General features: G+C 41.8%; 2 protein-coding genes across 4 annotated transcripts; both read left to right on the top strand.

The window, feature by feature from the left end:
• Window positions 1-9,306: 9,306 nt before the first annotated feature.
• RADX (RPA1 related single stranded DNA binding protein, X-linked) lies at window positions 9,307-44,647 on the top strand. Of its 2 annotated transcripts, none has more exons than XM_045030589.1 (14): window positions 9,307-10,011; window positions 11,918-12,060; window positions 16,219-16,411; window positions 19,915-20,023; window positions 20,232-20,323; window positions 20,413-20,535; window positions 23,980-24,087; window positions 26,380-26,547; window positions 27,123-27,277; window positions 28,019-28,236; window positions 31,002-31,081; window positions 33,988-34,284; window positions 39,679-39,843; window positions 42,417-44,647. In XM_045030589.1, the coding sequence occupies exons 1-14, from the start codon at window positions 9,423-9,425 to the stop codon at window positions 42,560-42,562; spliced, it is 2,586 nt and encodes an 861-aa protein (XP_044886524.1). In that variant the 5' UTR covers window positions 9,307-9,422; the 3' UTR covers window positions 42,563-44,647. The 2 variants fall into 2 exon arrangements, with proteins under 2 accessions (XP_044886524.1, XP_044886523.1); XM_045030588.1 differs by having other exon boundaries at window positions 33,985-34,284.
• A 1,857-nt stretch (window positions 44,648-46,504) lies between these two features.
• On the top strand, window positions 46,505-113,589 carry RNF128 (ring finger protein 128). 2 transcript variants are annotated; one of them, XM_045031471.1, is made up of 7 exons: window positions 46,505-46,901; window positions 93,303-93,550; window positions 104,424-104,495; window positions 105,530-105,612; window positions 109,032-109,128; window positions 110,256-110,424; window positions 112,044-113,589. In XM_045031471.1, exons 1-7 carry the CDS (start codon window positions 46,505-46,507, stop codon window positions 112,160-112,162), a joined length of 1,185 nt encoding a protein of 394 aa, XP_044887406.1. In that variant the 3' UTR covers window positions 112,163-113,589. The 2 variants fall into 2 exon arrangements, with proteins under 2 accessions (XP_044887406.1, XP_044887405.1); XM_045031470.1 differs by lacking the exon at window positions 46,505-46,901 and adding an exon at window positions 70,629-71,085.
• Window positions 113,590-120,390: the final 6,801 nt, after the last annotated feature.

Raw genomic sequence — 120,390 nt, 5'->3', positions numbered from 1 at the left:
ACAGCATGAAACATTAATACTGTACAAAAATTGGTTTCTGCTTTTATAGGTGGCTAGAATTATTAATGCCAATGTGTCCCTTTTTACCACATTTCTTTGAGATACAGAGTACCGTCTTCTTTGTTACATCCTGTAAAATTCATTGTCACACATTACAGTACAGTTCATGATAACCTGCTGTGACAATAATGCTAAAGGGCATAAAAGTGAAATCCTGATCACCCTCCCCCTTGAATCATGGAGTTATGATTTTACCTTAAGTGTAAAAACAAAGGCAAATGGCCTTTCATCGAGCTTTGTCCTCCTATTTTGACTATGCTTCTCAGACTAGCACAGCACGTGCCTTCTTGTTTTTGAGAAAACTGCACCATAAACATCTGTCAACCCATCTGTTTGCAGATAGCCATAAGAAATCGTTAACTACCCTTGCCACTCACCCTCTATTTACTGCACAGAACGCTGTTTCCAGGCGGTGTCTCATGCAGCTTATAAACAGTGGGGCTGAGTCTCCCACCCAATTGATTTAAATGGAGTTGCACCTGAATTACTGCAGCATACGTGAAAGTAGAATCAGGCTGAGTGTTGATACAGTTCTACCTGTGGGCACACTGCATTCAGAGTCAATAATTTATTCTCTGTACTTTTAGTTTGTTTGCTCCACAAAATTAGAGATGGTTTTAGCATGTACTGGGAGGTAAGAATTCTGTGTTCTATTCCTACCTTTGCCACTGACTGGTGGTTACCTTGGTCAGCTCACTTCACCCAACTATAAAATGGGTGCAGTGATATGCACCTACCTCATTGATGGGTTCTGAGATGTAATTAACATTGGGAAAGTACTCTGAGAGCTTGTGTACATGGTAGGATGAGGGGGATGATTTCTAAACCACAGTAAGTGCACGTTCATTGGTCTATGTAGCCCCTGCTGGTGCGCTCTAACATAGTGCTGTTTGAAACAGTACTATGTAAAATGCACTTGGGAACCTTTAGTGTGTACCAGTAGGTCTACACGGTCAAATTAACATGCAACATGCTAGTGCACTTTAGAAATCACACTCCTATGGAAAGAAGTGGAAAGAGATAGGAGTGGGACAGGGACAGGTTGGAGGGGATGGGATGGGAAGGGTCATGCCTGAAGGGGTATGAGCAGAAGAATCTATGCCCACTACAGCACTATCCCTCCAAAGCCTAGTATGGAACCCAAGATTCCCGAGTCTCACAATTCCTTTGCTGGCAGCAAATATCTGTGAAACCCACACTAATGCTGGTACATGTAGAGGATGACAACCTGCTATCAGCTACTTTATTAATTCAAGTCCAGTGGCAGAAGTCTAAGCGGTAGATCTAATGGTTCCAATTCTGCTGGCAACCTATGTGGATGTAAATATGATGCCATATGAAAGAACTTGTTTTTTTTCTGTTTGCGTTTTTAAAAACCTAGGAATTTACACATACAAAATCTATGTTACAAAAACTTTATTAGGGTTGAAAAATCAAGCACTCAGGTTAGGAAATTTGAGTGTCACAGTTTAAGGGTAACTGTACCGGCATTGCCCCCCATGGTCCACTCCAGGAGTGCCAGACAGGGCTCAGGTCTCCATCCATCACCTGAATCTTGGCAGAGACCCTTGTCCTGTTCCCTTCTGAGTGAGAGTGTGTGTGTGTTTGGGGGGGGGGGGGAATGTTAAGGCTGAACCGGTCCCTGCAGGACCTGTACTAAACATGCCAGGAGTCAGCCATCAGTCTTATGGGTGCCTAGTAGACCAAAGTTCGGATTGGGGCCCCCTTGGACAAAGTTCATGTCCATTTGATGGATCAGTATGACCCTGTGTCAGTTAAAAATCAGCCTCTTTATACCAAAAGCCCTTTCTTTGTTTGTCACTGTAAAACCCAGTTTGAACTAGTAAGTGCAAATCTCTCCAGGGCGTTGTACCTGTCTAGAGCTGTTTAGTCTCACTGACTCGCCTTACTCAGCCCTGCTGTTTTTAGTTCCTGGAGGAGCTGTGCTAACCCTCCCACATGGAATAGAATATAGAAATCAGTCAGAATTTTAATACAGTGGTCCCCAAAGATATTGCACAGGGTTCTAATATATCTGCCCTCGCCAGAATTATTGTGGTCTGTGCACCAACCTCTACAGCAGCAACCAAGCCAGAAGACACAAAAGTTGGCATATGGGCACCTCCCCCTTCTCCTACTGCCATCCCCTTCCAGAGATGTGCCTTCTGTGCTGTGCCTCTTGAATCTGGCCCTCAATCTCTAACAGCAGCAGCAAAATATAATCATGTCACTCCCGATCTCCTTTAACATGGGGAAGTACATGATGTCCACAGCACTTCCATCAGCAACTTCTGCCAGCTGCTCAGCCAACCCTGCTAGCTCTATCCATTAACCTGCTTCCATTGTGCAACACCTTCATCTATGATGCCTACTTCAGAGAAACTAGGTCTCTTGGACCAGCTCTTCCCTCTCATGTAGAGAAACCCTTGGAAAGAGGTGAAGAAGGGGAGGAAAAACCTCATGACATTTTCTCTTGCAGTGTTTTCCACAGATCATTCTGCTGAGTGAAGGGGATGATGCCCACTGCCAGAACAAACGGGATTCTGCCCCCAGAACCTGCAAATCCCCTCACACACACAGAGCATCCTTTGTGCTTCCACTAATTTCAAAGCCCTCCAACCCCCCTTCCTCCATTTTCAATGGAACTTCCCTGTTAGGGTTTTTGTCCACCTGCCGCTGCCTGGGAAGTTCCCCATGGCATGGACTAAGTGATTTATATATATCATGGTCTACAAAAAATATGCCTTTGAAAACCAAACAGTGCAAGCTCAAAGTGAAAACATTTGTTTTTCATCTCAAAACTGGAGCATGCAAAGTACAAAAACCACAGGGAATGATTTATCATTCCTCTTTAATGCATAACGATTTGCTAAACAACATAGGTACCGATAAATACATATATTTTGTAAATTGCACAGTGTATAGAACACGCTGAGTATAGCTTTCATCTAATTGTAGTCCCTATCTTCAGTGGAACATAAATGAAACTTGGCATTTTAATTTTAATCTCTGTTTTATAATGGAGGGGGAAGTAGTTTTATGGTACTAAATTGTTCTGCAATGAGATTGTTTCTATAAGAAGCATCACACAATCCAGTTTACAAGTTCAGGTTCTGTGCTTTGACAACTGTATTTAAGTTAAATGAAACAAAAGCAAACCTGCAATCTATATAAAAAGCCTGTTTTCTATGGAGTCTAAAAGCTGAGCAATAAATCAAACTTTCACCTAACAAAAGTACAAGAGACCTTCCTGCTCATAGCCTGCCACTTTCTTAAAATGCTCTTCACAGTGCATAGTGCTGATTAAAGGGCAAGAGGGTGTCTGCTGGGTAATCATCTCAGATGATATTTTAGCATTATTTATGGTTTCCTGTTATTTTCAAGGTAGGGTCAACAAAAGCACCTAGGAGATAACAGTGAAACAAATATTGGGAAGGCTATTTTTTGTCCTCAAAATAATTTGCAGCAAACAATTCTATTTTACAGTAGGCTTTATCATCCTATACAATAAGAAGATGCTTTAGCTGCAACATGAAATTTTATCTTGTGCCTTTCGTTGGTCCAGTGCTACTTGTGTTAAGTGATTTTTTTTTAGTCAGGTTAGGCCTCACAGATTCTTATGCATTTTCAAATGGCAATGAAAAAAGGGACTCTCTGCAATTGATCTTAGTGACATATGCCATACATGGTAACTAAGGGCTCGATCCTGCAAAGGGCCGAACACTCTGGCCCAATCCAGAAAAGTACTTAAGTATGAGTAGTGCCATTGACTTCAGTGGATTACTCTCATGCTCAAAGTTAACACATGGTTAAGTGCTTTTCTGGATCAGGGTCAGCACATTGCAGTTAGCCACAAGTTTCCATGGTCCAGGAGGTTGTTATTGAGGGTATACTTCTCCCCCCAATACTGACTGGGAAGGTATTTCCGCAGCTTTCAAAGACTGTCCATTTCCCATTATGGTCACAGACTCTGTCTAACCCACTTGTCACATATTGTATGGCAATCAGTCCCATGGGAATGCTCTTAGTGAAACTCAGATATGATCAGTAACAGTAACACATTGTCCTAACCTGTGGGGATGGGCAGATTCTTCCACTGCTGACGATTTCAGTCAGGCAGGGGAGTGATTTAAAGAGTGCAATGGAATGCTAAACTGTTCAGCCACTAGGTGGCACTGTGTAAAATACCTTATTTAAATTAACCTCATCCATACCTGGCACAGCATTAAAGGATCTTACTATGATGAACACATCTGGTGTGTATGAGGAAGCTCTGTATCTGGCAGCAAAGTATATGACATGGCATCAAAATAACAACAAAGGTTGCAAACAGAAGAAGTAAAACAACAAAGGTTGCAGGATCAACATAACTCGTCTGAAACAGCTTTGAAAAACATTCTTAATGGAGAGACTGGAAGCGTATTGTGCAAGATTTCAAATTACAAACAATTTGTATCTCCACAAAGAAACTGGAGATATACAGGTATCTTCTTTAATTTATGCTAAGGGGAAGCAGGAATAACATATCTTTAAATCCTTAGACCTTACTGAAAAGTCACCAAAATGACTGACAGGTTTCTGGCTGTCTGATGCATACTTTATACCTCAGAGAGGTGTGATTTATGAAAGAGCATATTTTCACCAGAAAATTCAAGAATCAGGGGAAAACAAATATTTTCTAAAAGCTCAGCATTCATTAGCTGAAAAACTGTGGTTTTGGGAATGCAAAATACAAGAATATCAGACACTCATTATTGGGTTAACAGGGAAAAACCTTTCACAACACCTGCAACTGAAGAGAGATTTAACTCTATAGCCACAGCAGCAAAACAGTGGTGAAACAGCAAAATCTAGAGAAACTTGACAAACCTGAAACTAGCTTAGAAACTGTAATGACTTTAATGTTAAAAGTCATTATAATAAAATCACTGAAGTAAGGAGAGAGAACTCCTGGGCTAAGAGGGACAAATTCCAGCCTATGGAAGGTGTGGAAAAAGTCATAGCCCAAGAGATGGTGCATGTCTAGCCGAAGGTTCACGATGTTATACATGCTTGAAATATGGGCATTTTGCAGCTGTTTGCTGCACTAAAGTAGTCAGGGAGTTGACTCATATTATTGGCAATCAAGAGCCATTGTTTCTAGGATCTATTGCTTGTGATGCGCAGAATCTGTCTGGAGAATAAAACTGAACATTCATGGGAAAACTATACACTTTAAAATTGACTCAGACACTGATATCACAGGCGTCTCAGAAGCGACACAATCACCTCCAATTCCTCCCAGAGCTGAAGTCATCTGACACAGCTCTGACTATCCCTAGAGATATTCTGAACTGCATAGGCCAGATCACCACAGAAACAACTTACAAAGACAAAAGCTGTGCATTCAGCGCGTATTCAATCAAAGCTTCAAAGACCAACAAACTCCTCAGCCACAGTGTGGCAGCCATGATGGGCCTAGTGAAAAAGGTAGAAGAACTCAATGGAGGAGTTGATGATACTGGGCTTCTGAAAGGAGATCCAGTACAAATCAACTTAAGAGACAATGCTGAACCATACAGTGTACAAGCACTCCTAACAGAGAGACCTTGAAGAGATTAGCTGTAGATTTATGCAAATTCAGAGGACACCATTACTTGGTGATCATGGACTATTTTTCCAGGTAGAAATTATGTACTTTAAAGACATAACATGTTGCAGTGTTATCAACAAACTGAAATGCACTTTTGTTCACTTCAGTATTCCAGAACACCTAGTGACAGACAACACACAATTCACTGCAAGAGAATTTAAGTCATTCCAAACAAAATATGTATGATTTTGATTACATTACTAGCATCCCGCATTACCCACAAGCAAAAGAGGCTAAGAGAGCTGAGCAGATTTCCAAGAAAATCTTACAAGACCCCCATTCCTTGTTCTTCTGACTTACAGATCAAGCCCAATAGTAACTACTGGATATAGTCCAGCACAGCTCCTGATGGGAAGACAACTCAGAACTATTGTTCAAACTTGGAAAAAGAATCTATCTCCAAAGTGGCCAGACATGAAGAGAGTATCCAATCAGATAAAAAGGCTAAAAAAGCTTCTGAACGCTTTTACAACAGATGTCACGCAGTTAGAGAACTGAGGTCGAGAACCTGATGACTGTGTTCATGTCAAATTAAATGGAGAAAAAGGATGAACAACTGCAGCTGTTGTAAAGAAAAAGAATTCAGATCACAAGTGATAGAAACCAACAGTGGACAGTTTAACAGAAACTACAGTTTGTTCTTCAGAAAGAACAATCAACAGAGTAATGGCAGATACAGAACAGGAGAAAGAAGACTCAAGGGTTCCAAACCAGCCATAGTCAGACGTTGCAACTAATGGACAGCCTGATGACCAAGTTGTTACACGTTCGGATAGAGTAATTAGAAAACCAGTATGATTCAGACACTTAACAGAAAGATATAGTGAATTTCAAAGACAGCATGATAGTGTAAATTTTGTAAATGGTAAGGATGTATAACTTAAAGGGGCAGATGTAATGGAATGCTAAACTGTATTATATTATTCATCCACTAGGTGGCACTGTGTGCAAAATACAGTAGAACCTCAGAGTTATAAACACCTTGGGAATGGAGATTGTTCATAACTCTGAAATGTTCATAACTCTAAAAACGTTATGGTGGTTCTTTCAAAAGTTTACAGCTGAACATTGACTTAATACAGCTTTGAAACTTTACTATGCAAAAGAAAAATGCTGCTTTCCCTTTATTTTTAGTAGTTTACGTTTAACACAATACTATAGTGTATTTGCTTTTTTCTTTTTTTCTCCCCCCGTCTCTGCTGCTGCCTGATTGTGTATTTCTGGTTCAAAATGAGGTGTGTGGTTGACTGATCAGTTCATAACTCTGGTGTTTGTAACTCTGAGATTCTACTGTACCTTATGTTGTAGGAGCAGCAGTGACCTGTATGCTGTGTATAACCTGTAGGTTCAAAAGGTCTTGTTACACCTCCCCCACCCCCACCCCTTTTGTCTCCTCTCCCTCTTTGAATACCTGTGAAGTGGCTTTCCCCTTCCCTCCTAGAATGCTTGTGGGATGAATGGGCTGCTTGAGCAGCTGGAAGATCAGAAGAGCTCCCAGGTAGACAAGGTGTCTGGCACTCTGATTAGGCAACGATCACATCCCCAATGCATGGACACTGTCCAAGGTGGAGTGTGACCAACCAGATGTGGCCAAGTCATCTCTAGTCGCAGGCCATGAGGAGCAGGTCCTTAAAAGGGGAAGGTGCCATGTGCTCAGGAGAGCACTCACAAGATTGTACCTCCCGTGAAGGCCCTTTGCCCAGACAGCCTGGCCAGTGGTTCACTGCGTTGCATTCCATCGTGCCTCAGGAAGACTTACCTTCATCGCACTGTCCGTCGCTGCACTGTGGGACACTTACCTTGAAGGATCCTGACCTCTCAAGTGCCATGCCTGTCCTGGGAGCCTGAGTATGCCCCCCTCCCACTTCTTTTGAGGTTAGCTATCAGTATAACAAACGTGCAGCTTTCTGCCAAACTCTTGTGGGTCATTAGTCCTCCCTAAGCTTACTAGCTGGCCCAATTTTGGGTAACATCTTATTTAAACTAACCTCAACTGTACCTGGTGTATATAAGCAAGCTCTGTGACCAGTCCATCTGTTACAGAATTACGTGACAAAAGGGACCATGTGAGATTAGAACAGTAAAAGTTGCCAGCAATATGGGAAAATTTTATACTAAAAATGTACTACAACCAATAACGTCCTTTGCTGCAGGAGAGGAAATAAACAGCACACATTCAAAATGCGGAACCCTAATGAAGCTGTTGTAAGTGCAAGTTTGAGATGCACGTTTTCCCCAATTATTGAATCATGCTGATTAGTATCAGCTGTGTTCTCTGTTTGTCATATCCACCGATTGTCTCTTGTCTTACACTTTGATTGTAAGGTCTTTGGGAAAGGAATTAGCTTTCTGCTGTCATTTGTACAGTATCTAGTAAAGTGAATCATGATTGGGCCACCCAGGTGCACCCACAATACAAAGCAATAGTAATAATAATAGAAGTTTTATACTACATCGGTTCGTATACTTCTGTCATCACTGTAGTATCTGAGCACCTTCCAGTAGTGCATTAAGTGGTGTGACTAAAAATTGTTCATTCACTCATCCTCAGCAGGAGAACCATGTGTGCAGTGGAATATATGTTGGTTTTTGTTGATAGTGTTTTTTTTTTTTTAATGTACACTGCTGTGTGGTTATGACCTGGCAGGCAAGGTCAAAGAAATGAACCTTGCTCTTTGGGACAGAAGGTGAAAAGTCTGGGGAAAGTCATTTCACAGTCTCAGACAGCTCACACCCTCCAGAAAGTTCTGTCTCTCTCACAGATGAGTCTTATCCTTATTGTAGAGAGTCCTATTGTCCCAGAGGAGCACAGTTGTCAATCGCGGTCTTCATTCCTCAGTTTTAGCCTCTTTTGCATATCCTGGGCCCACACAAGGGAGTGCCTGGAAAAGAAGGATTGAGCCCTTGAACGTGACTTAATACTCTATGGAAAGCCAGGTTTCATGTGCCCCAGTAGCTAATGTCACAAAGCAGACATGCTCAATGACTTCCCTTTGCCATGTCCTTTCATGCCCCGATTTCTCCTACTTGTCCCCGCTTCCAACCCTACCAGATCCTCAGCCTCTTCCCCAGTACCAGGAGCCTCTCTCCACCTCTTCTCCCACCCCAGATCCTCCCCTGCCCCCATCCTTCCTTCCCCTGCAAGATCCTCCCCTTCCCCCACCAGAACCTCCCCCACCCCCCATCCTTCCTTCCCCTGCAAGATCCTCCCCTTCCCCCACCAGAACCTCCCCCACCCCCCATCCTTCCTTCCCCTGCAAGATCCTCCCCTTCCCCCACCAGAACCTCCCCCACCCCCCATCCTTCCTTCCCCTGCAAGATCCTCCCCTTCCCCCACCAGAACCTCCCCCACCCCCCATCCTTCCTTCCCCTGCAAGAACCTCCCCCACCAGAACCTCCCCCTGCCCCCCCCATCCTTCCTTCCCCTGCAAGATCCTCCCCCTGCCCCCTCCCTTCCTCCTCTTCTTGCTCTCTGCCCCGCCCCCCACACTGAGCCCCGCCCCTTTCCGGGCCCGCTGCGCTCTCCCGGGCCGGGCCGCCTCTAGCGCGCTCCCCCCTCCCATCTCCCAGCGCAGCCGTTGGGCTCTTCGAATGGAGCGCGCGGGCCCTGCGGCCGCCTCCGGGAACCGCCCCCTCGCGCGAGCAACATGGCGGCCCCCGGGCCCGGCCAGTGACAGGCGGAGGGCGCCCAAGCGGGCCGCTGCCCGGGGGCTCCGAGGTGCCCGGCGCCATGGAGGACGCGGCCGCGGGGCCCGGCGCCCCCCGCGCTGAGGAGGGGGCTGGCCCGAGCCCGGCCTCCTGGCTCCAGAGGCTCCGCAACGAGGTGCTCTGCTCCTCCCAGCTGAGCGTGTCCCTGGCGGAGGCCCCGCCGCTGGCCGTGGTGGCGGTGGAGCGCTACATGGCGGAGAGCCTGCCAACGCCGCCGCCGCCCGGCAGCGCCCTGCCCAAGCCGCCCGCCCCGGCCTACTGCTACGACGTGACGCTGGCGGACGGCAGCCGGCGGGAGAAGTGCTACCTGGCGCCGCCGCTCAGCGCCCTGGTGCAGCGCAACGCGCTGCGCGCCGGCTGCCGGCTGCGCCTCACCCGCTGCTCCTACCTGTACGACGAGAAGAAGCTGAGCTCGGGCTGCCTGTGCCTCGAGCGGCTGGACGTGCTGCGGGGCCCGTCGGAGCTGCCCCCCGGGGGCCGCGAGCCCGGCGAGCCGCGGCGCCCGCCCCTCAAGGGCGGGAGGAGCCATTACCTGCCGCTGTGGAACAACGAAGATCCCTACGGGGACATGTGGCTGGCCAGCCGGCCGCCGGAGCGCGTCGAGATCGAGGGTAAGGGTGTGGGGGGGGGTTGGCAGTGTCAGGCCTGCGAGCGCCTCGAAACTGACCCGGCCCCTTGGCCCCAGCCCTGTCCTTGTTGTTTTTACTCGGGGAGGGAGTTGTCCTAGTCGCACTTCCAGCCTGGGGCCCTGGAGTGATCATAAAAGCAGCCCAGAGCCCTGTGGCACCGTATAGACTAACACACACACAGGAGCATGAGCTTTCCTGGGTGAATCCCCACTTCCTCGGATGCACGTGATCATGGTTCGGGTTCCCGAAAAGAGGACACTGGGGGCAAGGGAGGAGCCGGAGGGAGGGTAAAGGTGGGTCCCTGCAGCAGGGTGGCTGGCACAACCAACAACAGCTGTGCTCGCCCTTCCCCGGGGCTGAGATCCAGGGCCTCAGTGGGTGGCATCCGCAGCTGGGGCTTGCAGGGGAATGGACCAATCAGCTGCAGATCCGGGACCGCAGATTCAGGGGCGGGACCAATCAGGGCTCCTTCTGAGCTACAACTTGTTGGCTCTGTAAAAACCTAGGACATTTCCTGTTGTTTTTTTAATTCCCCCTGTCCCTTTAGAGAGAAAGGAGGCTCAAAAAAGAGGCTTTTTTCCAGAAAACCCAGACATGGGGTTTCCCTAAGTGTGGCCATGCTGAGCCAGACCAATGATCCACCTAGCCCAGTAGCTTATCTCTGACAGTGGGCAGTCTCAGCTTCTGGCAGAGGGAGGGGCGGGGGGTTTGCATCCCTGACCATCTTGGCTAATAGCCATTGATGGAGCTATTCTCTATGAATGTAGCTAATTCTTTTTGGAATCCAGTTTCCTTTGGCCTTAACAACATCCCCTGGCAATGATTCCACGTCTTGTGAAGAAGTACTTTTTAGTTTATTTTAAACATTCTGATATGGTCAAAGCCCTTCATTTCACAGTTATCATTTGGATTATATTGTAAGTGGTAAATTGTGTTACCTTTCATAGTAACTAAGGCCAGGTCTGTGCTACAGATTTTTGCTATCTGTGGCTACAGTGTGTAAAGGGATGTGATCGCTGACCAAGGTAGCTGTACCACCAGAAGTCCCTAGCGTAGATGCAGTTCTACTGTCAAAGCTGTGCTTTCACCCCTATAGCTTGTTTTGCCTCTGGGCTGGTTACTATACTGGATCAAAGTGCAATTATGCCAGAAGAGCTGCATCCACAGTACGAGTGCTCTGCCACTGTAGTCTACCAATATTCCTATAGCAGCAAAGCAAGCCTAGTGTAGACATTGGCTAGTTCCCTCACAATTTAAACAATAAACTTTAGTATGTTTCTAAATATTGCAAAAACGTGTTAAATTAAAAAATGGTGATGGAAAGTATTTTCTGAAAATACTGGTCTTGCGTAGGGGCCACATTTCAGATTTGAAGTGAAATCTGAACAGAAACATAGTTCCCTGTCCTGCACTAACAGGCCGCTGCAAACACACACAGTCCCACAAAAGTGAACAATGCTCTGTTTAGGTACAGGAATCTGCCCATGCGCAACTCTCTGCAAGATTGGGGGCTATAGTTCACTGAAATCTGTATTTCATAAAAGCTTCCCACTGTTTTTTGTTTGTTGTTTACTTACATGATAAAGTTAGTAGTAGTACTTTCAACATATATGCCACTACTGTTTTTTAGAAGAAAAAAAAAAGTTTAGTACTTTGTGCAGATGGCAGAGAATTGAGTTTGTTTATATAGCATTAGCAAACAGTTTTATTTTTTATGAGAAACATTATAAAATACATATGAAATCCTGTCTGCCTTAATAGATTTCTATAATCTGCTGAAAGAAATCATGCAGCAGCGCATGTACTACCAAAGAGGTATATTCAGATTCAAGCATGTGGACTGTTTTGTCACTTGATTTTTTTTCCCTGCTTTCTGTTTTTTCACTAGTATCCAAATTAACATCTCTTGGTCATCTGGAAATGAACTGGAGGAGCAGAATACACTTCAGTCCATTGCTTGTGAGAATCTTACATAAGGCTAGACTAAGGTACTATGGGAAACCTGACAAAAAACTGGATATACCGTATCAGGTAGGGGGAAAAAATCCAACTTGTCTGAGTAGTTCTGAGGTGTGCAGATACTTCTTATTCCCATACAGTAAGGGTACAGCCAAGGGTCCTACAGTCAGCAACAAATAAACCCTAAAATTGTTACAATGTAAAAGCTTAACCATTTAAAAGTATGAAAATGATATATCCCGTGTGTATGCCTATATGTGACTGAGCCCAGTTCCTATAGAGCTTCATGGTGCTAAAACCGTGTCAGTGTTGATTTTTTTTAATTGTCTGTCTTTATCTCAAACTGAATTTTTCTTGGTAACTATATCATGTAGAGTCAGAGTTAAGGTTATTGTAGTTAGGGCTGTCGATTAATGGCAGTTAACTCACACGATTAACTCAAATATTAATCGTGATTAAAAAAATTAATCATGATTAGTCGCACTTATAACAGTAGAATACCAATTGAAATGTATTAAATATTTTGGATGTTTTTCTACATTTTCAAATATATTCATTTCTTTTACAACATGGAATACAAAGTGTATAGTGCTCACCTCATTATTTTTTATTACAAATATTTGCACTGTAAAAATGATAAACTAAATAGTATTTTTCAATTCACCTTATACAAGTACTGTAGTGCAGTCTCTTTATCGTGAAAGTGTAACTTACAAATGTAGTGGGGGGGTCTTTGGGGTTTTTTTGTTTTGTTTTGTTTTTGAGTGCAGCTATGTAACAATGTAAAACTTGAGAGCCTACAAGTTCACTCGGTCCTAAGTCAAACAAGTTTGTTTACATTTACGGGAGATACTGCTGCCTGCTTCTTACTTACATCACCTGAAAGTGAGAACAGGCATTCGCATGGCACTTTTGTAGCCGGCCTTGCAAGGTATTTACGTGCCAGATATGCTAAACATTCGTGTGCCCCTTCATGCTTTGGCCACCATTCTAGAGGATGTGCTTCCATGCTGATGATGTTCCTTTAAAAAAAATAAAATAAAAAGTGTTAATTAAATTTGTGACTTAACTCCTTTAGGGAAAATTGTATGTCTCCTGCTCTGTCTTTTATCCGCATTTTGCATGTTATAGCAATCTTGGATGATGGTTCAGCACATGTTCATTTTAAGAACACCTTCGCAGCAGGTTTGACAAAACACAGAGAAGGTACCAATGCGAGATTTCTAAAAATAGCTACAGAACTCAATCCAAGGTTTAAGAATCTGAAGTGCTGTCCAAAATCTGAGAGGGATGAGGTGAGCATGCTTTCAGAAGTATTAAAAGAGCAACACTCAGATGCGGAAACTACGGAACCCAAACCACCAAAAAAAGAAAAGCATCCTTCTGCTGGTGGTATCTGACTCATGATGAAAATAAACATGCGCTGGTCTGCTCTGCTTTGGATCGTTATCAAGCAAAAGCCGTCATCAGCATGGACACGTCCTCTGGAATGGTGATTGAAGCATGAAGGGACATGTGAATCTTAGCACATCTGGCACGTAAATATCTTGTGTTACAACAGTGCCATGCGAACACCTGTTCTCACTTTCAGGTGATATTGTAAACAAGAAGCGGGCAGCATTATCACCTGCACATTATAACCAAACTTGTTTGTCTGAGTGATTGGCTGAAGTAGGACTGAGTGGACATGTAGGCTCTAAAGTTTTACATTGTTTTATTTTTGAATGCAGCTATTTGTTTTGTACATAATTCTACATCTGTAAGTTCAACTTTAATGATAAAGAGATTGAACTACAGTACTTGTATTAGGTGAATTGAAAAATAAGAATTTCTTTTGTTTTTTACAGTGCAAATATTTGTAATAAAAATAAAGTGAGCATTGTACACTTTGTATTCTGTGTTGTAATTGAAATCAATATCTTTGAAATTGTAGAAAAACATCCAAAAATATTTAAATAAATGGTGCGATTAATCGCGACTAATTTTTTTAATTGCTTGGACAGCCCTAGTTGTAATGTTTGCTAATTTTTACATGTGTACATTTTTCTTAGCGAATGTACATGTATTTAAACATCATGTACATGACTTTATTTGGCTATTGCTTTCAAATGGTTAGGTGCTTTTATATTGTAATATTAGTTTTTCAGGTGTTTGTTTTTATCATAGAAATCTTGACTTTAAGTTTAAAGGGTTGTTTTTTGTTTAAAACATGTTTTTGAAGAGCATGAATTAGGCCTGCATGGAATCTTTCAAATGAGCAACAGTACATAACATTTTGTGCGAAGAAGGGTCTCTACACTCATGTTGTTCTAAGCTGTCATTCCCCCACCCAGATGAAAAATAAGTCTGGAGCTCTTGTTGGCGCTATACTCCAGCAGATCCAGGCCAGGTGGTATTCCTAAACTGCTCAGGAACAAGGGTAGAACATTAGTCACAGTCCTCGGTCTTAACTGTGGAATCAATACCTAGAGTTGATTCAAGTGGAGGAGTCAATGGCAGCTGAGGAAGAGGAAAGATCCAGCATGATTGGCTCATTACATCTTTCTTTTATTAATACTGTATTCTGCATTTAGGCCATAATGCACTGAAGTCCTCGCACAGTGTAAAATCTTATGTGCCTAGAGCTGTGTGTATTGAATTGTATTTTAACACACACAGATCTGTGTGCATTATTCTGCATGTAACAAATATTCTGGCACATAATAATTAAATGACTTGCCTCAAAGAACTTGCAATCTGAGGACAGACAGGCAAGTAATACAGAGGTCAGGGAAAGGGAACCACAAAAGGAATATTCTATAGCGAATCTTGGTGATAAGCACAAGCAGTATGGCAGAAATTGATTTTTAAGAGGGACTTAAAGGGAGAATGTAGGGCCTTGCAGGTGAGTTCATGGATGACCACGCGTAGGGGGTTGTGTGGAAAAAAGCGTAATGGGGATTGTTGGAGGCTAACAAATAAGTGGATATAGGTGGGAACGTCAGTGGAAAAGAGGTTTGTTCCACTGAGTTATTGCTGCGTTCTGTAATTATCCTGGAAGATCTGAGAGGTAGTATGTGAATTGGGTCACCTGTGCAATCATGGTCCCTAAACAGGGTTTTATCTGAGTAGAGGAGTAGCCATTCAACATATGCATTTATGTGTGTTGAAGTGCATTTGTAGGACTTTGCCTAGAAATTTTTTCCAGCTCTAACCTGCTGGCATGCAAAGTTTTCCCAATTTGGCATATGAAGATTTCCCTGTGAAAAGGGTTCACATAAAGTTTTCTCTGTCAGAATATTTTGTTCACAAAATTTCCACATGAAGGGGGCTCTTATATAAAATTGTGTATTAGCTTTGATGACAAAATACCCCTCAGCTAGTAATATATTTTTTCTTGAAAACCAGCCTATACACAGTATTATGACCCATGCTGTTTACCAAATGATTCCTGAGTTATAACTTGACAATTTTTAAGAGATTCTTTATACAGACATTTTGAAGTGTTATCTTCTTTAAAAAAAAAAAAAAACTATTAAAAAATCTGCCTTCCCCCCCTCCCCCCCTTGAGGGGGTTACCTTAACATTGTGAGAAATGTGAACATTTTCACTATAGGAAGTGAGGGAAGAGAGTGGGAGAGACTCAAAATTACACTTCTAATAGAGCTCTGGGAGAGAGAACCACCCTGCTAATTATGATTTATTATGTATGTATTTGAAAAAACTGGTGAAGATCACACATTGCAGGGTCAAACTCACAGTTTGCTACTAAAGACTAAACATGCAAGTATCTTTATGAATGTGAGTACTCCCACTGATGTCAATAGGAACTACTCATGTGCATAAATCTTTGCAGGATTGAGATCAACAGAGAAGTGAGATTCCCTGATGAGCTAGTAACACCGTTCTCGCTTGCTTGATTCATCTCTTTTCCTGTAGTCCTACAGCTCCGGCCCGTAGTATTTCCTCCAGGTTTATATTGTGAAACTGATTCATGGCATTTTCACAGCACTTAGAAATGCTGGACAGGAGCAGCTCCATAATTGGGACTGTGATGCAGGAAAATAAAGGATTCTTGCACTCTCATGTTTGAATTTAAGTTTGTAGAGCATACCATGGCTTCAAGTTTATGATGAGTATCAAAACTACTACTGTTACTGTTAATTGGGCAGGCATTTTAATAGTTGTCTAAAAAAAAATTGTTTTCCATGTACTTAAAGGTCGAACACGTATTTGGTTTTTCTTTTCTAGGCTTATTTTGAAGTTGCTGATAGTTCAGGCATGATGTCGATGGTTTTGTGGAATTCTTTATGTCCTGAGTGGTATAACAGTATGAAGATTGGCACAGTACTTCTGCTTGAACAGTATGGTATCAAAACCAGTTATCCATTTAAAACGCAGCCAACACCAGGGGATTCGCAGATGAAGAGATTTACTACAATTGGTTAAGTATCCCAGAAATCTGATTCCAAGTATTGCTGTTAAAAAGTTAGAAAATACCATTTCAGCTGACCAGTTATTGAAATTACATGGCCTTTCAATAGATTTACCTTCAGTTCCCATTTAAAGGCAGGTGAAATACACAGTTCATTTTTGGGATGGTGTTGGTGTGGTCAGTGAGAGCAGTGGGTCTTGGCGCTTCACCCACTTGAGATGAATGATATAATTCCTGTCTCTCTCAGCTATTGTTTCAGGCTGTCTGTCTGCACACTGGGGTAGATATTCCTGCTTTGGTTACACTTGAGTCATGTTTCCAAGCTTTTTTCCCCTCCACAACCACTAGATGAAACACTATCATTTTTTTGTAAATGAAAGCTGCGTCTGATGTAATCACATAATTCCAAGTGCTGGGGCCCTAGGTACAGGGCTCTAGTGCTTATGTCTTAATTTGGCCCTGCTTCCAAATTAATGTCACATACAAATATAATTAATGTAATATTTACATTCTCATCCGGATCATTAAAGATGGGATCTAGGAGCCACGTCCTGTAACAGTCCATACCGGTGCCCATGTAGCGCCCCACTGAAGTAAAAGTTTGGTGCTTTAAGATCTCATTTTGCATTGATGATTGCTACCAAGTACACTAAACAACAGTATCATGGTCCTTGATGTACTGATTCCTCAACACAGAGGAAAGAGGCTTCCTTTCTTCTGTTGCAGGGTGTGACAGAGCCAAGGCAGCCCTAATGCAGGAACCCTAATGCCTTATTGCAAGACAACGGCCTCCCCATAACAGGCCTTGTCACCAACACTTCTTTCTTCCTGAATATGGACTCCCCTTCCTTATATATTCATATTCTGAATTAAACAGCAATCAGAAAAGCCATTTCCTTGACACACACAAAAATACATATCTTGGGGGGTTGGTGTATACATCCCATTTTCTTCTTAGTGATGACAGTTTTGCTAATGTAGTCACTACAGTGCATGAAAATAAACAATGTGCTGCACTGCTTAAAGCCATGTATTCTCTGTCTCATGCATTTTGCCTTAAACCCAGTACTTGGCATCTGAAGTGTTTATGATGAGTTGGCAGGAGAGAGAAATGTTTTGCCTGGCAGGGAGACTTGGGGGGAAGACAGAAATGAAAACCGTTAATGCTTACAAGCCTGCGTAACAGTAATTATAATTGCCACAGACCTGCCTGCAGCACAGAGGCACTGTCAGATATGCTAGTCTGAGACTCCTTTTTATATAAACAAAAATCACTCAAATTTTTGACGCTTTTGGAGATCTTCAGTTTGGTGTCACCGCGCAATATATTGGGGTATCAGTGGTGATGAGAGTAAAAACAATTTGGAAAGTAAGGCTACATATTATAAAGGCTAATTATTGCACAATGCAGGAATAAGAACCGTAACTCAATAATGAAGTGTCATGGGGCATCTGCAGACTATAGATGTAGTGTGTGTTTTAAAAAAAACAAAGCTAATTTTCTCTCATCCAAAATGTGTATGTTGTTCTTTTTTTCTCTTTTCGACAAATATCTCAAATATTTTTCCCTGGCATGAACTTAATATTACATATCATGGAATGATATGTAATTTTTTTTTATGAGCTATATTCATGGATCTTGTAAAAAGACAGAGTAGTGTTGTAGACTACAAGAAAATCAGAAGAATTCTGTAGGACAACAGATATCCATTTTTTATAACTATTTGAGCATGCACTTGCTCTGTATTTTCAGAATGATATTGAAAGTGAGATGCTGTTTCAGTAAATTGTCTCAGATAATATAAAAAATTAAAATGTATAAACAAAGGTCTGATTTAAATACTTTGTCAGACACATATCCTGATATAGGGTATTTATGTATTTTAGGACATGCACATACTGTGAGTGCCCTTCCAATAGTTAATTGAAACACAGTAATCAACAGTTACGTTGAACTGCTAAAATCACCGACCGTTGTTCTAGTCCGTTATATCCCATCTTTCAAATAATCAAATATTCTCTCCTATCCTCATTCTCAGATTCCCCAAAATGAGTGTCTCTCTGAAGATTAAAAAAGCCAGGTTTTGTGGGGAAAAATGCATCCCATAGTTTAGGGACCTTCACAGAGAATATCCCGGTAACAACTTTCTATATTCTATCCAGTGAGCTCTAGCTTGTGTTCCTCTGCTGGTTGCAATTGTGATAGCATAGAACAAGGACCGTGGTGATTTCTCAGGACCCAAATCATTTAGGGCTTTAAATGTTAAAACCAACATTCCACCTAGTAGTCCACAGATAGCGTGTGTATCTTTTAGTTCACTGAATATATGTGGTCCTAATGAACATAGTTCAGTGAGCTTAGCAACAATCTTCAGCGTCTGAATGGTCATAAGGTATAGAATATATTACAGTACAGGCGAGTCTCATCTTACGCAGGGCTTCTGTTCCGCAGTCAGCGCGTAAAGCGAAAACCGCGTATAGTCAAAATTACATTGAGTTGAATGGCGGGCAGAATCGCCTGCGCTACAGGTACAGTATTAAAATTGTTATTTTTCTCTTTTTTGTTTTTGCCAACCGCGTAAAGCTGAAATCGTGCATGTTAAATGCGCGTAAAATGCGACAGACCTGTAATCTCAAAATGACAAAGGCGGGTATGAGTGCAGCAAGGGCCACTGAAACACGTTCATACCACACCAGATGCATTCTTCAAAACTACTGCTTTTTCAGCCCAGGGTATAACAATACCTCTAAATTGCAGGCCTGAGTTAAAAATAACCTCCTGCCATAAATGTACGGAGCTCACATAACTAGATAATAGTTTGAGTTGCTTCCAAGACTCTAGTAATTCTCTCTCTTATTTGGATTAAGCTTCAGCCACGTAGCCCTCACCCAAGCCCAGATCTCCGGCATACACTGTCAGTTGCTGTACTGCACCTGCTGAATGGCTTGTAATGGAAATATACAACAGAGTTTCTTGATCATAATCGGTTGGAGTCAAATCAGAACTTCCACCACTGGTGCTTCAGCTGTCTTCCCTCTTATTTCATCCCTTGCAAGTCATCTGTAAATGATGGTGATCTTTGAGAGTGTTTAAGAACCTGTCGATAGTGGACAAAAGACTACCCCGTGCAGGGATCATCGACAGACTACCCCATGTGGGGAGCTGAACAGTCCAGCAAGGTTCTTCGTATAATTTGTTACAACCTTTTATGACATCCTTACATTCCTCATTTTATCCATGTAGTGACCTAAAATCAGAGACAAATTTTATTAGTATTTGCAAAAGCAGTGAGCCAAAGTAAGAGTGTTGCATTTATTTAGCAAAAATGTCACTTATTCCAACCTAAGGAAAAGCTCTGTATGGCTTGAAAGCTTGTCTCTCTCCCCAGCAAAAGTTGGTCCAATAAAAGATATTGCTTCACCCACCTTGTCTCTCTACTTATTCAGAAAGTCAAAGTAAAGGTTTACTTTGAATACATTTTTATGCTTAAAATGATATTGTTTTTTCCCAGAAATTAGCCTGAATGTTCGAGATCCTCCAACTAAAGTTAACATTATTCCAGAAAAAATGGTTAAACCAGAGTGGCGATTACCTGAAGTTAGGTATCGGTTTGTCACAAGGTAAAATAAAGGTTTGTGTTCTGTTCTGTGTGGGCTAATGTTTTGCTAATTTTTATTGAATTTTAACTGGGAATATTACAGGAGAACATCTATTATACCTTGTCTTCCCTACTTTTCTGCTCTGGGCACTTTTTAGGAATTTTTCAGAGTGATTTAAATTTCAGGTCTTTAAGAATTATCAACCATTTCTCTTTAATTTTGTTTTTAGGTCAGAACTGGAGAACTTACCAAACAATCATTCCTGTGATGTTATTGGTCTTGTAATATTTGTAGGAAGGGTTGAACGAACAAGAAAGAGAGGTTTTTATAAAAATTCTTTTCAACATTTTATCAAATTATTACAATTTGGTGGAATATTATTTAATTTAAATAAAATTTTGTTTGTGCAGAATCTAGTGAAGATTTTTGGATACATCGCTGGGCACATGTTGTTGATGGGACATCAGACCAACCATTCATACTGGAATTGTTTGCTACTTCTCAGCCGGATGTATTTGACCATATTCACCCAAGTATTTATCTTAAAATAGTCTGACTATTTTATTATTTACTCATTTATTTCCGTTTACAATATTTTTCTCTCAAGGCATCTTTGCCATGAATTCAAATTATCACTAACATTTCTCATCCCAAATCAGAAAATAAATGAACAGTAATGAAAACAGACCCAAACAATGCCCACCTCAACAAAAGAAGGTAGCCCTCATCATAGCAGACCTTCCCCAATAACCCAGGTAAATAGATTGGCCTTACAACATGCCCTAAAATTGAACTGATCTGACCTATTTTGAACAAAGTTTGAGTGAATTCCAATTTGCAAAGAACACCCTGTTGGTAGCCCCCTTTCTCAGTTCAAATCACTCCCCCTGAGTGTAACTGTGACAGTACAGGGAAAGGGGCAGCCTCTCAGGTAGGCAAGTCCTAAGCCGTGTAGATCTTTACAGGTAAAAGCTGACTCCTTAAGCTCCACAACAGGGATCCAGTGGAGATTACAGAGCACTCATGAGGTGTTCTCAGCATGCCACACAGGTTAATAAAACTGCCGGATTGTGCACAATCTTCACTTTCCGGATGAAGCCCAGTGTAGAAGACATTACGATCTTGAGGTGACTGAGGCACGTATGATGGGATCAGCATCTGCATCCAAAGGAATTGGTTGCAACCTCCTGGCCAGATGGAGGTGGAAAAAGACCTGCCTAGAAACTGCTGCCTTATGAGTGACTAACAAATGCTGTGAATCAGATTATACTCCCCATATTGTAACTTTTAATATCAAATAGGCAGGTGAGCACCCTCAATTCAATGGGCCATATCTTCCTATTGCTATCAGCATCTCCATCACCTCAGTTTTATCTGCATTGCAGTTCTCAGCCATGACCCAATTTTACCTAAACTCTGGCATTTGTCAGAATAGGCTGGGTCCAGTCAGAGAGAGAGAGAGAGCGCTAAGTATCATCAGGGTGCGTGCATTACGTGCTTCTTTGCTAACCCTCCCAAGGGACTCAGGTACAGATTGAATGGGAGGGGAGTCATGTTGAAACTCTGTGGAAATGGACATTTGAGTATACTTAGGGATGATGAGCAATTTCCTAAAACCACCCTCTGGGATCTCTCAGCAAGAAAGAGACAGCCCTGTCCACTCAAGCTATTTGGGCCTGATCCAACACACAATTACATCATTGAGAGACTTCCTTGACTTAATTGGGCTTTGGGACAGACCCCTAATCATTAGAAAATAATATCTTAGCATTAAGGATATACTCTGCTCTTTCTCTTTCTTTTATTTTAAATGTTTTTAAAACAATACATATTAAGGCCTGATTTTTTCAGTGATATTGAACACACATAACTCCCATTGAAGTAAACAGGTGGTGCAGATGCTCAGCACCTCTGAAAATATCTTATCTAGGTGCATACATATGGATTTGTATGCCAAACTTTAGTTTGAAAATGTTTATGTACTTGTACTGAATTATTAGATTGGTAATAGAATACGAAGCATTTTCACATTTGAGTCACTAGTTTGTGTATAGAGCAGGTTGGTAAGGCCTGTTAATTGGTTTGTGTGAAATGAGTTGGTGGCTTTAATTCAGTTGCTGGCGAATAAGTGTCCACACCAAAAAACCCACAATCACAGTTGGTATCCAGATTAGCTGCCTCAACAAAGTCCAAGGATTGAATGAACATTGGGAATTAAATGTGCATTCACCCCAACACATTTTTTTCCATGCCAAGGAAGAAACACATTTGTAGGACAGCATGGGAAAGCTTGTTCATATTGGTTCTGTGGATACAGGGCTTCAGTTTTATTTAGCATTGTATTGGCTTAGCTGATATATCTTATTGACAATCTTTTTCAATTGCTTAGTCAAGTTTTTTCAGACACTATCCTAGTCTCTCATTTCTTCATTAAAGACTGTGACCTGTATATTTTTTCATGATGCTATTTATTTTTAGATCATTGATTGTAACATCTTTTCAGAAGAAATTTTTTTCTCTAATTTTTGGTACTTGATTTGTTTCTTCCACTTTGAATGCAGCTGAAATTGACATCACTTTTTGTTAGGCTATATCAGCTTAAATAACACTTTCTTTCCCATGGCAAAAGTGATTCATATGTATCGCAGAAACATCTGTTACAGGGGTCAGCAACTTTCAGAAGTGGTGTGCTGAGTCTTCATTTATTCACTCTAATTTAAGGTTTCACATGCCAGTAATACATTTTAACATTTTTAGAAGGTCTCTTTTTCTATGTCTATAATATATAATGTAAAATAAATAAGGTTTTTAAAATGTTTAAGAAGCTTCATTTAAAATTAAATTAAAATGCAGAGCCCCTCGGACCGGTGGCCAGGACCCAGGCAGTGTGAGTGCCACTGTAAATCAGCTCGCGTGCCGCCTTTGGCACGTGTGCCATAGGTTGCCTATCCCTGATCTGTTATGAGATCACACCTCCAGCCACAATAGCGTGAAACCTTAAGAATATAGGGTATGGGGGGGGGAGAGAGAGGAGAAAGAAATTAACTACTATTTCTTATACTCTGTTTTTTAGTTAAGGGGAAATGCGTTTAGAGGGAGAGGATGTTCTATGATGAAGTTTAGGGAAAAAAGCTGTTTACCATTATGGTATCACAATTAAGCCCCTTTTAACTATCATAGTTGTATGGCCTCTTTTGCAAAATACTTGAAATATCAAAGTGGAGGAAATCAAATGTAGAATTGTATAGGACCATAGTTGCTGTTTTTAATTATTAACACTGACAGATTCCTTTGTGTCATATAACGAAGAATTAGGTAGTAGGGCTGGCTGGACGATGAGAAATTCTGTTCTGAGACCTTTCAAAAAAAATGTATTGAAAAACATGAGCAAGGCTGATCCAAGAATAGCCAATAGCCTGGTGCTTAGGGCACTCCATCTGGAAAGTGCCTGAACCCCTGGTCTATAATCAGTGTGTGTGTGTGTGTGTGTGTGTGTGTCTGTCTGTCTCTCTCTCTCTCTCTGGGCCTGATTAAGATTTAATGATTTATACAAAGTGGAACAGCAGCTCCAACATATATGTGAGAGAAAGAAACTACTCTGGCACTTGGGAAAGTTACTTTTACACATAGTTTTAATCTGAACGCAAATCTTCATGAGACAAAACATCTGTGATGTTCAAATTGTGAAATATTAACTTAATTGTAACATGGCTTGCCAAGGCCTGAATCCTGCGAACACTTGCACCAATGTTTAACTTCCACTGAAATCTTACTGTTTTGTTTAACAGCTATGAATCCAATTCTATCCCCAAATTGTGAGCTCTAACAACAAAAGAGTGAAAGGTTGACCACATGGTTAAGTTTTTGCAGGATCAAGAGTTACTATGTTTTTAGTGCCTATTTAAAACTACTTTGGTATGGGACAGCTTTGGAAGCTTGATATACCAGAAAAAACTGAAATTATTTTTTCTCTCTAGTGACCTATTTGGTGTGCACACAGATGAGAGTGGTGCGGGACATCACTGAGAATACTCCCAGAACACTTTACCTTACAACTTCAAATGAGAGTCAGATGTTTATTACAGGTAAATACAATATTATTTTAAAATTAATTTTACATGACACATACTGCAGGTTATATATTCCTTCGAAAATGAGGTATTTCAGCTTGAAGATGTCCATAGTATTTCTATATACAGAGCAAAAACAATTAGCTTTTAAAGCAGTTTCCAACATCACACTGTAGCATACCTTGCATTGCTTCCTTCATTCAGAGATGTTATTTTACCAAAGCGCCACTTCTTAAATCCTCTGGAGATTTAATAAATTGTATTTTTCCATTTAATAACTCTAGATTCCTTCTCTCTCTTCCCCTCTCCCCAAACAAAATACCCCCATATTTAGCTCCTATTAGCCTGATTATAAACTTGAGACCGATCCAGTTTCAGCATTCATAAATTGTCCTGTCCAGAAAGTGGTTAGGTTTCCTTCCTGTCTACAAGAGATGTGCACAAGAAGAAAAAGAAGGAAAGTGAAGTTATTGAGTAAAACTATTAAAACTTAGCTGATGTCAGATGCACTCTGAACAAGCCATGATGAGAATATATGAGCTAACTTATATTGAAAGGCAGATCAGGACAGTTATGAGTTGAAAGTATTGAAATTGTTACAAAAGTTAGAACACTGCAGTATGGTAACCAAAAGATGTAAGGTGTCTTCCCCCGCTAAATCATCATAGCATACCGTATTTTCCGGCGTATAAGACGGGTTTTTGGGCTAAAAAACAACCCCCAAAAATCGGGGGTCGTCTTATACGCCGGGTATAAACTTGTAGCCCTCTGACTTCCCTCCGCGGCTGGGATCTAAAAGGCTCTGGGCTCCCCGCCGCGGCGGGCAGCTCGGAGCCCTCTGACTCCCAGCCGCGGCTGGGATCTAAAAGGCTCTGGGCTGTCCGCCGCGGCGGGCAGCTCGGAGCCTTCTGACTCCCAGCCGCGGCTGGGATCTAAAAGGCTCTGGGCTCCCCGCCGCGGCGGGCAGCTCGGAGCCTTCTGACTCCCCGCCGCGGCTGGGATCTAAAAGGCTCTGGGCTCCCCGCCGCGGCGGGCAGCTCGGAGCCTTCTGACTCCCAGCCGTGGCTGGGATCTAAAAGGCTCTGGGCTCCCCGCCGCGGCGGGCAGCCCGGAGCCTTCTGACTCCCAGCCGCGGCTGGGATTTAAAAGGCTCTGGGCTGTCCGCCACGGCGGGCAGCGCAGAGCCCTCTGACTCCCCGCCGCGGCTAGGATTTAAAAGGCTCTGGGCTGTCCGCCGCGGCGGGCAGCCCAGAGCCCTCTGACTTCCCACCCGCAGAAGGGGGGGGTCGTCTTATACGGCGAGTATATGGCAAAACTAATTTTTTAATGAAAAAATTAGGGGGTCGTCTTATACGCCCCGTCGCCTTATACGCCGGAATATACGGTAGTTTAAGAAATTATAATATATCCAGCGTTTGTGCTATTGTTGGGTTGGTCCATATGAAGACTCGTTAATTGCTTCATTACAAACTATTTTAAGAACTTGACACTTCTACATCATATGCAACAAGGAACCTTTTATAAAAACTGTAATTCCATCAATTGCTTTTTTCATAGATTCAAGCTTTCCGTTCTGTCGCAAAAGATCCTGTATAGCTTTTAATCTTAAATTCAGCCCAGTAAACATTCTTCCCCAGACATATCCTTGTTTTACTATCCAGTTTGTTCTTTCTACAGTATTCCTGATATGTCAGCCCAGACAATGAGTACTGAGTCCCTCTATAGGCGGATTTCAGTGCTCCCAAATGAAGGACTTCTGATTTTTAGTGTCCTCCTCACTTGCTTCCAGTATATTAGCTACCCTGCTTTATATCCACCTTGCTCCTAAATCAGAGCCTCAGCTAGCATCTCAGAATCATCAGCTGAGACTGTTTTCAGCTCAGCAGCCTTGAAATTGGTCTGTCTTGCTGCAGACACAATGGTAACCAGAGAATATGGGTCTTCTCAGGTGAGGAAAAGGTAACTTTTTGGTGTGAAATGCTGCTTCTTGCTCATCTTTTTTTACAGTTTGGGACAGAATATAACTAGCTAGTTCTAGAAAGAACGTTTAACTGTTTTACTACCCAGATGTTAGCATTTAGGGTATCTAGGAGTTTGTGTGTGTTAAATCCAAGTGCCATATAAGGGTTCCATTACACTTTTTCATAAAGCCACTATCAACTGGTAGAAGGAACATTGTTTTAGCATCTCTGACTTGGCTTTTTGTGTATATTGCTGTATAGTGTTCAAATGTAGCAATTTATAAAAACCAATTACTTAATCTATTTGATCCTTTTATTTCAATACCCAAACCTTTTGTTTTAACAGGGTGGCACAAAGGCCAACCATATACCAGAGATGCCAAAGTGAAAAACTTTATCCAGTGGATTAAAACTCAAAGTGAAGCTGACCAAATGAAGAAAACTGTCATTGGTGGATACTGTCCTTTCCCACCAGCACCAAATTCTTTTTTGAAATATTGTAAAAATAATAAAGGTATCCTACACCATACAAAATATCCCCATGACGTGTGCCGCATTCTATCTGAGATTTCATCACAAGTATTCAAAATTAGCAACTCTGATTGCTTTACACTTGGATTATATCAGTGGCTAAATACTGGAATGTCATTCAAGGAAAAATCATTCTGAAGATAGACTCTGAACCAAGGCCTCAGCTGGTGTAAACTGTCATAGCTCTATTGATGGCAGTGAAGTTTTGACAGTTTACATCAGCAGAGAATCTGTCCCTCTGAATTTATACTCTGTAGATGTTCTGTACCAACATCTGCTGCGGCTACATCTTCAGCTTGAAAGTCTGTCATATTGAAGAATATAAGATGTGATAATGATAAAGAACTTCAGCAGTAGTATATTAAGCAGAGCCTGGAAAATGAGAGATGAGAAAATAGGAGGATTTAATTACAGAGAAGTTCAATTTTAAGACCATTTAATAATTTAAATTTAGCAAGAAGGCCTTTCCAATTTTTTTTATGAATCCAACATTGATACTTTTTAGTAGTTTTGTATTTCTTTAAAACTGTTAAGCTTGTGAGAATTGCTCTTTTGCAGTTGAATCAGTTTTGAAAGCCATAAGTGAAATGGAGAGAGAGATTGAAGACCTGCACTACAGGGAGCACAAGCGCTTTGCTGTTCAGGGGATAATTAGTGCTATAAGATATGTCAGCCATGCAGCTGAAGATGCCTCGAGAATGGAACCAATTCAGGTACAGTGCTTGAGGCTTAATAGTATAGCACTTAAGATGCTGTGATCATAATTACAATTGCAATCTCTTGCATTTGAATTCAGAACCCACATACGTTGTCTCTTGATTAACTGAATTTACCATTATGAGATCAAGAGAAGTTTGAAAGTCATCGTTTAAATTTTAAAACTTAATGGTTTACTTGTTTTCTGAGTGTTACAGTCCTCAATAAAAGTACCTGCTGTATAAAAGTTACTGATTAAATAGCATAGTTAAAGTAAATTAAGGACTGGGAGAACTGGCTACTTTAATGTAACCTGTCACTTTCTAGACAGAGGTGGTTTTTTTTCTTTTTCTTTAAACTTGATTAGAGAGGCTTTTCTATAAAGCAAATCTGCTAGACACTATGATGGTGATACAAGATTTGAAACTAGGGCAGGGTTTCCCAAACTTGATTCATGGCTTGTTCAGGATAAGCCATGGGCTGGGCCACCGCTTCCCACGGCTCCCATTGGCCGGGAATGGCGAACCGTGGCCACTGGGAGCTGCGAGTGGCCGTACCTGTGGACGCTCAGGTAGACAAAGCGTCTCGTGGCCTGCCAGGGGCTTACCTTGAGCAAGCTGTGAGCCAAGTTTGGGAACCCTTGGACTAGGATATCCAATTCTTCATAAAGTTATTGGAGGAAAACCAACGAGAGATCAATCTTATACCTTTTTGTAACTGAAGATGAAATAGCTTTAATTGTTTAACTGTTGTTACAGGAAGGTAGAGTCCAGTCAGCATCTCAAACAACTGTAAAAAACACTGGTATGTCTAAAGATTGTGTTACGAAAGGAAAAAAGCGAAGCCATCGAAATAAAGAAGCCAACTCTGTGCTTGATTTACAATGCGCTTCCCTGGAACAACAGCAGCATCCGCGTATGTTAACCAGAAAGAGTCGAATCAAGAGAAAGATCGAACACCATGCAGAGGCTGAAAAGTAAGCCTTTATTAAAAAAAGTGTGATTATATTAATTGTTCCCTTTCACTAATATACTGTAGAGATAGGTATTTTTTAAAATCTTACTCTAAGTGAATTAGGAGTACAAGTCCCATTGAAAAGCAACTGACTGAAACTATAAGCAACCCAATTCAGAAATGGTAATCCTTCTTCCTTATGGACCCAGTCTTGCTCCCATTAGTCAATGAAAGCAGGATTGAGGAAAATACCTTACTGACTAGAACTTTGTAAGCCAGGGAAATGATTCCACAGAAAATCATCCTCATTACCTCTTGCTATATTCTTGCAGCTATTGTATTAATTCTCATCATCTGAACTGCTGGTTCTGAGTTTATTCTTTTCTCCAAAAACATAAATTTCAATGGATTGCCATTCTTGATTAAATACTTGTGACATTACCCAGGGTACAATCTGTAGAGCACTGCGCAGGTACAATTTGATATCCACAGAGAGAAATCGGTATCTACTGAACCACAGGGCTCTCCTGGGAACCGCAGCAACAAAAGGAACAGAACATGGAGCTGCCGCTCCCAGGAGCCAGCACCCCACACTGGAAGCTCCTGTGGCACAGCTGTACAGACCTCAGACAGGAGACGCAGTCACGCAAACAGCATGGAAGGGACCGGGGTGGGACTGAGAGAGAGACAACCATACAGGATGAGCAGCCGGTGTGGGGCACTGGTTCCTGGGAGTGGTGGCCCCATGTTTGTGTCTCATTATGCACTTACCAGCAAGCTCGAGATGACGCTGGCTTTGGCAGAGCAGTGCTGCAAGCTGCACAACAGTGAACTCTGAGCCCACTTCCACAGACACTCTTGTGAGTCACCTAGAATGAAATCGACATGAGCAAAGGCTCGAAGAAGAAAAATCAGTTACCTACCTTTTGTAACTGTTGTTCTTCAAGATGTGTTGCTCATGTTCATTCCATTACCAGCCCTCCTGCCCCTCTGTTGGAGTTGCCAGCAAGAAGGAACTGAGAGGGCGTAGGGCCGTCGGCGCCTGATATTCCGACACATGAGTGCGGCATTCAAGCGGGCGCTGCATCCAACCCTATGGATACCACAAATGCAAAAATCTCCAATGGCTGCGCATGTGGACGTGCACACACCTAGAATGGAATGGACATGAGCAACACATCTCGAAGAACAACAGGCACAATAAGGGAGGGAACCGTTTTTTCCATGGCTGCTTTCCAATATATCTTTGTAATTGAAAATGAACTTTCAACGTTGCTTTCTGCCCAAACGGATGCTAATGAAAGAAGTCAACCAGGATAGTGCAGCTGTAGCTTTATGCCTGCACAATTAACTAGCTACTGAACTGCTCAATTTGCACTCTGAGTCTGAGTTCTTGTGCATCCAGAGTTAGAAACCTGGATGAGATCACTTTAATACTTGGCCGACAGGATGAAGGTATTGTGTTTTTTGTTTTTTTTTTAAACACCTCTTTTCCTTTTTCCAAACTCCTTAGTGAAAGTAAAGCTGAGAAGACTAATGTATACTCTTTTCCACTCTTAAATAGCATTAAAGGGTATTAAAAATATTAGTTGTACAAAATTTTGAATATTTAACCCTCAGTCTAAAATGTTTAAAGCCTCAAAAAGTAAGGAAATATTATTGACTGAAATGTATCATAAAATAGGGCCCCAATTAATAAGAACAAAGGAATGTATCCATATGTTCTCTTTAATAGCTGTTCCTATTGATTTATAGATATTTGTAACTTAGCCTCATAGGTAGGCATGGTCTTTACATAGCAAATAAAGAGGGTTTTTTCGTAAGTTTATCATCTACATTGATTATGATGTTTGGCTAGATAACAAATATAGAGGGCTAAAGCAAGGGAGAAAGAAATACACAGAACTAAGAGCTGGGGTTAGTATGGTGGTACAATATATATCATTTAGTTCCCTAGGATTTTTTTTCCCAGGGGAAGAGGAGAATTATTTAAAGGATGATTGATGGAGAATTAGTTTAGTTTTCACAACTAAGTGAAATAATAAAAAATCCAGTTCACTTTATTGGACTGATTGTCATGGCAGGATAACATGTAAAATTCAACGGATTTTTTTTTTAACCTTGTGTTTGCCATTTTAGATTCTAAAGTGATGTTCTGGCCCCAGATTTTCATTGCTGCTTTGTGCCTTCAAGCACTGATGTGTGCTGATATCAAAGTACAATAGCACACCATGGAGCCTTTCTGGAATTAGTATAAAAACCTGTTTATGGGTTATGCGTGCTTCTCAACCTATTTACTACTGTGGGCTGCATATGCAGCTCTGTGTTATGTGGGCTTCATCCACCCATTATGCATACTACCTGTATGGCCCTGAGGATGTCATATGGGCCGCAGCTGTGTGCTGTTTGGGCTAAAAGCCATCCGTGGGTTGTGAACCACTGGTCTGACTTTCAGCTCTGTTTCTGCCAGGGCCACACGTCGTTTTCAGCAAGTTTCCACTAGAGGGCGAGAAATGCTGTTTTTAATGTAAAACATTTTTCTGTAGATATCACTGATTCACATGGCAAGAAATGCATTTAGCCTTGAACTTTGAGAAGGTTTATGCTGAGCAAAATGACTCTAGTTATATCAGATGTTAATTTCTGTAGCTCAGTGCCAGAGTGATCTTTATCAATAAAAGAACTCTTATCAAGTATGGGTTTTTTATAACATAGTCACCAAAACACACATTTAGTTTTATCTGAAGCCTGAAAGCCTCAGAATTAACTATATTTTTTCCTTTATAGTTTGCATGAATTTCAGCAAGAAGATTCTGTTCCAGAACAAAATATCTTGACTGAGCCTGACACTTCACAACCCGATAGAGGTATGTGGCTAAATATTTTGTTTGGCTGTGATCATTTCAGTATTTTCAGTATTTTACAAAAGACCTTCTCCACTCAGGCCCAAAACCAGGGGGACAAAGGTGGTAGTATACCACCTTTACATCCCCTGCTCTAACCATCCTTGCGCTGGTTCAGCCCTCAACACAATGTAGAGAAACCCCAGGGCTGTTCTTATTTGCATCAAGCTGCAACAGGATCTAAGGAACCATTCTGGCAACTACGTATCAGCACCTTTTCCCCCTGACACATGCTGGGGCTGGCTGTATGGGTAGTAGAACGCAACTGTATTGCTCTATGCCACTGAGTAAGAGGAATCCTTAATGTCTCTTTGAGTCCACGTTGCATCTCTGGAGCAGGTCAAAGCAGGGCAGAGGACCTTGTCTCTATTTTTGTTACTGGTATTGCAGTAGTGGTCCAAATGTGATAGCATTTCCAAAGGCAGGAAAATCACACTCTGAGGAAAGGTAGTAACATACAAACAAGTAATATGGTGATGAAAGTTACACATCTTATTAGCTACATGTTTGTGCTTTTGAGGTTTTTTTTTTAATAAGGTAAACACATTAGAATTTCCCTATCTTGTTCTTCCTCTATATCTGAAAATTAAATCCAGATCTTTTAAACAGATATTTTCTCAAATTATATCTGTTCCCAGTGTGGGCTTCATTAGTAAGTTTACTATCAATAGATGTAAACTCTATCTTATTCCATGTTTTAATTTTTTTAAATTGTTTTTAGTGGGAGCTCACGCAATCAGATGTTCATCACGGCGTTTATTTATATTAGACTGGCAAAGAAAGTGTGGTGTCTGCTGCAGAGAGTTCTCTCCAGCAAGCTGGGCTTCAAATACTTACTTTGTTTCCTTTTAAATATCATCATTCTCTTAAACATGGATTTCAGCATCTCTCTTTTCAGTAGCAAAAGGCTGTAACTTCTGCTGTCCTGTCCTAATTTCACATCTGTTTGTGTTGATTCAAATATGTGTATACAAATAGGACAACATGCAAATTACAGCCCCAAGATATAAAGAGAGGAAAGTAAGAGAAGACATGACTGAAGTTTGAGAAGGAGAGAGATATTTAATCCTGGCATTTATATCCTAGCAATTTTTAACTTTAATACCACAAAATCCTGCAAATAAGGTCTTCACACTTATTCTAGAGGATGGCAGTTACAGTATTTTTCTTTCTTCTCTTAATGTAATTATACAGAATATCCCAGTAGAATTTCTTTTCAGCCAGCTATCTTTCTAACCAGATGTGGGTGTTTAGTTGCTCAAAATTAAAAATGACAATAGCATGAAATTTAACGCTTTGTATACTGTACCACTGGTATAAGGCAGCACTACCGAAGAGAGGGCGTTCTAACAGCCAGCATTGTTATGGAATGTCTAATAATGTACACTTTCCCAGTGATAATATAACATGCAGCTTATAAATTTAAAAGGTTAAAAGCAACTGTTACATAATCAAGCAACTACATTTTTTCTGTTTAAGTTAGTTTTTTGAGATGTCATTGTTTTCAATTTCATTTGACTCAACTATATTTAATAGTACTTTTCCCCTATCTAAATTATGACAACCTTAATCATCCATATAGTAAAGTGAGAGAGTGTTTATGAATGGGGGAGGATGGTGGATGAACACTTACAATATGCTCCAGTTTTGTGAGATAAGTCCTGCTCTCATGCTCTGCGCAAGGATTCTCCAGACACCACTCAAATGCTATTGCAGTTTCTTAGGCCCACCAATTTTCCCTACTTTACACTATAATTCCTTGTGTCTCATCCGGTGCAGTAATGCTCATGTACTCTGCTTGTTTAATGTTCTTCCACTTGGTGGTGCCATTTCTAGTTTAGCCATATACATCCTGGTGTCTTCAGTTCTTTGGTACAGCTAAAGCTCCTTTGTAATAACTACTGCAGTGCTTCCTGTGAAGCAGTGAGGAAATTTGCACACACAGTTCATGTGGCTAAATTGGAAATAGCAATAAAAGTTTTCCTAGTATAGTATCAGGATGGGGAAACTATTTGTGGGGAGGGCAAAACAAAATGGGGATAACTGGAAAAAAAAATAGGTTGGGTACATTTCAGAATGGGCCTTGTGGTAAGGTCACAGAGTGGGGACTTGCCTACAAAATTGGGGGAAATGGTTTATTTGAATTTTTTTTCAGTTCTTAGTTCACAGGTTACATATAATGGTAGACATAGGGACTACAGTTAGCTATATAGCTGGGACTCTGCACAATATACATTATAAGGCAGGGGTTCTCAAACTGGGGGTTGCAACGCCTCATGGGGGGTCACGAGCTGTCAGCCTCTACCACCCAAACCCTGATTTGCATCTAGCATTTATAATGGTGTTAAATATATAAAAAAGTGTTCTTAATTTATTAGAGGGGTCGTAGTCAAAGGCTTGCTATGTGAAAGGGGTCACCAGGATAAAAGTTTGAGAACCACTGTTATAAGGTAACAGCCAATAGTCTTCATTGCATGAATATACATGATACAGAAGATGGTAAAGCATAGCATCATAAAGTACCTGTTTCATTTTTATACTTCCCAAGTGTTGGTGAAACTAAGTGACTGGGGAGGTGACTGATCCTTATCCACATAAAAGCAAGCAATGAATTGCACCTTCCAACCAATAATTATTTTTATGAATCCGATCTTCAAACTCTAGCTGGAAACAATCTATTTACTAACAGTCCAGCCTTAGCTTAATGTTTTATGCATTCTTTGTTTTGATTTTTCCATCTATATTTTCACATTTGACTTAAGTATTAATCTATTCATTAAATTTTTGCTTTTCCTAATACATTGGGGAAGTGGTATGGTTTTGTCAGTGCATATTGATCAACTAAATGTTTAATGTATTTATAATAGCAGACAAAGAAGGAGTGAGTGACGCACCTGAAATAGAAGAGATGGGAAGAACTTCTCATGATTCCTGGCAAAGTGGTCTGTGGACAATGGTGAAAGACAACTTAATAGATCACTTGCATTACTGCACTGTTTTCCCAGAGAGCATCCCACGTAAATTTGATTATATGCACAAAGAATTCCTTATACAGCAATACAATCTACATCCAGCTGTGCACAAGCCGAAAGAATACAGAACAAATAAAGAAATTCATGAATTTAAAAGTGCCAGTGGCCCTGGGCACTATGAAGTGACCATACTAGGTAAGTTCTCAATGTTTAACAAAGAACTGTTTAACTTTCTGTGAAGTTGAATGGATACTTTAGTATAATTTGGGCATTATGCTAAGTTAGGAAATGAATGAGTTTCTTTTTATATACAATCTTGTTAAAGGTACAAACTGATTTTTTTAAAGGATAATATTAAGGAGGCACCACTCCAAACTCCATAGTTAAGTCTGAGTTGAGTTTTGCACTGAAAGCAGGGAGTGTCCAGACTTACAGCAAGTTTTGAGGACAGCATTAATTTTCTGATTTACAAATTTCCTTGTAATTTGAGTTAAGACCTATTTTAAAATTAATTTAAAGAAAGTTAAAATTTGGTTTTGGATGTTTCTTTACATTTTTTTAAAAATAGAACAAAAACAACTCCTTAAACTGTTCAATATAGCAGTTTGAAAAACAGCATTACATTTTTGTGGAAAATATTCCTCCCACCCCTTTTTTTTTTAAGCTTAAATTGTGAAATTGAAAGTTGCTTTCTAGCAGCAATAACCAATCTCCACCCTTTTTCTCCAGCTATTTTATATACTGGAGATCTGTTTGTTGAAATGAGTCAGTGGTATAAAGGGAACTGTACGTATGTTTCAAGAGTACTACTTTGACCTACTTTGGAACTGGACTGGTTCCAACTGCAAGGTGGATTTGATTTAAATCACTAGTCAGGAAGACTTGATTTAATCATGGATTTCTACATCAAAGTGCATTCTTGTTGGTTGTTATAACCTTAATACATACTCTTCACAACTCGGAGACAGACGTAGGTTTCAGTTTTAGAAGGTACATGCTATACATTTTTAAAGTGATTTATTTAGAAAACTTTTCAGATTTAGTTTTACAGCTGTATCAGAAAATGAAAGATTGTTTGGTTATTTCATTTAACAAAGGTAATTGAAGCAGATATTTATGAAGTCATTGGGAAGTGAAGTACAGTATCTCCAGTTCAACAGGTTAATCATTAATATTTGGAGGATTTTCTTGCCAGGCTGTATTAGGAGGAGAACATTACTAGACAGACATTTAAACTGTTTTATTTAACCAAAACAACAACATTATGTATTCTGGATTTTTTTGTTCAACAGCAAACATAATATTTTAACAAAACAAGCATATGAATTTTTTAATTTAGTTAAACATTCAAGTTTTTTAAAATGAGCTTTGTTTCTGTTAAAATTGTTTTTAACTAAAATAGTTAAATGAAATATTTAAAAAAAAATTAAATCGACTGTCTGCCAGGTGAACATGAGAAACTTAAAATATTGGCTTCTGCAGCTAACTCAGTCGTCTTCACCTTCATCTTCCTGTTCATTCATAATCTGGAAAAGAAAAACAAGCCTTCCTGCTTTTTCAGGTCCCAAACAATTTCTCAATTTGGAATGAATTAGTCCAAAGGAAGAAAATATTCTTTCTACATCGGCAAAAGAAGCTACTGCTGTTAAGTGAGATTATCACTTCAACAATCTCTGAATCCAAGTGCTTAAGTGATTTCCACCAGTTCACTGGTGTGACTTTCTTTAAAACATCATCAGCAAACATATGTTGCTTGAATGGTTCACCCTTAGCTCTGAAGTTTATTATAGTTGGCATTATGGAGGGATGATTGCTGGATGTCCATGTCATAGCCAACTCCTTTTCTTCAGCAGTTAAGGTTTGACCCTGGTCCCGAGTATTGAGAATATTTGCAAGAAAATGAGCTGGAGATAGTGCTTGTCCCATTTGTTTTTTTAATGCTTGTAATTTAACTCCGTCATTGCATATTTCTCTTTTTAAGATCTCACTCAGTTCCTTCCAAATTTCAACAGCATCAGCAATAAAACAGCTATTCCCCTGCATTTTGTTCAAGGCTACAGAAATAGGCTTAGGGTACTCAGCATGTGTTCAACATTTCTCTTAAGCCCAATGTTGAGAATCTATTTTTTCACAATTTTGTTCACAAACTGTCATCAGATTAGGCCAGTTCTTGATATAATGCTCAAAACAGTCCACTAGTGAGTTCCATCGCACGTCTTGTGGGAGAGTTAGCTTGGTTTCTCCCACTTTTTTCAGAGCAGCTGCTGCAAAGTGGTTGTTACAGACGTATTTTGCAATTTCAACATTAGCCTTTATTTCTGGAACACTGAAGTCTTTGGCTAGCAGGTGCATCAAATGAGCACTGCAACTGTATGTTATGAGCTTTGGACTCTCTTCTAAATAATTTCTTCTCATCTTGGAAACATTTGCAGCATTGTCTGTGATCAAGCTGCATACTAGACATTTGACATTTTTTTCCACAGTTTGTTATAGCTTTTACTGCTACTTCTTGTAAGTATTCTGCTGTGTGCACATTTCCTAATATATCAATTGTTCCTGTAAGGAAGACATTCCCTTCTTTTGTCACGCAAGCACGTACAACAGGATCATTGTGGACATTGCTCCACCCATCAAGACTCAGGTTAGCAATTTTACTCTCTAGACCTTTTGCACACTGCTCAATTTCTCTTTCATACACTTTATCTCGCAATTTGCCTGCGACATCTGCTCTGTTGGGTGGACTGTACCCTGTTCTTAATGACTGAACCATGTTAATGAAGTGTGGGTTTTCAATCATACGGAAAAGAGAGTTTATTACGTAAACAAACTAGGCAATTTTTTCATCAATTACCTCTTTTTGTAATCTGCTGGTTCTTATCACAAACTTAGCTATGGTTGTTTCTGGATGATGGAGATTTCTTTTTCTTTTTGCTACAGGTGATATACTGTGGCTATGTGATATACATGATGTGACTGAAACATTGGCAGATAACTCTGAAACTATAGAAAATGATGGTGATCTCGAAGGTGGATAGTCTTCAGAATCCCGTATGTTGAGGATGGATTCTCCTAAACAAAATAAGTCAATGCAGTTTATTTAATTATTATTACCATACTGCTCATTTAGTATTACTCATTGCATTCACTGACACTCAGTACTACTTTAAAGGTGAAATTGTGAAAGGAAGATCTGCCAATTTTAGCTATTTATTTTTTATCACAACTACATCAAAAATGATAGTACCATAGAGTAACAACTATATGTTTTCTCAAACATGAGAGTTCAAGAATAATCCAGAAGGAAGACAGGCAGTCCTTAAGAAAGAAGTATGAAATAAAAAAGTTTACCAACCTGAAGATCCTGCATGTTCAGACATGTTCCTTTCATCTTCGACGCAGCTTCCTCCTGAGAAGAAACACTTCTCATGATGTTATTTCATTTGGGCAACCAAGCCTTGTATTTCTTTGTTGCACTGTTTGCATTTTGCACACATGCCTGTCTTACCCACAGGTAGAGGAACTTCATTAAAATATTCCCAAACTGGGTCTCTTTTATGGCCTGCTGCCATTATAGGATTTCCCTTCTATTGAGAGAATGGTATAGTAGATCTCAAATCAATGAAGGCTACACTCAGAAAGACCTCAAAACTTCTGGAATATGCTACAAAAACAGTTTCTACTGCCTGTTCTTCCCTTCCAGGGGTGAAAGTAACTGAAAGGATTTACCGGTATGCTGGAGTCCTGAGTGGGGGCGGGGCCTCAACTGGAGGAGGCGGGGCCTCAGCCAGAAGAGGCGGGGCTCAGGGCGAAATAAAGGGCCCGGGGCTCCGGCCGCTGCGGAGCTCCGGGCCCTTTAAAGCTCTGGCCAACCCTCGCTGCCGGAGCTCCAGCGGCATCGCTTTAAAGGGCCCGGGGCTTCCCGCAGCGGCTGGAGCGCTGGGCCCTTTACATCCCCCCTAGCCCAGCTGCCGGCGCTCCGGCAGTGATTTAAAGGGCCCCGGGGCTCCTCGCAGCAGCAGGAGCCCTGGGCCCTTTAAATCACTGCCAGGGAAGCCGGTCCAGTCCGGCACGGCATACCAGCTCTTGCCGCTACGCCATACTGGACCGGACCGGCTTACTTTCACCTCTGCTCCCTTCTCACATTTATCTTCAGACGACTTCTCCTTGTCCAGATCTATTCCGCCCCCAACAATCTTCTATTCACTGAACTTTTTGAAACTTTGCACTTTTAGAGAGAGAGCTAAGGGATTGACTCTCTGTACACAAATTTGCAGAGGGATAATAGGATTGACGTCTGTTATTTCTCACCTCTCTCTATTTATTTATTTAAAACATTTTTGCTGTTAACAAGCATGTTATCTCTGGAGACACAAATCCACAGTTTGAGAACTGCAAAACTAAGCATCTCTGATGGTATCTTCCAGACTGAGCATTGAGTCCTATTGGGTAGATAGAAAGATTAACCTAAATACTCTATACAGAAGCCCCTGGAACCCCATAAAATTGGGTCCCTAATCCATGAACTATTGGAACTCATTTACAAAACTTTTCTTAAACATTACATGAATATATTGTCTCATACTATAGAATTAGAATTTATAATTCCTGTTCCATGATGAGATACATTATAGCTCAAAGATATCTTAATTAAAACTATCTGTAGATAGGTTTTTTCCTCAAAAAGCATTTTATCAAAAAAACCCGATTTAAATCAGAAAAATCCAATTTTTTTTAAATCATTGATTTTTTTTTTATCCACCCTGTCCAACTGTCATTCTCTTAATCATGGTGGTATGCTAGTAACTTAAGCTATTTTGTGCTGCTTCAAAGTAGCACAAAGCAGCCAAAGTATACAAGTGAATTGGTCTTCAGTCATTTAATATTAAATATTTAAAGTTCATCCATAGCTTCAGTTCATTAATAGTATCGTGATGTTACTGTTGTCTTTGCATTTATTCCATGTTCATGTATTACATTTATAATAATTAAACAAGGAAATTTCCAGGTGAAAACTGTTAAGCTGGAGTTCTGGCTGAGTATGTATTAGTAACTTAAGAGTGCAAAAAATAATAGGTTTCGGGGGTAAGTACAAGCATTAGAAACCTAGGAAATTCAGGGAAGGTTACATTTTTAAAAAAATCCAAACACGTTATGGACAGGATATGTTCAGTTACGGCACCCAAGCAACCTTAACTCTCTGTCCTGTAGTGACACCATGGGGACAGAGAAGGAAATCTCTTTAAAAATTGGTTTCATATATTGAAACTACAAATATTATAAAATCTCTTATTCCTAAAAATATTGTTACTGTATGATGTCAATTCATATATATGTAATATTAGTATACATGTGTAAGTGTACATATTTTTCTGTTGAAACTTAGTTTATTTGAGATTATTTAGCAGATAATGGGAACGAGGGGTATGGGTGAATATCTTATGACAACTTGCATATGTTCAGACTGGAATAGCTGGGTTTAAATGCAGTAATTGGTAAAAGAATTATTGAAGAGAAATAAACAGTGTGCATGAAACTGTTACAAACCGAAGGTGAAGTATTTTGCTAAGGTAATTCTCTCCCTCTTAACAGGGATAAACCATGATGTGGCTATAGATGTTGCATTCCCACCTATATTTTGTCCCGAAGATCCTCATTTATTTCGAATAGAGGATATTCAGAATGATACGTTATTATCCTGTATGAGTTGCATCTCTGTGTGTCAGCAGGACACTGCTAGCAATGAAAAGCTTTCAAGTAAGAATTGCTACTGTTGGTATTACTCAGTTATTTTCTTTTTATCTCTGAATGTAAGCATTAATATTGTATACAGGTCCCTACTTGTAAGACAGGCATCAGGCACCTCTTCTCGTAGGATACATGTTTATTTTCAATTAACGCCTTTACTAGATACTGTAAACATGAAGCCTGTCTTTCAGGCCAGTCTTCACTGGGCCTTCCTTTTTGCACCCATAAGTTAGCAGGTGTAAATAAGGATTCTACGAAGTTAGATATCTAAGCACTTGCTACGCACACATTGAGTCAATACTGGATTACCTGTATTGCTCCCGCAGTTATTTGCTTGTACAATATTGTACCATCGGAGAGGCCAGGTTTTTTTAATATTTGGCCAAGAATCTGGTCCATAAATGGAACACTACAGCTTTCAATCATTCATTCCTATTTCACTGATGGCATTTCAAGGAGCCAGCACTCAGCTAGTGCAATTCACAGCAAGTAAAAGCTGAAGTTTTTGTGTGCTGTTAATTGTCTTTTAAATTATAGTTCCATGTACTGGCTGCCCACAAAAAATATGTTAGAGGGATTTAATGTTTGTACCACACTTCAAATGTGTAAAGTGCTATGTAAATGCTGGAAATTGTACATCAGAAATAGAAACACTTGATTTTAATTAAGTCCATCTTTTTGCTTGCCCCATACCAAACGGCTTGAATAGTAAATTTTTCTTTACGTGGACTAGCTTGTAATTGTCCTAGTTCTTCTTTGCGTGCTTACTTATGTCCATTCCATATTAGGTGTGTGTACGTGCCACATGCACCAGTGCCGGAAGTTTTTCCCTCAGCAGTATCCGTAGGGGACCAGCTCTGGCGCCTTCTGGAGTGACGCCCACATGGTGCAGTATAAGAGACGCTGCCAGCTCCCCCCACCCTCAGTTCCTTCTTTCCGCCAGTTACGGTGCTGGAACTTCTGCTGCTTCAGCTAGCATTGTTTCGTTCTCGGTTCTAGCGAACTTTGAAAATCTGTAATTATAGTTGTACATAATTAGTAATTCTTAGTTACCCGTAATAGTAGTTCTCAACTCTTTGTTAGTCCCAAATGGGACGTCATGCCCTGGTCCCCAGGTTTAAGCCCTGCGATCGCTGCAAACGGCCTATGACCATCAGTGATCCACATACCAGCACATAAGTGACAGGTGCCGTATCTGCAAGTCCTTCAAACGTAGGATGAAGAAGGAGTGTGATATCCGTATGGAAGTGCTTCTGATGGAGTCGGCACTCACTCTGGCACCAGAGCAGTTGTCCAACTCAACACCAAGCACCACGGCCTCCGTGCGCAGTGCTCCACCGGCTCTGTCCACAAGCCAGCACTGGTCCCCCTCCACAGCTCCGGTGAAGAAGCCGAAAAAGACTGCGGGGAAAATCTCCTACCTCCTGTAAGGGAAAAGAGAGGGCTGGTGGCGAGCCACAACCTGTGCCGGGCAGCTCAACACCCTCATTGGGAACTCAGGCCCCAGCTCAGGTCGAGTGGTGCAGCCCATCCCATACTTCGCCCCCCAACCCCAGATAGCGGTGTGGGCCCAGGCCAGCTTTAGATGCCATCAACACTCTTCAAGCCTTTCAGGAGATCCTGACCCTCCCGTTGCTGCCCACACCAGCTCCTGCAGTACCCCAGTCTCGGGGAAAATCCACATTGGGACCTATACGTGTGTCTCTGCCTCAGCGGCACCATCCCCCACCAAGAGGGATGTCCTACCATTGCTTGCCCGTCCGAATCTGTCGCACATCAGGACTAGAGAGGCAGGTTTAGCTGAGATCTCTTCATTCGCCACACCGGGGGCACCAATCAAGGGACGTCTTCGGCGGTCTTCCTGGCACAGTCTATCCAGGACATCTGTAGAGCCGCAATGTGGTCCTCTGTCCACACGTTTACCGCTCATTATGCCATCACTCAGCAGGCCAGACTCTGGGTTTGGCAGAGCTGTGTTGCAATCTACGCATCCATGAACTCCTACCTACCTCTAGGGGTACTGCTTTGGAGTCACCTAATAATGGACGGTATAAGGGTCACCGCCGGCTCCCCCCACCCTCAGTTCCTTCTTGCCAGAAACTCCGACAGTGGGGAAGGAGGGCGGGTTGTGGAACGGACATAAGCAAGCACTCGAAGAAGGAAAGACAGTTACCTTTTCCCTAACTAGCGTTCTCCGAGAGGTTGCTCATGTCCGTTCCACAACCCGCCCTCCTTCCCTACTGTCGGAGTTTCCGGCAAGAAGGAACTGAGGGTGGGGGGACCCAGCGGTGCCCCTTATACCATGCCATGCAGATGCCACTCCAGAGGGCGCCAGAGCCGGTCCCCTACAGATACTGCTGAGGGAAAAACTTCTGGCATCGATGTATGTGGCGCGCACACACACCTAATATGGAATGGGCATGAGCAACACATCTCGAAGAACACCAGTTACGGAAAAGATAACTAACTGTCTTTTATCCTAGGTGAACATGTACAGCTTACTGCATGTGAAACAAAATGCTAGTTAAATATTTGTTTTGCTACACACACACACACATGAACTATCTGTGTTTGGCTTCTAGATGAAATTGTAAAAGCGGCAGTTGACCTAGACAGACAACGCGTCATCTGTATCCTGGACATCTGTCGTTTAGGTGAAGATAAAGTGGAAGTTTTTCTGAACAAAATTTATAGGATAATGGAGACTGATGTGGTGAACCTTGTGTAATTTAATAGCTTGTTTTATTGACATTGCCCATGTATTGTTGGAGGGGAGGGAAATAAAACTTACAATACACCCTCTGCATATTGCCACTTCCTAGAGCGTATAGAGCCAAGCATATCTAGTGTTATGATGTGTTTTGACAGAGCAATTGTAGTGGTAGTCAACACAATTGAGAAGGAAGGTTCATTACCTTTATATCCAAAGGCTTTGGATTAGAGTATTATAAATATGGCAGAGTGCTAATTATTTTTATACCTCTGTTGCTTTAGTGTAATGCATTGAGTGCTGCAGGCAGCTCCCAAGTGTCAGGTGTTTTGTACGTGGTCCATCATTAAGCAAAGAGACTGGATGGGGAATGGAAGGTACAGCCAAATTCTGCCCTCTGTCAGAGAGTTACCTGCCTATATGCATGGGAATAATTTGGCCTTAGTCACTTCGGTGACGGTGTCTCTAGCTGGTAGGAACCTAAAATCATTGCCATCTGACAGCTTGTCAGGATGGTCATGTGAAATAAAATGGTGGTCTCAGCCCGGTTCCCAGAGAAAACATGGCTGCATCACAGAAACTTGCCATCTCACTTGTTCCCTTGTTTGTAGTTTCAATAGAGCCAAAAGACTTAATTTTAATAGATTGAGAACTACCCTCTGCTTTATAGGAGGGTCCCTCTGGGCAGTTTGAGAGACGCATTGGCTGCTGGTGGGGAAAAGTTTGGCCAGCTGGTGGCAAATTGTGAATGGAAGCCACAGAATGTCCTGTGAATGGAATCCTTCAGTTTTAAGTGCTTTCAGTTCTGCTCCATAGCATTGAATTAATTAAAAACAAGGCACTTCTCTGCATTATTTGTGTTAGATTTTCTAGAAGCATTATTGGATACAGAGCCAAAGTTTGAATGTTGTCTGTTGACTTAGAATGTCATTCTGTGCTTCTGCATAGATATCCAGTAAAGTTTTGGTGTGTCTTACATTTTATTAGTAGAAGAATATTAATGTAAATGTCCTGGTAAGTGAAAGTTAATATGGTAAAACATTGGTCCTTTATATCTTTCTGTATTGTATTTTGTATTTAAATGTATGATATGGTATAGGCTCCAGGGTCTAATAAGAGAGTCTGGCACCCGTACTTGCTATTCCAAACTGAGCCATGCTGACTATGCCAGCAGATATTTTAAAGTAGATATACCTCAGGTAGAAACTTAATTTTAAGGAAACCAGCATTTCAAGATCAAATTTGTAAGGTGATTGTTTTTGTAATAGAAATGGCACAGGCACTTGTACAGAGTTACCATATTTTATTATTTGTTCTAGTCACTCAGCCCTCTTCCTTTTGTTTTGTTTCTCAGTGTTCCCATTACATGTAGTAAAACCCAGCAACGGCTCTGCTTGCTTTGCCTCTCTGCATAGCAGTGTATACTTAACATTGTTGTTATCCCTTGATGCTTGCTGTCTTAAATCTTAAAAGCAAATTCAAAATTATGTAGACTCTGTGGTCTTTAAAGTATATACCATTTTATTTTATATCTGTGCTATTTGACAAAAGACAACACAAAAAAAGAGTATATAATATATATACTGGCAAAAATGGGTAAATTCCATTCTTTGCAAAGAATCCATTCACTCTTGTTTCATGAACTGCAGCTAACTGTATGATTAAAAATGCTAAGAAACTAAGGTCCTGTTGATAAACATCATAACATTTTGTTATGCCTCTTATTCTCAAGAACAGGGCTTTGTAAAATATTTTCAGACTAAAGGGATCACTCATCCACCACTGGAATACAGGAAAGTTACCAAAGCCTTGTGTATTCCCTAACCCTGGAATTCACACCTTGTCAAAGAATTGTACTCCAGAATCTTAGCTCTTATTTTCTTTTTATAAATGTTTCTACCCATCGTAGTTTCAAAGAAAACCATAGAAAGGACAGTTGAGTGTAAACCAGCGGAGTGATCTTTGCCTGACTATGCAGAGAGCCTGAAACAATAGCTCTAACTGGTGTAAACTGCTCAAATTTATCTGTGTGTGGTTAACTCTGAAAATTAGATTACAGTCTGTGAGATTGAAAATGAGGACAGCTTAAGTAAAAGAAATAACAAATAATACAAAGGCTTCTGTCTTTATTTCATTTTTATATATAATTGAATAAAACAATCTTTTTTTTTTTTAAATGTATCTGAAGCTGTTGCAGAACTTCAAGAATTTCCACCAGAGTGTGCATAATCCAAGGATTTTAACAACAACATTTTAGGTCTAGCTTGCCTCAAAGTATGCAAGGCATCCAGTATTGCAGCCATTCTGGGCCTGCAACGCTAAACTTTTTTTTTGCAATGGGTTCCAGTGTCTTCATCTGTTTTTCCTCTGGTTTCATTGCCTTCATTTTCCAATAGACCACTCTTCAAAGAAAGCACTTTTAAAATCCGTTTATACATGCATTTTCCCATGAGGGAGGCAATCCCCACTGGAAAGCACAGGGAGGGATATATACATAACTTCTTGTTGTAATTCATATGATTTGAGTGGGTGTGTGGCATTGATTCTGCCCTCCGCTATACATGCAGTACTTCTCCATCCCCTATTGGCTTCAAGGGGAGTAACGCAGATTTATCTGAGGTCAGAATTGGTAGGCGAATACTCCCCATTTTCCAGTTCCAATCTCAGGAACTTTGACTAGCCATAGTACTAAGGGACAAACCCTGGTGCACACCATGTTGGGAAGTGGAGTCTGATATGATAAAAAAGCAAGACACAAAAAAAATTATAAGGTATGACAAGGATATGAGAGAGACATTGTGGTTTAAAGGAGGAATAAGTGTGGTTTTTTTTAAATTGGTTCCAGTATATCTACATTGGTTGTCAGCACTGCTGCAACTAAATTGACTTTTTTTCCTTTTTTTTTTTTTTAAATCGATCCAGTTATACACCTCTACCTCACTATAACGCTGTCCTCGGGAGCCGAAAAATCGCATTATAGGTGAAACCGTGTTATATCAAACTTGCTTTGATCCACCAGAGTGCGCAGCCCTGCCCCCCCGGAGCACAGCTTTACCGCGTTATATCCGAATTCGTGTTATATAGAGGTAGAGGTGTACTAGTATCAGCTTTTTAGTGTAGACAAGCCCTGTATCTTGGACAGGCTAAGGAGAAAGGGAGAAATGCAAGACTAAGGCTATCTCTACACTAGCACTTTTGTCAGTATAACTTACGTCACTCGGGTGTGAAAAAAACACCCCTCTTAGTGACATAAGTTTCATGTGACAGAAGCACTGGTGTGGACAGCACTACGTTGGCGGGAGAGCTCTCTCCCATCTGCATAGAACAGCTGCACGAGCTCGCTAGTGTAGACATGGCCTTAGGTGCATCTTGGATTAATGCTATCTCACTTAATTCTTCCACTATATAAGATTAGAAAAGTTATGCAGGCCTTTTCTTTGTTAAATCTTATTTTTAATGAGAGTCTCAGATTGTTCTGAAGCAAGCTCACTCTGTTATATCCTTGAACGGAAGAAAAATGTCTGATCCCTTGCAAGAGGCATTTCAGACTAAATAGGAGCCTATCCTGGATGTGAATGTGGCCTGTATGAATTAAACTCTCCTCTGGCTACTGCTCAGGGACTGATGCAACCACCTACAAAGTGCCACCAACATACAGATAGAACCCTGTAAAGAAAGGGAAAAAGCTGATGGACCATAAGGAGTGGCAGGAATATGGGGTCAAAGTTTACATTTATAGGCAGTCATAGTAACAGTAACCAGGTGTGGGGATTTTTTCCCCTGGATAAGCTATTTGTAATAGAGCTGACGCACTGATGACTTATATTTCCGTTGGTGGTATCAGTTACCTACTTTGGCCTGAAATTTCAAACTCCTTAGGGAAGTGATGGACTAACAGTGGTCATTGTTAGTTGAAAATATCTATAGACGTCTTACATTTTATGCTTCAATTAATAAGCAATGAAGAAGGAGAATAAGTCCAGCTATTCCTGCCTCCTAGTTGTTGCTATTTTATTCAGAGCTGCAGAGACCGTTCCAGCCTATGTGAATCTATTCTATTTCAACACTACTAGCAACAGCACTGTGACCGAGCAATGTGAATGTGGTGTGTATGGAGCAAACTCTCCTCTGGGTACGGCAACGGGGCTGGTGGGCATTCCTAAATCTGCTAACCTTCAAGCCTGTGATTCTAACACGGAGTTCACTGTCACGGAAGCGCCATGGATTGCGTTGATTGAAAGAGGCTATTGCAGATTTTCAGAAAAGATTAAACTGGCAGCCAAGAAGGGTGCTGAAGCTGTTGTGATCTACAATGTCCCAGAAAGTGGCGGTTATCCCATCCCTATGGCACACTCTGGTGAGTACTACAATAATCAACTCTGGGAGCCTGCTAATTTCTGTCCAGTTCAATTTGCCATTCCACTGAAGGCAACCTGACATGACATGTTGAAAGTATTTTGTGTGTTTATCTTCTGATTTTGTGTTGGTTGGTTGCTACTTTTATGGAGAAGTTTTTGGGACCCAATCCCTGCAAGTCCTTACTTGCAAAACTTGGCCTTTCTTATTTACCCAAAGAGTCCCATTGAGTAAGGGTTTGTGGCACCAGGACTCTTGCATTTTGATAGATTTCACTAAGGTTGTATGCTCTCTTCTGAGGACTAATAGTATGATCCAAAGCCACCCTACTCCTGGGGGAATTCCATGTCACTGCACATGCACAGAATTTATGTCCCCTGCAGATTTATTTGCTTCCTGACAGAAAAATGACTTTCTGACAGGGAAGCAAAAGAAAGCCACAAGAGTGGTCTTGTGACCCTCCCCAGTAGTATGTTTCGGGTGCCCAGCAGGGCCAGTGCTACCATTTAGGCCAACTGGGTGATTGCCTAGGGCGCCAAGATTTGGGGTGCCAAAAAGCGGGACTCCCAATTTTTTTAGTGTTTCAGCAGCCGCTGCGCTGGGAGGGAGAGGGAGTCTGAGTCGCTGGCAGGCAGCCCAGAGGTTCCCCTGGATCAGTGCACCGCCGCCGGCAGGTAGCCCAGGGGTTCGGGCTGCCGGCAGCGCGCTGACCCAGGGGAATCCCGGACTGCCTGCCGGCGGCTCAGACTCCCTCTCCCAGCGCAGCGGCCACTCCATCCCATGCGATTCTTCTCATGGCCGGCAGTGGCGCCAGCGGCTGGACAGAGCTCCGCGGCTGTGCTTAGCGCACGTGGCATGAGCCCAGCGACAAGTGCGACAGCAGGGCTTCTGGAGCAGAGGTGAGCTGGGGTGGAGAGGTGCCGCACGGTTCCCCGGGGGGGGGGAGCTGCCACGGGGGGGCGCCTCAGGGCGGAGCTTCCGCAGGGTGGAAGTTTCGCCTAGGGCGCAAAACTTCCTTGCACCAGCCCTGGTGCCCAGGGCAGCTGGCAGAGAGGTAAATCACTGTGGGGTAGGAGGCAGGACTGTGGAAGACCTGACTGGTGGCTCCTACCCTGTGCCAAGCTCAGCTGCTAGTACCGGCTGGGCTGGGGAGGACGGGGCCACTTCACCTGCATGGCATCTGGGGCTGGGTCAGACCCATCCCCCAGATTTCTCCCCTGGTTGCAGGAAGCTCTGCAAACACCCCCACTCCCATGCTTCCTGCACCCATTGCTCCTCAGCTGCAGAGGGAGGGATCTCTGTACAGGGAGCTGCTCCCCTCTCTGCCCACCCCTCATGCATCCAGACCCCCTCATGCTCAGACCCTCCTGCCAAGCCTCACCGCCCCTGCAGTCAGCACCCCCCGATGAATCATAGAATATCAGGGTTGGAAGGGACCTCGGGAGGTCATCTAGTCCAACCCCCTGCTCAAAGCAAGACCAATTCCCAACTAAATCATCCCAGCCAGGGCTTTGTCAAGCCTGACCTTAAAAACCTCTAAGGAAGGAGATTCCACCACCTCCCTTTCTAGCATCCATTCCAGTGCTTCACCACCCTCCTAGTGAAAAAGTTTTTCCTAATATCCAACCTAAACCTCCCCCACTGCAATTTGAGACCATTACTCCTTGTTCTGTCATCAGGTACCACTGAGAACAGTCTAGATCCATTCTCTTTGGAACCCCCTTTCAGATACTTGAAAGCAGCTATCAAATCCCGCCTCATTCTTCTCTTCTGCAGACTAAACAATCCCAGTTCCCTCGGCCTCTCCTCATAAGTCATGTGCTCCAGCCCCCTAATCATTTTTGTTGCCCTCCACTGGACTCTTTCCACTTTTTTCACATCCTTCTTGTAGTGTGGAGCCCCAAACTGGACACAGTACTCCAGATGAGGCCTCACCAATGTCGAATAGAGGGGAATGATCACGTCCCTCGATCTGCTGGCAATGCCCCTACTTGCCCAAAATGCCGTTAGCCTTCTTAGCAACAAGGGCACACTGTTGACTCATATCCAGCTTCTCATCCACTGTAACCCCTAGGTCCTTTTCTGCAGAGCTGCTTCCTAGCCATTTGGTCCCTAGTCTGTAACAGTGAATGGGATTCTTCCGTCCTAAGTGCAGAACTCTGCACTTGTCCTTGTTGAACCTCATCAGGTTTCTTTTGGCCCAATTCTCTAATTTGTCTAGGGAGATGAGCCCCACTCCCCCTGCACCTGGACCACCCTGATGAGCCACCTGCACCCAGATCCCCTCACTGAGTCTCCCGCACCCAGCTTGCCCCACACAGACCCCTCTGAACCCACACCTGGATCTCCCCACAGTAAGCTCCTCCACACTTGGATCCTGCCATGCCCTGGGGTGTTTCTGGGGCAGGCTGGGTCCTTGCGCTGTGTCAGGGTTGAGTGCAGTCTCACCGCTGAGTCTGTATCCTAAGGGTACGGGGAGCTGCGCAGTGATCTCCCACCCCTGTACAGCCAGTGGCCTGTGCTCCCCAGTGCCGTGCTGGAGCCTCCACATTTATTTGGCAAGTAAAATTTGCAGAATTTTAAAATGTGTGCAGAATTTTTAAATTTTTTGGTGCAGAGTGCCCTCGGTAGTATCACTGGATCAAATGGGAGCCTTTCCATTGATTTCGGAAAAATTTGCATCAGGTCCTGTTTGTGTCTAGATTTTGTCATCAGACACTTTTATAGCTGGGATGTTTTGGTAATCTAATTAATGTGAAGAACGAACGTACTGCTTCCATTAGATTGTTTCTAAGGCGTCGCTTGCACTACAAACTTATGTCAGTATAATTGCATCTCTCAGAGGTGTGGAAAATCCATACCCCAAGCAACATAGTTATGCCGACCTAACCCCCAGTGTAGACATCGCTATGTCAATGGGAGGGCTTCTCCTGTCGACATAGCTAACACCTCTGGGAGAAAGTGCTCTCTTTGGCATAATAGTATAGTCATACAATAAAAGATTAATTGTATATGACGATGGAAGCAAATTACATATATATTTATAATACAGTATATAATTCCCTTATACTCCACTATTATTATGATGGGTAGTGTTTACAGTTGGAATTTAAAATATTTTACGTAACATGTGTGAAAGTATGGCCAATTAACTGAAGATTTTCTTTTGTATTATTAGGGGAAAGTGATTTATCTAAACAATTTAGAAAAACTGGCTGGTATTGATATAAAGGATCTCGTATGGCTTTATTTTTTTTTTGAGATTGTTGACTTGTCTATCTGTAAGAAAAATACATTGTGTTTAGCTGTAGATAAGGTCTTCTGCTCAATTTCTAATGGAGGGGTCGGCAACCTACGGCACACGTGCCAAAGGTGGCACGTGAGCCAATTTTTTGCTGGCATGCAGCGGCGGGCTGAGCGACTCAGCCCACCGCCGCTTTGGGGTTCCGGCTGCTGCACTGTTGCTAGCTGGGATCCCGGCCGCTGGCCCCCCTCAGCCTGCTGCCAGTCTGGGGTTCTGCTCACCCAGGCTGGCAGGAGGCTGAGCGGGGCTGGCAGCTGGGACCCTGACTGGCAATGGGCCAGCAGCCGGCACCCCAGACTGGCAGCGGACTGAGCCACTCAGCCCGCCACCGGCCTGCTCAGCCTGCTGCCGGCTGAGCGAATGGAAGCCCAGACCGGCAGCGGGCTGAGCAGGGCCAGCGGCTGGACCCCGGGCCGGCAGTGGGCTGAGTGGGGCTGGTAGCTGGAACCCCAGACGAGGATCCCAGGCAAGGATCACACTAAACTGATAGGATCTGCATTTTAATTTTATTTTAAATGAAGCTTCTTAAATATTTTAAAAACCTTATTTACTTTACATACAACAATAGTTTATATAATACAGACATAGAGAGACCTTCTACAAACATTAAAACGTATTACTGGCATGCGAAACCTTAAATTACAGTGAACTGGGCACACCACTTCTGAAAGGTTGCTGACCCCTGTTCTAATGGAACAATAGAAACCCCAAGTGGCCAAATGAGCTAATTCAGATGAAGTGAAATCAAAAGCTAGATTTACCAGCCAGAATCCCTGAAGCATTCTTTGGCCTGGTCTACACTGTGGGAGGGGTGAGCTAAATCAATCTGTTACGCAACTTCAGCTACGAAAATAGCATACCTGAAGTCGATGTACTTACAGCTACTTACTGCGGTGTCTTCACTGCGGTAGGTCAACTGCTGATGCTCCCCCCGTCAACTCTGCCTACGCTTTTCGCTCCGGTCGAGTACCGGAGTCGACAGGAGAGCACTCAGCGGTCAATTTATCGTGGCTTCACTCGAGCATTTCCCAGAAACATTCCTCGTCCAGATACAGTACTAGTTGGGATGTCACAAACAGCACTCTGACTCTGAGCAAGAAAAAAGGAAGCCCAAGTAAGATGACGCAGAAAGCACATCCTATTTTCATTCAAATATTTCTGGTAGTTTTAAAAAAGAGATAAAAATACATATAAAAAACAAAACTGGAAAGCAGCAGAACTCTGAATAATATTCTCTGAGATCCACACAGACCTCATTGCATTTACTTTTCCAGAAGACAAGTTCTGATTGATTTATTTTTTTTGAATATTTCTTTTCAATGAAACATAAAAAGAAGATACATTTGGTGGTGATAATTAGGGTTTATAAATCAATGTAATTTTCAAATTTAACATTAAATACAGCAAGGGCTAAGTACAATAACATCAGCTTAGGAGATGCTTTTCTTTCTGTTTACTTTACATCTGGTTCCTTTCCTTCATTGTGTTTGTAGATACATGTATTTCTAAATGAAATTAAAGAACTCCTCCTTCCAAAACAAAAATCAAAACCAGAAAGTGTCCTGTGTTCTCAGTGGCCAAGACCTGTCTCTCTTTGTTGGCTTGTATGAAACGAGATGCTGCTCCCCTTCCAGTTCCCAGTGGGCAGTTATCTGTTAAAAAAAAAAAATCCTTTATTGAAATGGCCAGCAATGATGACACCTAAAGGACTGCATGGGCATGAAGGCTAATCTACTCTCTTAGCCCTCAGGTGATCTCTTCAGGTCAGCATTGAATCTTAGCGGCAGGACAGTGTGAGGAAGCTTACACTGCCCCTGTGATATGTACCTGTTCATGGATAAGTAAAGAACATCAACCTCCAAAGTAATCAGTAGGATACCAACACCAAACTGTTTACAAAAATCAGCTTTCGTGATTCCTTTACTGTTACTGTGCATTGTGACCGGTCTCTGAGAAGAATTGTTTATTAGAATTACTCATCTAATTTATTTATTAGGCCTCTGCTGCTGGTTTTCAGTTCCTCCTCCTCTTACATCCCGCTGGCTTTTCCATTAAGTGAATGGAGTTTATGGTAGACTACATCTCCCATGCTACAGAAAGTACCATAGTGTCTGTATGGTCTGCTGAGTGACTCACTAACTGAAACAGGTACCAGTGAAATCCTGCCCCTTGTAAAGCACTCTGAATATTTCAAAGATAACAGATTTAAATTGGTGGGGAGGGGAAGGGTTTCCCCTCTCTGATCCATTGCCAGCTCCCACCTGTTCCTCCTCAGTTTCATTTGTCAGTGAGCATTAATGCCAGGGTGACAGGGTAGAGCACATGTAAAGTGAAGCCAGTAAACTCACTGGTGGTAAGAAGGAAAAGCTTAGTAACATAGACAATGAGAGAGCATTTTTGCTGTCCGCAGTCTGATTCCCAGACTCACTAATTGTAAAGTAGGAAGGGTTGTTAGTAGTGTAGTCCTGAAATCCTACAGGCAAATTTTGTACGTGATTTGTGTAAAATTATACTAACATTCAGTTACACAGGGACTGAGCCCTTGCTTAAAAAAAGATATATGAGCGATCTCTCTCTTTTCAACATAATCCATTGAATGTTATCGTCTGTAATAACAATTTGCAAATATGGCTCCCTTTATGTTCTTAAATCTATTCTTAGGCACCTAGGGCTCAAAGCTCAAAAAGAATTAGGTGCTGAAGTCCCTGTTTTAGGTGTCAGAGTCTTTGTTTCGAGACCACTGCAATCCACAAAACTCCAGCTGCAATCCTGTAGACACCTAAACTCTATCAGCACCTAAGGTTTTATAGTAAATGTTCCATAGGCGCCTATGTTTCAGCCTCCCTGTAGTGTCCAGATGCCTGTCTCCTGCTTAAGCCCCAGAATGATTCACAAATCAGCAGTAGATGGACATTTGGCCACCCAACTCAGAAGTGTGCCTAATAGATGAACTTCACAAAATAGGTGGGGGCAGGGGAAGGTGGACTTCTCTCATAACTTTTAGCCCAGGGGTTAAGGTACTCACGTGAGATCCCCCGTTCAAGACTCCCCTCCACCTAGGTGGAGAAGGGATTTGAACAGGGATCTGCCACCTCTCAGGTGAGTGCTCTAACCAGTGGGAGATGGGGTATTCTGATGTAAGCAGTCCCTCAGTCTCTGTTGAAGCTGTTGTACTGTGGATAAATAATGAAAGAATCATTGGAGCGTGGGAACTGTATCCTGAGTCTCTCTCATCCTGGCTGAGTGCTGTAACCACTAGGCTCTGGAGTCATTCTCATGCTTGTGCTTTGAGTAAGTGATGAGGAACATACCAGGATTTAAGCAGGATGCTGCTACTTAAGTAAAAAAGATAAAAGCATGTCTTTGTAATTCAGGGCAAAATAGGCTTACAAAATCATACCACTCGGTTGCAAACCAACTCCATGAAATTCAACCAGCATTAATAGTCGTTTATGGACAGCACTTCTCCTGCATTGTGAACAGGAACCAGCAGAGGGTAGTGATTATCTTTTCCATTATTTTTACAAAGAACCTTTTCATTTTCAAAATAGAATAGGAGGCTGGAGGACACAGGTACATAGAACAGGAAATCAGATAATTTGTATTGCTCACTTCTGAAATCATTCAAATATGTTGGCTAAGGGACAGGTTAAGGTTCTGAAATGTTTTGCTGTGGCAGATACATTTAATCTCAGTCTATGAAAACTAAAATTTTTAGTGGTTAATGCATTCCATGCTAATAAAGTAAATCACACTCTGGCAGACGTATGTTACATATTTAGCAGGAGTACATTTCCCTCAGTTCACACAGCTCACCTAATCCCCCACCCCCACCCCGTGAGAGGCAGTAGCTGTGAATTAACCACCCTCCTGAGCTTCTGCCGACATAGCACTGTCCACACTGGCTCTTAAGTTGCCATAAGTAATGTCACTCGGAGGGGGAGGGGGGGCTAATTCACACCCCTGTGTGACATAACTTATGTCAACTTAAGCTGTAATGTAGCCATAGACTTATTCAGTGTGTCACCGCTAAATACAAGATGGAACAGGTTGTATAGCATAATTAGTTAACACATATTTCAAGGGACCATTCAAGGTGAAGTGTCCCATTAACAACATCCAGGCATAGGAAGACGGGGCCAGGAGCTCGCGGGGGGGCAACAGACCCAGGGTCTGAACCATGCCCCCAAAGCTGCAGACTAAACTGAAAACAGCTTAAGAAGTGCTCCTGTCTCCAGCACCCAGACACCCAGCTCCCAATGGGATCCAAACCCCAAATGAATCCATTTTACTCTGTATAAAGTTTACACCAGGTAAACTCATAAATTGTCTGCCCTCTATAACACTGAGAGATATGCACAGCTGTTTGCTCCCCCAGCTATTAATTACTTTGGGTTAATTAATAAGCAAAAGTGATTTTATTAAGTATAAAAAGTAGGATTTAAGCGGTTCCAAGTAATAACAGACAGAACAAAGTAAGTTACCAAGCAAAATAAAACAAAACACGCAAGTCTAAGGCTAATACAGCAGGAAACTGAACACAGGTAAATCTCACCCTCAGAGACGTTCCAATAAGCTTCTTTCACAGACTAGACTCCTTCCTAGTCTGGGCCCGATCCTTTTCAAACTAACGTTGTGGTTTATGGACTGGATCCAGCAATCACTCACACCCCAGTAGTTACAGTGTTTTGTTCCAGTTTCTTTCAGGCATCTCTTTGGGGTGGAGAGGCCATCTCTTGAGTCATCTGAAGACAAAATGGAGAGGCTTCCAGGGCCTTTTATATTCTCTCTCTTGTGGGTGGAAGCCCCTTTGTTTTTCTGTGCAAAATCACAGCAACAACATGGAGTTTGTAGCCACCTGGGCAAGTCACGTCCATGAATGATTCAGCTTTTTGCAGGTCGACACCATAGTTTATATGTTAGTTTGAATGTTCCCACGACAGCTCAGATGTGGATTGGCGTCTCCCAAAGTCCATTGTCAGTTAAGTGCTTCTTGATAGGACTATTCTGAGTAAGTGCCCATTCTCAAGAAGCTGACCAGATGCTCCACTGATGCTACTTAGAATCAAACACATTGAGATACAAGTACATAGCCAATAGTCATAACTTCAAATACAAAAATGATACACACATACAGACAGCATAATCATAACCAGCAAATTACAACCTTTCCATAGACACCTTACTTGACCTCCTTTGTACAAGATTTGGTGCAACTATAGGACCTTGGTTGCAACAATGATCTATATGGTCACAGTTCATGTCAATAACGTCACACCATGATTTTTAGTATCTAGCAAGTAATGAATTTAAGCTCTCAGGCTCATCTTCTGAAAGTGTTGTGTAGGGTTTTGTTTTGTTTTTGAGAATGAGGACTAATAGGGCAGATACAGAGTGATCGTTTGTGAAAAGTGTTCACCCACCTTTGATGTTTTTGTCTTTTTATCATTTTCCTGTGAGTTAATTTGAGAACCTACTGATTGTCTGGTTCTACCCACATAGTTGCTGTTGCGGCATTTCACCCACTTTGCTTCTCCACTGGCAGCCCAGCAAGTCCCTGAAAACTGGGACCTCCTCTCAGGACGCAGGCAGACAGAAACCGCGAGATTCAGGTCTGGTATATGCAAGTTGATCAAACCTTGTCACCAACAGAAGACTGATCTGGAACCTAAACATCTCCGGTTCCCATATCCCACCCTAATCCCAATGTGTCCTTAATTCCTTAACACAGTAGCTACTCTGCTGTCAAACCTAGGAGTCTTGTACTTAAATTGAATGCTCATTGTGATTTTATTATGCATCAGTGCAAGTGTAGGTAAGCATAACCAGTGGGGCCTGAATTCAGGTCCCACTGAAGTGAATAAGAATTTTGCCAGTTGGATCAGGCTACATTCCTCTTGTGGGACTATACTGCCAACAAAACAATATAAGCAGCGTGGCAGGGTATCTTATATACACCTGTCCACTAGGAGCTTCCCAAATCTTTCAGTTCAGCTAATTTTGAGTTCGTTTTCCAGACCTGAAGACGAGCTCTTTGTAAGCTCAAAAGCTTGTATCTCTCACCAACAGAAGTTGGTCCAATAAAATATATTATCTCACCCACCTTGTCCCTCTAATATCCTGGGACCAACACAACTGCAACTACACTGCAGATTTCAGCTATCGATAGAAGCTGGACAGACAAGCAGAGTTGTTTGTGAATCATTTCCCCAATAACAAGATGACCACTATTCTGTGATGAAAACCCGGAGAACAAAGAGTTAACTTCCAATCACTGGCAAGTATTCGGCATACTATAGAGTTCATGCAGTTCCGTCAGTCACTTATCAGTCAGTTTAACCTTTGTTATAGTGATATCAGTCATACTGCTGAGGTTGAAATTGTGCTCATTTGTACAGTCAGGGAGTTCAATAAAAAATTCAGCCCGAGTTATATGCTGGAAACATGGTGTTTAGTTTCCTTGTCTTTAAATTTAAAAAAAAAAAGGTTTAATATTATTGGAATGGAGGGGGAACTATTAGTCTAAGCAGCCATTTTCCCATTATGTCTAATTCTCAGCTAGTATACTTGGTTGTCTAATCTAAAGTTTTTCTATAGCACAGGGATCAGCAACCTTTGGCACGTGGCCTGCCAGGGAAAGCCCCTGGTGGGCTGGGCTAGTTTGTTTACCTGCAGTGTCCGCAGGTTTAGCCAATTGTGGCTTCTACTGGTGGGCCAAGGGTCGTGCTGGCCACCCTTCCCACAGCCCCCATTGGCCAGGGATGGTGAACCGCGGCCAGTGGGAGCTGCAATCGGCCAAACTGGCAGACGCTGCAGGTAAACAAGCTGTCCTGGCCCACCAGTGGCTTTCCCTAGTGGGCCGTGTGCCAAAGGTTGCTGATCCCTGCTATAGCACATATCACTGTGCCATCAAAGCATGGTGCAGAGATTGGGCCTGATCTAAAACCCTTTGAAGTCAATGGGAACATAAGAATGGCCATATTGGGTCAGACCAATGGGCCATCTTGCCCAATACCCTGTCTTCTGGGAGTGGCCAATGCCAGGTGCCCCAGAGGGAATGAACAGAACAGGTAATAATCAAGTGAGCCATCCCCTGTTGCCCATTCCCAGCTTCTTGCAAACAGAAGGTAGGAACACCATCCCTACCCACCTCACTGATACCTCCGTGAACTTATCTAGTCTTTTCATTGACTTCACTGGGCTTTAGAGTAGAGTTGTACTGCACAGTTCCATTAGCTCCAGGACTGGAGCAGACTCACCTGCAAAAACAAACTCTAAGTATTGTATTATTCATGTATTTATTAGGGCTGTCAATTGATCACAGTTAACTCACGTGATTAACTCAGAAAAATTAATTGTGATAAATCACAGTTTTAATCGCACTGTTAAACAATAAAATACCAATTGAAATTTATTAAATGTTTTTGGATGTTTTTCTACTTTTCAAATATATTGATTTCTATTACAACACAAAATACAGAGTGTACAGTGCTCACTTTATATTTATTTCTGATTACAAATATTTGCACGGTTAAAGACAAAAGAAATAGTATTTTTCAATTCACCTCATACAAGTACTGCAGTGCAATCTCTTTATCGTGAAAGTATAACTTACAAATGTCATTTTTTTGTTACATAACTGCACTCAAAAACAAAACAATGCAAAACTTTAACGCCTACAAGTCCACTCAGTCCTACTTCTTGTTCAGCCAATCGCTAAGACAAACAAGTTTGTTTAAATTTATAGGAGATAATGCTGCCCATTGCTTATTTACAATATCACCAGAAAGTGAGAACAGGTGTTTGCATGGAACTGTTGTAGCCGGCAGTACAAGGTATTTACGTGCCAGATATGCTAAACATTCGTATGCCCCTTCATGCTTCTGCCACCATTCCAGAAGACGTGCTTCTATGCTGATGATGCTCATTTAAAAAAAATGTGTTAATTAAATTTGTGACTGAACTCCTTAGGGGAGAATTGTGTCTCCGGTGCTCTTTTACCCACATTCTGCCATATATTTCATGTTATAGCAGTCTCGGATGATGACTCAGCACATTTTGTTCGTTTTTTAAGAACACTATCGCTGCAGATTTGACAAAACGCAAAGGTACCAATGTGAGATTTCTAAAGATAGCTAAAGCACTCGACCCAAGGTTTAAGAATCTGAAGTGCCTTCCAAAATCTGAGAGGGATGAGATGTGAAGATGCTTTCAGAGGTCTTAAAAGAGCAATACTCTGATGCAGAAACTACAGAACCCGAACCACCAAAAAAGAAAATCAACCTTCTGCTGGTGGCATCTGACTCAGAGGATGAAAATGAATATGCATCGGTCCACACTGCTTTGGATTGTTATTGAGCAGAACCTGTCATCAGCATGGACACATGCCCTCTGGAATGGTGGTTGAAGCATGAAGGGACATATGACTCTCTTTAGCACATCTGGCATGTAAATATCTTGCGATGCCGGTTACAACACTGCCATGCAAATGCCTGTTCTCACTTTCACGTAACATTCTGAACAAGAAGTGGGCAGCATTATCTCCTGCAAATGTAAACAAATTTGTTTGTCTGAGTGATTTACTGAACAAGAAATAGGACTGAGTTGACTTGTAGGCTCTAACATTTTACATTGTTTTATTTTTGAATGCAGTTATTTATTGTACATAATTCTACATTTGTAAGTTCAACTTCCATGATAAAGAGATTGCACTACAGTACTTGTATTAAGTATCAGAGGGGTAGCCATGTTAGTCTGGATTTGTAAAAGCAGCAAAGTATAGTCTGTGGCACCTTATAGACTAACAGACGTTTTGGAGCATGAGCTTTCGTGGGTAAATACCCACTTCGTCGGATGCAAGTACTTGTATGAGGTGAATTGAAAAATACTATTTCTTCTGTTTTTTACAGTGCAAATATTTGTAATCAGAAATAAATGTAAAGTGAGCACTGTACAGTTTGTATTCTGTGTTGTAATTAAAATCAATATATTTGAAAATGTAGAAAACATCCAAAATTATTTAAATAAATGGTGCTCTATTATTTATTAACAGCGATTAATCACAGTTAATTTTTTAATCACTTGACAGCCCTAGTATTTATCCATTCAGAAGTTATCTCTGCTTACATGGACTGTCTATCTTGTAATAGTTTGTTTTGGGTTGGAGTCAAGTCCTGCTTTTCTATCCAGTTGTCCAGCTGGGCTGGCTGAGACGTAAAGAGAGCTAGTGTGGTGCTAGTACAATCCTATCAAACAGTGAATATGCTGGTATAGAAACTGATTCAAAATAAATATCAAAATTACTCCACAGCGGAAACATTTCACTTTAATTTGACCCTTACGGATGGGTATTGTTACAGATAGGAAAGAGAGAATATATCCCAGTCTATATTTTCTTTCTCCTTCTAACTTACTCCATAGCCATAAGTGATGTGGCTGAGATGTTAATGAGGGCAGAATTTAGCCCATTGTATTCTTATATCTCAGTTGTACAAGGGTCCCTGAAGAAAGGTTTTATTAAAGTTTCTAGAATCCAGGTCACGTCCTCCTTGGCCTTTGCAAAATTTGGCTATACAGACCCAAACATTGCAACTTGGGCCTCTCACTGTTTGAAATAACATTCCTCAGTAAATCAGAAAAAGTGTGTAACAAAAATCATTTAGTCTGAAACAGGTCTTTGATTTAGACAGCACCATCAAAGGGAGAGAACGCTGTTTAAGCCTGGCTGCGTGCCATAGCCCGCTGCTCATGTTCCGTGATGCTGCAATGTCCTCTGTTTGAACCAGGATCCCTTCCATAAACAATTCAGTGACACTGCCTCTCTGTGTGCAGCAGCCCATGCGCTGTTCCAGAACGTGGTCACTTGCCATTGGAAATGGTCATGGTTCCTACTTTAGTGATGTGTTGGCTTCACACGCACTTCTTATGTATGTGTATGACAAATATACATTTTTATTTATTTGCATTTATTAACTGCACCTGTTTAAAAGTCTAGGCAGTGGACAATGTCTCTATCTAAATCATTGTAAAGTATGTTCCTGCGAGGGATATAAACGTAAATCTGGGCAAAGGAAAATAAGGCCTCCCCAAAGAGCATTTCCCATCCCTGCTTTCTCCCGTTCCTCCATCCTCTCCAGGTAATTCTTTAAGCAGTCACTTGCTCCCCACACCACTGCTACCAAGATATGCTGGTACAATAGGTACATCTTGCAATGTGTCAGCTGACTTTGGTCTGCTGGGCCAAAGAGAAAAACGAGTTCTCACGTTAAAAACTCTGGGACCAATGAAATCCAAGCTCTAGTGAAGTCTTTGGTAAAATGCCAATTGACTTCAGAGGGGCCAGAATTTCACCCTCTGGCACCAATCACATCCCATTTATGCCAGGGAAGTAGGCTGTTAGCTTAAGCGCCTAAGTTTCTATGATAGTATGTTTTAAAACACTTGCTTTCAGGATGAAAGTTCCCTTCTTCAGCTTTCAGCATTTTATATTAAAAAAATCTCAGGCCCATACTAGTGCTGAGCTACACCCATCAAAGTCCCTGCAGGTTTTCCATTGAAATCAATTGTGATTTCACCAGGCGTGAGGCAGTGCTGGGTTAGGCCATTTTGTATCATGGTAGTATTGCAATGCCTGCACTGAATTTGGCTATGCATGTAGCTCCAGCTGCTTGTCCAGCAGCTCGTGTATGGGTGTGTCTGAATTGGCCCAAAAAGTGATCCTATTTTCTACCTTATTCATTTGTTCTTAAACCTCATTCATTTTTTCCCAAGGGCCCCCGGGTGCAGTATTTTCTGAGGACACAATCAGGTTTTCAGTCACTTGATGCTCTTTAATGGCTGAACTCAGTGTCACAGATGTATTATATGGAAATTTTGGATCCCCAGACTGGGCAGGAACTTGCACAATCTGTTAGTAAAGAAGGAAGTAAACTGCACTGATTCAATCCCAATGAATGGAAACTCCCCTACCACTGAGGAAAGACCCCAGTGAATCAATAGGCTTAGGCCTGATCTTCTATGGTGCTGAGTGTCCTCAAATCTCAGTGAAGTCAAGAAGGATAGAGGACACTTAGTATGTTGCATGATCTGGGCCTCGTTAGCCACCTCTTTATAAGAGCTCCTATATGATTACTTAGTTTGTGTTACATATGTTTTTCTAGCTAGCGGCAGCTTATAGTTGGTGTCATGCATTCAGCTTCAGTTTAATTCGCTTGCTTCTCCCAGTCATTCTGTGGATCTTTTTATTGACTCAATCTCAAAGGAAGGAGTGGCAGAAAATGTAATCCCTTGAGGTCACATATCTTGTAGAAGGGAGAAAGCGTGCTGGAGAAGTTACGTCCATATACGACTGTAATGATCTCATACTGCCCATATGTCAGGTTGACAGAATGTTTAAAACACATTGCCTGGCCTGTAGCAGGCACTTCAAGTGCTGTCATAGCAAAGAGCTAAGCTAAACTCCCTTGGTATCTTAAGCCAAAACCACAGCTAAAAACAATGCTTGCTTTACTGGCACCTAGGACGCTTGTGGAAATCTCATCGTTATGTGGCAAGAGCTGAGCAAAACTAATTGCTTAGAAATCATTTTCACCGGAGCAAGCTGTCTGCCCATCTCCATTCAGCAGCAGCAGACTCCAAAACCTAATTCTGGTCCTGCTGCTGCTAACCACACCACCCCTTACAGTATTTGGTGACACCCCAGAATGCACTGGGGTAATGGAAAACCTAAGTTAGAGTCCTGCAGTCAGCACAAACATGGAATCTTGGCCTGCCTTTTAATTGTATAGATGGTGGAAAGCTGATTAAATGACGACACAGCTGCGGGTGAAAGTATGGAATTGTTGTGGCACTACTGATTCTCTCTGACTCCTTGTGATATTGTTGCAGCTGTTATACCATGCCGTGTTCCAGTTTTAGACAATGGGAGAAAATTCTCCCCTCCCCCCCCTACAGATTGGTGCAACTCCTATTGTCTGTTAGCAAGCGTCTTTTGCAGTGTTTGTTCCTGGATGTTTATCTCGTTTCTTCAGTCCTTGGGTTTCATTTATGACTATAATTTTGAACACTGCGGGGTTGTTGTTTTTTTCATTTTTAAAAGTTATTCAGTGGAGAGGGGCTAAGGCTGCAAGGAATGGATCCAGAGCTGCTGGTCTCATAAAGCTGGTCTCATAAAATTTTGGCCTAAAGCAGCACATCATGAATGGGGTGGATTCAGATCTGGGTATTTGACTCTGAACTACTCTGAAGTTTGAAGAGGTTTAGAACTAGATTTAAGGTTTTTGGTCTATCTAGGATCTATTGATAAGAACATCAAGCTGGTCCATAGTAATGCTTGTTACAACACAAACTACAGGTTTGCAAATGATGACATAGTCAAATCCATACAACAAATATCAGGAAGAATTCACCAAAATAGGCTGCCCTGACATTAGCGCCATCGTTATTTGGCAAGCACATATTACATGTTGGAAAAAAAAGGGCTTAAATATTTACTTCAGTAAGATAATGCTTCAGATAAAGAGTGTGGATGAAATCCCAGCCTCCTAGTCAGCCAATGGCAAAACTCCCATTGACTTCAATGCAGCCAGGATTTCACTTTGTTTAACTGAAAGTCAAAGCACACTTTATAAAACCGTCTCAATGACTTACTCCAAAAAAAAAAAAGAGGGAGAGGAAAGTTACACAGACTAAATCCTTCACTTAATAAATCTTACAAAGAACTCAAACAACTACAGAGCTAGGACAAAGGCCCTTCTATAGCACACTCAACCAGCTTTAAACCAATCTTGGAGGGGGTCTGGAGAGTGAATGGACTTCTGAACACTACCAGTAATTAATTGCCACATCGTTTTTGCTTGTGCAATGGTAAAATGCAATACTGCATTTCTACAGTGCCTTGCCTCTAAGCAGCTCAAAGGCTTTTGCAACAAAGCATCATAACTCTTCTGTATTAGCTACCTCTGTATGTAAGGATTACTGGACCCGTTCTGCAGATGGGTAAACTGTGGCACCAAAAGGTTATGATTCTTGTCTGAGGTCACAGTCAGGAGTTCCAGTCCACTACTCTAGCTACTAGACAAGCTCCCTCTAACATGTAAAATGGTCCTTTCTGTGGAAAGGGAAATAGTACCACAGAACCCCTTTATAGTACTGCAGAGGTCTCAGCTACTACTTTGGGCAGTTATCCTTTTTATTGGTTGTGGATCGATGGTAACTGGGCTGACGGTCAATGTAGAGGCTGTTTTCCTAGGTTACAAAAGGGGAGTATGTGGGGGGGGGGTCACACCTTAGTAAGGTTTCAGATCTGTTTATTAATGCCTCATCATGGAAAGAGAATTAATTCAGCATGAAACAAGTACAGGAAGGTTTCTAACATTTAGGCATGTAACATTTTTTTTAAAGTTATCAATTTAAATTGTGCATTATGTTTTTATAATTTTAACTGCTAGAAATATGTCCTTCTGTGCCCTGATACTGTTTTCCTTGCACATGCAAACGAGGGTGAAAGACTTGATTCTCCACTCTGTTACACCAGTATCGTGGAGTGGAGAATCAGCCCAGTAGGAGTTTTGGCTGTACAAGGAATGCAGAATCAGGCTGCTGGTGCATAGCAATGTTGACTCTCTAAGTTCCAAGCGGCGCTGAGATCCTCCAACAAATACTACTTAGGACTGAATGTTATCAGCTTCAATATTCCTTCCCCCTTTTCCAGCGCAAATCATCACTAAGCTGAAATATGTTCCCCACACAATATGAACAAACTTTCTATTACCTTGCCCTTTTGAAGTCAGGGGAATTTTGCCTGAGCAGAGAGTGAATCACTTGGCCCCAAGTAAAATAGATGTTTGTGAAATGTCTGTAAGCGTAGCCATAAAGGCTATCTTACAGAGCACATGCTGCAGAGCTCAAGTAACAGTGCTGTACCTCAAGCCTGTGCTAGTTGGTGGACTTCAGTCCCCTGTTCATACACTCCTTACTCTGTTGAGATTACCAATTGTACTGTGGATATTTGGCCACCAGGAGCCAGACTGAGACCACAAACTCATTTCACATAAAAATAACAGGAGTACTTGTGGCACCTCAGAGACTAACAAATTTATTTGAGCGTAAGCTCAATTTAAGACAGTTTGTTAAGTATCTTGTCAAACTCTTAAATGGGCTATCTTAATTATCACTACAAACTGTTTTTTTCTTCTGCTGACAACAGTTCATCTTAATTAATTAGCCTCGTAGAGTTGGTTGGGTAACTCCCACCTTTTCATGTTCTCTGTATGTATATACATCTCCTCACTATATGTTCCATTCTATGCGGCCGATGAAGTGGGCTGTAGCCCACGAAAGCTTATGCTCAAATAAATGTGTTAGTCTCTAAGGTGCCACAAGTACTCCTGTTCTTTTTGCGGATACAGACTAACACGGCTGCTACTCTGAAACCTGTCATTTCACATAAGTTGCCAAAGAGCCATAACTTTGTTTAATACCAACCTGAGCAAGTTTTGAACTGGTGACCTACAAGTAAAGGGCACAATAGCCAACTGCCAGTTTCCAGAGCCATCCAGTCCCTGTTAAAATTCCCTCCCAACTTCCTGCTGTATTTCACAAGAACTTTGTTCACACCAGGGGCGACTCCAGACCCCAGCACGCCAAGTGCGTGCTTGGGGCGGCATGCCGCGGGGGGCGCTCTGCCGGTCGCTGGGAGGGCGGCAGGCGGCTCCGGTGAACCTCCCGCAGGCATGGCTGCAGAGGGTCCGCTTGTCCTGCGGCTCCAGTGGACCTCCCGCAGGCGTGCCTGCGGAGGGTCCGCCGGTCCCGCGCGGCTTCGGTGGGACCAGCGACCGGCAGAGCGCCCCCCCGTGGCATGCTGCCCTGCTTGGGGCGGCGAAATGTCTAGAGCCGCCCCTGGTTCACACAAAATAATAACACTGACTAAAATAACATTCAAAGCTGGATTTAATCAATCATCTAGTCACACGATCACATTTTCAGAATCATATTAAAAATTAATGTAATGAGTGCTTTTAGTACAACTGAGTGTGGACCAAAACATCAGATCCAAACTCCTCAGACCCAAGTTTTGTAGCTGGTTCCTATCATTATGAAATACCCAAATCTGATTATTCCCAAAACTTGGAAAAAGTCTGGATCTCTTAGGGCTCTTTCCTAAGGCCCTGTCAGATTTTCTAATGTTTATGAGCAGATCTTTGCTCCCATGCGGAACTGATTGCAGGATCGGGCCTTGGCATGTTGATTGCCTTCATATAGACTATTTCTTTTATCTGAAATTTTAATTTTGAAATAATTGATCTGCTTTAATTGGAATAAATTGCCTGGAGAAGTTGTGGATTCTCCATCATTGGAGATTTTTAAGAGCAGATTAGACAAACACCTGTCAGGGATGCGGGTTCTCAACCTTTTTCTTTCTAAGGCTCCCTCAATATGCTATAAAAACTCCATGGTCCACCTGTCCCACAACAAATGTTTTTCTGCCTATGAAATCCAGGGCCGGCGTTAGGGGGTAGCAAGCAGGGCAGTTGCCTGGGCCTCACGCCACAGGGGGCCCCATGAAGCTAAGTTGCTCAGGCTTCGGCTTCAGGCCCAGGTGGTGGGGCTCAGGGCCCCGGGCTTCTGCCCCACATGGTGGGACTTTGGCTTTCCAGCCTGGGCCCCAGCAAGTCTAATGCTGGCCCTGATTAGTGGCCCCCCTGAAACCTGCTGTCAACCCCCCCAGAGGGCCCTGGACCCCTGTATTGAGAGCTGCTGATCTAGAGTCCTGCCTTGAGTGCAGGGGACTGAACTAGAAGACCTCTCAAGGTCCCTTCCAGTCCTACAATTCAGTGATTCTATGCTTTCATGTGTAATAAGAAATTAGACATTTGGTTAGCATAGTTTAGAAGGAATGGAGAAAAGTGAGCTTTGAGTGTTCCTTGATCTTTAGGACAATATTCAGCTTCTCTATATAGACATATAAGAGGGCTTTAGTACCTACTCTGTTCACTACCCTTTCACCACCACCAACGAAAAAGGCCTTCTAGTCTCGCTATGGGTCTAAACCAAACCAAGCCAGCCAGCCACACCGGTGTGTGACAAAGACAGTGAACAATATCACACACAATCATGTACATAGGATGCTCTAGGTCACAGACTCATTCGTTTGGCAGAAATATGTGTCAGCCAGAAGTGACCAGGGTATTTTTGCGCATTGAATCATACTTTCTGGTTTTTAACTGCAGGTTTCCCCTCATCCTGACCCGCCTAGTCTCCTTGCATCAAAATAGTATACAAATCTGTAAATGCTCATGTTTTTCTTTAACCACATACAAACCACTGCATTCCTTACCAGGAGAAGAGTGTAACTGTGTTAAGATTTAGTCCACAATCCTGCAAACTCTTAGAATAAAAGAATAAAATGCATAGTGTCATTGGGGTAAATTCTGGCCCAATTGAATTCAACGGTAAAACTCAAGGGAGCCAGGATTCAATCCATTGACTTCACTGAGACTATGTGCTTAAAGTTAAGCATGTGCATAAGCATAAGCATGTGCATAAACATTTGCTGGCTCAGGCCTTATTCAGGAGAAAAATCCTGATGTACTTTCAAGAATCACAGTATCAGCAAGGTGACAAGGTATGGTAAAGAGTTTTGTTTTAAAGGGACACCATTAACTTAAAAATCACCCTTCTATCTCTGTTTTCTTTACCTGCTGTTGTAATATTAAGATCACAAGTGGAACAGATCAGAGAAGGGGGAGGCGGGAGAGGGAGAATTCTCTCTATACTTTTCAGTTTGTTTGCTTTGTGTATTTGACAGCACTTTTTGTAGAGTGAATTTCACTATTTCTGCTATATGGCCAATCAGTTTCCCTTGTTGCTTGTGTGAGTATTTTGCATAGAAACAAGGAAGAATTTTTTTTTTTAAATATCAAAATGTTACTGTAAAACCACCCGAAGTGTCAGGGGATTCAGAGACAGGTGTAATACCTGATGTTATTTTAACTCTCATTTTTTTGGGAGGAGGAGAAGGAAGGAGTTAACTGATTAGCTTTCCATTTGACAGTGTCCCTTTAAGGCAATTTCATAAGGTTTGGAGAACGAGCTAACCGTTATTTCAGTGTATCTTACTCCCAGTCCTGGAGCGCTGAATGCAGCAAATAAATTAGAGCACCACAGAAATATTGACAACATTGGAATGGTTTCTGGATGGAAATGATCAGTTTTTATGCAAGGGTGGGGCTAGACAAGTATGCTGTGCCCTGGGAAGGGTTGGCCAATTTGTTCAGTCAGTCATCAAAGGAAAGAAACAAGAGCTGTGTGTATATGTGTGTGTCACAAGCTTCATGTTAATTTAGTAACAAGAGATTGTTTGCATTATGATTGTTACAGGTTCTGTTAATTAGGAACTACAGCTGTTTGGGACATAAAATTAAAATTTACTAAACATTGCATAAGGTACATGCAATATATATATTTTTAATTCTGTAGTATGTCCTTCTTCTGACTCTTCCCTTCTCAGCTGAAAGCATTTTGAATTTTTCCCCTGATGCCATGAAACAACAGGTGTGAGTCTTCACTGCCTGACAGTTTGGGTGTTTTTTAAAATCCCACCCAGTGTTGGCCAAACTCTGATCCTACTGAATCCACTGTTTATGTAGTTACTCACATCTGTATAAAGTGATGATAAAACACTCTCAAACCCAGGACCTGATCCTGCAAACTTGAACATGAATATCTTTACTGGTGAGTAATTCCACTGTATCCATTGGGACAATTCACATGGTAAAATTACTCACATGTTTGCAGGATTTTCATGGGTGTAAATGCAGCAAAGAATCCTGTGGCACCTTATAGACTAACGTCTGTTAGTCTATAAGGTGCCACAGGATTCTTTGCTGCTTCTACAGAACCAGACTAACACGGCTACCCCTCTGATACATGGGTGTAAATGATTCCACAAGGTGCAAGGCAGTGGAAAAGCAGGCCCAATGAGCCCATTCCTGGTTCATTAGAATTAATGAGAATTTTGTGATCGGCTGCAGTGGTTCAGGATCAGCCCAAACTCTATAATTAAAGAACAAATAGAATACACTTTTCCACATTTTAAAGGTTTCCTACTTGATCATCTTTGGAGAAATGTCTGTTCATTCTTATTTACAGTGTGTGTCATCTTTATCAAATATGTGCCTCTCACCAAGTCTTTGGGCACATGTTCTCTGTATATGAACAATAATTTCCAAGGTAAGACCTTGATCCTGCAAACTAATCTGCATGGGGGACCTGTATGCATGTGAAGCCCCATTAATTTCAGTGAGGCTTCATGCAGGCACAAGGGTCCATTTGAATGGAGCAGCTTCCAGGATCCAGGCCTAACATATTGACAATTATCAATAAAAATGAATTCCCCTTCACCCTCACCTCCCCAGTCACTTTAAGACCTAATTCTGCAAGTTTCTTAGCCCATCAATGGGACTCCTTAAGATCCCAACCCTTCACACACTTCGGCACATGGGACCAGTGGAACAACTCAGGTGCTTAAAGTTGAATACATGTGTAAATCTGAGGATTTGGGCCCATGTGACTATGAACTGGCAGGATAAGGCCCCTATAGTAACAGAACCAGAAAGTAATATACTACTACAGAGAAACAAACAAAAGGCACATGGATTAGCATTGCAGGTTATGTGCCATATAAATAAAATAAAAATAATGCAGGAACTAATAGTTGAAGCGATGGTTTTCTGTAAAATATTAAGACAGCACAATAAGCAGTGAGTGGACATTGTTTACACAGTGCAAATACATAATTAATAATAGCGAGCATTTCTATGGCACTTTACATTTACCGAGCGCACTGCAAACAGCTCTGTAATGCAAAGCAGAATGGGCATGTGGATAAACCCTGTGTGCCTGGTCGCAGCAATGACGGTGTAGAATGATCTGGCACTGTTCCACAGCACTGGTTAAGATGGCGGGGGAATCCCCCAGGAGAGAGACCCCTGTGGCTGTTCCCTGTGCTGCTGCTGTATCCCTGATGGGGGCAGTGGGGAAGTCTCATGGGGAGAGGCCCCTGCTGCTCTCTTCCTGGTTGGGGAGAACCCCACAAGGATTCCTCATGTTGGGGGATTCCAGGGGCTGTTGCTTGACCTTTCTTGGGGTATGACCATGGAGAAGTGTGTCTGGGTGGGAGGGTGCTCCAGAACTGTTTTTTCCCCTAGCTATTAGGGGAATCCCTAAGGGAGGAGCTGGTTAACAGGTTTCAGTGCTGCTTCCTGCTAACTATTTGTGTGTGTGTGTGTTGGGGGGGTTTCCCATGCTGGAAAAGGGTCTCAGTGCTCCTGCCTCCCAACTGGCAGGGAGGTGTCTGTTGGGGGCGGGGGCAGTATAGTGCTCTTGGCCAGAGAGAGGGTGCCTGTGTTGGAAGGGTCCCAGTGCAGCCCCCACCACCACCCCCTGGATGATGGGGGAATATCTGTGGAGGAAGGATCCCAGTGCAGCCTCCTCGCCAGAAGTGGGTGTCTATGGCCGATGGTCCTCCTTGACGCAGCCCCTTGGCTGATGGGGGAAGGGGGTGTTTGGCAGAGGGATCCCGGTGCAGCCCCCCTGCACCCTAGAATGAGGGGGGTGTCTGTGGAAGAGCGGTATCGGTACAGCTCCCCCCCCCCGGCCAGTCATGGGGTGTCTGTGACAGAGGGGTAGTGGTACAGCCCCCCCCAATGATAGGGTGTCTGTGGCAGAGGGGATCAGTGCAGCCCCCCACAGGTGATGGGGTGTCTGTGTTGGAGTATTGATACAGTCTCACACACCCCTGGTAATGGGGTATCTGTGGGGAAAGGGTATTGGTACAGTCTTGCACCCCCCGGTGGTGGGGTATCAGTTCAGCCCCCCAGGTATTTGTGGCAGAGGAGGATCAGTGTAGTCCTCCCCCTGCAGTGATGGGGTGTCTGTGGCAAAGGGGTGTCCGTGCAACCACCCCCAGGTGTCTGTGGCAGAGGGGTATGAGAACAGTCCCCTCCTCCCCCGTGTCTGTGGCGGAGGGGTATGAGGACAGCCCCCCCCGTGTCTGGGGCGGAGGGGTATCAGGGCAGCCCCCCCCCGTGTGTGGGGCGGAGGGGTATCAGGGCAGCGCCCCCCGTGTGTGGGGCGGAGGGGTATGAGGACAGCCCCCCCCGTGTCTGGGGCGGAGGGGTATCAGGGCAGCGCCCCCCGTGTCTGGGGCGGAGGGGTATCAGGGCAGCGCCCCCCGTGTCTGGGGCGGAGGGGTATCAGGGGCCAGGCAGCCCCCCCGGCCGGCGGCGGGTGTCTGTCTGCGGCGCTCCTACCCAGTCCATCCCCGCGGGGGCGGATGCGGGGGCGGGGCCGGCCCGCCCCTGCCGCGTGGGCGGGCCCGGCGGCGCAGTGAGGTGCTGAGAGCCTGGGCGCGCGGCGGCGGCTCAGTGGCTGCGGCTGGCGGCTGACATGCTCTCCTCGGCCGCGCTGCTGGCGCTGGGCGCGCTGCTGTGTCTGGGCCCGCAGCCCCCGGGTCGGGTGGCCGCCGCTCAGGCCATGTGGACCGCCTGGCTGAACGTGTCGTGGCGGGAGCCCGGCGGCGGCGGGAACCGCAGTGGCTGGAACGCGAGCGAGAGCGGCCTCTTCGGGCAGGACTCGCCGCTGCAGCGGGCGGCCGGGCTGCTGGTGCAGCCCGACGGGCCCGACGGCCTCAACGCCTGCAGCCCGCGCACCAACTTCAGCGAGGCGGGCGCCGGCCAGGCGTGGCTCGCCCTCATCCAGCGCGGCGGCGGCTGCACCTTCGCTGACAAGATCCGCCTGGCGGCCGAGCGCGGCGCGGCGGGGGCCGTGATCTACAACTACCGGGGCACGGGCAACGAGGTGCTGCCGATGTCGCACCCGGGTGAGTGGCGCGCGGGCTCCGGCCCCTGCAGGGAAAGGGGAGGGTCCCCCTCGGTGCCTGGGGCGGGGGGATCGTCCCCTCGTCAGCCCGCAGACTGGCCCCCCCCAGGTGCGCTGCGCACTCCCGCCGCTGGCATCTAGGGCACCGCCCCCGGCTCTGCTCCCTGTCCCCGGCTCTGCTCCCCGGGTTCTGGCCGGGCTTCCTTATCGCATGCTGCTGGCCTGGAGCTTCGGGGCAAACCCCGTGCGAGACTTCTCTGGAGCGCCCGTGGCGGGGGCCGGTGGCTTCCCCTTTCACGGGGCAGGGCATGGTGCCAGGGGCTGAGTGTCGGTGCTGCATTTTGGGATTCACGCCTTGCACCCGAAGAGGGCGTGGTGCTGAGCAGGTGTAGGGCAGTGGGGCCTCTGACCCCGCTGGCTTGCAAGCTGAATGCATGTGGCCAAGCAGGCAGCAGAACGGCTGTTGCTGTAATAATGAGTAAACAACCGGCCAGGTAAAGTGAACTGCCTTCATTAGAGCTCGACTTTTTCTCCCCAAGAGTGAGGTCCTCAGTAGTTTCTCCAGGGTCTGAACAGAGGGAGTTTGCCATATGCCAGTGGGAAGGAGAATCCACTCAGCGGCAGTGTGTGCAGGGAGTCAAAAGGGCAGTAAGTGGGTTCTAAGGATTGGCAGGATGTGGAGCAGGGCTGGAGTTTGGGAAAAATTGGGAGGCAAGGAGGAGCATGACCTTGATATAGAGTCATTGCAGAGACTAAAGTAAGGTTGACAGGAAGGCTGTCTTCCTGGGAGCTGTGGCTTGGACTGAAAGTGGAAAAAGGAGTGGGACAAGCCAGACAAAGGGGGGGGGGTGGACTATTGTCTCAGCAGTAAGATAGAAAGGAAGAGATTTGGGGGACAACATAGGGAGTAGGAATTCTGAGGGTTGGATGGCGGGGAGGAGACGGGTAAATTAATGATGGTCAGATGTTGCCAAGATTGCAAGCATGGGGGGGGGTGATGTAAGGGGGGAAAGGAGGAAGCTGGAGAGAGGGTTAACTAGTATTCTAGCTCTTGATTTTGAAAATGAGCTTCTGAACACAAACTGATCCAGTCCTGAGTCTCCGGACGGCTCCAGTGCTTACTGCTCAGAACTTTCCAAAGCTGTAGCAGAGTGAAAATGAACAGGAAGCACTCGGTTTTCAGCTGGGTGTTGGCCAGGGACAGATGGCATCTTTAGTCTGGCTAGTTTAGTCCCCTCAAGTGACTTTGATCTAAAAGATCTTGATTTTGATCTTCAAAAGACAGGAAATCCTCATGCTTACATGCCTGTTACTCTTTCCTGAACTCATACCAATGTATCAGCCTAAACATAGCTTGCCATTCAAGGCATTTTGTTGAATTTCTGATTGAATACATATCAGTGTTAAATACATAAGCAATAGCAGCTTAAACCTGAGCAGGTTGCTGCCTGAGTTCTCTGGGCTGGGAGAGCTGTGCATTGTCATATGGCAGCATGTGTTCAGACATACGGACTGGGGGTGGGAATTGTTTGGTTCTTTTTGCTACTAATCTAGTTAACTGTGCTCAGACTCTGCTTTTCAGTCAGTCTACCAAGGGGCAGAGAGAGAGGCTGATGTCTCCTCCAGACATTTTCTATTTTTAGTCACAGTATTCCCTGTATCCCACACAACAATGAACTCTGTATGGAATTAGTATGGGTCCCACCCTTTGATCTTCATGTGAATTCATTTTACACCTCACAACTTGTCCCTTGACAGGTTGAGTGGTGTTTCCATTACAAGTATCAAGCCTTTTTAAAGCAAATTTACCTTCTGCAGAAGTTGATGGCATGGGTTCCTTCCACTTGCCACAGAAAGTTTCTTATTTGCCACTGGTGAGTGGGTTCCCCCCCCTCCCCCAATTCCTTATTTTTCAAATGAAGACTTAACAGTTCGATAGTCATGGTAGTACAGTCAAGCTAAAATTTCATGGGAAGATATCTTAAGTTTGAGCACCGGAGAGGACATTAAGACTCTAGTAATGGAAAAAGTAGATGCTTCAAAGGAAGTTCTTTTCAGAACCTAATATTGTAAAGTATTAACTAAGCTAGCAAACTGAAACAAAAAGAGGGTGGCTTAAAACAAGACCTGAGAAACACCTGGTGAAAATGGGGAAAGATTATTTCTTCACTTTTCAAGTGTTAAGGATAAATGGCATTTGTGTGGCTTTTTCCTGTCTACTTTTCATAAAGCATTCTTGGGGTTTCAGTCTTCCAAGTTCCTGGACTTAGAGAAGATAAATACATTCATCCTGCTTTTTATCCCCTGTGATCTATAGATGAAGTTGGGGTGTGTAGAGAGTGTGTGTGCATGTGCAGGTAGCTGTTTAACTCAACAAATACACTGGTGACCCAGGGTTTTCCAAAGGTCCTCTTAAGAATCTTCTTGGTACACCCAGAATCCACATAAACATCTATGATGTGAAGAGTTAAAGGCAGTGTTCTAGCTGTGTTGGTCCCAGGGTGTTAGAGAGACAAGGTGGGTGAGATAATATTATTAATGTTTTTTTTAAATAGATACCTTTAGTAGACTCTGTGGCATCAACTTTAAGTAGCTTTTACAATCACTTAGGAAGTATTAAGTATCAGAGGGGTAGCCGTGTTAGTCTGGATCTGTAAAAGCAGCAAAGAATCCTGTGGCACCTTATAGACTAACAGACGTTATGGAGCATGCATGCATCCGATGAAGTGGGTATTCACCCACGAAAGCTCATGCTCCATAACGTCTGTTAGTCTATAAGGTGCCACAGGATTCTTTGCTGCTTTTAGGAAGTATTGAGGACAGAGTGATAGCAGTTCTATGAAAACTAGTTGCTACCAGTAATAAAGGTAACACATACTTAGCGCAAAACATGACTCATGTTTTGTGCTAATTCCCTTCTGAAAAGAAACTACATTGGAGAGAACCCGTGGCTTGCCTTCAGGGCTTTCTCCAAACAAGCATGCCTCTTTTGTAACTACTTAAATGCCGGAGGATGGCACTTCTGCAAAACTGTCTTATTGATACAACATCATGGGAGTGCATGGTAAAATACAGCTTCAAAAACACCAGACCCTGCCTAAGGAACTTAGTCTTTTTGTTGGTTCTGGACAGCATGTTAAGCCTTGTGCTGTAGTTAGTGCTTTTTTTAAACCCCATGGGACTCTGGCTAAAAATGAAGTGCATGGGGCAATCACTTTACACTTTCCTCCTGCATCATGTCTGTGGTTGTTCATGTGGACAAGGAGTAATCTTCCCTCATTTCAAGATGTATGTTGCCCTTTGAGAATGTAAATATATACAACATCACTCTTGTGTCTTGAAGATGTCTGGTTTCTTTGACAGAGCTTCTCAGAAAGGAGCTTCGCTGCCATGTGACTGGATATCTACTTAATGCCTATTCATGCTAATATCTATCAAGGGCTTTGCATGCATCCTTTTAAAAAGACTGTGTAAAAGACTAATGTGGCCCAAACAGACTTGCCTGAGCATGGGCTTAAGCAAAGTAATGTTTTAGGCAATGTTCTTAAGACTGGTCATAAACAGAGTAGCAGTCATTAACAGATCACCCTTAGTTTGGAATCTACTTATATCTGTAGCCAGATGTTAAACATTCTTCATTATCTTCTCTTAACACATGAACTTACAAGGATATTATGATGATATGATTATAGCATAACTATGATGTATTTTATACAAGATGGGTCATGTAAGATGTCATTAGAAAGGTTGTAATTTACTCAAAATTACTAAAATTAAGTGGCAGGTGAGGATGAACGTGAAATAAGGTGTAGAGGAGAAATAAGGAGAGCTGTTTGCTATTCGATCACTGTACATGTAACGTAACAACAAAACATGGAATTTGTGCACTTTCTAGTTCTTGAAATGAAGCATCCCAACAATGTGCCTGGGTTCTGACCTGAAGGGATTGTCATTAGGATTGAAAAGAGAACTTTGGTTCTGCAGTACCTGCACCTCAAACATTGTTCACCTAGATCACTGAACAGCCATCAGAGAGTAGCTACTTTTGATCACTGCTGACCTCTTGAACCAGTGTCCTAGGGATAGGAGCATCTCTTTATTAATCTGTTTAGCCTGCCAGTCCCCTCCATGGCATATTTTCCTTAAAATCCCAGTAGAAGGAGACTTGGTTAGCTTAATTGAACAAGCTCTTGTTCTCCATGGTGTGTGCTGTGCTTGAAAGTTCTCCCTCCCCTTTGCCCCTTGGGTATAGTTTTGAGTTTTAGGCCCAGGGACTCATACCACAATTGTTCAAGGTGTGGTGGTGATCCAGCATGATTCATTATGTGCCCTGGGGTATATTGAAAGTTCCTGTTCTATTTTTTCTCCATGCTTGGGCTTGGAAGTTCTAAGCCGGTGGATTCCAATATTTTTGTCTGAAGCTGTCCCTCTGTAATAATTGCCTTATGGTACCTCATAAATCCTTGCTCTGTGCCACGATAATTGGAGTACGTAATCTGCGGTGCTGCCATTCTCTCTTCTTGTGTTCTTTGTCTGACTTTGTCTCCTGTTTCTCACTGTTTCTACTTCATTACCTTTCCTGAGTCTTCTGATCTCTTCTCTCTCCCTACTCTCCAGTGCGAGATCCCCTGCTGTGTTTTCTGTTATCTGACTTCCAACTGCTATATTTCCTGTGTTTCGGCCCCTGACAGTGCTGGCCTTCTCTTCTCTTCCTAATTACCCTGCTTGCCGGGGACAGTGAATGTCTGGCCCGTAGCAGAGGGTAGAAATGCAAAGGAAGTGGTGCATGGAGCTGTGGTGATTCTGTGCAGTTCAGTGAAACTGTTGGCAAGGCAACAGAAGAAGCAGTGTCTTCTGCCAAGAAGGGGATGGCAATGTATCACTGTTTGTTCTTTGGGGAAGCAGTAGCAGGAAAGTAAATGGGAAGTGAAGTTAAGATATTAAAATGCAGTTCTTTTTCTAAAAAATAAATAAATATGTATCTTAATAGTTCTCACCCCTGTGTGTAGTCAGTCCTGTCTGCTGACTTGGGGGACGACTCTGCAACTGTTAGCGCTTTACAGCAGTACATGGAAGGAACTAGATTCTGTTCCTCCTACTGCATCGCTAACAGAATAATTTGAGTTCAGTCAGCTATCTGTCCATGCCTACTAAAGATCCTATGGGCACAATCTGACCCGTAAAAGCTTTTTATTACAGACGGTGATGCTTGGGAAGGAAAGAAACCATTTGACTCTTATTCCAGGCTCAGCTTCTGGGTCTGACAATTGGAAAATATACTTGTAAATGGAGCAAGCATATTTCATATGGAATTGCTGCTAACCTGAACATGGACCCTGTAATGCAATATCTGGAATCACACTTGGAGCAAGACAGACTGAAACAAGGAGGGAAAAACATGTACAGAAATAGCTTACTCACTAACTCCAAGGCCTTGGCTATCCTAGGATTTTTACCTCATAATTTCCCACCATGTGTATCACTGGTGTGACCCCTCCAGAGGGAGTAACAGTGGGAATCCTAGTGTAGAGATTACCAGGATTTTGCCTACTGTCATCTGGGGCTTCTCCAAAAGTCAGCTTTGTGTAAGTGAACTTTCAGCTCATTTTTTGTTGAAACCTAAATAAATGGTAAGTTGGAGAAGTGCAGCTTCATGATATTTGAAACTAAAATCTCACATATTCTGATTTGATTCTAAATTTATTGTAGGCATGCATGGAACAGAGTATTGCAGACAGCACTTCTGGGAAGATGTTGGTGCAGGGCAGTAATGCAGCCACATTGAGGGAGAATTGGAGCAGGTGGGGGGAATAGATTTCAGCCGAGGAAATGATGGTAAAAACAGGTGGGGCTGAAATTAGATACTGTTGCCGACACAAGAATATGCAAACTGTCTTCCTGTCCACTAAGAGGTTATGGATGGAAGCTTTCATGTACTGCCAGACAAAGAACAAAAGCCCTCTTGGATGGACTTGCACTTGTGTAATGTAAAATATTTTGACTCTTCTCTCCTTCACAGAATCTCTGTTGCCACAAAACTTTCCAACTTCTAATGTAGACTTATCTTCTAGACGTGCAATAAATGACTGTATTTTTTCCCATTGATTATCAAACTTATCTTTTGAGGTAGCATTCTTATTTAGAGGTTCAAACATTCCTGTACATTTAAGTAATGTTTATTTTTAATCATTTCACTTTAAGAGGCTTGCATTATTTAATTACTGTACACACATTGAGAGGGCCAGATAAATTCTGTTTTGTTTGCATCAGTCCTATGTCTAGAAATTAATGGTACGTCAGTTTGTCAATTACCATTTTAAAAACACACACAATACAAAAATAGCCAAATCAGATATAATATCCTACCTAATACCTTCCAGTATCTAAAATGCCAAGGATTTAATGGAGTCTGATGTCATATTTATTTAGTAACTTTGTAAGCATTGTATCTTATCAACAAATAAACTTCAGTTTTAATTATACTAATTTCAAATGATGGTACCTTTCTGTGGCAGGCTGAACATGGTTTCAAAGTATAATATTATTGGCTGGTAATTGCTGACCTCTGTAACTTATATTGGCCTTCAAAAGCAAACATGTGATTGGGGAAAGATTGAAACAGAGCAAGACTGAAGTACATAAAATGAGTTCAGTTAGCTTTAAAGGAGTCTTTAATAGACTTGAGAGAACCAGAATGTTAAGTGGTTTTCCTGTCAGGGTACATTAATAGCTGTGGACGTTCCTTAAGTGTTAAGAGTAATATGTCTTGAAGATCTGCAGAGAAAGTCCGATGTGATCATTTTTTCAACTTCCTTCAATGCTCAGATCATGACTCTGCTGGCCTTGAATCTGACTTTGTGAGTGCTATACCTGAGGGGGCCTGAGCAGACACTGGTCAGTCTGAAAAATAACCAACAAATGTATCAAGGAAAGAATGCTAGCCAAGCAGGAGTGTTGCTTTCATGAAGCGCAAAAGTCAAGAGGCACAGTTTCTGGGGTATCCTGTATTAACAAACTAGGACTAAAAAGGATCTGAGAGTCTAAACTTGGATCAATATATGAAAAAGAAGGTGGTGAGGTTAAAACCTCTAATGCCAATAGTAAAACTTGTACTGAAGGCATTAATTGCAACCAGCAAAAACAGCATACCATCTCTTAAGTTAATAGAGGAAGCAGTAGTCAGCAAGAAGACTAGCTGTGTCCTGTTCAGACTTGTTATGCAGCATGGTTTTTAGAAACAAGCAGTAAAGGAAACTAAACTCTAAAAGAGTAAAGGATTGAAATCAGTGGTAAGTATTGTGATTAGTATATCCGAAAGTAGCCTGTTTTTTAACACTATTTGTGAATGGTAAACAAGCAATCCTTTGCTCCTTTGAAAGAGAGCAGAATCATAGAAATGTAGGGCTGGAAGGGACCTCGAGATGTCATCTGGTCAACCCTCCAGGCTGAGGCAGGACCAAGTATAATTATACCATCCTTGACTGGTGTTAGACTAAGCTGTTACTAAAAACCTTGGATGACAGGGATTCCACAACATTCTGTGAAAGCCTGTTCAGTAACTAGTTATCTTTATAGTCTTTACTAATATCTAACCTAAATCTCCCTTGCTTCAGAGTAAGCTGATTACTACTTGTCCTACCTTGAGTGAACTTGGAGAACAATTGATTGCCATCCTCTTTATAAAAAAAAATATATATATATATATAGAGAGAGAGAGAGAGAGAGAGAGATATCTCTTAGAACTGGAAGGGACCTTGAAAGGTCATCAAGCTCTGCCTTCACTAGCAGGACCAAGTACTGCCCCGACAGGTTTTGTGGGGTTTTTTTTTTGCACCCCTAAATGGCCCCCTCAAGGATTGAACTTACAACCCTGGGTTTAGTAGGCCAATGCTCAAACCACTGAGCTATCCCTCCCTCCGCTAACTAATATCTAGCCTTAACATAGTCTTCAATATCAGGTCCCCCCTCGATCCTCTTTCTCAAGACTAAACATATCCAGTTTTTTAACCTTTCCTCATAGGTCAGGTTTTCTAAACCTTTTATCATTTTTGTTGCTCTCATTTGGACACTCTCCACTTTGTCCACATATTTCCTAAATTGTGGTGCCCAAAACGGCACAGTATTCCAGCTGAGGCCTCATCAAGGCCAAGCCTTACTTTCCATGTCTTATATATGACAGTCCTGTTAATACACACCAAAATGATACTGGTCTTCATAGCCAAATTGTGATCCACTATACCTTGGAGATCCTTTTCAGCACTACCACTGCCTAGTCAGTTATTCCCCATTTTTATAGTTATTCCTTTTTTTAATTAAGTGTAGTACTTAGCACTTGTCTTTATTTCATCTTGCTGATTTCATACAATTTCTCCAATTTGTAAAGATTATTTAGAATTCTTATCCTGTCCTCCAAAGTGCTAGCAGTGCCTCCCAGCTTTCAGCCGCAGATTTTATAAACATATTCTCCACTCCATTATCTAAGGTTTCAGAGTGGCAGCCGTGTTAGTCTGTATCCACAAGAAGAACAGGAGTACACCTCTACCCCGATATAATGCGACCCGATATAGCACAAATTCGGATATAATGCGGTAAAACAGTGCTCCGGGGGGGCGGGGCTGCGCACTCCGGTGATCAATGGAAGTTTGATATAACGTGGTTTCACCTATAACACGGTAAGATTTTTGGCTCCCAAGGACAGCATTATATCGAGGTAGAGGTGTACTTGTGGCACCTTAGAGACTAACAAACATCTGATGAAGTGGGCTGTAGCCCACAAAAGCTTATGCTCAAATAAATGTGTTAGTCTCTAAGGTGCCACAAATACTCCTGTTCTTTTTCCATTATCTAAGATACTAATGAAAATGTAGAATGGTACTGGACACAAGACAGATGCCCATAGGACCTCACCAGATCTGTCCTCCCAATCTGATAGCAAACAATTGATAACTACTCTTCAAGTACGGTCTTTCAACCAGTTATGCACCCACATTAAGAATACCATAAAGACTGTCTATGGTGGAAAATGGAGTTGTCTGTCAGTGTCAAATGTGGCTACCCTCATCTGCCTCAGCCATGGCTTGATGTGGTTTCTTTGCATGGCTCTGTGCTCAGACCAGACACAGCTGATTCAGAAAGAACACAACTGGATCCAGAACTCTTAAGTTCATCTCTGCACCAAGTAAAAGCCACTTGTGAAAGTTTTCACTGTCTTGAGCTTGTAACTTCTTGTGTCCACAAATAGCTGTCATATAAATAGTAATTAAAATGTCTGAGCCGCGTACAGTATAAGGTGGCTTCTCCACAGCATGGGTGAGCCAAAGAGTTGCAGCTTCAATAGGTTATTAGCTCTCTGATACAATGCAGTGCCTTGTGTTCGGGGAGTTTTCAGACTCTTGGAATGCACTGGTACTGCCCAAGGTGTGGTTATGGTGGTTTAGCTGTACTAAAGCAGTTATGTCTAACACTGTTGCTCTTTGGATTTACTAAACAGTTGCAATGACAAATGATGAAATAAAAAATGTAATGAAGTCAGTTACTGTAAGTATTTACTAACCTAGTGGTCTTTCTTGCCAACTGCATCGCATTGTTGGCTCATACCTTGCAAATCCTACATAGCCTAACAGGTTGATAACATTGCATTTTGAACATGACAGCAAGCAAACATTGTTTGACTGTAGTCAGAGACTTGGGAAGCCATTCCATTAATGCATCTTTCAGTTGAACCTGCATATTGTCTAGGGGCTGTAGGATGTAGAGAAACTCACTGTGACAAAGCAAACTAAGAGTTGTCTCTGGCTGAAGAACTCCTGGAGGAGTATGCCAGAGGGGATTAAAGAGAATTCAGTTACTGTACTGATTTATTAGAAAACAAAAGTGATTTTGTTATTTGTAGTGAAATTTAATTGCATCTCTGAAGAGGTACACGGGAAACAATTTCACTTATTTCTGTGAGTCCTGGATAATATTTAGGTTGGATGAAAGCTTGATCCAGTAACTGAAGTATATACAGCACATCACAGTACAATGTCAGGAAGAAATATTGGTGGTGGTGAACTTAATCTCATTTGAACAGAATAAATAGTATATTTTACAAAGCCAAAACTACTAACAGTTACTGAATAAGGTTAGTGAAGAGCTTTCAGAAAGGAGTATTGAACAGGCTCCATGAACTTGGTTTCCCCAGAGGATTTTTTTTATGCTGTTCACTAGACAGGAAAGGCAATGCTTTAACTTTGTAAATTTCACTGAAGAAAAGGCAATGAGCTGTCTGTAGAACATCCTGTCTTCAGATTTTGAAATCTCCAGCTAAAATACTACACTAACAATGCAGTAAAGGCTGACATTTTAAACATCATTAAATGTTAGGCCCTGGCTCTTCATGTCAAGCTATAGTAACATTTATATTAACCTACCATTGAGGGACAAGATATTTTTGTTAATTGTGAGATTCATCTCACAAGTGATCACTTATAATTCAGTTTAATCAAATCTGAGAAATAGAACTGGAGACTATGGAAAATCACAGAACATGACGTATCCCCTTCTGTCTCTTCTGAATGCTTAGCTTTCAGTCAATGTTTTCAGCCCTTGTGGAAATGACTTTCCCTGCCTACTGTAAATCAATGTATTGGTGGGCTATGAAGGTAACCTTGCAGAATAATCTCTTGACAAACAAGGGTGGTGGTGGCGGCAGCAGCAACAGCAAATATGTATAATATATGTGCCGGCCAAGTTAGGAGTTGGCGTGTCAGTTTTGTTTGCACCCATTGAAATCTTGTAGGTTTAACATGCAGGACTTAAATGCTTTATACTGTGTATGCCTTGGAAGAATTCTTCCTACAGAATGCTGACTCAAAAACAAAAAATTCCCTCACCAAGCCAATTCGGTTGCACTTTGAGTGCTCACTGGATATCCTTTGTGCAGCTTCTGAAACAAGAGCTGAAGCACTTTTTAGACTTTGCAGTGTCTTCCTAGAGAGAATTTGGAATTAAATAGGGGACAAAATCTATAGCTCTGGGCTTGATACAGAAATTACTGAATGAGGTTCTATGGCTTTTGTGCAGGAGATTTGACTAGATCATGATAATCCCTTCTGGCATTTATAATCTATGAATCTATAAGGCACAGAGGAAGAAGGATATCAAGGGAATTAGTTAAATTTGCTGGAGTTTTTGAATCTGTATTGAGGGGTGTGGGGCTCTGTCTAGGGTCCTAGTTGAGGAAAAATCTAGATAAAGATGCAGCCAGAAGCATTTTAATTCCATTGTATTTTCCTTTCATTTTTACACATCTCTTCTGTTGGCTGTGACACCTGACCCTTTATTGTGGCAGCCATTCTTGTTTTACTGGAAAGTATTTCTTCTGGTAGAATGACTGTCCAGTCTCCAACTCTGGCTTTTCTTTACACTTCTGTTCAGTCTGTACCCCTATTTCAAAACACAGAAATTGTCAGAGTGAAACCAACTTGTACTCAGAGTTTGCTACCTTACTTCTGGCAAAGGAGGTTGTTAACCTATAGTACACTTCACACAATTAATACTATATCATTGTTGGAGGGGGTTGCTTCCTGTCCCAGATAGTGACCAATTTCTAACCGAGGTCATCCAGCCGATGTTCAAACTCTTATGTTCTCACTCTGTGTCCTTCATGTGCTGCATGAAGTGGGTTAAAATGAGATGGTGACTCCTGCACTCTGAGCAGGTACTACATCTAAGACGGGGTAGGCAACCTATGGCACGCATGCCAAAGGTGACACGCGAGCTGATTTTCAGTGGCACTCAGACTGCCCAGGTCCTGGCCACCGGTCCGGGGGGATCTGCATTTTAATTTTAAATGAAGCTTCTTAAACATTTTAAAAACCTTATTTACTTTACATACAACAATAGTTTAGTTATACATTATAGACTTACAGAAAGAGACCTTCTAAAAACATTAAAATGTATTACTGGCATGCAAAACCTTAAATTAGAGTGAATAAATGAAGACTCGGCACATCACTTCTGAAAGATTGCCGACCCCTGATCTAAGATATGCTATACTTTAACTAGGGTTGTGGTTGACTATCCATCACTGGAAGCGTTATGTGATCTAGACTGTCTTTTTATAAGAGATGCAGTAGTTCAAACAAGAATTAATTCAGAGAAGCCCTGTGGGCTGTGTTATGCAGGAGGTCAGACCAGATAATCACAGTGGTCATTCTGGCTTTATAATCTATAGAGCAGGACTATCAATATTTGGATGCCTTTGCTTGGTGGGGAGACTAGGACTTCTGTCAGCTCACTGCTGATATATCAGTGCTTTAATGTCTGACTTTTTTCTTGCTGCTGCTATTAGTGGCAGTGCCCTAATTAGAAAAGTTACCTGAGTGCTACATGTCATGCAGTCATTCTGTACTGTTCCCTTTCTCTTCTTCCTTTCTTGTGCTTGCAAGAAATGATTAATGCATGGGAAGAATGGTGGAGGTGGGGTTAATATTTAAGCAGTTTGGTGACACACCCCTGCAGTTGCAAGGGCACTGTTGTGCTACAGAGAAGTATAATAAAATCTTCTCCTTTCCACACACCTAGTGTGGAGGATTTCACTAGCAACTGAACATTGAATAGTCCTGATACTCTCTTTGAGTGTTTCGCTTCTGAGGGAAACTAACTTGACATATGTTTCCTTTTTTAAAGGTTCTGGGTAATGCAGCTTGCTCTTGAGACCACCTGCTAGCCTTTGGTTTTTGTTTTGCTTGTTTTTTAAAAAACTGCATCTCTCCATTAAATATTTTCTGTCCCTGATGCATAAAGACTTGTAGTATCGGGGAACCAGACTATGCAAAGTGCCATTTACTGCACAAAGTTAACTGAAAATGGGGTGGTTTTTCCCTTATCTTTCAATTATAGTCATCTTAGGTGGCATGTGAACAGGGAAATACTTTTCAGAAAGTGGTTTGCTTTAAAACCTGGACACTATTCTAGGAGCGTGGTTCTTGCCATACTTCCAGATTGTGGCACATTTTGATCTGTTTCCTTGTTGCATCACCAACATCATAGCTTTTATTTGATGGCATTCACATCTGAAATGGTGTCATTGTCTCACCTTAGTCTGACTAAACTAGGAAAACTGAAATGTTTCCCATTCCTCAGGCTCTCATCCTTATTCTAAACAGGATGAGTGGGCATTATGAAGAGTTCCTTCATTAAGCAGCTTCTGCCTCAGAAGATGTTTGAATTGGAGGCAAGTGTGTGCTGAGGTGAGATAATGTATGGCATTCTGAGTAACTTGGATACCTTGCCGAAAAAGCTTCCTGTTTTGCCGGTCACTAGGAGATTCATGACCTGTGGAATTTAAGTTTCTGTGTCTGTTTACCACAGTAGATTTGAACACAAGATAAATCAGCGACGCTTACAAGATGGTGCCTGTTTCTCCTGTAATGCTGGATACCTTCCTTTCTGCTAAAACTAACATTACAGGCTGGTTCTAGATTGCCTGAAGTGGTTTATTCTAGTTTTCATCAACAAGAATCCAGTATGGCTCTTCTTATTTTGCCCTGGCAAGAATATATACGAGTAGCATTTGGGACTAATGTTATGACTTGCGTTTTAGTTATAATATAAAGTCATAATATGACTTGCGTGTGAGATAATATAACAAACCCTTTTTGCATGCCTGGACAACCAGGTGTGGTGATATGATAGGGAATTGCTAATAGGTTAAACTGACTGTGCTGTGTAATATATGATGTCTCTTTCTTGAAGTGCAGAAAATGTTGGTTTGGCCTCTAGTGCTGTCTGGTTACACTATTGGATTTTAATCCAATAAAGATAAACCATATAAGAGACTAAAGTAATCTCAAAATCAGGGCTTTGGAGCGGAGCACAGAGCTGGAGTACGGAGCAGCTCCGGAGCAGTGGAGCGGCAGGTTTTTGCCTGGAGCGGAGCCGGAGCACAGCTCCAAAGCCCTGGTCAAAATCAGGGCTTTTCTGGCTTGGGAAAACAGCACATTGCAGGTAGGGTGACCAGATGTCCTGATTTTATAGGGACAATCCCAATATTTGGGGCTTTTTTTAATATGGGCTCCTGTTTCTTCCCTCCATCCCCTGTCCTGATTTTTCACACTTGCTATCTGGTCACCCTACATGCAGGGCACCTGCATTAGGAGCTGCACTGGTCAAGCTACATCAGCTAGATAAAGGGTAGTCAGTTTTTTTGGTCAAGGTCCACATTTCTTGGTCAAGGTATATTCAGGGTCCAGACTCTGGAGAAAATAATTTTGAAAGAATCAGTAATGATAATAAGTAAATAAAAGATTTTGGGGTCTGTTCAAAAGCATCTCGTGGTCCAGCTTTGGCCCGGGGCCTGCCTATTGAGTATCCTGGCTTGGACTTCATTTCAGACTTAGTGATTTCAAGAATAAGATTTAACAAGGTCACTACACGCTCGGGGTGAGGACTAGCACTTCTTTGGCTAAGACCTTCTATATTGTGCACATGTGCTGTGCTGACATCCTTGTTTACATTTTGGTGTTTTTCCATTCTGTAGTGCTCCTAACAGATTGGTTACCTGTGTTGAGGTCTTGTACGCTAGGGACGAGGATGAGACCATCACAATTTTGACCTCACAAAGAGATGTCATACAGTGACTTAGCAGTCAGAGGTTCTGCCTAAATGATAGCAAAGATCTCAAACTGCACTGACAACTGTGTTGACTTTTCCATTTGCATGTGACACAACTTAGTTCTAGAATGAAAAAGAAATATTTTGTTCATCTCCTTACCTTGCCTTCAGTGCAGCAGAGAATTGCATACACGCAGCTTGGGTGGTAGAAAAAGATTGGCTGGAGGATCGGGATAACAGCTTCATGATTGAGAGTTTCATTGGCATACTTGCACTGGTTGTCTTGGTAGCTTATATAGGTTTCCTGTGTAGCTACATTCTCTGAATATCTCTAATTTAATTTTAGGGAACCTATATTTCTAGATTAGAAGTCCCTCTTTCTGCCAGAAATCATGCTACAGTACTTAGTCTACTGTTGCAAAACAGTTGCTGGCTCAAATAAATAAATTCTTGAAAACATTACAGTCCACTTCTAAGGGCTCTCAGAGCTGTGACAGTTGAGTCATTTGATTGGTCCTCTTCCAAACTGGCTGCATTTAATTCACTTCACAAAAAGGAGACCTTTTATTATTAAATTCTTTACATTCTGGGGTTCTTGGCTTGTTTGAACTCCAAGACACTCCCACTACAGGATTAAAAGCTTCTTTCAGGCATTAGCTATTAGTATTCTGGTAGTGCCTGAAACATTGTACATGTACAGGAAGATGACTTTCCTAAGTATCTCTAAGCTAATAGTTTCTCTGAAGATTTTTACTAAAGTGTGGTACTTGAGACTTGAACTGTGCAAATGCTTAACTTATTAGTTCTGTTGCTGTATATATATTCAAGTATTTAAAAGGAGTTGAGACCCAAGCTGAATTTAGTAGGGGAGAGTTTCATACCACTTTAGCATTTTAATCAATATATATTAAAGATGGAATCCTCAATGTCAAAATATTTTTGATGTAGCTTTCATCAAATATCTGACTTTTCACCATATGAAGTGGGTTCTAGGCCACGAAAGCTTATGCCCAAATAAATTTGTTAGTCTCTAAGGTGCCACAAGGACTCCTCATTGTTTTTGCTGATATAGACTAACATGGCTACCACTCTGAAACTTTTTCCCTTTGAGGATGCAGAAGCAATAGTTTACTGAAGCACTTACAAATAAGTTGCTGTCACTTTGTAGTGTGTTAGCCATGTGGTGCAAGGAAAAGGGATCTTCTGACACTGATTACTGGAACCAGTAGTTGTCAGGAGTAGAGATGGCTATAAGATGACAATTCCATTTGTGAAGTATTTCAAAACTTTGTCGTCTTTTCATTGGAATAAAACCCACAAATTTCAAATTTCTCCAAATAAAAACTTTTAAAAGCTGCATTTTGGGTAAATCAAAGTGTTTTGATTTATATTATCAAAATACTTTGTGCAGTGGTGGTGTAGCCAAGCTGGCCCCAGGATATTAGAGAGACAAAAGGTAGGTGAGGTAATATCTTTCATTGGACCAACTTCTGCTGCTGAGATACAAGCTTTTGGGCTTACACAAAGCTCTTCAAGACCTGAAGAAGAGCTCTGTGTAAGTTCAAAAGCTTGTCTCTCAGCAGCAGAAGTTGGTCCAATGAAAGATATTACCTCACCCACCTTGTGTCTCTATCAAAATACTAGAAGTCAAAACAAAGTAGCTTCACAAAGTCAACATGTTTTAATTTCAGAATGCCTCCCTCTTAAAGGACTCATTAACTGCCAGTTAATTATTCACCAAGTTCTTTAATTTTAATGTCACAGATAAGAGACTTCAGTATCATCCCCTGAGTATTCAGATGCATTTCGCAATGTTATCCATGAGTATTGCATATCAGGAAGTGTCAGCCAAATGTTAGCCTTTTCATTTCTCCTCAAAAATGTTGAATTGGATGGGTGACTTTGTCCTGGGAAGCAGTGACTCTGAAAAAGATTTGAGGGTGGTGGCAAAAAATCACCTGAACGTGAACTCTCAGTGTAATGCTGTGGCAAATGGGGCCAATGAAATCTTTGGATGCATAAACAAGGAAATCTTGAGGAGTAGTAGTGCTGTTGTTTTACTTTTGTGTTTGACACTGGTGTGGCCGCTGCCGGACTATTGTATCCAGTTCTGCTGTCATCAGTTCTAAAAGAATTGTTGGTCAGAGAGGGTGCAGAGTAGAGCCCCGAGAATGATTAAAGGATTAGAAAACATGCCTTATAGTGATTTGAGTTTCTTGGGTTAGCCTTTGGCAAATTGTTCCAATTGTTATGGTGGATTCTCCATTGCTGGCAATTTTTAAATCAAGATTGGTTGTTTTTCTAAAAGATGTGCTCTAGGAATTATTTTGGGGAAGTTTTATAGCCTGTCAGGTTCCATCTGGCCTTAGAATCTATGTTCTCCTCATTCTATTAGGAACACATACTAACGCTAATGATTCCATGGTTAGCCTTAGAAATACAAGGTATGATAGTTGTTCAGTGACTGTTAGTACATGTTTTCCAATTTAATTACTGCATTTAAGAAACTCATTCAGATCTAGAAAAGTTACTAACTTCTTATGCTGCTATAAAAAATAGTGTGCAACTCTGAAGTAGGAATGTTGATTAGCCATTCCTGAGCGGTTAATAGGAGGGTATCTTCCCTCTCCCTCCCCCCCCCGCCATGTTGAAAAACTTCATATATAAGCAGTGCTGCGATTTGTATGCATTAATGAATGCATGAAGAGTAAGAAACATAGGTTTTTCTGAAAGGAAAACTGAAGTGAATGTTTCAGATAGCAAATATTTGCTGGAGAATACATTGACTTTTCAAGTAATTGGGGAAACATTCATCTCTTGATGACAATTCTGCAGGAGTTAAATTTTTCTAATACTTGTCATTAAGCTCCATTCAGTTGTGTTACATCATGTACTGAAGTTAGCCATAGGAATGAATGAAGAAAGATAAATGCTATAGGGACACTGTTTGAGACCTACATGGCGGTAACTAGATCTTATTTCAGCATCCTACAGCAAAAGGAATAGACCTGAAAGTGCACCAACAAACTTGATTTTTAATTATTTACAATCATGTAAGGAAGATGTTGGACGCACATGAAGCTTTTCAGTTATGAGGAGAACAAGAAAGTCTTGTTCCCTGCTGTTAAATTGGGTGCACAGTCTGGAGGTGGTGATGTGCTGGATTCAACCTGTAGAAGCCTGCACTAGAGCCAAAGTGTGGCAGAACTTCAGCATGGAAACTTCAGCATGGAAAGTACACTGCTATAGCAACTCCCTCTTTTCTCTCGAGGGAAAATATGCCTAGCAAAGCAGAAAGTATCTCAAAGGAATAGTCATTACAAAAGCAAGACTGGGGTGAAGTTTGAACAGAATAACAATAAACAGAAAAAGCTGTTTTATCCAGCACTTTACCAACTGGAAAGCTCTAGAAACTGGTATTTCCAGGTTCCAGATCCAGGCAGTGCTCACCTTGGGTCTCTCCTTGCAAGCAGCGACATGTCCCTGCTGCTCCTAGGAGGAGGAATGGCCATGGGGGCTCCGTGTGCTGCCAGTGCCATGAGCATTGGCTCCACAGCTCCCATTCGTCAGGCACCGGGGCCAATGGGAGCTGTGGGGTTGGCACCTGCGGGTCGAGGCAGTGTGCAGAGCCGCCTGGCTATGCCTTCGCCTAGGAGCAGCAGGGACATGTCGCTGCCTGTGGAGCACTGCCCAGATCCGGCACCCTGTACTCCCCAACGCCTAGCCCCAAGCTCCCTCCTCCACCCAGACTCCCTCAATTGATAAGTGTAAGTCAATTTATTCCAAAGCCTCCTGTATTGACACCTCAACCTGGGACAATCCCTCAGATTTCTCACCTAAAAAAATGGCTAATGTGTGGGAATCTCCTTCACATTTTCTTCATTGAAGACCAATGCAAAGAATTCATTTAGCTTCTCCACAATGACCTTGTCTTCCTTGAGTGTTCCCTAAGCACCTTGATTGTCCACAGGCCACACTGATTGTTTTGTAGGCTTCCTGCTTTTGCTGTACTTTAAAAAAAAAAATTGCTGTTAGTTTGAGTCTTTTGCTAGCTGCTTTTCAGACTATAATTAGGCAGGCCAAAAAATACTTTACTTGCCAGTTTATGCTCCTTTCTATTTTTCTTAGTAGAATTTGACTTCCAATTTTTAAAGGATGCCTTTTTGCCTCCAACTGCTGCTTTTACTCTCTTTTGCCATGGTGGTCCTCTTACTGTTCATTTTAATTTGGGGTATACATTTAATTAGCCTCTTATGTTTTTTAAAAGTTTGCTTGCAGCTGACAGGCATTTAACTCTTGTGACTGTTCCTTTTAATTTCCATTTAATTAGCTTCCTTATTTTTGTGTAGGTCCCCTTTCTGAAGTTTAATGCTACTGTGGTCGGCTTCTTTGGTATTCACATGCCCTCCCAGCCCCAAGGATGTTAATTTTAATTATATTATGGTTACTATAACTGAGCAGTTCAGCTGTTTTCACTTCTTGCTCCACTTAAGACTAAATCAGGAATTGTCTCTCCCCTTGTGGGTTTCAGGACTAGCTGTTCCAAGAAGCAGTTATTAATGGCATCTAGAAACTGTATTTCTGCATCCTGTCCTGAGATTACATGTACCCAGTCAATATGGGGATAGCTGAAATCCTCCATTATGGAGTTTTCTGTTTTTATAGCCTCTCTAATCTCCCTGAGCATTTCACAATCACCATCCTGGTAAGGTGGTCAGTAGTCTATTCCTACTGCTATAGACTATTATTATTCAAGCATAGAATTTCTGTCCATAGGGATTCTAAGGCAGTTTGATTAATTTAAAATTTTTACTATGTTAGTCTATGCTTTCTTTCACATATAGTGCTGCTCCCCCACCAGCACAATTTATTCTGTCATTCCTATATATTGTGTACCCTGTTGTGTCCAATTGATTGTCGTCATTCCATCAAGTTTCTGTCATGGCTGTTATATCAATATCCTCATTTAATATCAGGCAGTCAAATTCACCCATCTTGGTATTTAGACTTCTAGCATTTGCATACAGCACTTATAAAATTTGTCACTTTTTGGTTGTGTGCCTTCATGTAATGTAATTGAATGGGGACTCTTTTTCATTTGACTGTTTTTCTTCAGCTCCTACCTGTACTTTATCAATTTTTATGCTCTCCTTTTGTCTAGGATATAGAGAATCCCAGTTAATAGATCCGCCCCATGGGATATCTGTGATCAAACCACGAGACTAAAGCAAATAAGGATAGAAAATAACTCTGAACAGCTTTCTGACTTGATTTGTTATTGGCACGACCTGATCTTACTAATTTTCTCTGCAATTGAACTTATGAAAGCAACAACCATTCTCTCTCCTTTTTTTTTTTTTTTAAGGGACTTGACCTGTACTTAATTACTATATCTACTTGTAATACTTAATTAAAACTTGCAGTATATTAGACACTGAGTCAGTTTGGGGTGACTTAATATGTAACCAACCTTGGTGCATAGTTCTCATCCTAGAACATTTTTTGAATAAAAAATCAGTTTCGCCACACAGGAGATGCTAGATAGACCCAATGCTGAATATATTTAGTAGTTTGGAGCAAAAGCAGTATATCAGTTTGTAGTGCAGTGAGTGCCTTGACTACAGAGAAAGCACCTTTTATTAAATTTTTATCATAAGAAAATTAGAATCAGCAAAGTTTGGGTGAGGTTCATTAAATGGTAGTCTCCTACAACTGTAGTAAAAGTGTGTGATCAGAAGACTGACTAAATATGGACCTTCTTAACCACTCCTGCTCCCTGAGTGCATTCTGAGTCATATCTACTTAATTTACTGACACAAATGTGTAAATAATAGCACCGCAGCTCTGCCAACACAGCTCTGCCATGAGACTCTTATCTAGGTGGTGTTTAAAGTAAATTTTTACCTGGATTTATTCGTAGTGTGGAGGAGAGGACTGATTGGGTACAGTTTAAGATGACTTGCTGCTTGTCCCACGTTTGCTTCACTCCTTTTAGGAATTCATTTACATTATAAAAAAGACAACCATTCAGGTACTTCTGGCTGTTCTTGGCATTCCTTGTCACTTGCAGTTAAGGAGATTGTGTTCTGGCTCATACCTACTAACCAGACTTGTAGAAAAGGAACTTGGACCATTACATCAGAACCGGACGTTAATTGACTTGTTGTGATGGGTAAACTAGGAAACACAGCCTGACATTAAAATTCCAGGTTGATTCTGCAACACTGATTCTTCTACATGTCTTGTAGAACACTTGATATGGTAGTCACTGGCTACATCTACACTGTGACCTAGACATATGATTAACTCTGCTGGTGTACACACATCAGTGCTAGCTCTCATCAAGCTACTGTGAGTATGAATAGCAGTGTAGCCATGGTAGCTTGGGTAGCAGCAACAGAGGCATGCCAAGTACATACCCGCTGGTTTCCAGGGGCTCTGTACTCTGCATGGCTCAGCCATGCGTCCGCTACCGCACTATGCTGTTCATACTCTCACTAGCTCAATAAGAGCTAGCACCAGTATGTATATACCAGTGAGGGAGTCACACCATAGTTCATGGTGTAGACGTAGCCCAGGGGTCGGCAACCTTTCAGAAGTGGTGTGCTGAGTCTTCATTTATTCACTCTAATTTAAGATTTCATGTGCTGGTAATACATTTTAGAAGGTCTCTTTCTAAAAGTCTGTAATATATAACTAAACTATTGTATGTAAAATAAATAAGGTTTTTAAAATGTTTAAGAAGCTTCATTTAAAATTAAATTTAAAATGTAGAGCCCTTCGGACCGGTGGCCAGGACCCCCGCAGTGTGAGTGCCACTGAAAATCAGCTCGCGTGCCACCTTCGGCACGCGTGCCACAGGTTGCCTACTCCTGACGTAGCCATTGAGACAAACTTGGAAACCCATTGCAACAATTACCTTTCAAGGAGACCTGGGTGGAGTCATACTTCATGCTAAATTGACTTCTATATTTTAACAAGAAAGTATTTCTCTTCTTCTCTCTATTTTGTGTCTGAATAAATCTTATTTGGTAGTATTGCCAAATTTAGGAGGGAGATGTAAGAAAAGTGGAACAAGGAAATCAACAAGCTCTTAGAATGGCACTTTCTGAAATGCTGTGTTCATGATAGAGATTTTAAGCCACTACATACATTCATACATACAGATACAAACTTCAGTCCTTCAGAACTAGGTACCTATCATAGTGACTCCCTGGGATATAAACCAAGATTTCTTAGTGATGTGGTTCCAAGGTACATATCAAAATGCACACTTCCATAGTACACAGCGTTGCTCCAGGTATATAACAGTAATTAAAACATTCCATGTCAGAAAGGTGCCTTGTGTAATGATTATTTGAAGTGACTTGTTTACCTAGTTTGTGGGTAACAAGTGGATATCTTGAAATGCTAACCTATCTATGAAGATAACATATAAAATGTAACACTAAACAACTGCTAGCTAACAGATTAAGTGTAGAAACGGTCAGTTGGAGACTGCCATTCTACTCTTTAGTATCTGAGCTAAAGCAACATAAAACCACTGTTGAAAGAATTGCCTCAATCACTTCTGCTATACAATAATTTGAAACTGAAAACAGCTTCCTCTTCTCTTTACAGGGGCAGGCGACATTGTTGCAATTATGATCAGCAATCTGAAAGGCCTGGACATCCTACGTCGGATTGAGAAGGGCCTTCAAGTGACTATGGTTATTGAAGTAGGGAAAAAGCATGCACCCTGGATGAATCACTATTCAATCTTCTTTGTCTCAGTGTCGTTTTTCATTGTCACAGCAGCAACTGTGGGCTACTTCATTTTTTATTCTGCTCGAAGATTCAGGGTTGCAAGAGCTCAGAACAGGAGAGAGGTTAGTTTCTCCCATATATTTGACGCTTGCTTATTTATGTTGTACATGGCATATTGTATTGGGAGATGGTGGTGGTTGTAGCTCTACCTGCAGGATCCGTTCATTGGCCTAGGGAATTCTGGGACTACATCCGTCATGCAAAATGAAAAGGCTTGTACCCTAGGTCCTGGCTCTATTTGGGCTTGAACCGTCCATGCTTGTGGGGTCTTAGAGCCTGTGTCCAAGTCCAACAGACGTGTAGATGGAAGGGGAGTTTTGGGGCTTCCACTGCAGTGCAGACATAACCTTGGAAGCTATGCATTGTGATAATTTTCTACATTACTTTCACAGAAACAAAGCTCCCTCATCATAAAGGTCCTATTGCAGTTGACATGAAACTCGATAGCAGTGATTTTCAGACCTGGGGGCACAACACTATTATTTCCTAGTTGGTTATGCTATCGTTGACCTCTCCAGCTGAACCAGTGCTGGCTCCTTTCCCTTCAAATGTCTGTGAAATCTTGAGACTTGGGTTTTTTTAATAGAATTCCATACTCCTGATAAACTATCTGAATTCATGCAAGTGGTGAAGTATTTATTTTAACCCATGACCATCTAATATGCTATTAGAATGCAGACCCCAGTGTATCAAAAGCTTCTAGTTCTAATAGGTTGGCTTCCCAGTGAACATAAGACCAACTGTCCTCTGCTTCAGTTGTGGAAAAATAGACTAAATTTACTTAGTTCATATTCTGTTAATACAGTGTTAATAGGCATCAGTTTTCCCACCACTGGAAGCAACTGAACATTCATATTAAAATTCATAGATGTAGTGCATGTACTTTCCAGTTGTTCTTGCATTATTACTGTGACGCTTATGTATACAGTAGAACCTTTCCAACTTGCACAAAAATTATAGCTTTTTCACTACCTCAGATTTAGTAATAGATGCGATAGTTACTCTACAAAATGACACTACAGACTATTTCATGAAGCTTATACTAATTGTGTGCTATAAATGAGCAAAGTACAATTGATGTGTATGTTTGTTTTCATTTGTTTGCAAAATCCAGTAACTTGTAATGAACCTCCCCCATCACTAATGCATACTAGTAATGTTCTACTGTAGTAGTAGTCTTGCTGCTGTTCCAGGAGTATGCCAGAAGATATAGTGACACTTGAAACAGCAGAAAACGTTCTTTCCTTAAAAATTTCATGAATTAAGAAGGCTCTAAAAGCTTAGTCTTGCAGGTTCTACAGTGTGCTCCTTGGAGAGGATTATAAAACACTGAATGGACAAATGCAGAAGTTATTTTAAATGCATTGCTTAAGCACTTTTTTGCTTCTTTAGGAGGGACTTCCCAGTCTGAGGATGTTTTGTGTCTTTAAAATGCCAAATGTTCCCCAAACTCTCTTCCATGGAATTACAAAAAGCCAATTTTTATTATCTGGAACACTTAACAAACATCTGCTCCAACTGCTTGTTTTGTACAGCAGCTATAATAAACATTATTCCTAGAGCTGTGACCTAATAATAATGCTGATATTAGATCAGGTGATAAAACTTTCGGCTATTAGCATTTCCTGTCTCCTAGTTTTGTGATAAGACACAACACAGACGTTCAAGAGTCTTCCAAGCCAGGTGCACACACGAGTTTCCTATTTTAGGATTTTTAGCAAAGAAGGAAATTGCTTTAGAAATTTAACATTAATAAGACACTCAGCAGAGGAAATTACTGAATTTCAACTTTTGGTGTCAAAAGCATGTTCTCACATTATAAAACTGTAATCTTAGATTTTAAAGCCCCAGCAGGGACTTTCATGGAAACTTGTTGACTAATTAGTAACTCTTGATATCAACTATGTGGTAATTTATGATCAGCTAATATAATTAATACAAATTATGTCTCCAGTTTGACTGCTTCACGGTTGATATTCTAGTCACAAAGAGCTCCTAAAATCTCGGGGACAAATGTATAATAGGCCTTAATTTGGTATGAGACTCTAGTCCTATCGTTTCTTCTCCCCATGGAAAGCATAGGCAAATGGCTGTAGTCACTAGTAGGCAGAAGGGCTGAGTGTGCCAAATATGAACAGCCATTTCTATATGGTCCTTATTGTATCATTCAGGAGCCTACCAGAACATGTGATCCTCTCTGGTGACTTTGCAAGGGCTGTTCTCTCTCCAGCTTTTTTTCCAGGACTTCCGGTAAAGCCCCAGTCTTCTGGAGCTTTGAAAAGAGGATCTGATAAACAGTTCCCTCCCACAACCCATAGTGCAGTAAAGAGACGCTTGAAGTAACAGGTGGTTTTCTGATTGTCTCAGAGCAAATCACAGATTTGGTGCTTGGATACTTGTGATTGATAAAACAACCTGCCCTTCATCTCAGATGATTTCACTGATAACCCTCCCACATAATCCCCTAAATATGCTTCTTCATCCAGTCCATGAACTGGACTGCTTGAAACAAGCTGGCATAGGTCAAAATTCAAAGAAGAAACATGAGAATGTCATAACTGTGTCACTGTGGTAGCAAACATAGTCATAACTTGTAAACCTAGTGAGTGGGTAAACTGACTCACTAGGAATGTAGCCCAACTCCAGTTAACCTACATTACAATCTCCATTCCTGGTAGGCTATAAGGTTAGAGAGATGGATATAAAAATGTTTCTTGTGAATCTAACCAGGACAGCTGAACATCAGTTATAGCATGATAATTGTAGATTTTTAGCTCAATTAAGTTTTCAATATGTAGTTTGAGAGCCTCTTGTTTGTAAGTTTGAGCTCTTTACTTATGGATATTAATTCTAATAGAGTACCTCCAAATCTCATGGCTATGGGTAATGTCAGGGGATCTACTGTTTCCATGAGGTACTAGGTGAAAATATAGGGTTCAGGTACAACATCTGTGAAATGTGCTAGACAGTCTGCTAGTTTTAATCAAACTAGATATTTGTCTTGTTCTTTTACATAAGAATATAAGGTTGGCCATACTGTTTCAGACCAGTGTCTAACCCGGCCAGTATCTTATCTTCAAACAGTAGCCAATGCCTGATGTTTCAAAGGGAATGAACGAAACGGGGCAATCGCTTGATGCATCCCTGTCATCCAGTCCCATCTGGCAGTCAAAGACCCATGCACATGCAGAGCATGGCGTTGCATCCCCAACCAACTTAGCTAATAACCATTGATGGACCTATCCTCCATGAACTTATCTAAGTTGTTTTTGAACCCAGTTATACTTTTGGCCTTCACTATACCCTCTGGGGAATAAACTGTCTTTTAGTTGAATTCTTTAGCCCTTGTATGCCATCTTTAAATCTGTCTTCATTATCAAGCCCTTTTAAAAGATAGATGTTGAAAGCAGGGCGAGGAAGCTGTGGGGAATACTCGGAAGCTATTATATGCATCCTTTGAAGTTGCTGAATTAGAACATTGAACAAGTTTCTACCTGTTGGATGTAATACATGGTCAGATGGATTCCTTAAAATGTATTGCATTCTACTGGGATCTGACCAATACTTTAGAATGTATGGTTTCACATTTCTTAAATTGCATTCTAGCTTCTTAACAACTATGATTTTTATTTTCATTATTTTTATTCAGTTTGGCAACTGAATTACATAAACAAGTAATGCTTACTCTTTCTACTAACCTGCACAAATCATGTACAGCTAATTTAGATTCAAGCTGAAAATAAGCATTGGGAGGAATTGGCATGTCACCTGTAAGGTAGCTTCAACTGATCTGTTCAATATAAGGAGCTGAAACAGTGCTTCAGAAGGAAGAACGTTCACTAAACTTATCTTCAAATCTAGACATTTTAGATTGTCATTTCTCTACCATATACCAGCGAAGGGTAAAACATGCCAAAACCCAGAGGGGCAGTTTGGAGTATTCTTTTTTCCTCCCAAATCGTGACTACTTGAAGCTTTAGCATTACTAGTGGTTAGATAAATTAGTGGTATCATGAGGCAGATCTCTCTTCAATGAACATTGGGTGGCAAAGCATGTTTTTTTTAAAAGAAAACCAAAACCCAAAACAACCCTCATTTATTATTGTTTGGTGTGTGCCCAAGAATGTTCTTGCTGAATGGCTTTACTATGTAAATACAAAATCCAGGAATGAGATTAGTTTTGTTTAAGTTTTTATTTGCTCTTGAAAACACTAAACATTTGCTGAACAGTACAAATAAAAACTTGCACTTCCAAAACTTTGACTTACATTATTCACTGGACTCAGCCATGGAAATGTCATGGCTTTTCTTTATACAAGCTTTGGTAGGGAACTGTTCAATACTCTAGGTGAAGATGTGTTTTGGAGATTGAGTCAGTTTTGTGATGATCATTAAATATTCCAAATTTCAGCTTTCCCAGTAGTGATCAATAACTCCCAAACCGAAATGGAGGATTTTTGATAACTGGAAAGACAGTTTCTTATACCAACTTCAACTATGCAGCTCCTAGTCATTTTGGGGATCTCAAACAGTCTTTGCCTTCAGTATTGTTGCATCATTAGATCTACTTTCTTGCTGGATTCTAGTCTTTATTCCAATATCTGCTTAAGCAGAAACTGGATTGTATGCAAGGATTCGAGAAAGGGTCTTTAAGAACTGGAATGAATTTGTATATTGGGCAGATGGATGAAGGCATTCTAACATCTTGTGCTAAGCAAGTGTGCTTTCAAACCTTGAAACATTGAGGAGTTCCTCAAGCAAATAGCAAAGGGATATAATTTTAAGTTAGCATAGGCTTATCCAAAGAGACCTAGCAATGTAGGGAAGCATCCATGAACTTATTTGAGTAGTCAGTTTTCTAAACTGTTTCATTGTTTGTCTAATGATGCTTTTTACTACTTGGTTAGATTATTCTTAATACTCTTCCTATAATTCTAGTTCTCTGGAACTGATCTGTGCTGGCCTCTGCTCTTTCCCCACGTTCTGATCTTGACTTTTGTTTTCTATCCACCACAGAACCCTTTTTACAGTACTTAATTATCAGAACATCCCTTGGTGGAAAAGCAAGGTTTGGCTGTCTGCCCAGTGAATCAGTATTTATTAAATGGCAGTCTAAAAATGCCTTCAGGTCCATCTTGCAAGTTTGTAATAAAACAACTGAAAAATGAAAGGTTTTGTTTACTGACTTCAGCTGTGTAATTTGTTTAAATCTAAATAGGACCCTAGTTATTGCAAACTGATATCTTAATGGTATACATGCTAACCTTAAGTGTGTGTGTGTGTGAGAGAGAGATCGATCTGATTCTCTCTCTCTCTCTGAGGTCCATCTATGTGTTGTGAACTTCTTGGTAAAAGTAGAATGTGTCTCACTGCAATCTTTACTCTTATGCAGGTAAATACACCAGTTTAACAGAATAAGCAGGTAAACTGTGTGACTGTAGAAAGCTGGATAGCAAAGAAAAGACTAGAAAAAGACATTATTCTCTCATGAACCACATGATTCCCTCACTCTGCAGAGTCCTTTACTATTCTTTCAAGAGGTTTATAGTTAATGTGGGGTGGGAGAGGAGAGACAAAAACAAAACTTGGTAACTTCTGTTACCTGAAAACTGAAATAGACTTTTAAGAGAGGACTTGATTCTCATTTATACCAAGGAGACTCTATAGCACTCTGACAGAGTAAAGGGGTCTTAAATGGAAATGAGAATTGGGCCCAGCGAATGTGCAGAAGGAATAATCTGCCTGATCAGCAAGTCCTTAAGGGTTATAATAAGCAAGGAAGGCATTTCTGGATGTTAATACTTCCAATAATTGAAGAGGGCTTCTTACACTTAGAATTGTATGAAGTAATAGTAAATTAATCTGTCAAAGGCAAATAGAATGAAACATAAGACCCATGAGAGAAGTCCCAGTACTAATTAGCAGGATGCTGACCTGTGCAGGACATAACATTTTCAAATCTAGTCCATTCTAATTTAGCTTACTGGCACCAGGAAATAACTAGTGATAGTACTTAGTTCACCGTAATTAGTTCAAAGTTTAAACTTAAATGCTGTCATACAGATGACATAATGCCTCAGAAGTGACCCACTTAAGATGATATAGGAAGCAAGGTGACCTGCATCAGGGCAATGCCCAAGTTCATGAGAACAATAATTAAACCTCTGCGCCTGAGGGTAATGGTGCACGGCGTGTCATGCAGATGTCTTGCCTGGATTATAGGAGGAACATAAGGAGTGTCAGACCTATTTGAAGATCCTTCATCTCCAAGCTCCGGTGATGATCCTCTCAGAGGAAGAGCAGGGAAAGGAACTTGACAGCATCAGTGCTACCTTCCATAATGGAGGGACAGAAATAAAAGCTGCTCCGTCTCCTCCCCTTGCTTCCTTCCATCTGGGTCTGACTCTCCTGTTTAGACCAGACAATGGCAAATCCATAATCTTGCAGACTGTGGCATATTCTTAACTCTAAATTGTCAGTGTGGATGGAAGCCAGGACAGGCTCATCCTGTCTCTGGCTGCTTCTTGTTCTCTTCCACCCAGATAAAAATTCATTTACCTTCATGAAAATATTTTTTGTTGAAGCTTGATAGTCAATTTAAGCCCTTAAGACTTGTTCATTTAAAAAAAAAATTAGGCAAGCACTGAAGTTAAGGAAAAAAACAGCATTAAGGTTGCCTGTGCAACCTTAATTCAACCCCCTTGTATCGGCACTGTGATGCAGTCTTGAAATACATGACTGCATGCTCTTCCACACAATCACTGCCTCCATCATTGTATAGAATAGGTGGTGCTCCCTGAATGAGCAGCTATTCAGTATTTTATCTTCATTGACCAATGTGTGGCCCGTAACTTACTCTTTCACAGAGAAAGCAAAAGGCCCTGACGTTAGGGCAATCACAATACGAAATTTCAAGTGCCTTCTCCAAGCATAGAGTTACAGGAGCTGCTTAACAAAATGCTGTTAATTTAACATAGGGAAAAATATTTCCCTAACATTATTCTAAGAAATGGCTGAATAGTTCTTACTGAAATTTTCAAAAATCAGCCTGAAGCAGACACTTGGTGTGTGGGCTGTAAGTTCTCTCACTATTTTAAGCTTGGTGACAGTTATACAGTTAAAAGCAGGAACTCACAATGGAAAACATCGGGTAGTCTTAATCTTAGATAATGCTACTTGCACTGCCTTTAATGACAATATCGAAACTTCAAGGCTGTACGTGAGGCAGCCTTCATTTCGAATTCAAATAGTGTAACTGCAGACAGTGACGCAACTCTGTGTAGTTCTCTAAAGACTACGGAAGTTCAGAACTCTTGTGTAACAGAACAATTTCTAGACTATTTCCTGCTCTTTCACAAACTCCTAAATAATTACAACAGGGCAGCATGTTTAAAACTAACAAAAGTAAGTATTTTTTCACATAACGTGCAGTCAACCTGTGGAACTCCTTGCCAGAGAATATTGTGGAGGTCAAGTCTGTAACATCTAGTTCTTTTTTTGAGCCCTAAGTTCATGGAGGATAGGTCCATCAATGGGCATTAGCCAGGATGGACAGGGATGATGTCCCTAGTCTCTGGTTGCCAGAAGCTGGGAATGGGTGACGGGATGGATCACTTGGTGATTACCTGTTCCGTTCATTCCCTCTGAGGCACCTGGCATTGGCCACTCTCAGAAGACAGGATACTGGGCTAACTGGACCTTTGGTCTGACCCGGTATAGCCGTTCTTATGAGAGACACCTGCTTTACCCTGGTTCTGTCTTACAGGATCTTAGCAGAGAGATTATGTTCTGAAACTTGCTCAGAAGTGGACACTCTTAGAAAAGTCTCTATGCTAGAAGAGTCTCAATGGGAAGGGGTGTCTGAAGGAATTCAGTAGTGCACAATGAAGTCTCTGAGAGCTGCATAACTGACAGCACAATTAGAAATATTTTTGACTATTGTCAGAGTAAGGGACTGTGGAGTTTCTAAATTTAAAGTCAGCTTGGAAGTCTGCCAATGAATTACTGTGTGGGAATTGTGGCATTGATACCAGGTCTAAGCTGGAAACTTTGACATTGATACCAGATCTAAACTACGAATTGTCTGAACATGTGTGGCTGCTATTTTTATCAACTTCTTTCCAGATTAAGCCTCTAAACGGCTTCTTTCTCTGGTATTGGTCACCAGTTGATGTCCATGGCCAGGGTCTATCTTTAATGGGAGCACTGAAACTACTGCACCTGCTAGTGAAGCCTCCAGATCCAGGCAGGAAAATGGAGGCACAGAATCTAGATGCAAGTTCCTAAGCAGGAACTCTCCAGAAAATGGTCATTACATAGTGGTTTAGCTCCCTACATATTCCCACTGTTCCTGTTAATGTTGATGTTAGAGTTGACTCTTGTCAGTGTAGTTTGAGCAGTAGTTTAACAAACATTATCGCTTGGACAAACTCAAAACATTTTGTTTTAAAATGACTAATAAAGCCAATCAAAACTCCTGTAATGTGCCCACCCTGACATGAACCATGTGGATTAGATGCTGGTGTGAATTTTACATAGTCTTTTTTCAGTTGTCATGATTTAGAACTATAAACTGGAGATATAGATATAAATAAAATATATATGCTGTTCTGGCCAGTAGATAATAGATGGTATTGATATTGCTATATACTTACTTCTTCTATTGAATGTACCATACTCTAAATGAGAACTCTGTGGAACTGTGTGTCATTCTTTGGGGCTCTTCATCTATTTGTTAGTCATACAGACTAGCTCGTGAGACCACAATAGAGAATACTTCCACGTGGTCTCAACCTCAGAAACACCTTAAAATTATCTGATTTTTTTGTTCTGCCTAACGTTGCAGGTATTAGTCTTCATTCAAATGGAAACAGCAAAGTGGCATTATCTGGATGTTCTAATTCAACCAATTAAAAAAATTTTTTAAATCAATGTTGTGGTTGTTTTGAGGTTTTTTGTTTGAGGTTGACTTGTCAGTCATTCTAGCTGAGTTCATGGCCTCTGTGTATGTTGTGGAAGTTGCACCTTGCTATAGAATTGTACTAAGCCTCTAGCCCCTTTTTGTTGCAAAGATAACTTGGAAAATGGGACTGGAATGCAAATTGATGCCCTGTTGCCTTCCTGAGTTAAAAACTCTGATGCATGAACTGCCCATATTTCTATAAATTGTTTGCTTCATGTGAAACCTAAAGACGACACTTCTTAAAATGGTTAACTAATTCACTCCTGATAACTTTAGCATAAGGAGAGTTTATGGGCTCATACTACAACTGCAATAGTCTCACTTCTCTAAGGCTATGTCTACACCAGTGCTTTTATCGGTATAACTTGTTGCTCAGGGGTGTGAAACCCCCCCTCTGAGTGATATAAGTTACACCGACAAGCGGTGGTGTGGACAGCACTCTGTCAGTAAGAGATGCTGTCCCGCTCTTTGGAGGTGGTATAATGTGAACAGGTGCGCCCCCCTCATCGGTATGGAGCAGCTACACATGTGAACTTACAGCAGTACAGCTGTGCCCTGCTAGTGTAGACATGGCCTAAGTGTGAAAAACGACAAGGGCTCCTCCATTCAGCTGTCAAACTCAAGCGACGTTCTTCCTCCTGCTGACTTTCTACAGTAGTTATGTATTATCACTACCAGAATCTTAGTTATGTTAAGAACTGAAAATGTAGGGAAGGGATAAAGTTTCAAACTAATAGCCCAGATTCTGTGCTGATTGTGTTTACATTCACACATTGATAAACTCAACATTTTAACTTGTGGCAGAATATCCAGTTTGCTGCCGAACTTTGATCCACCTTGCCTGGGCTATAAAGATCCTTATCATTGCAGCACTGTAGCTGGGTCTGCCTGCTATGACTTCATGTCCTGAAGCAATAGTTACCTGCAAACTACTAGGGAGAGGTTCATTATGTTACTGAAGATAAAACTTTTGTGACATTTTAAGCAGAAATACAGGCTTTCATGCTAATTGAACCCTCCGCAGTACCACTGATTTAGCAATAGCTGTTAGGCAAGCTAAAGCTTCCACTTTTTAGCCATTTGTGTTTGCCTCTGTCTCTTGGCAGCCTGAGAAAATCAGATGCATTGATTGACAAGGTGGGCGAGGAGGGGGAATGCAGTCCCACTTATTTGCTGGCATTGTAGCTACTTTAAATTTTCTAGGGCTAGTCTTTGATAGTAGGGTCTACAGGTTTTCCCTAATCTGTCCACAGGCTTAGATTTAAAAATAGCTTTCACAAAGATGCAAATATTACATATGCTAACTTGGGTCAGTCGCCAGATAAAATTGTTTGATCAGTCAGTCGCCAGATAAAAGTGTACAGGTGCAGTTGGTGCTAGGAAGCGCTAGGCTCCTGAGCGGTTTGTATACATTATGAAATGAACTCATTGCAAAGGTTTGGTTCAGAGGGCATGTTGAGAGTAGTTGAGGAACTGACTGGTAAAGAACCTTGCTTTTATCAAAGTGGCAGTCTGTGCTAGGAAGTCACAACATAAATTCACAGCACCTGGATATATTAACTCCCTGTGATTGAGTTCTACAGTGTTCCCTCTTCTGGGTTGAGTTAATTTGAAGGTTTAAATTGACACCGCTAGATCTGATGCAACTTAATCAAGATACGATTGTGTGTGTTTACAAATCTGAAATTCCTTGGTTTTGTGTGTATTCTCAGTGAAAAGCCTTTTTAAAAACATTTGGGGAAAGCATGTGGCATGTACCTTAAAAGCACATCTGGATAAAGTATCCAAAAACTAAGTTTCAGCTGTTTTTTCTGCTTAATGTTTTTGATGCATAAATAGGCAAACTTTCTTTTCAAAGGTCACACTGAATATCTATGGATTATAGAGAGACACCTGGTTACATTAGGTTTAAGGTCATTTATAGGAAAATTCATTCTGTAGTTTAATCAACACTTCTTTTTTTTTTGTTACAGAGACAATTAAAAGCAGATGCCAAAAAAGCTATTGGACAGCTACAACTGCGCACGTTAAAACAGGGGGATAAGGTATAATTGACAAAATAATTTCTTTATATTCTTTTGAAATGTAATCTGACACTACTTTGTCCAAACTTTCCTCTTGCTTTTGATAAAGTTGGCTGTACAAATATCCTAAAATCTTCCTGCCTTAAGTCAAGTGAAACGGAGTGCAAACTCAAATCAGTTTTGAGCCCAAGCCTTCCAAAGGGCATATAACTTGCAAAACTGTCGTCTATAGCAAAATCCTCTCCATTCTCACTGTGAGATTTTGGCAGATGTAACTAATGTAATAATGTCAGTCACAGAAAGGAGTTGGCAGGGGTAACTTGAGCCAACTGCTTCATTTTAAATGGTGTGGTTGGTTGTTTTTTTTTGGTTTTTGGTTTTTTTAGTTGCGCCAAATGCTCCTGATCTTTGGGCATTAGTGCATACAACTAAACTTCAGTTTTGTTTTGTTTTGTTTTGTTTTTAAAGATTCAGAAGTCATTCTTCAGTGGAACTGAGAGCATCTACGCTGCACTGCAGTGTGAGCTATGGGGTAGGAGGTGCAAATTCTAGAGCACACCAAAGTGTTGCACTTTTACTGCCCTGTATAGACACTGCTGGAGCGAACTAAAAGGTACCTCAAGTCGCATTAATTTAGTCCTGTTTAAAACATAGTCCTCTTTCAAACAGGACTATGTTAACGCAAACATTGGACATTTGAAGTGCAATGCTTCGGAGCACTCTGCAATTCACACTCCAGTAGTCGTCACTTCATTGCAGTGTAGCTGTACCCTTACTTCCTTTTGGCTTTTCTAAGGTTTTAAACACCTGTCCACTGATTAAACAAGATATTTTGCTGTTGATTAAGTCATGGGTTCCCTTTTTAATGCCTCAGATTAAATGTCAAACCTACTGGGTTGGAAATTCATTGTATATATTTGGATTTGAGACCTGTTCTAGCTTACTCTGGCTAGAACACTTTTATTTTGAGATTAATTTCCAGAATAAATCTGTGTGCAACTCTCTTAATCATGAATCTGTCTCAGGATAACTAATGACTTATACTCTTCATTTAGGAAATTGGTCCTGATGGCGATAGCTGTGCAGTGTGCATTGAAGTATACAAACCAAATGATGTAGTGCGTATTTTAACTTGCAAGTAGGTTATCTTCTGCTGAATTGCCATGTATATTTTAAATGCTAAAGTGTACTTCCCAAAACCTTTGTTAAAAGACAGTAAAGGATGCAACAGGGTCTAATCTTACTGTAGCTGTTGCCCCACCAAAATAGCCTTAAACCTCCCTGTCAGGTTTTCAGATAAACATTAGAAATGGTGGAAATACGTAATAAAGGTTGCTTATTGCTGTGTAATAACTTTCAGTGAGAATGATGGATTCTTAAGGTTGAAGAATTTTACCACATAGCTTGAGTGAAGGATTTCCTAGCCTTTTTAAACATCAAATTGGCACAACACTTCTATGCTAGTGTATAAAACTGTATGGTCCCAAACTCCTAGGTCTTATGGCTTGACTCCTTTTCAGAGGTTCTGACCACCTGCATCTCCCACTAGTTTCATTGGAATTTGGGGAGTTACTTGGCACCTCTGAAAACCAGGCTGTCAAAGTATAAATGAACAAGGCTTTTTGCTGAGATTTATGGTATCTCATGGGCAGCACATTTGAGTGTAGTCTGTATTTGCAACGTATTTTTCCTCTGCAAGTTTATCATTAAAACTAGTTATGGGATAGCTGCCACTTCCTCCATTCTCTTAAGATAAGGTGATGACCAAACTAAAATTATAAATATTTTCTGCAGAGATCTTATCAGTATCTTCTTTCATCTCCCCTGCATATCCTAGTCTTTTACTCCCTACTAAAGTCCAGTGTTGAAGTACTAGTACTTTCTTTGGCTTTATTATGCCTGTTGCTATTTTACAACACCAGTTCAGTGTGCACTACTTACATTCTCTATAATTAAGACTGATTTATAACTATCCCCTGTCTTCCCTTTCTCATAACTTGCCTAAACCTCTCATTTTGGGAAGGGTTGGCCAAAATAGTTCAGCCGTCTTTGAGCTAAAGCTAAAATTAGTGTTCTAATAACTATAAACCAGTTGAATTTGGAAGCTTTCCTGGGTTTATACAGCTCTTGATCTACAGGTTAAAGTAAAATTTGAAGAAAATCTGAATTCAACACAGGTATCCTGAACTTGGTCCACTTTAGCAATTGAACTTTGAAAACTTTGGAACAAGAGAAGCATTTAGCCTGATCTGGAGTTAGCTTTTGAAATCTGGTAATATAATTCTTGTGTAAGAAGCAAGCAAAAAAAATAGCATTCATCCAATGTTTAGGCTGAGAAATAAGTTCTGAAGGTAGGACAAATCCAAAGTTATGGTTGATCTCTCATCAACAGTAGGAAAAGAGCCACATTGAAGAGAGTGTTATGTAACTGTCAAATACATTATCTAATACAAGCTGGAATCTTTATATATAACCTTACATAAGTGAGTATTTGTGTAAGCACGCTATGCCCTACTGCCATGCAATAGGAGCTCTACATTAAGACTCGATGACACCAAGAAGTTGACAAAAGCAGTTATCAACAGCTCTCCCTGGTTCAGTGCTGGCACAGTGTAACTGTTAGCAAAAGCAAGCACGTCTCAGGAACACTTAACATTTTCCTTAGAACTAAAGTATGTTAGCAGTTAAATAGCTTTCAGCAGCAGTCCAAAGGACCTCTTGCTGACAGTGGTATTTAACAATGGATCAACTTCCCAGAGTAAAAAGGCATCTAGTCAGGGTTTTAGACGCATCTAAGTTGATAGCTTGAAAAGTCAGCTACAAGACCGTGTCCATAAGCAAGCTCGGATATGGCTACTCAAGCTGCAATTGCACCTTATGATTGCACTCTAGAATCCTCTAGAGACTGTCCCTTTTCCTTGCCTAGTTGCACTCCAGACTGAAGGTTAAAAGGACAAGTAATTAAATCACTTATAGCTAGACTACAGTTAATGTGAAATCATACATATATTTTTCTTATCTTCCCGTTCCCCCTCTCCTAACCCAGATGCATCACCAATTCAGTATGCATGTGGTAGGCACTTGCATGCATGCCTGTGTATTAGTCATGCCACATGTAGTGTACTACAGTAGAACCTCAGAGTTAAACACCTCGGGAATGTAGGTTGTTCATAACTCTGAACAAAACGCTATGGTGATTCTTTGAAAAGTTTACAACTAAACATTGACTTAATACAGCTTTGAAACTTTACTATGAAGAAGAGAAATGCTGCTTTTAACAATCTTAATTTAAATGAAACAAATACAGAAGCAGTTTCCTTACTTTGTCAAATCTTTTCTTAAAAATCTTTCCCTTTATTTTTTAATAGTTTACGTTTAGTACAGTACAGTACTGTATTTTTCGCTGCTGCTGCCTGATTGCGTACTTCTGGTTCTAAGTGAGGTGTGGTTGACCAGTCAGTTCATGACTCTGAGGTTCTACTGTATGTAGTCCTTGTGTATGCACCCACTTTATGTACTTGTATGTCCATGCAGCCATGTGTACTTACAGTAAGCATGTGGGGACGCAGTCTTCCTCATCAGGATGAGGGCATGATACTATCTGAGGTTTCTTAGATTTCTTAGGTTTATGTGTTTGAGTGACAAATATGTTTCTCTTAAATCTAGGAGTGAAGTATAGACTTTGTTGTTAACTTGGCTTATATAAATTCAAGGTTTATCCACTTGGGGAAATTAGTGCTCACACACAGGCTTTAAGAAAGGGTGTGACACAGGTAACCTGCTGACTTGCTCTAGTAAGGTGTGTGTTTGTTTTTGTTCTTAAACAGCGAAACTAACGAAAGCACCAGACATTATGGCAATTACAGGCTCAAACAGTTATAGATTAGTCATAAGCAACAATTGGTTCAAATAACTACTTATGTAACTTGAAGCAACACAAGGCATGTGTGATACCTCTCATGTCTTGGAAGAGTTAATTTTGTCCTTAACTAGTCTTAATATCTGTTAATATGTAAGCATTCCTTTTCCAGACCTCTGGGAGACAGACTTCAAAAGGCTTATTTTGAACTTGAATAAACAGAACCACAAGTTATTCTACAGTGATTGATGGAGCTGTTTAACTATTTTGGACACACACTCTACTTAGGCTTTACTGAAAACTATGTTGTCTGTTAGCTCTCCTGATACACTCCATGATTTTCTCCTCTTTATAGTCTAGGTCTTATCCATCCAATATCACAGTATCTCTTCATATTTGCACCTTAAAAATATAAAGGCTCCTAAACTCTCTAAGGATGTTACTGTTCAAAATTAGAATATCACCTTTAAATCTTCCCTTACCTGTAGTTGGTGTAACTAAAGTAAGCAGCGACAAATGTAAATCTATCTTAAACATTTGCAGTGTGTTACTGGGGGATTAAAAGTCTACGGTATTGAACAGATGCTATGAGAGCCATTGGGATATTATTGGGGTTAGGTTGACTAAAATATTTAGTTCTATGATGACCAAAGAGTGTTAAGACTGAAATAGTGATGGTTCACTTTTTTTTCTACCAGCCATCTCTTCCACAAGACTTGTATTGATCCCTGGTTGTTAGAACACAGGACATGTCCTATGTGCAAATTGGACATACTTAAAGCTTTGGGAATTGAGGTAAGTTATCAGTCTTTCCTGGTGACAAATGACTTAAGAAATGTTAAAGTGCTAGTATGATGAATCAACTGATTTATTTTTTTTTAGGTATTCCTAGAATGTAGAGAATAAGCTCTGAGACTTTGAATGTCTCCCATAGTAAGATATTACCGTGTGACACTTGAAACAGTAGAGAAGACTAACCTCTTGGTGAAAACTGCTGCTGGCAGACTTAATAGCTGCTCATTGGCTATTTAAAATGTTTTGTGACATGCTCCGTTGTAGATTAAAGTGTAACAGAAAAGAGTTAGTAGCTGCTTTTAACAGCAAACCTATTTGGGTGGGTCTTATAGCAGGCCAGGCCAGCAGATGTGTGCATTTGAGAGTTCCAAGTCTTATTGCAATAAATTTGTTGTTAGTGGGGTTGGCCTGCATTTTTTGGGCAGATTCAGGTAATTAACACTTTTCCTCCATTCCACCACCCCTGCAGCTATTTAATTAAATCCCCAGGAGTCTTTAGATGATAAGAAGGCTGGCAGGGATCTCTCCTCCCTTCAGCAGATGGCTTCTAATAACATACTTTTAAGGAGCTTGTGTTTATCAGAGACTGTCAGTTTATTATTAGGCACCTCTGACCCAGGGAAGTGCCAGAGTGAGACACTGTTGAGAACTCAACTGTACTATATTGTGTGTTTTTGGAGGAAAGGGGAATGGAAGTGCAGAGAACAGGGGTACACAAGGTAACAGGTATCTGAACCTCTTCCAGTTTGCTTCACTAGATGGTGTCAGTTTAGCTTTCTCCCCTGCTGGGTGTGTAAAATAGATTTAACTTGTCCTGTAGCAGCACCTTGAGAACTAGGCCTAGCATCAGGGTTTGCGGCACTGGCCCTGAAAGGGACCCCAGTGGAAGGCAGCTTTTTTGAGCTGATAGTTGCTTAGCCCATGAGCCTCTGTTCCATATTTTATCTCCTTTAGTTTCACTGTGTGCTACTCAGGAGAGTTGCTACAAGAAGGCAGCAGGCATGTTGCCGCACTTGTCCTGTAGACACAAGGTTTAATATGACAGCTGTGTTGGGCAGGTTACAGCTCCGTAGATAAAATGGACAATTAGAGTTGCACCTTATTTTAAATCATTTGACTTTACAAAGGTGGATATAGAAGATGGAGCAGAGTCTTTCCAGACCACGGTGTCCAATGAAGCATCGAATAGAGCTTCACTTACTGAAGAGGATAATCGTAGTGAGACTGCATCATCTGGATATGCTTCAGTGCAAGGAACAGATGAGCCAACTCTAGAGGAACATGCATCTTCAGAGCGTAAGTATTCAGTGATCCCGGTCTCTGTCAATTTGTTATACAAATTCTATTAGCCCCTCACTGCACGTTTTCATACTGCAGGACAACTCCAGTTTTGTTTTGGGATGGCTATTTAAATTGCCCCTACACAGAAGCAGAGTACGTTCAGGCCAGTCAAATTCTAGTGAAGGCTAGTAGTCAAAGGTTATTGTTGTCTAGTAAAAAAACTTCCTAGAAAAAGAAGTCTGATAGGAACACAGGTCTTATGGGAATATTAAAGAAGGCCCTTAACCAGTAAAACAAAAGGTAGGACGCCATTCTTGAGGTGGAAGTTGAAGTTAAGGGAAACACCAGTGGATTCAACTTTAATTCTGCTTAGATCCATGCCCAAGGTGCCATCTCACCAAAGTCTCTTTGAAAATGTAGCGAAATTGCTCTGTACTTGTATCCCTTGTGATTTGTAAGTTTAATCTTCCTATTAAATTCAACTTCCTAAATGGCTCAGTATTTTTGCTGTTTTTCCCCACCTGAAAAACTAATTTTTTTTCAACGGACTCCAGACTGATGTTGAAAAAAGCAACAAGCAGAGAGCTTTTTTGCAGGTGCAATGGGAAATGGTTCAAATGAATAATTAGAAACAAAAATGGGAAAGCATGGTATTTGCTGCCACCTGTTGGGTGTCTTGCCCTGGAAAATGCAGGTAGAATTGTTCAGACAAGAGCTAGTGTGCTCTGCTCAAACTAGAAGTGGCTCTTTTTCATTTATTAAAAATTTTTACATCCCCCACAGCCAAACATTGGCCACTTCAGTGTATTTACATAATGATTGAAATAGCTTAACTCTTACTCTCCTTTCCACTTAATATTTATTGCATTTCCCTCCAGCTCTTTTATGCATTTATATTCCCTGTCTTTTGTTTAAAGTTGTACTGCATTGTAGCTAGTGTGAGGCTACAATACCTGCTACTTTTTGTTAAGCTTCTTTCTGTCTTCACCTCTTATCCAGGATCTAGAACACAACTGTAACCTGGCCCTCTCCTCCATATTGGGTGTACTCAGTGAGATGTTAACACAAAAGCAGGGCCGGCTCTAGACCCAAGCGTGCGCTTGGGGCAGCATGCCGCCGGGAGGGCAGCAGGCGGCTCCAGTGGACCAGCCGCAGGCTTGCTTGCGGAGGGTCTGCTGGTCCCGCGGCTCCGGTGGACCAGCCGCAGGCGTGCCTGCGGAGGGTCTGCTGGTCCTGCGGCTCGGGTGGACCTCCCGCAGGCACGTCTGCAGGAGGTCCACCGGAGCCGCGGGACTGGCGACCACCAGAGCGCCCCCCACGGCGTGCCGTCCTGCTTGGGGCGGCGAAATTCCAAGAGCCGCCCCTGCACAAAAGTAGTTGGCATTATAATTTATTCCCAAGGGTGCCAAGGGTGAGGTAGTGGGGAGAGGACAACAAACTGCAGCCCATAAGGGTCTGGACTTGATGTAGGGGTACAGAGCAACATTTCAGTTGCAACATGTTAGCGTATGGCAAGTAGGGCTGTCTGTATAGAGAGTTTGATGCTCCAGAGAGGAAAAGTATGTGTAGTTTAGGATAATTTAGTGAACCAAAAGCTATTTATTAATAGGGTTTTTTTTGTTTCATCCTAAAAGATGACAATCTGCATCTAGTAAACAATGACTCCCAGTCTCCAGAAGTGGAGGTCCTTCCTCACCTTGACAACCCAAGCTTTGAAGCAGATGAAACGCGCGTTCAAGAAATCAAATCCTAAAAATCTGTCAAGCAGTGCGGAATCTGACCCCTTTGTAGCAAACTGCCAGTTGTGGTCATTATGTACGTCAAACAGTATAACAAATGAACTACTCTGTAGCAGCAGTGTTGCATTGGAAATATTGGGATGAAATGAAATTTTTTAATAGATCACAATTACATGGTTTGAAAACTTAACCTTCTTCTAATTTAAACCTTTTTATCTTCCATATGGAATTTAGTGCAAGTATTCTTCAGATAAAACTCTCAAAGGAACATGTGAAGAAAACCATCTGATTTTAACATTGAACCAAACCTTCCTAACCCAGCCATTCTTGTGCAGCGACATTTCCATTCAGCCTGTGAAAACATACGCTGCTTTTTTAAATATTGTACTAAGCGGATTTTCCTGTAGTAGCTGTCTCTGTGGGGATTGTTTGATTTGGAGCTCAGATTTAATATAAAGATCAGTTTTGATCTGGTTGTAATAGAAATCTGTCTGGACTTATAGATACTTAATTGTTTTATGTAAAGCAATGATCATGTTAACTGTCACTGCACCAAATTAGTAGGACAGAATTACAAACTAAATGCCTATCCACCTTCCCTTGCCCCCCAAATATTTTTGTGGAATATTAAACCTATTTCAGATGAGGTAAAGGTTCTAATCCGTCATATAATGCAACATATATTCCTAAACCTATGTGAAGGGTTTTAAATAACAGGTCAAGTCTGACTTGCACAATATTGTAAAGGGAACAATTCCAGAAGTTTTTTGTGGGTTTTTTTTTTAAATACCCTATTCACTTTCTCAAACTTCTAACTTGTGAGTTAATGGACTTTTGAATGGAGTCTGAAGGCTATCATATGGCTCAGGGGTTGTCTAAAGAGCTGTAGCACCAGCAATGTTCGCTAGTCCACACTTTGTGGGAGTCTGAAATGCTGAAGACTGCCAACTGAGGGTGAAGGTCTACAACTGCCGAATAGTACATGGTAAGGCAACAGGTTGTAAAGAATGCTACTGATTATTGAGGGGGGTGTGCATAGTTTAGCAAACTGGATACACTTGCAATGACTCAACTGATTTCCTGTAAATGAAGCTATAAATTATTGCTGATAGTTTTCTAATATTTGGGGAGAGTGGAACACAAGGGTGCCTTAGTACAAAGTCTAGAGCCTCATCCACCAAAGTTAACTAAGTACATCTATAAATGCACTTTATTTTTATTTTGTGTCTTTAGTCTTTATTCTGTGGTTTTGTTCCTAATACTAATGCTAACAGAATTTAGTCTAAGGAACAGCAATAATGTACTACTGTTTGAATCTCTTGGGAGAAAACAATACATTTTCTTACTTCTGTGTAGTATGATTAAAAATGTTGTAAATATTTCATGATTTGTACTGAATTTCTTTGAATATGAAAATGTAAATAAAACTATATTCAAATGGCCTGTCCGATACTCGTGTATGTTTGTACATAACCACTTTTATTACTAAATTCTTCTGGGTGGACTGTAACCAGATATTTCAGTGCTTCTCATTCCTTTTTCCATCCACAATCCCAAAACTGTTTGGTTTTTTCTCCTTATGTCCATATCTGAGAAGAATGGTGTTTCAAAGACCAAAAACATCAGCTAGATAGTAATACACGTGATGGGTAGTATACATCACCCATAACATAATAGGTAATACTATTTTGACAGGTTTATTGTTTGTACTGAAGTAGTGCTGAGGGCCTAAACCCATTTTAAACCATTCTACAAGTACAGGAAATGCCCCAAACAGCTTCCAATTTGAAGAGACAAACCACAACAGGTGCATGGAACAAGCTGGAAGAGTTCAGGGTTGAGAGAGAGGGTGGGAGTATGATATATTGCATAGACTAGCTGAATATCTAATTCATAGGCAATCTGTAACAACTCTCACAGTGGCCTAGCAGATGTCTGTTTTCTGTATATGGATGTCTCTTGTCTATATGTACCACGGCAGAGGAATTTTAAGAAGGGAGTTGGAGGACGAAGTGGCTTTAAGGATTTTTTACCTACAGAAGGGATGACATGGGGGAAAGAGGCAATCAAATCTGGTATTTCAAGAGCAAAAACAAAGGTTGATGGGATGAACTAAAAAGGGATCGGTAAAGCTCTAACTCCAGGTGTAGAAGATGATATGGAAATGTAGCAGCTATTAAGAACTGGTATGTTAACTTGGTGATTTGCACCCTTCATCAATATGTTTTAAATTGATATTGCACACCTCGAAATACAGTGGCAGAAGTATTACAAAATTCCATGTGGCTGTTCAATGGTACATATTTTAAGAACTATTGTACCTTTTTAAATAATTGAAAGTATTAAGATGATAAACACACATCCAGTCAGTGTACGTATCCATTAAATAACTTTTGCAAGAATTACTAGATAATCTGCAAGCTCTCAAACGTTTTTTTCGTGGACCACTTGAAAATTCTGAGGGTCTCGGCAGACCACTTAATGATTTTTCCAAATGTTGTTTGTACTGTTCGCTACCTATTGTAAAGTGCTTTGGATAAAAGTGATGTATATAAATTTGTTCTACAAATAAAAGCGCACAACTCATAGTTTAAGAGCAGTAGTCTTACCTTTCTAATGTGATGGATGTGCTCTCTCTTCCCTGCCGCAGCAGCCCCTGAGTTGGGGCTGAGAAGGGGAGGGGAGGTCTCTCCCCTGCCACAGAGCTGAGGCTGGGAAGGAGGGCTCTCTCTCTCTCTCCAACAGCCGCAGCCCTGAAGCTGGAGAAAGTCACCTCTTTCTCTGGCCACCGCAGCCCTGCATGTCCCAAATTCCTCGCACTGCCCCCTCCCATCTACTCCCTATTGCCCCCCCGCCCCGGCCACCTCACCTTACATGTGTGTCTTCTCCAGGGTCCAGGCACCTAATTAGTGGAGCCACGCCTGTGTGGCTCCACTAATTACGTGGGTGGCCCTTCATTATCTCGTGTGCGGCTGCCCAGTTTTGCAACTTAGAGGGAACTGTCTGTGGACCTCCTGAATGGAGCTCACAGACCACAGTTTGAGAACCACTGTTCTAGAAAGCACTAATCATCTTGTTTGCTCAACTTGTGAATGAAGTTGAGTGGAATCAGATTCTGCACACTGATCCACTCTGTCTCCACTAACTGTGTGTCTCCACTGGTTAGGAAGGATTGGAATGTGACAAGCATGGAGAGCGGGCAGCCTGACGTGAATCAGTATTATGTGGATATTGGTCATAAAAGGGAGTTGTGCAAGCTGAAACAAATACAGCGAAGGATAATGAGAGCTCTGCTACCCAAGGGCTCTGTCCTCCTCCCTGTTATGTCAGTAGCTAAACTTCCACTGGCTACAATTCAACAGAACCAAAATCTGGTCCAAACTGACTAATCAAACCACAGGAAGTCTAGTTGATAGTAATGTATTTTACAATTCCTATTTCTGCTCCTGTCCCTTGTACCTGGGTTTCTCCATATGAACATAGAATGCTAAAGCCTATTTAGCTTTCTGCAGTTCTCTGAAGTGCAATAGTTACATTTTTCTCTAATATTTCTGCTAGTAATATAAAAGGCAGAGTCTGGATCATAGGGGCACATAGGTGGGGCACATATTCTGCTATGCATCTCCCCGTTGCTCAACAGTACATGAAAATAATGTTGAATTAATTTTACTGAGATTGTAAACACTCTGGGGTAGGGATGGTGTGCCTTATCTTTTGTAAAGTGCCTAGCATAGGTAAGGCATGAGATTGGCAGGGGCGGGAGGAGAATGGACCAGTAGAAAGATTAAAGATTGTATGCATAGATATACATGGTGGCTGGAAAATTTATTCCATTGAGAAACAGCATGTGGTCAGACTACTGTAATACATATGCACACAAGGGCAGAGTTAAACATGTGTAAGCTTACTCCTCCTCTCCCCCACAATATTTCCTCCCTTTGCTTAACAAGCTAGTTTTAATATCGCATTGACACACTTTTGCATGGATTAAAGTCCATTTGTAAATACTCTAGCTCTGCACATTTCTTGTTAATGCATGCACAATGTTTACATCCTTAAATATTTCCATATGTCCAACAATCCACAAATCAAACTAACTTGTGTATTTTGAGAAACAATGGTCTTTCTGTTTTCTTTCGCTTTGCCTGGAGTCCAGAGGAGCTCATCAAAAATGAGAAAAGGTGTAGAAAGCCTAACCTTGGAGGAAAGGTTAATAAAAAAACCCAAAACTTGGACTTGTTTAGTCTTGAGAAAAGAAGCCTGAGGGAAAGGGAGGGGGAACTGATAAGTCTCTTGTTAAGGTCAGTTATAAAGAGGATGGTGATCATGTTCTCCATGTCCACTGAAAGTTGGACAAGAAATAATTTTCATAAATTGTAGCAATGGTGTTTTAGGTAAGATATTAAGGGGGGGGAACTTTCTAAGAATACTAACAGGCTTCCAAGGGAGGCAGTGGAATTTCCATCACTGGAGAGTTTTATGAACAGGTTAGACAAACCACCTGTCAGGGATGATCTAAGTATACTTGGTCTTCACTCCGTGCAGGGAGGATGACTTGATGATCTTTGGGGGGAGGGGGGCTTTCCAGCCCTCCATTCCTGTGATTCTAACACGACCAGCATCACGGTCCATGTTTTTGTATTAATCATAAGGCTTTGCATTATTATTTCCTTTCTAGTTGGTCCTTAACTGACCCTACCTGTGACATTACAAAGTTGTGCAACTGTGATTTACACATCCTTCTAAGTGTTGAACTGCCCACTTTGTATTTACATAAATATTCTTTGGTATGTAATGTACAAGCAGTGATAGGAGTGGCGCTCTAGGCAAGCTAGAAATAGGAACTTGCCTGGGGCTAGGGTTGGTCCTTTGTATATTAATAAAAATGGTTAACAATGTGTCTGAGGCTTGGTCCTCTGCTGCAAGAGAACAATAACTGACATATAATCCTAAAAAGCTGTAGGCTTCTGTCTTATTTTGCAGTTCATTTGTTTTCATTGTACATAGTGCATGCTCCATTAAAATATTTGCAAATACAGAGTACAGGGAATACTGAGGTACTTGCAAATGGTAATGGCATAGACCTTAATGACTACCATATAAGCAGTAGGTTACCACTGGGAAATCTGGATATCTCCATTTTTATTCTGTTCATCGAGAGAAACCAGAGCAGATTAGGTCCACTCAGGCTCCTGTGGTCATGCTCCTGAAGAAATTCTGCTCAAGGGGCTTGAGTCAGACATAAGTTTGGGTTCTTTGCAGGAAATCATGCTGGAAAAATTTCTACTCAATGAGATGATGTGTCAAAATAGGTCAATGATGTGAACTGTCATGTGTGCTATTACCTTTCATAACCCAAGACTTTTCAGCGGTGAGATTTTGAACACTGTATTGTTCCTAAAAGTCTGAAAGGATTTATTTATCATCTAAGGATATGTCTACGCTACGAAATTAGGTTGATTTAATAGAAGTTGATTTTTTAGAAATCAATTTGATAGTTGATTGTGCATGCCCCCACTAAGCGCATTAAGTCGGCGGAGTGCGTCCACAGTACCGAGGCGAGCATCGACTTTCAGAGCGTTGCACTGTGGTAGCTATCCCGCAGTCTCCACCGCCCATTGGAATTCTGGGTTGAGCTTCCAGTGCCTGATCGGGCAAAAACATTGTCGCGGGGGGTTCTGGGTACATGTCGTCAGGCTCCCCTTTCCCTCCATGAAAGCAACCGCAGACAATCGTTTTGCGCCTTTTTCCCTTAGTTTACCCATGCAGATGACATACCATGGCAAGCATGGAGCCCACTCAGCTCACTGTCACTGTATGTCTCCTGGGTGCTACTGGCAGACGCGGTAATGCAGTGCTACACAGCAGCATCCCCTTGCCTTGCCTTGCGGATGGCAGATGGTGCAATATGACTGCTAACCATTGTTGTTGTCCCATGGGTGCTCCTGGCCGACCTCGGTTAGGTCAGTGGGGTGCGCCTGGGCAGACATGGGAATGACTCCAGGTCATTCTCTTCTTTAAGTTTTGTCTAATGGAGATTCAATCCTGCCTGGAATATCATGCCAGTTGGAGACTTCTGCCTCAGGCTACTCTCCCAGTCGGCAGCACTGCGCAGTCACACCTACCCCCTACTCCCATGGCTCATGAAGCCTGGACAGTGGTAAGGAGCAGTTCAACCATAGGCTGAGCAAGTGCGTAATGGTGGTAGAATGTGCCTTTGGACATTTAAATGCTCGCTGGCACAGTTTACTGACTCGGTTAGACCTCAGCGAAACCAATATTCCCATCATTATTGCTGCTTGCTCTGTGCTCCACAATATCTGTGAGAGTAAGGGGGAGACGTTTATGGTGGGGTGGGAAGTTGAGGCAAATCGCCTGGCCACTGATTATGCGCAGCCAGACACCAGGGTGGTTGGAAGAGCACAGCAGGGCGCGCTGTGCATCAGAGAAGCTTTGAAAACCAGTTTCATGACTGGCCAAGCTACGGTGTGAAAGTTCTGTTTGTTTCTCCTCGATAAAAACCCGCCCACTTGGTTCACTCTACTTCCCTGTAAGCCAACTGCCCTCCCCTCCTCCCCCTTTGATCTCCGCTTGCAGAGGCAATAAAGTCATTGTTGTTTCAAATTCATGCATTCTTTATTAATTCGTCACACAAATGGGGGGATAACTGCCAAGCTAGCCCGGGAGGGGTGGGGGAGGAGGGAAGCACAGGGGTGGGGTAGTTGTAGCAGCACCCCCTAGAATGACATGCAGCTCATCATAGAAGCGGCATGTCTGGGGCTCTGACCCGGAGTGGCCGTTTGCCTCTGGTTCTTTGGTAGGCCTGCCTGAGCTTCTTAAGTTTCATGCGGCACTGCTGTGGGTCCCTGTTATAACCTCTGTCCTTCGTGCCCCTGGAGATTTTTTAAAATATTCTGGCATTTCGTCTTTTGGAACAGAGTTTGAATAGCATGGATTCATCTTCCCATACAGCGATCAGATGCAGTACCTCCCGTTCGGTCCATGTTGGAGCTCTTTTGCGATTCTGGGACTCCATGGTCACCTGTGCTGAGCAGCTCGCCACGCTGGCCAAACAGGAAATGAAATTCAAAAGTTCGTGGGGCTTTTCCTGTCTACCTGGCCAGTGCATCTGAGTTGAGAGTGCTGTCCAGAGTGGCCGCAATTGAGCACTCTGGGATAGCTCCTGTAGGCCAATACCGTCGAATTGTGTCCATGCTACCCCAAATTCGACCCAGCAGGGTCGATTTCAGCACTAATCCCCTCTTCGGGGAGGAGTTCAGAAATCAATTTTAAGAGCCCTTTAAGTCAACAAAAATGGCTTTGTCGTGTGGATGGGTGCAGGGTTAAATTGATCTAACGCTGCTAAATTCGACCTAAACTCGTAGTGTAGACCAGGCTTAGGCAGAAGTTCTCGAACTGTGGTCTGTGGACCACCAGTGGTCTGCAAGCTCTAAGGTGAGCGCCTGGGCGGCTGCACATGAGACACTGAAGGGCCACCCAGCTAACTAGTGGAGCCGTTCAGGCGTGGCTCCACTAATTAAGCGCCTGGATCCTGGAGAAGACACATGTGAGGTGGTGTCCGTGGGGGGAATAGGGGGTAGGTGGGAGGAGGGGAATTTGGGATATGCAGCGATGCGGTGGCCAGAGAAGGAAGCAACTTTCCCCAGCTCCAGGGCTGCAGCTGCTGTGAAGCGATGGCCCTCCTTCCCAGCCTCAGCTGTGTGGCTGCTGTGGTGGGGGAGAGGGAGAGAGCCCCACCCCCTTCCCAGCCCCAGCTCGGGGGCTTCTTCGGTGGGGGAGAGAGGGCACATCCATCGCATTAGAAAGGTAAGACTACTGATACACCTCTACCCCGATATAACGCTGTACTCGGGAGCCAAAAAATCTTACCGCGTTATAGGTGAAACCACGTTATATTGAACTTGCTTTAAACCGCCAGAGCACACAGCCCCACCCCCCCGGAGCGCTGCTTTACCACGTTATATCCAAATTCATGTTATATCAGGTCACATTATATCAGGGTAGAGGTATATTAAAATATGAGTTGTATGCTTTTATCTGTAGAACAAAAAACCCTCTAATTATGATGGGTTTTTTTATATGGCACTTTTATCCAAAGCACTTTACAATAGTTAGCTAACGGTACAAACAACATTTGGAAAGATCATTAAGTGGTCCGCTGAGACCTTCAGCAATTTTCAAGTGGTTCATGGGAAAAAAAAAAGGTTGAGAACCACCTTAA

Source organism: Mauremys mutica, chromosome 9 (genome assembly GCF_020497125.1).
Source record: "Mauremys mutica isolate MM-2020 ecotype Southern chromosome 9, ASM2049712v1, whole genome shotgun sequence".
Taxonomy (NCBI): domain Eukaryota; kingdom Metazoa; phylum Chordata; order Testudines; family Geoemydidae; genus Mauremys; species Mauremys mutica.
The sequence above is the reverse complement of the archived record's forward strand: the minus strand, read 5'-3'. Positions and strand labels throughout refer to the sequence as shown.

Excerpts from the sequence above, each read along its gene's own strand:
- RADX (XM_045030588.1), top strand. The coding sequence starts at position 9,423 with ATGGAGGACGCGGCCGCGGGGCCCGGCGCCCCCCGCGCTGAGGAGGGG. Across the intron at positions 20,536-23,979 it reads ATTTGACCATATTCACCCAA|TGACCTATTTGGTGTGCACA; the intron begins GTATTTATCTTA and ends TTTTCTCTCTAG. Across the intron at positions 27,278-28,018 it reads CGAGAATGGAACCAATTCAG|GAAGGTAGAGTCCAGTCAGC; the intron begins GTACAGTGCTTG and ends CTGTTGTTACAG.
- RNF128 (XM_045031470.1), top strand. The coding sequence starts at position 70,653 with ATGCTCTCCTCGGCCGCGCTGCTGGCGCTGGGCGCGCTGCTGTGTCTG. Across the intron at positions 105,613-109,031 it reads GTGCGTATTTTAACTTGCAA|CCATCTCTTCCACAAGACTT; the intron begins GTAGGTTATCTT and ends TTTTTCTACCAG. Across the intron at positions 109,129-110,255 it reads TTAAAGCTTTGGGAATTGAG|GTGGATATAGAAGATGGAGC; the intron begins GTAAGTTATCAG and ends GACTTTACAAAG.